Here is a 143,411-nt window from a genome sequence, read left to right on the forward strand (position 1 = left end):
AATCAACCAACCCAGGATAAGTTTTTTTTCCAACCCAATATAATCTTTTCATTATTTGAGAGAGGGGAGAGAGCAAGAGTGAGCACAAGTTGGGGGCCGAGATCATGACGTGAGCCAAAGGCAAATGCTTCACTGACGGGGCCACCCAGGCGCCCCCAACCCAGCAGAACCTTAATTTAGGTGATGTTCACTCAGTCTTTTCAAAGAACATTCTAGAACATTCTTAGAAAAAGCATGCATGGCAGTTACCATTTCCATCTCCCCTCACATTTCATCTACAAGGTTCACTTTGTTTCGAGAGCAGGCGATTTCTGTGCTGGTATCTCACGCCCTGGCTTTTGGGCCGGAGAGCTTGGGTGTGTGAGGACCCACCGGCTGGTCATTTTTTTGGTCATTGCTTGCATGGCTGGGATATAATCTCTTGTGATAAGAACTTGAGGGTTTTGCCCGCTTCCTTCAAGCTCACGTTTGGTGAAGGCACACGAAGAATCCTTTACACAGACACTCCCACAGAACAGAGGACACACAGCCACGCCACATTTTTAGCCTTTTATTTAAGTAAAGAAATTCCATTGAATCAAAGATAACAAAATTACAGTTTTTGTTTGTAATGATCTTCGTTTACCACCACACAGAATCAAAATAGAGCCAAAAGTCATATGAGAACAGAAAATGATCAAGGACACCGTTGTTTAGTATAATTTCTTAATAAAGGTAAATATCCTCATATTTAGAAAAAATTGCATTGCTAGTTGCAAATCTTAAATGCCCCATGTGCTGGAGGATCCTGTATTCCCCACCCCAAAATCCGGCGGCACAGAGGCTTTCAGAACACAAACTCAAAAAGACATGGTTTTTAGGGCAGCGTCGGACGTTTCAGAAAACTAAACCAAACAAAATCAAACAAAACAAAAAAACGAAAATGAGGAATGTGAGAGTGATGGTTCTCAAAAATCAATCTGGAAGCAGATCTGCCAACAGAAGAACGTGGCTGAGCGAGTCCGACCGGGGAAGGGAGAGATGGAACCAGCCCCCCACGCCGCCCCCCCCGGCCCTGGTGTGGCTAAGGCAGCTGTAGTGACAGAAGTCAGGAGCTCAGGTGTAGTGAAGGTCTCCCTGAGGCAGTGGGAGAGCCCCAGGTCGTCCGGGACTGGTGTGGAGAGCTGATAGGACTCTGCGCAGACTTGTGCTTTAGGAAAAAGGAAGAGGCCAAAACAAAAGGCAGACAAAAGCCAATTCCTGCCCCTGGGATGGACCAAGTCCCCGGGAACGGTCTGGGAGAGAAGCAGGTGGCGCGGGGACCAAGGGGGTCTGCTATTATACTGGGGACTCTCCTCAACGTGGGTGGTCGGGAAAAAGCAGGCCTTGGGAGATGAAGGGTCTCTCTGTAGACGCTAGAAGTGGACTGTCCCCAGTTTATGGCAACAGATTTCTTGGCTAGTGGGGACCCGAATGGGGAGAAGGTAGGTTCTCGATTTCATTACTAATCGAGCAGTCAAGGTAGAAGATTTGCCCACTGGTTAGAAATGGATTCCAGCGTGTTCGTTAGATACTCAGATGCTTTCTCCACACACATGCCAGGAAACAGAGCTCAGGGGGGCGGGGGCAGGCTGATGCTTCCAGAAGGGGCAGCTGTCTACTGTCTGGGAGGCTGAGCATGGCTGGCAAGCCAGACTCTGCGGCCTGCTTCCCAGGGCCACTTGGGGCGGGGGCGGGGGTGCCCGGGCTGCGGCATCCGTCCGGGGGCAGCAGCGGCAGCGAGAGCGGCCAGAGGGAGCCTCGTTTGTTCTGGATGGCCTTCAGGGGCCCGCTCCCCTCCCCTCAGCTCCGAGTACAGTTTGGCAAAAGCAATCCTAGTTTCTGAAGAAGGGGGTCCTTCCTTCTGTTTAGATAACAGAGGGAGGATAAAACCCTTTTCCTCCACTGCTCAGCCTCTAAATGCCACAGACTGGCCACATTTCACGGCTTTTTGAGGCCTCCATGGAATCCAAAGTGGCTCTGGAAACAGAGGAGGCCCAGAAGGAAGAGAGGCGTCGGGGGACGAGACATTTGGCCGGTTCTGAATCGCGCGTACTGTCGGGGGGTGGGGGTGCCTGACATAGCAAGAAGCACACAGGCCACACGAAGAGAGTCTCTGGCTTTGCTGTGGCTTCCCTCCCAGCTGCCAGGGCACGAGAAATTGGATTCTGGTGCCGCAGTATCGCTGGAACCCCAGGGGATGCTCTAGGGGCAAGGGGAGACTTTCTGGGCACCGAGAATGCCAGATGATGCTGTTAGGGCTGCTGTGGCGAGAAGCGCCTGGAGGGAGGGCAAAACCCTGAGTTCCTTGGACGTGACGTTGTAGGGAACCTTTACTTGGGCTCTAACGACGGATGGCACAGGAAAAGAAGAGCCCCTCACATCTCAGACATCTGCTTGCCTGGCAAACACAAACAAGAACACACGCATTGTTTCTCTGGGGCCGGCAGAGGGGATTCTCAAGTCACACGGTTACAAAGGGAGCTCTCATTCAGATGCCAGCCATCCAGGCTCAGCTATCCAGAAGGCTCGGCTTTAATGAAGACTGTGGCTTCAGAATGAAAGCCTGAGCGGGAAGGCTTTCTGCCCTGGGAAACAGGACTGTGGATCTCAGTGCTCTGCCCCAGTCCCACGGAAGGTGGGGGACATTCACCTTGTTCCGATGGTCAGCACCTGTCCCAGTCACAAGACCACCCTCGGGACCGCAAGGATATTGAGAGGACAACGGAGATTCTAAAGAGAAGCCAGTCAAAGACATAGGGTTTTGGCTCATATCAAGGGTGTTCACCGGTAAAGGCTTGATGCAGGGGCTCCCTCTCTCTAAGGCCCCCCAAGATGAGGCTGGGGCCTTGATGTAGCCGCAGTCACTTGCTAGGGCTGCGGAAGGCAGGTGGGAATGCTTAGGCAAACGATGTGTAAGTAGATGGCCTTCCGGATGGTCTAAGGTGAGGGCATTGGGGCTCAGAGAGGTGAAGTGATTGCCCTCAGTCCAACGTGAGTTAGAGCCAGCTGGGATGAGAAATCAGGTCTCTTGGACCCCTGGACTCCCTAACTCCGGGTCAAAGACAGGAAATGCTCCTCTTTCGGGCATATTTCCCCTCCCACAGCATGTCACAAGGTCCCCTACAAGCGTATAATGCTGCGGAGAGGTTAAAAGAATCTAGTGGCGGCGAACAGCCTCCTGCTTTCTTTTGCTCTGGAACCGCCGCATGGAAGAGAGTTTTTCCCGCAGTCTGGTAAACTTCCTCCTAACAAAACCTATCAAGGAGATGTGACAGCATTTTCTAGATCATCTTAATTTGGCCGGGATCTGTCACTCATTCATTGTCTTCAAATTGTCTGAGAGGCAGGGAGCACAGCCGGAAGAAATGTGGGTGCTTTTCCTCCTTGGTGTTTAATGGGTTACCCCTGCGATAGGATTCGATAGGGTTGTCTAGGTCTATGGCCACTTCTATCTTTATTCTGATTTTTAAAATATTCAAATGCTCTTTGAAAATTCGGCCTTGTGTTAGGCCAAAGAGGACCTTCAGAGCAAGAAGAGCGCTCCCATTATCAGAAATGAATGACTTCAGGAAGAAAAGCAAAGAAAGCTGGAGGAAGGAAAAAGCTGACCTACATATAAAATGCCGTTCCCTTGTGTATGAGGCAGGTCTGCAACTCTTGTCAATTCAATGCCTCTGTGCTCTCATTCAGGGACAAACAAGAATTTTCCTGTAAGACCGCCACGGTCACATTCTCATTTCCATGCCTGAGAGCCTGAAGCCGGAACAAAGGACGTCAGTTGATTTCATGTGAGCCAAAATGGAATGTGAGTGCCATTCAGAGTCACACACTAGAAAGATTTCAGCTGGGACGCGGCCCCCACAGTCTTGTGGGGTAAATTCCGGTCGTGGGGCGACAAAGGCCAGGCTCCAGGCCCGGCCTCTCCTCCACCACCACCACCACCACGACCGGGATCCAGGGACTTCTGGTCCCCCACCAGCTCCCCGGGGTGTGACAACGGGACTGTCTTTTCTCTTCCTGAATGGAGCTGGTACCTGGCCACAGCTCTGTTAGAACAGGTCGAGAGATGTGACCTAAGGCAACGGCAAAGGGCCCTCTTGCTTCCTGGGACGGTGCTTCGGCCCCATTCATTTATTGCTTCGTTTCCCTACTTTCACAAAGGGTCTGTGGCAACAGGACCGTGACTCTTCTAGATTACAGCAGTGCTGCTGGGTGGAGGGAAAAGCAAGGGAGGGGAGGGGACCAGCTTCCAAATTGAGGGGGTAGATGATAAAGTGCCCATTTGTGCTAAAAGAACATGGAAAGAAAATGCACTAGGAAAATAACAGTTGGGGGCAGGGGAAAGCCACAATGACGAAATTGGTGTGTGTGAGAAATTACAACAAAGCAATGATGGGGGCCACCAAGTCTCAACCTTTTGAGATGGTGGCTGTTCTCGATGGTATTGATTAGGATGATCTGGCGATTGTCAGAAAACAACTTCAGGATACCGACCGTCATAGTCACGTGGACCGGCACCCAACCACATCCACCTGCGGCTGTGATGGGCGGGGGCCCCCCCCCCCAGCCCTCAGGTGGTTCCCTTTTACCCCTGAAATATCCACACAGACCCACTAGTTATAATCCTATCTGTCCTGGAGCAAAGGAGATGAAGCAAGGATATTAAAAAAAAAAAAAAAGTGTATCCAGGCAATTTCACTCGTAGTTCTGTTTAGTTCCAGATAGCAACTGCTGATTTTTCAAAGTGCAGGGTTTTTAGATATTCAAGTCCTGCAGGACTGGAGGAAAGGAGTACTTGAAACCTCAAATAACATTTTCGTTTGAAAAGACACACTTTGGAAAGATCTATCCAACAGACTATAAATATGGCTATTAAATTAAAAATCTGGTTTCAAAATAACACCCTTTATGGCTGGAAAGATCTTTCTCCAAACTCAGACCCAGCTTTCGAATTATTTGGTTATCAAAAGCCAGAGCTAGAAAGACTTGGGTTAAAAAAGTAAAATTACCATTGAATGTTTAAAAAAACAACAACAAAAGAAAACCCCAAACACCTCTTTCTATGAAAATGAGAGACACGGAAAAAAAAAAAGGCAAATGATGACATCCACAGGTGTAGACAGGAGAGTTACTCCCAGGCTTCCCTGGAGGGAAGGTCTCTCGAACCTCAGTAAGCTGAGTTTGTCATGGATCTTTCGAACTGGCTGTGGTCTCGGCCATCCACCTGGTCCAAGTCCCCCGTTTGGTGAAGAAGCGAAAGTTCAGAGGGACCTGTCCAGGGTCATACAGCCAGGGAAAAGCAGAGTCCGGCATTACCCAAACTCTTCCCTCCCCACCGGGCCCTCTACAGAGACATCACACTGCGGCCACTCGAGGGCAGCTAGACGTGACAGGGGCTGCTGTCTGGGAGGCCCCTAAGAGACCTGTCTACCTGTATGTTTCCATAAAATGAGCTACCCAGATGTTTCTCATGGAAAGGCCCTGCAGCAAAACAGTGTTTCCCAAATTTGCCCGGTGATGAGGATCACCGGGGGCACTTGTAAAAAATTAAAATCTCCAGACCCCTTCCCAGACCCACTGAATCGGCCTCTCCCAGGGGAGGGACCTGGGAGGCTGAATTTTTAACAAGTGCCCCAGGTAACTCTCATCGTTGGCAAAAGTGCGAGGAGACTGTCTTAGAAGATTGTAAGGGAGGAACCTGGCTTGTGACTCTAGGGAACTTTCTCGGCCATGGGAGGAGGAGCCACATGGCCGTGGCGGGAGGCCCAGGTGCCGACGCGCCCAAGCGGACCGGCCTCTTCGGCATCGGCCTCGTTGGGCGAGGGCTCACCAGGGTCTACGTAAGGACACACACGACCACCACAAAATAGCATACATCCTTCACTGCTCTTGGGGACAAGCCTTTTTGATTGGCAAAGCAAAACTGCTGTTCAGACACATTTTTAATAGGGAAACTAGATGTAATTGGCTTAAAAGCAATCAAGTGCTGAAAGTGGACAGGATGGTGAGAACCCTGTCGCTTGTCACCACGGATAACAACGCAATGGAGAAAACCAGTAACTAAGCATAAAAATAGACTGGAGCTCCCAGGGACGGCAGCCTACTCGGGCACAGGTGTGCCTGGGGGGGGGGGGGTCGTCCCCGCTGATGGCGTGAGGTCAGATCCAGGTCACCGCGGGGAGATGGGGGACCGGAATCTGCCGGTGAGGGCCGCGGGTTCCAGGGGAGGCGGCTGGACCGCGCCGGAGTCCGGGAGGCCTCACTCCAGCTCGGCCTCCATCTGCTCCGTGTCCGAGCACTGGGACTTGTTACGCTCCCACTGGCAAATGGCGTTGGCGTACTCTACCACCAGCTTATCCATCCACGTCAGGGGCTCGGGGAACAGCACGGAACCCTCAAAGAAGCCCAGGTGGCCCCCGTGCAGAGGCAGCACAAACATGACGTTCTCCCGTTTCTCTGCGGGCAGGGAGGGAGGAAGGCAGCGGAGTGAGTCGGTGACTGGTTACCTCCAAGGCTGGAGGGGCCAGAGCGAGCTGGCCGGGGTGGCCCAGGCTTATCCCCACAGGTGGAGGTCAGCAGGAGGGCGTCTGACTCCCACTCACTCGGCCTCGTTCACCAGATCGCGCAAGGGGCGGGAGGGATTAGGTGGGCTGGGCAAGGCAGTGGGATCTAGCAGGTGTTGGAGCGGCGGCTTGGCTTGGGCGAGGAATGGGCACCAGATTAAGAAATATTTCAAAATCTAGGTGGTTCTCAAACTTGGACGTAGATTACAGAGAGAGTGAGCGAGCGCGAGCGAGTCCAGGCACTGGCGTCGCTAAAGCTGACCGGCTGATTTCAATGATATAGTGAGACGTTTCTCAGATTTTACTGGGGCCGGAGGAGGAGCTGAGATTTTGCATGTCTAAGAAGCTCCCAGGTGATGCCCATGCTAGGAGCTACGGGTGAGGGCCAGGCTTTGAGCAGGGATTCCTCGAATTTATGCCATTATTTACTAGAGAGCAAGGTCAAGTTGGTGGAGTCCACGCTTTTTCCTTACAGACACTTATATTTTAAGACTAAACCAGCACTTAAAGCTGCAGGTTGTGTTAAAGATGCTTGAGACATACGGAATGACCGTGCTGAGCGCCGCTACCCTGGGCCTGACCTCAGGAGTCCGTGTGTGGCTCAGTCCCCCACGTGCTGGGAAAGACCGCTGGGGGGGGGGGGCGTGAGGCCAAGTGGGCAGCTGCATGTGGCTGGGGAGCACAGGACACATCTGTCCTCCCAGGGGATGGACTGACAGGGGCCCGAACCTCCTGGCCTGCATGGTTCCGGCTCTGCGGGGCCCTTTTCTTGTCTGATCCCCCTTATTCTTCCTTTTCAGTTATTTCATAAATTCTGTGTGACAGCATGAGAGCTACGGTGTCGCCTTGGACATCAGAAGGAAACCGCGTGGCTGAGTGGCTGGCTTTGGCGCAGGGAGCCTATGGCTTGCTGGCCGGTTAATGGGAGGGCCGGCTTTTATCACCCAGCACACCTGCATCTCACGCAACAACCACTCCGAGCAGGGCCCTGAGCCCCGTCTGCAGTATTATGTACTCCTCTAGCTTGGGGTTGGGGAGAATGAGTGCCCCACGCTCTGGTGAATACGGGATATTTACAAGAGAAACAGGACCACGGAGGGCTACAGACGGTGGGGATCTGCATCTCAGTGCAAGGTGCCCTTAGAATTCCCAAGTGTTTCCCTCTGCTGCACCCCGCTCCCCCCGCCCCCCTGCCCCGGGCTTTAAGCACAACAACATTTCCGAGAGCAACGTTCTTTGCTTTCTCAGTTGCTTGTATTTTTATCCTCAAACCAGATGGAGAGGCTGTCTGTCTCAAGAGGTAACAGAACTGGCTTTTCTATTTTGCTTTTCGTGTCGGATTTTAAGTCAAAATATCTCTTGAAGTCCAACTTTCAGACTTAATGGAAGCCTAACCCTGACACGATAATTTCAGAGAACACTAGGGAGCCCCCCCAAAAGCCCTCTTGGCTGCGGATATAAATGGTGGTCGTCTCTGCAACCAGGACAGGACACGAGAAGGCTCTGCCCAGGCCCCCTCACAGCCCCAGGATGAATGAGAACTCTGCTACGGGATATCCTTCCCCGTAGAGGCTGGTCTTCAGGGGGTGACAGCAGGGTAAAGGTGACAGAATTTACCAGGGCAATGTGCTGAGTGGCCGAGGGAGCACTTACCTGAGAGCGATTTGGGGATGGTTAGGAGGCTTTCGTGCACCAAGGGGTCATCAGCTGCATTAACCAGCATGAGAGGCACATAGATCTGCAACAAGAAAATAAGGCAGAAATAAACGATCGATCCCCTGTTTCAGATGCCATTGAGTCCAGGCTCAAATGCACTACCGCCCGTGTCTTTGAAGCAAAGGGAAGAGGGCCACTGCTCAGAGTTTGCTCCCGGGTGGACTGAGGGTGCCCCGTCTTCCCGGGCAGCAGCATGAATCCTAACCATGTGATCTCCTGGCAGCCTGGCAGGTGGGAGAAGGAGAAAAGCCCCTGGTGTTCTAGGTCACCCATGTGCTCTGAGGGAGTGAGGGCAGGGTTCAGTGGGGTTCCCTGGCAAAATATTTCTGATGATCCTCATGGTATCTCGTTAGCCTACCTTTCAGCAAAATGACCTTAGGAAGAGTTATGTACCCATTCATTCCGTTTATAGTGTGGGGGAGGAAAGATGGGAGTGTGCTCCTCTCCAGACAAGGGAGACTTTCTAGAGGAATCTGAAGGGGAGAACCAGGAGGAGGCTGGTGGATACTGGGAAGCATTCAACATCCATTTTAGTAAGACAGGCTTTTTCCTTTGAGTGCAGATGGGCTGATGGGGGGCGCTTGGACACTACTGAACAGCCAGGCTCTGGGGGCATAGCAGCTGGTTGTGCTCAGCAGGAGGTCTCTAACAGCGGCTCTGGGCAGCTCAACGGCTCCACAGTGGCTTAAAGGAAGGCACCCAAAGCCTGGGGGATGATGCTCACTGATGGGGGGGCATGTGGTGGCCAATATGACAGATGGCAGAGCTGTAATTCACAGTCACCTGCTTCCGCTGGGTGAGCGGTAGGCCAAACCAGCAGGTGGACACCGATGGGGCCAAATGGGAATCCTGTGTTTGAGTAAAAGGAGCAGTTGTCCAGAGACAGAGTGATGAGAGACTGGTCTGGTGGTGGTGTAGGTGGAAAACATGGCGAGTTCGCGGCTGGCCACGGATGTCACTGAATCCACCCCACGTTTATTGCAGCTGCTGAAAACTGCATTCGTCTAAGCCAGGCGATCTTGTCAACACACCTGCTCCTCCTCACTGGGATACAGAAAAACATGTTTTCCCCTGCGCTCACCAGATCATGGCAGGAACCTTGAGTTTAGTTCTAGCCGTCACACTAAAGAAAGGCACAGGGGCCAAAGCAAGGGTCCGAGCTAACAGGACATCTACACAGGTCTACGAGGAGCCACGGCAGGAAGCCGGCAAGATCTCACTGTTAAAGGAAGACTGAGGGACCGATGGGTGTTGTGGTAACGTCAAGGGGTTTTCTGCAGAGGCAGGGGCAGACTGGTTCCACGCTGCACCGTGGGGTAGCTCTGGGATTAATACACGGGGGTCCCCGAGGGGCAGAGTTTGGTTCAGAAGCCAAACCCAAGCCAACAGCTGCAAGGGTCCAAGCCCGATTCTGGCTGAGCTCCCACCAAGGATGCTGGGGAGGGTGCTCACTGCGCGTGCGCGAAGCTGGAGCGGGGCCACCGATTCGGGGAGGTTGCTGGCTCCGGTCCCGCCCCGACTCACCCGGTGCAGGTACCGCATGCAGCTCTCCTCCTCGTAATATTCCTTCAGGGAGTTATAGCCGTGGAACTTCCTGCGACACACACGCAAAGGAAGACAAAGCAATCCTTGTCACAAGACCGGACGCTGAGCTGACTCTGCCCCCTACAGGCTTCTGTGACCTCAGGCAAACTCTAACCTTCTCCCTCTGTACAATGGAGCTAGAGACGGTGCCTTCCTTAATGGCCTTGAGACTGGTGGCATTAAAGTGCTGCCAGCGCAGTGCCTGGCCCAGTCATCGCTCCGGAGGGGCTGGCCACAGTATTTATCAGCAGGTGTTATACCCTTCGAGTCGGGATAAAACCAGATGTCACTGCAGACACTAGGAAACTGACATGCAAAGGCATTTACGCGAACTTTCTCTTCAACAGAATTTTTCCCGGCAGAGGAACCCTGACCACCGGGAGCTGGAAAGGAACATGTCTCAGGTAATGGGTGCGAGACAGAGATCCAAAGTTAGCAATTCTGCCCACCCATGGAGCTGCAGGCAGAGACATTTAACAGAACTTTCCCTGTTCTGCACGGAAGTCCAGCCGCTCGGCTCTGCCCTGTGCTCCGACACCATCAGGCCGACTCAATCCCAGGCTGGGGGATCTCTGGAAACCTCTTGCCGACACATATTAGGGCCTCTCGTTTCTGACTGGCGGTTGTGTTCTATTCTGACTGGGGTCCTCACGAGACCGATAGCCTCCCCTGAAGGTGCGGCCATCTTCCACTGCCGGGCTGGGCAGGCATCTCCGCCTGGGAAGGCCCCGGGGGGCACAGGCCGCACTGTGAGGGCCCACTTGAGGGCGAGAGGCCGAGAGCAGTGGTCATCTCTGGGGGCACCTGTCCTCGTGCAAGCAGTCCCTTTGTGGTCTCAGCGGGCCGGGGAAGCACTCCAGTCCTCCAGTCCTCCTGGTGATGGGATAATGAGGAGGCTGCCCAGCTGGTCATGTTCGTGGAAACTGCCACAATCCAGCACAATTCAAAAGGGAGAGCTTGAGGGAGAGTTGAAGAACCTTCTCTTTGGGGCTTACACCAATTCCGAAGATGAATGGGGAATTTCAGTGTTTGGTTTCTTTCTCATTAGATGCCACAATAAAATGACACACGATCCAGGGAGGGTGGGCAGAATCCATTCTCACCTTCTCAACATACCAGTGATTTTCTGGTTTCTGTCTCCTTTGTGTAAATGTTAACAGGCATATTTCAAGGTTATCTGGTATAAGAAAGCTACTAAAATGCCATAAGGAAGATAAGTCCCCTCAGGTCAGTATCCGCTTATCTACTAGATGAACCCTAGCCTGCTTTAGACCATGCCTGAAGGTATCAAATGGTCATTGGATGAGTTTTTTTTTTCTTTAACATTTTATTTATTTGAAAGAGAAAAGAGAGCACACAAGTAGGCAGAGCGGCAGGCGGCGGGGGCGGGGGGCGAGGAGTAGGCTTCCTGCCGAGCAGGTGAACCCCATGCGGGGCTCGATCCCAGGACCCTGGGATCATGACCTGAGACAAAGGTAGATACTTAACTGAATGAGTCACCCAGGCACCCCAGGGATGAAGTTTTTAAAGACAACAGTGAGGTCAGAGATCAACAATTGCTTTTTCCAGCTAAGGCTAAGATCAGTAAGCTCAATCAGAAAGTATGTGTGCCAGGAAAGAGGACATTGTTGGGTTCTCAGCCTCGGGTGCCTGCAGGGGGCAGGTAGGTGAAGGGTGAGGGAACAAAGTGGGTGGGGTTCGCATAGGAGCCCGGGAGGAGAAGCTTCTTGCTCACAAAGAAAGAGGCTCTGTTTTCCTGCAAAGACAGCTGTCTTGGTCTATTTTTTGTTTTTTTACTTTTGATAGAGACATGGATGGTTACAAGAAATATTTCCTTTTCCTGTCAATGCAAATTATGTGGCAACTGATCCCTGCCCCAGGGTCAGGGCACGGCAGGTAGGGTAAGGACCACGAACAGCAGGGTGTACACACCCCAGCTCCCCAGTTCCAGCTCAGTTATGCCACACAGGAGTGCAGAATGAGCAGGGACATCTCCTTGTTTTCTAAGAGCAACTAGAAATCTGGATTTTTCTGTGTGATCTTCAGTTTTTAAACACGAGACATTCTTTTATTCAAAGAATAAAAAAAGCCCTGGGGCACCTGGGTGGCACACTCGGTTAAGCGACTGACTCTTGGTTTTGGCTCAGGTCAGGATCTCATGGTTCATGGGATCAAGCCCCACGTTGGGCTCCACGCTCAGCAAGGAATCTGCTTGAGTTTCTCTCCCCGTCTCCTTTTGCTTCTCCCCCTTGTGCTCTCTGTCTCTCTCTCTCTCAATAAATAAATCTTTAAGAACAAACAAACAGGGGCACCTGGGTGGCTCAGTGGGTTAAGCCTCTGCCTTCGGCTCAGGTCATGATCTCAGGGTCCTGGGATCGAGCCCCGCATTGGTCTCTCAGCTCAGCAGGGAGCCTGCTTCCCCCCTCTCTCTGCCTGCCTCTCTGCCTACTTGTGATCTCTGTCAAATAAATAAATAAAATCTTTAAAAAACAAACAAACAAACAAACAAACAAACAAAAAACCCTTTACACTAAAGTGGGCAAAGAAAGCCCTTGTGCTGGGCCGGCTGGCCTGCAGCCTCCCGCCAGGCACCCTGTCCCCGAGCACATGCACACCTCATCACGTTGTCATCAATCTGCATCAGGGACGTGGCTGTGTAGAGGCGGCTCAAGTCTGTGTCCTCCAGGCTCTGGGGTTTCTTAACATGGTCTCCAAAAAGAGCTTGCCTAGAATGAGACACAGTAGCAGACAGAATAAAGAGCAGACGGTGAGCCAAATTATCATGGTGGACACTTGGAACATCAGACAACTTTGTCAGTTACACCTCAGTAAAGCTGAAAAAATATTTTAAAGAATGGGTGAGGGGTACCGATGGCAGAGCCTGCTTCCTGGCCCCGAGGCAAGCCAGGAGAGTCTTTGAGAAGGCATATGGGGCAAGTTAGAACTAGATCACTTCAGCCTTCCGCACGTCCCAGAGGATGAGACTGCAATGTTGACTTTGGCATAACTGCCGAAAGATGATGGCCAAGATCTTATTTTCCTTCTCAGGGGCAGCTAGACAGAGACCAGGTTAGAGCCTAGGTGAATACAGTTGACCCTTGTACAATGTGGGGGTGGGGCGCCAACTGATGGCAGTCAAAAACCCATATAGAGCTTCTGACTCCCCCAAAACCTAACTACTAATATCCTACTGTTGACCCGAAGCCTTGCCCATATCATAGTCAGTTAACACATATTTTTTATGTGATCTGTATTACATGCTGTATTCCTACAATAAAGTAAGCTAGAGAAAAGAAAACGTTACTGAGGGGAAAAAAAATACATTTATGGCACTGGCCTGAGAAGAATCCACATATACGTAGAAACACACATTTCAAACCCGAATTGTTCAAGGGTTGACTGTATTACAAATCCTTTGCAGCAGGGAAGGTTTTAGGATGGGCTCTGCGGTGAGTAGGAGGTGGTCAGCCAAACCGTTGGGGGGCCTTCTTCTACGATTGTGGGTGCTGACACTCACAGAGAAACAGTTCTCTTTAGGAACTGTTTCTGTCACTCAACGAGGAAGACAGCGGGAGACCCATCCAGCGTTGGTGCAAGTCAACGGCTCTCCAACACGTCCGCTAAAAAGCTTACGTATCCTCAGAACCGTCATCATTTCTCTTAAGAAAAAGATCCATCTCGAGAGGATGATAATAAAGGCACCCTGTGCACAAGCAGACTTTTAGTCCTGCAAGATCTCAGGCACACAGCTGATGGACGGCTGAGTTTGCGGTCTGGCCCTACCAGGTGAGAAGGGTCAGCACGGAAACTAAACGTTCTGCTATCTACTCACAACCTTGCTCACAGAGGAACACGTTCCCTTAGCATTTTTCCCCCTAAAGATTATTAGGAAGATCATATACCCACAGTTTAGAATTCACAGTTTAAAGTGGCCCTAAAATTTCTAGATGTTGGGCTTTCTGTAGTAAATTTTTAAAAAATGTAAACACACCTAGAGCACATTCAGAGGACTGTCTCATTTTGTTAATAATTACATGATGAACCTTCTGGACTAATTAATTACAGGGCAAGACTGGGCCCTGTAGCAAAACAAACATTCCCTGGGAGGAGCTGCTTCCCATTCCAGAGGTGTGGACAGGCTGAAAAAGCGCCCACACTAGGTGTCAGAGCTTGGCTTTGTCCCTTCCGGAACCTCGGCAAACCCACAGCCCCTCCTGAACCTCCGCTGAGCCACGCCTGCCTCAGGGCCCGAACACCACGGGCTGAGTGAGGACAGCTTACATCCAGTCAGCCCAGGGGACAGAAGTCTCGTTCTGTCCTCCACCCACCCACCCAGTCACAAGGGCCCAGCAGCTTGGCAGCCGGAGGGGCCTGCGAGCGCCAGCCAGCCTTGCCCAGACTCCCCGTGAGCCCCGCCCACAGGAAGCCCAGTCTGGGGTGCTTGGCTGGGAGAGGCAGTACCCTATTTTCTTTTAACCATTGAAATAAAGAGAATAAGCAGCTGATCATTCCGTGGGATTGCCTTTCCCAGGATGGCGTCAACCCCCCACCTGAAATTGTATGGACCCCGTGATGTGCCAGGCTCTGGGGGAAATCAGAACCAGGCCAAGCCCTCCAGTGCTCTACACGGCAGTTCAAGACGCAGGATTCACACCGGGGGAGCGACAGAACAACCACTCGGGGGTAGAGGAGTTGGCTTACGGAAGGAGGAGACCTGAGACGGACCCAGAGTCTTGGCGGACATGACGGGAAGGGCGTTCTGCGCAAGGCCCCAGTGGTGTGGGAGAGGCCAGAGGGCACAGGGGCTTCTATGTGGCCCAGTCCAGCAGCGGGAATGCAGGTGTGGGGGAAGAGGGAGGGATTCTAACCATAATAACAGTCATAACAATAAAACCGTCGCTAATATTTACTGACTGCTACTGCACGCCAGGCATGCTCTAAGCAGCGGCCGGGGGCTACCCCACCAAAGGATTCTGGGCAGGACTGAGGCAAGATGAGCACAGGGAACACGGTGAACGGGGCGTTGTGGACACCAGGCGGTGCCTGGCGGCTGGACCGCTGTCACGCGGCTGCTGGTCAGAACCCCTCGAGCCCACAGAGGGTGAGGACGCTCGATCCTTCAGCACACGAGCTGCCCAAGCAGAAGGGTTCCTCGGCCAGGCCAAGCCACCCTCAGGATTGCTCCAGTTTGGGCAAGAGTGATGTAGAAGGGCTTCTCGTCTTGGCTATGTGGGGAATCTCGAAGGCAGGACATGGTTTGGTGGATCTGGCAGCTCGGGACAAGTTTGTTCCTAAGCAAGTTATGAAGCAACCAGCAGAGAAGCTGCAGATCCCCCGCCTTCGTTACGTTTTTCTGGAGGAACCGGAGTTCGGGCCTTCAGCGACTGGAAAAGAAGCTCAGAGAGGCACCGTCTCCCGGGGGAGCGCGGAAGGCACCGTACCTGTGCGAGAGGATGATCTTCTTCATGTTGTCGGCCATGAGGAAGTTGTAGAAGCGTCGGCACTGGTCCCACTGCATGAAGGTCTCCTGGGCCCTGAAAGATCGGCAGCCAGAGTGAGGGACGGCGCCGGAGGGACGCGCCGGTGCCCCCGCCCCAGAGAAGGTTCTCGCAGCACTTATACCCCGGAGAAGGTGGCGGCGCTGACTCCTGACCCCGGTACACGGGTCTCTGCCCGGGGACTCGAACTCTCCGTAGAGACCGATGGACACACTGAAACAGCCTGGCAGAACGTGAGCCCCTCATGAGAAAGCTGTCTGGGGGCACTGGCTTTGAGGGGGAGGCGGTCCCGGCACCCACGTCCAGCCTGGTGGCCTTCTCTTTGTCATGGAACCTGCCAGGACTGACATCTGAACACCTCTATTCGGCAGGAAGGTTTTCCCTGGCTTAGTAACTGGTGTGTGTAAGGGGAGGGTGGCCGTGGAGAGGCACCGTGCAGGGAAAAACCTAAAAACTTCTTCCGCTGTGGTTTGAGAAGCAAAGGGAAATCATACCATTTGAGGTCTTTTTTTTTTTTTTTAAAGATTTTTATGTATTTATTTGAAAGGGAGTGAACGAGAGAGATTGCATGAGCAGGGGGAGGGAGAGAAGCAGACTCCGCTGCAGAGCAGGGAGCCCGATTCGGGACTCGATCCCAGGACCCTGGGATCATGACCTGAGCCGAAGGCAGACGCTGAACTGACTGGGCCACCCAGGTGCCCCACTTGAGCTCTTCTGATTAGCCTTAGAACATTCAAGGGGCAAGTAAGTGGAAGGAGAAGTAGATGGTGATGCCCTCCTTCTGGGCATGGCTGCTGGGGCCGGTTCTGACGTCTTTTTGTCGCTAGAGCTAGCGTGTGCAGTCAGCATGACTCGGCCTGCCTGACCCCCCAGCAGCGGCACTGGGCAGGTATTATCATCCCCACTCTAGATTAGGCGACCACCACGGACTCAGAGAGATCAAGGGACTGGCTCCGGGTCACACTCAGGCAGTCAGGGGCAGCCTTCTCTATGCGGCGGCACAGCACAATTCCTTGGCACATGGCAGGTGAGCAAACGGGCGATGCGCTAACTCTCGCCGCCTGGCTCGGCCCTTCCCGCTCAGCACTCTCTTCTCTGCCTGTGAGCCCAAACACAGCTGCCGTGGAGCCCATGCTAACCCCCGCCTTGCAGACGTCTGAGTCTCGAGGCCTGCTCCCACCCTGGGAATGAATCTGGGTGTCACCATTCCCGCACAGCACCCGTCAGTTTCATATCCCAGATGGCCAAGGAGAGGACTAGGTGGTTCATAGTATTTTTGAAAAATCCAGGGAGTTTCTAAAGTCATTTCCCCAAGGCTTCCACATTTTAGTTTTGGAATGGCAAACATTTCCTGTAATATTGTGGTTAAAAAAAAACAAGAGATAGTGGGAGGTTAAAAGTGAAGCGGTCTGTGGCTTCCATGGTCTGTGACACGCTCCTAAACTGTGGGCTAAGGCTAAGACTGCCTTCAAGGTCAAAAGGCCATTCTATAAATGCACAAGGGTCTCCCCAAACACTGCAGAAACAGAAAGGATGGGCCAGATCACCGGGGGCAGGACCCCGACTAAAACAGGGAACTGGACACTTGCCTGGTGGTCTGACCGAGGAGGGAGGTGGGAAGTCACCCGATCCATGAACCAAAACCCGTTTCCTCCGCCAGCACCCCCTCCTCTGACCTTGGACCCAGGCTGCCCCTTCCTCAGAGAGCCAACGGTCTCATCGTCCCAGCTTTCTTTGGCCCGTGGCCGTTTCTGCCTTGGCTGACTTCCTAGCTTTGGTTAGTATGTCCTGCGTATGGAGGGGATGCAGAGGGAAGGAAGCTGGGGTGGGGGCTGGTCATACACTCCCTGAAAGGCTCTGCAGACCCCCAGGGGCCCAGGGCTCAAGGACGACCAGGACGAGGACAGTGCAACCATTGTCTCCCCCTACCAGTGCTGGCCGGCACGGCTTCCTAGCTTCTCTGTTTTACCACTCAGCGTATGGAGGGCCTGTCACCACCTTTGGGTATAGAAGTACAGAACTGGAACTTCATTTTGCATTGGCTTAATAAAACCTAATCAAGAGTAATGCCTTATAAATACATTCATTCCATATTTTTTTTTAAAAGGTTCTGACTTCTTTAATACCAACAACAACATACGGAAGGAAATGAGGGAGGGGAATCTCGAGACTCAAAGAAACTTCTGAGACAGCTCAACAAAGGCAAGGCACAGGCATTACATGGGTCCCGACTTAAGCCAACCATTAAGAAACTTCTGTGAAACGGTCAAGGAAATCTGAACCCTGAGTAGAAATGGGATACGAGGGAATCATTCATTTCTCAGTATGATAATGGTATCACGCTTATCTTTAAGAAAAAGTCCTTAGTGTCTTTTAGTGCAAACAAATGACATATTTCTGGATGAAATGATACGATGACTGGGATTTGCTTTGAAATAATTCAGGTTCTAGGAGATCGGTGTGTGCGTGAGGTGTAAAGGGAACAGAGAGGGAATCCCAAGCAGACACCCCGCTGAGGGCAGAGCCCCACAAGGGGCTCAGTCTCATGACCCTGAGATCATGACCTGAGCCAAAACCAAGAGTCGGGCCCTCAACCAATGGAGCCACCCAGGCGCCCCAGGAGATGGGGTTTTTAAATCACTTACAAGAGGGTCCAAATGAGACAGGCATCTACAGTCACGTGCAGGGCAATCCACTAGGGCAAGGAAGAGCTGAGCATCTGCTTCTACCGCTGGGGGGCTGCTCAGAGAAAGCTCGACTTCCCAACTCATACTTTGCACCATGATGGGACCAAGCATTGATGAAAAGGAACTGAAGTCAGAGGAGAATGAGCCGGGGAAAGAATGCACCTAACACCCAAAAGCATTCATATCTCCTGACTCAAGTGAGTAAGATCTCAGAGTGTTGAAAGGCCGTGAGAGTGGCCAAAACCGCGTTTCTGGGACCTTCGAGAAGACATGAAGGGTGACAGAGGGAGAGAGGTTCTGTGAGACTGGGTGCCCGTGACTCCAACAGTCCAGAAAGGGACAAGAGGGCAGGCGTGCTGCAAATTACGTCAGGTGATGAAGTTCCAGGGTGTGGATGTAGGCAATACTAAAACACACCTTGAAAGTGATATGCTAACGGAACCGCAAAATCATGGTAGAATAAGTATTTCCCCAGAGTGTTACCACACCAACGTAAGAAAATGGTTTTATATGGGGAGGGGAGTTTCTCTTCCAGGCTTTGCCCACCTACAGTCTTTTTTTTTTTTTTTTTAAATTTTTAATCATGGTGGTAAAAAACATATTCTTAGCCATTTTTAAGTATACAGTTCTATAGCAGTAAGTATAGTCACATTGTTGTGTAATAGACCTCTGGAACTTTCCCATCTTACAAATGGAAAAGTCTATGTCCATTAAAGCAGGACTTCCCATTTCCTCCACCCTACTGTAACTACAACTACAGTCTCACATAGTTGCCTTCCTCACATTTTCCCCCGTATTATTATTTTATCATCATTTTTAAGCAGGCCCAGTGTAGATCCCAATGCAGGACTTGAACACACGACCCTGAGATCAAGACCTGAGCTGAGATCAAGAGTCGGACGCTCAACCGACAGAGCCACCCAGGCGCCCCCCTCACTATTTTTAATACATACATTCAGTCATGTTACATATTTTCTTGACTTTTTCAAAAAAATAAAATCTTCCTTGTTTGCTACTGTACTTTGTGGATCATAATTTATGGCTGTCTCTCATACTGGACACTAGCTGGGTATCTCTAGCTTGGCCCTACAAGAGAGTCATACCGTAGTGGGGGCAAAACCAAGAGCAGCCTGGAACGGTGTGGGTTCTGGGAGGAAGGACAGTGGAGCCTCTGCACCTGAGAGACCCAGGCACGAGGGCTTCGGGGCAGTGCCTTGAGAGAGCAGCCAAAGAAAACCATCTCTGTACTGGGAAGCGGGCCCAGAATCCTTCACTGCCTCCTAGTTAGCCTGTGAGGCAGGATGCGGCATGGAGCCCAGACAAAGGTAGGGAAGGCCACCCACTAACCTGCTCTCTGCAGGACCAGAATATTTTCCCTTAGGATGTACTTTTGTAGGAATGCGATTACTAAGTGAAAGGGTCAGCTACACACCCTTGTTTCTCTGATAGAAAAAAAAAAAATTAGCAATAAAAAACAAGCAACAATCCCTAAGACGCCACGGGCAAGCCGTTTGGTCCGCTTCACAGTCCGCTGGTGGAAAAGCCGAGCTGTTTCCCAGGCTGGAGATCTGCCCACAGAGTTTTGTCTAAACTCAGCAGATTCGCCCCCTTTGCTTGGCTCTGATACAAAATTACTGATTGTTAACACGGTCCTACAGCTCTTCCACGGTAAACACAGATCTGATGAAGGGACAAGTCTATAGAAGGACTTTATGAATGACAGCCCTTGCTCTGGTCATAAACGCATCCACATTCTGGAGTTTGCCCATTCAAAGCAAGAGAGAATTTACACACACCATTTGGCCAGGGATGTTGGGCCTGGCTTTCTCTGCAGCAGGAAAGCCTGCTTAAAAACACTATGCGAAGACTCAGCGCTGCTCCCACACCCACTCAGCCAGGAGCAGGACTACACGTGGGAGATCTGGTAACTTCTCTACTGTCCTCGGAGGGGACCCTGCCACCTCCCCCAGCCTGGGCCCCAGGCTCCTGACCTCTCCTTCCTCACCGGATGAGGACTTCTTCAGTACCATATGCCTAGTGTGTATTATTGTATTTTATTTTATTTAAAGCCTTAATTTATTTCAAGAGAGAGATGGGGGAGGGGCAGAGAGAGGGGGAGAGAGAAAATCCCAAGCAGTCTCCCCGCTGAGTGTGGAGCCCAATATGGGGCTTGACCCCATGACCCTGAGATCATGACCTGAGCCGAAATCAAGAGTCAGACGCTCAACCGACTGAGCCCCCCAGGTGACCCGCCTAGTGTGTAATCTATTTTTGACACGTACTTGCTGGTTCGCTGCTTTGCAAACATCATTCTATTTTTGGGAAGTGCTGTGAGATCTAAAACACAGACTCTTATACCCAATCTGAAATAAAACGCTGGTATTTGGATCGTGCTATTATTGGCAGATTCTGAAATGCCAGATTGTTGAGCGCTTCCTTAGGAATGAAGAATTGATTTTACCAGAAACCGGTTCATGAAAGTTTCCCTTCCCTTTTCTTTAAGCCCCACGAGGGCAGGAAAGTTTTCTGTCTTGCTCGTGGCTGGGTCCCCATTACCCAGAAGGGTGTCTGGCGGGACGAACCAAACGAGTCACGGGAGGGCTTCTCTGTGGGTCATCTTCTGGGACCACTTCTCTTCCCTATCACACTCCTGCCTGGTCACTACTCACTGGACAGATTCACAACCCAGAGTCTTCATAACAAAGTTTCAAATGAGGAATTCAACCAGAGTTATGCTGAAGTCTGACCACACGCACTTTCAGGACGAGCGGGCAGCAGCTGGTGCTGAGGGCACGAGGCTAAGTCCACTAGAAGCATGTCATTTCGGGGGACCTGTCCCCCGCTTTCAGCGGTTCAGCACATCATGAACGTGGACTTCTCTAGCGGGGGCGAGGCTCTGCTGACTACGGCAAGCGGGCGCTGGCTGCTGGGCCTCGGGCGGCTCTGGCTAGAGGGCCGGCGCGCTACAGGGGTGAGAAGCCAGCGGGAGGGGATGCGTCTCTGGCAAGCGGTTCTCAGGACTCAACTAGGAGAGATTTACCAGCAGCATGGACTCCCGTGCAGCGCCTGCAGAGACAGGCGAGCCCTCCCGGCTCCGCCTTGGCGTCAAGGAAGCCGGCTGCCTTCATCCCAGTGCTGAAAAGGCTCATCGCCCTCAAGCCTTGGCAGGAGAAAAAGGTGACACTGGTTTAAAGGAAGGCACTGTCCTTCGGTGAGTAGGTCTCGTGACAACGTGGGGGGGGGCACCTGAGCCTGGGCAGCGCCCACACACACAGGGCGATGGGTACCCCCTGACCCACCACCCCCCTCCAGTGTGTCTGGCTGCAGGATGTTAGTTCTCTGGGCTCCAGGGGACAAAGCTGCCTCTTTCTCTCCTCGGTGGATGAGGTGTATGTGACAGCAGGACATCAGGAGTCTGAAGATCTCTGAGGTCTCAAAGAGGGGTGGCGTGGACAGCGCCTCCCAGATCCCAGAGCCCAGGTTTCCTAATCCGAGTTCACCAAACACGCATTTCACGTGCTCTTGCCAACGGCAGGTGGCGCTCGTGCAGCGAACGGACAGCCAGGGCTGTCACTTAAGATTCTGTGCTTGGGGATTAAAAAAAATGAAAACAAACTTGACCCGCATCCTCCTACTTAGCAAATGCTGGGCTCTCTGAACACAAAGTCCGTGCTCACAGTGGTTCCACACCGCCGAGTTTAGGAAGGGACTCGAGCGATCCCAGTTCTCAGGTGACAGCAGGCTGGCTGAAAACGGGACCGTGTGTCAGGTGAGAGCAGGCGGGGTCCTCATGCCAGGCCCCGCTCCCCTGACTCCTGCAGTAGGGCCCTCACTATCCCCGCGGCCGGGCAGGGTGGGACTTCGGTGAACTCCGGTTACATAGTGGCTAAGAATTGGGAACTGGATATTTCTAGTCCAGCCAAGATAAAGGGACGTGTCCTTTCAGCTGGCTCTCCAGAGCACAGAGGGGACTGAAGGGGAGAATTCCCAGCAGGAGGATGAGGGGACCCATGTCATCCGGTGACAGCAGAGCTGGAGCGGGTCGCTGATGTCCCCAGTGGCGGCTAAATGTGGCTACATATCGCAAGTGACTTGTGAAATGTGTCCACATGCAGATTCCTGGCCCCACGCGCCGGATTCTTGAAGTCTGCATCTCCAGGGCTGGGGCCCAAGAACCTGAATTTTATTTCCAAGACGATCGCCCAGGTGATTGTTAATGAAGTGAAACAGTCACCAGCCCGTCAGACTGGTCTTTGCGACCGACTGGCCTAACCCCTACTTCTAGTCTCCCAGTGACTGCGGAAAATTACCAGTTACCGACTTTCTACACAGCCATCCCGCATAAACATGTGCTCCCTCCTTTGATGCTCACCATGGCGCTACGAGGTCGGGACTACTCAGCGTTGTTGTCATCCCCATCACAGGTGAGGAGAACCAGAACCCAGGCCTCGGCTCTAGAACTCAGGGTAGCTTCCATCGGGTATGTGTTTCAGGGGCACAGGGGCACATTTAAACCCTCCTTTTTGGCCAGCTTGACGCCTCGCGGGCAGAGCCTGAATTCTGGGCCTGCATTTGCCCTTTGGATGTGCTGGTTTCAAATTCCAGTAATATATATTTTTAGAAATAACAGGCTCTCAGATTCCGGCTCGGGCAGTCTTCCATAAACCCACGGCCCTCCAAAAACTCCTGGAGCATGAACAGATCTCGGTCCCTCACGAGACTCCACAGGGAAACCGCAGTTGTTAGGGGGGACTTCGGCTTATTCCGTTACGGATCTCATCCCCCAACAGAGCTACAGATCGGGCTCAAGGAGTCTGGTAAGACAGCCCCAGGGTATGACGTGAAAGCGAGACAGGGTGACTCCAGGACCCACGCACTTCTGCTCAGCCCGCCACCGCGTTTCCTCGGGTCTTTGCAGACGTGAGCTTGCGTCCCGGGCCATCTCCACACACCCCCGAGGGAGGTGAGGGACGGAGGCGCGGACGTCACTCACCTCAGAGCGCTGTACCCCTGGCACACGCTGACGCAGCACAGGACCTTCTCTTGGTTTGCCTGAGTCTCCCCCAAGTATTTACACACGATGTTACCGCCCAAGCTGAAGCCCACGACCACCAGCTGGGTCTGGGGATATGTCTTCTTGATGTAGTTCACCATGGCTCCAAACTCCCAGGTGCAGCCTGTGGGCGAGAGGCAAGGCCATACAGTCATTTCAGGTTCAACAAAATGAGCTGGAGGGTTCCTGAGTGAGTGCCAAGGTGCTAACAGAGGGGTGTGTGTGTGTGTGTGTGTGTGTGTGTGTGTGTGTAGAGAGAGAGAGAGAGGGATGGAGGCATCTACACACATACTTCTCTTCAGCTACCTGGAGAGAAATGTCTAGATGCTCCTCGGTCTAAGAGGAGACCCAGCCTTCGTGGTGCCCATGAGGGGAGATACCACGCATCACACAAATGTGTAATGCTCTCCAAAGGTGGGTTGTGCAAAACCTGCCTGGAGGCACAGGGAAGTCAAAACAGATATTCAGGGTGCATGTGAGCACATTCGTTCGCACACAGAAGCAACAGCAAAGCCCTTTGGGATTTGCTTCTTCGGCTATAAGACAGGATGCTATTCCCATGTGTATCATGACTCATGGTGTTAAGAAAAGAACCAAGTGGATGTTATTTACAGGACCTTCTGTCGGCGCGGGGGAAGGAAGGAAAGACAAACTTCCGTCTGGAGGGACGGCCAATGCTCTATAGGGTTGGGATAAAATGTCCTTGGTGACGTAAGGACAGCATGCCAAGGGAGGCAGGCTCATTGAGAAACACACAGAGGAGAGAGATCTCTGCTCAGAGAGAGGCTTGTTTATCCAGGAGGCATGATCTCAGTTGGTCCCACTGGGATCAACTGAGAAGCTGTGTTCTCTCCACAGGTTTGCTAAGAGGAGGGCTTTGCAGAGAGGAGGAGGTTAGTGCTGTCCATGGGTGAAGGGATTTGTCACATCCTTCTAAGACCCAACCCCAGGCTACTTGGGGAGCCAGTGTAAAATAAAACCTAGCAGGGAAAGTCGGGGATGTTGGTAAGACACGTGCACATGACAGACTGGCAACGAGGAGACTATGGGTTCACGGTGGAAACAGGCTGTTGACCTCGGCACCCGCTCAGAGGTCTGGCCATCCCTCATGAGAGTTGAACAGCTTCTTTCCCTAACCAGCAAGTCACGGGGGATGCTGCCCTTTGAGCCCGGGGCAAGTGCCTCTTACAGCTTCCTCTCTTAGGGGGACACAGCCTCGGCCGGGCCAGCACAACCCCAGGCGGGGGGTTCTCAAACTTCAGTGGGTAGAGGATCACCTGGAGAGGACGCTGGGCACGGGCAGCCCTGGGCTTCACCCCCAGACGAGCTGATTCAGTAAGATGGGGGCCAGGCCCAGGAACCTACATTAACAGTCTTTTTGACTAGGTAAAACATGCATATGGCACAAAATTCAAGTAACATTAGAGATGTGGTATCGGGTAACTTCTTGTATTCCTTGAAAAAATGTCAGTGGTAGCACACAGATTATTTAGTGCCTTGTTTACTTTGTTTTTCTTTCTTTCTTTTCTTCTTTTTTTTTTTTTAACAATGTCTTGGAAACCACTATATAACAATACACAGAAATCTGCCCCTTTTTTAAAAGTCATTTCTACCCTCAACATAGGGCTCGAACTCATGACCCCGAGATCAAGCATGGCACGCTCCACTGACTGAGCGGGCCAGGCGCCCCCACCCTATTCTTTTTTATTTAACGAGGCATAACATAATACTCAGGAAAGTGCTCACTGAATTTGTACCCGCTTACACCCATGTAAACACCGCCCAAAGCATGTAAGCCATGGCTTAAATTACTTTAAACAAGTCATTGTGGATTAAGACTTGAAAAGGCCAATCTAGATTTCTAGATTTTTCTCCAAAGCAGTGTTCTTCGATCCGATTGCATCGATCGGACGCCCATTAAATTCACCCGGGGGATCTTGTAAAACAACGACACTAATGCCTGGGCCCCTCCCAGATTCAGTAACTCCGAATCGTTTGGGGGTGGGGCCTGGTCTTTCCCCAGACCTCCAGGAGCCTCCGAAGTGCAGCCAGGGCTGAGAAGCACCACTGTAAGGCACAGGGACTGCTCGGGCTCTGGCAAATCTGGGAAAGCGGTTTCTAGAGCATACTCTCGCTCTGCTTCTTGGCCATCCCTTTACAGACCTCCCTTCCTGTCCACTTGCAGTAAGCAACCTTCCCACGGGGAAGCACTGTTCCGCCTTCTGGAAGCTTCCGCAGCAGGGCGGTTGGCCTGGTAGCAGCTTTCCGAGTAGCTCCTCAAAGCTACTGGTTGTTTCTACACAACCAGACACCTCCTCCATCCACCAAACGCCCAACCTTTAAAGCCCTGAATACGTACAGGTCCTTTCTGGTAACTTCTCTTGTGAAGAGTTAAATCACAGTAAGACTGAAGTGCGAGCAGCCGCCTAGTGGTTCTCAAAGAATGGTCCCTGGGCCAGCAGCATCAGCTGTTCAAAATGCACGTTCTTGGGTCGCACCCCACTCGCTGACTCAGAAACTCAAAGGGTGGGAACCACACAGAGGGTCCAGACACATGACTGCTGGGCCCTACCTCCAGAATTTCTGACTCAGGAGGTCTGGCCTGGGTGGGATGATGATGTGCATTTCTAACCAGTTGCCAGGTGATGCTGTGGCTGCTAGTCCAGGGACCACACTTCGAGAACCACTGTCCTGGCTGATAAAAAAGGCAGAGGAAATCTTCAATTTTCTGTTTCTTTTGTCCTTTAAAAGCACAGTTCAAAAAGAGGCTTCACGTCGCGCAGACTTAGACAAATGCAAATTCTAAAGAAGATTAGGAATCATTTTCCATTGCCCTTGCTAGAAAAAGTCAACAATGCCTCGGATTGGGTCTGAGGAGTGTGGGTAACAGGCACCTCCCAGCCCGCCCACTGAGGTGGGGGTGGACGCAGGCCCCGCCTTCAGAAGGCAACACGGTGACGGCGACGTCCGTTAGAGCTGGTCCCAGTACCAACCTCAGAGGCAGCAATTCCACCTCCGGGGGCTTTATACGGTAGGCGTGCAAAGAGGTGTGCATGCGCGTGCCAAGACAGGCGAGCAAGAATGTTCACCGCATCACTCTGGTAGCAGACGGGGAGGGGGAATTCCAACAGCCGAGGCCCAGGGAAGTCGCTATGACAAAGAATGAGGTCGAGTCCAACCCGCTGACATGGAGTGACTCTGACCACGCCAGGGACCAGCGCGGGAGTCGGCCCCGTGTCCAGTGGGTGCTCGGGCTTTAAAGGGATTATACACACACACCTCTCTGATCGAACACTCACTGAAAAACCGCAGCGGAAACTGACTTCCTACAGAGAAGACTGGAGGGTTGAGGGTGGGAGGGAGACACAGTTTGACTCATGGCAGACAGACTTTTGTCCCTCTGGAATGGTTTTATTACATACACACACCAGTTTTTCAATAAAATTCCAGCTAGTTAAACAAACAAACAAACAAACAAACAAACAGTGAAGGGGCACCTGGGTGGCTCAGTCGGTTAAGCGTCTGTCTTCGGCTCAGGTCATGATCCCAGAGTCCTGGGATCGAGCCCCACATCGGGCTCCCCCCTCAGGAGGGAGCCTGCTTCTCCCTCTCCCACTCCCCCTGCTTGTGTTCCCTCTCTTGCTGTGTCTCTCTCCCTGTCGAATAATAAGTAAAATCTTAAAAAAAAAAAAAAACAGTGAAAATAAAGAATAAAAAAATATGTTTAAATCCCTTTGAACCAGGTTCTGCGAGGCTCCAGACACCCAGCACGTCCCTCATGCTGGAGTGGAGGTTCGTGCTGTTTGAGATGGGAGCATTATTTGCCCCCATGAGAAATGGTATTAAGGGACTTATTTTAAATTGTTATTAAAATCTTTACTTTTCTGCCATTTCCTTGGGGTTCTGCCTAATTTCATTCATCCCTTGACTATTTATAACTCTTTGTTTTGTTCGAACATGGAGGGAAATACTAGGTGATGCGCTCCATACAGTAGAAATATTCTCGGTCTCGCTCCCCACTGTATCCGTGTGCCCAGGCGCTGGGTGGCCACTCGGTCCTTAGTACCTAAATGAATGGACGAGAGCCTGGGCGCCCTGTGTCCCAGGCCCTGTCTTGGGAATATACACACAGCGGGGGAAGATTGGAAGGGATGACATGACTCGCCCGACCTCACAGAGTGAGCCAGGGGGAGCACTGGACTTTGGACCCACATCTAACCCCAAACCCCAGTCCTTCGCCTCACGGCACAAACCCACACAAGTAATGGTACTGTAGGGATTTATTTTTTTCATTATTAAAAGTCTTTGCTGTCTCATCATCAGATTCCTTGTAGGCCCTTTTTTAAAAATTGTATTTTTAAAATACTTTTTTAAAGCTTTATTTATTTATGCAATCTCTATACCTGACGTGGGGCTGAAACTCACAGTCCCGCGATGGAGAGTCACGTGTTCCACCAAACGAGCCAGCCGGGCACTCCTGGACCTGTCTATCTTGACTCGGGTTTGAGACTAATTCTTTGAGACCCAGAGCAGATGTTCGTTCAGATGTCACTGGGGCAGTTACAAAACTCAGATTTGCTACCCCACCGAGGAGCAATTACAGCTAATCGTGTAGGCACCTGGGGAGCCTCAATTTAATTAAATCCAAACACACCTGATCCGGATAAAGGGCCAGTCCTGCCTAACGCGGGACAAGCTGTTGGGTGTCATGTGAAGAGCTGCCCCGTCTTTCCCAGACAAGGGCACAGCATTCGCCCAGCTCCGGCATCGGCCTTCGGCTAGGCCCTGGGTCCTCCTGGGACCGCCACCTGGTGACAGCTTACCAAACACCCTCAGTGACTGCCAGCCGCTCCCTGGACTGTTCTGTAAAGCTCCCCGATCTGTTCTTTCATACGAGAAGGATTTTAATGAGGCTCTGTGTATTTAATCCTTACGGGATTAGCACTGGTAACAAGATTTGGGGATCTAATCTTGCTGCAGCTTCTAAAGGCAAGACGAAACCTGAGACACCAACCTGGCTTTGGAGAGATGAGTACCGCAGGGCCAGCATCTTGGAAAGGCAACCTGCTGCGAACAGGAAAGAGCTTTTTCTCAGCCTCACACCCCTCAAGAAAAACAAGGCTAAGGCTACCCGAAAGCTACTTTCACAGAAGCCATTTCCCAGCGGCGCTAACGTGACGAAGTAGGCTTGAACACGGGGATGCTGGGACTAGATGCCCCTTGTGGATGGAGACTCTGAGTCATCTCTAGGTTCCCCCTGCCAGGCCCGGGCCGGGAACGTGGTGGGGGTGCCACACGTGTTAGCAGTGTGAGGAGGAAGCCTGAATCACGTGGCACCAAAGCACACGACACTGGCCGCCGTGACGGTGGTGACTGCGCTGTCACAGAGTAGCTTGGCATCCTTCCCACTAAGTGCGATCCAAGAGAGCGATGTGGGCAGGCTAAGAGCGTGGCTCCCGGCGGGTGTCCGGGGGCCAGCAGCCCCTGTCCTTTCTCAGAGCTGTGAAAGCCACCGCACGGCTGAGTCACTCGGGAGGAAAACAGCTGCAGGAATGAAGCAAGAGCCCTCTTTGTGCCCCAGACGAGCTGGGCGCGTCCTTATCTCTGAAATGGATTTTCACAAGTGAGCGCTTTCAGCTTCCTTTGCGCAAGTGCGGAATACCTAGCCCTGCCCTCCTCGGGCTGAAAGTGAAGGATCCAGCTCTGATCCTGGAAGCCAGAGCCTGGCTCCTCCACGATTTTCTGGGTATTTACTGCCCCCGTCGCAATCCCTAACGCTGGCCCCCTGGCACCAGCTCCACACGCAGGGGCTCCCAGCACGTGATCTTGCCAGATGGTTTACCAAGATGCTTGAGCTTCCGCAAATCCACCACCTTCACTGTCTCGTCCTCCCTCTCTTCACCCATCTCCTCTTCCCTCCTCTCCCACCATGTCCTTCTGCCACGGTAACACTCAACTGTTGCAGAGGCCACGCGACTCGTGGTTGTCAATCTGGAGTCATGGATACGACCCGAAACTGAGGCCACGTCCATTACAATGGTAGATATGAGAAGCTTATCAACACATCTGAGTTCGTGATCTAATCAAAGATCTTCAGATAGATCGAGCAGCATAAAAACAAAATAGAAGTTCCTTAAAAATCACTGTTGGCACCTCCTTACAGCAATATGTCTTGGATCCTGGGTGATCTCTACAGCGTGCTAACTAAGCAGGCTGGCCGTACATCCTAGTTTGCCCGGGAGAGTCCAGGACTATGTCTGTCATTCTGACGCAGTCATGAGTAAGGTCCTCCTTCACTCTCAAAAGTAATGCAGCTGGGATGCTCAATTATGGGGTCACCCCATGTACAGGACCTCCCTCCCTTCTAAGACTGAAATGCTGCCTTCTAGGCAAGGCAAAGTTTTCTGGCCTTCCCTTGCGGTTCCAAATGATAGTTTACAAAACAAAAATTTCCAGTATTAAACTCAGGTGGACATTGCAGAACTCTTGCAAGCAACAGAAGACAGTGCTGGGATTTCAGACCCCTCTTCTCAACTTGACGTCTGCTGCCAGAAACTCAAGCATTTAGAAATAAGGGAAGGGCCCCCTTCTGTGTATAAACACCCAGAGAAGGCAATTTAAATCTTCTGAGATCACGTTCCACGTCACAATGCCCCAGCTCGGTGTTTGGTCAGAGATGGGTACTAAGTTCTCAGGAGGCTTGTGAGCCTAAGGACTTGGGTCACCTTGTGGGGGGAGGGGCCAATGCCAGACTGTTCTTGTTCCTTTCACCTGATACAGAAGTGACTTTAAAAATCCTAAATTTTCTCTCTCATCCTCAAGATCAGACTCACGGTCTCTTTGTCACTTGGCTCAACGTCGAGAGCAGTCTTAGAAACGGAAGTCAGAGTAAGTACAGCTGGATAATGCTGGTTGTCTGGTCCTCCCCTGGCTGGTGGACTGGGCGCAGCTGTACTCTGCTCTGAACGTGAACCCCGGAAGGCCGGGATAAGGCAGTTAGCCAAAGACAGAAAGATGAACAAAATGCTTCCTTAAATTCACTGGTCTCCTGCATCACCCCTGACAAAAGTACTTATATTCCAAACAACGTCTGGGTTAGAAAATCAATTCGGTCAATAAAGAGTCAGCCAACACGTCCATTGCTATAGTGTTTCAATGAAAGATTAGGCCCTTTAGAAGAAATACACTTCAAAAAAATCTTCAAGACGTCTACATCGCCTATCATTTTTAAGTGTTATTTATTGATCGCATCCACGTGAAAGGGTTGTGTACTTGGTCCGCTCCAGCACAGTACCCAGGCTCAGGAGGAAATTTAAAAGCCTGATAAATTTCATTCTTGCAGGTTTCACTCTTGTCATCCTAATGGCTTCACATTTTATTTATGGTCAGATCAGCTAATGTCATTTCATTTAATCCAATTTCACTCGTCATACAAGAAATATTTTAATATATCCTAGATCAAAAAAAATCTATGAATTAAAGGGGTGCCTGGGTGGCTCAGCCGGTGAAGCGTCTGACTCTTGATTTCAGCTCAGGGCGTGATCTTAGGGTTGTGAGTTCGAGCCCTGCATCGGGCTCCATGCTGGGTGTGGGGCCTGCTTGAGATTCCCTCTCTCTCCCTCTCCTGTGCCTTTCCCCTGAGCACATGCTCTCTCTCTCAAAAACGTGTATATATATATATATGAACTCTACAGAAGCAAGTGGTGAGGAATTTTTTTAAAGGATGAAACGAATGTTTAGAAGGCAAAACATGGTGAAAAGAGCATGTGCGACGATAAAAACAACTTGCCCGTAGTGACAGTGAGAGCCGGCTGTGCACCCAGCAGCCAGCAGCATTGAGACGGGCGACCGTAGCCCCGGCGCCCAGCACCCTGAGCCAGGCCACACCGCGCCAGTTCTGAAGGCTGTGCAGTCAGAAAGCACGGACTGCATCCTTCGAGGTCCCCCCCGGGGCCTGGCTGTCTCTGTACAGAGTCATAACTTAGGAGTGCGCTCAAGACAGAAAGAATTCTTGGCTCAGCAAACCCAGTTCTCAACGGTCCTTGCAAAGGTTCACACGAGATCAGCTGCACGGGGCGGAGGCAGAGGCGAGATCATTTGACCGTTCAAGTCAACATCCACCTTCTCTCCTCCAAGCTGGCTCCCGGAAAACACAGAGCAGAAAACAGAAAAAGTCACTGCTATTTCCTACTACTTGCTGGACTCCGCGCTCCACACTTTTATATTAATGCTCACTTTCTCGACAACCTGTGTGAACTAGGTGTTCAAACCCCCATCGGCTGGACGCTAAAACACAGGCTCTTTCCTTATGCGGGCATTTCCTGAGCCTCTCCCTCTAAGTGATGTACTACCTGTAGGAGACGAATGTAAAAAATCACATAAAAATTGAAAACCAGGGGGCGCCTGGGTGGCTCAGTGGGTTGAGCCTCTGCCTTCAGCTCAGGTCATGATCTCAGGATCGAGCCCCACATTGGGGCTCTCTGCTCAGCGGGGAGCCTGCTTCCCTCTCTCTCTGCCTGCCTCTCTGCCTACTTGTGATCTCTATCTGTCAAATAAATAAATACAATCTTAAAAAAAAAAAGTGAAAACCAGAATCTGGTTCCTGTTCCTGAAAAGGACAATGGCTGGACAACGTTCTTTATAGACAGACCCAGCCAAGAAGCTCAGACTGATTCTGACTGTGCTCCCCACCTCCCCCTCCCACGGGCTGGCCCTACAGATGTCTCTTGGATGCTGGATGAACGAAAGAGCAGAGCCCGGACCCACCAGGCCCACTGCCAGGGGCCTGAGAAGCTCTGAGAAGCTCGGGGATGCGCTTTTGCCTTAAACCTACGTGTCCAAGTGGGAACTCTCCCCTTGCTCCTGAGAAGTCTCAGCAGAACACGGTCCCTCACACAGAGAGGCGATATGGCCTGCGGTTCAAAAGCGCAAGCTTCGGGATTAGACCATCTGGATGGGAAACCTGGGCCACCTGGTCCTCAGCTCTGCGATCTGGAGCAAGTTACACAACCTCGCTGGGCCTCAGGTTCCTCGTCTGTAAAAGGGGGACGGCCCGTTTAATACATCCTATCAGTACTCAGAACAGTGCCCGCTACACAACAAACACTATTCATATAAACAGTAATAACCACTGCCACCGAGTGGGGGAAAAGTCTTCTGAAACCCTCGGCTGCCTCCCTGCTCCTGTCCAGTCCTCATGGATAATACCCTGCATGGGAGACGTGCACCACCCCGGACTGGTGCTGACCGGGGAGCACCACACAGTCTGAAGGCTGGTTCTGCCACTTACGAGGGGTGGGACCCCGCGCAAGCCTGTGGAGCGGGGACACTAGCATCGACCTCCGGACGTCAGCCGGGATCAGAAGGCTCAGCGCCCCCTGGCACTCGTCGGTCAGTGGGAGCTACAGGGGAAGTGCTGTCATGCAGGATTTTCCTTAATGATTTCATCCTTCAAAGGCAGCATGAAGGACTCTAAGTCACGAGAATGCGTAAGTACCCGTTTAGGAAATTCTTCCGTTTGCGAGAGATCTGTTTTTCACACTTTCCAATCACATCAGCAAAGATGTCCAGTGGCAAGGGACTGGTGCTTATGTGGTCTGGAACAGTCAGTCTGGTAAGTGGGGAAAGGTCTTCCACGATGTTCTTAGAGAGACCTTGGGAGGGGGCGGTATTTAACAGGAAAAGAAGAATGGAAAGCTTTCTGTTAATACCCTCTTATTAGTTTTCCTCCGGTCAAGATCAGTCTCCAGCGGCCACAGAAGGGTGTTTGCGGGGACTCGTCGGCCCATCCTCTGCTCGAGAGCAGTGCGGCTTGCACAAGGGAAAGCTCCTGTCACCATCAGGGGCATGGGTTTGAGACGCGGTTTGCCAAGATCACTTTACAGATAGTCACCTCTCGGCCCTCGCTTCGGTCCGCAGTCAGCACTGATGCCGTGAGCACGTTCTGGGGGCCCAGCAGGATTCTGGGCACGGGGAGCCACCCCAGGGAGCACAGAGACAGCTGGCTCCCATCAAACGGCCTTGGGGAGGCTGGGGATTAGAGAACGACTGGGGGGTGAGGGCAGGGGACAAGGACTCTCTGAGAAGGTGACATCTTAGTTGAGACCCGAATGACAAGAAGTAGCTAAGTGAAGACCGGAGAAGGGCTGTCCAGACAGAGCTGGGGCACACCTGTGACAGGCAGCTCTCAGGCCAGAGACCCCTTAAAATCACATCCAGTCCTCCCGCACGGACCAGGCCGAAGCAGTTGGGGGTCTATGAACGGTGAAGGGAAGGAGATTGAAAAGAGGCTTAAGATGGCTCTGCTTTCTTTTTACCTTTGCCACTGAAAAGCAGAGGAAGGGAAAAAAGAGGGAGGGAACAGTAATACTAAATAATAAAATAAATAAAAGAGGCTTAAGAAACCGATAATCCAACTGCAATGTAAGGAACTGATTTGGAGCCTGAGTCACGGACAAAGAAAGAAGTCGGCTGGGGAAACGAAGGGCTGTTAGGGACCGCTGTTGTGATGGTGGCATTGTGCTAATTATTTTAGGAGCCAGACCGTGTCCTCCCCAGTTCGTATGTTGGAGTCCTAGCTGCCACGGCCTGTGAATATGACTGTATTTGAAGAAAGGGCCTTTAGAGAAATAAGTTAAAACAGTGTCATTGGAGTTGAGTTCTAATCCAACCTGACTGGTGTCTTCGTAAGGAGAGGAAAGGAGGACACAGACAGAGGGAGACAGACACACACACTCGGACACACAAGACAAGGAGAAGACCGTCACCTACAAGCCTGGGAGAGAAGCTCTCCCGGAGAGGTGGCCCACACCCTTGAACTTGAACTCCAGGCCTCCGGAACAGTGAGAGGATAAATGTCTGTCCTTTAGGCCACCCAGATGGCGGTATTTCGTGAGGGCAGTCCTAGCAAACTAAAACAGTTTACAAAGAGTCTGCGTAGTTTAGCATCATACACCAAAATAGTCACAGATGGAAGGAAGGGCTCTTCGGGACAAACTCCAAAATAATCTTCGAAAGGGAAGGAAAGGGCAGGAAGGGGGTTGTGGGTAAGACGAGACTGGCCGTAAGTTGAGTAACTGTTGAGGCTGGATGGTGCATACACGGAGGCTCATTTGATGATTCTCTCTACTTTTGTGTATTTTGAACATTTCTCTAACAGAAAGGTTTTTTTTAAAAACCGAAGAGGAAACATATCTTCCAGGTCATCCACCCTCCTGGAAAACTACCAGAGTACGACCAACTATAGGAATTTACCTCTAAAATGCTGATGAAACAAACTAACAACAACAAATGAAAGGAGACGGTTAACTGACTTTGAAAACCTTGGGGGGCTGAGTTCTCCCTGGATGGGCTGACGTCGCCCCGTGGATTCTCCTTGCTGGGATCCAGCTCACCAGCCCCCACATACCACGCCGCCCGCCCCCCGAGCCCACTCCCTTCTGTCTAGGAGCTCCAACTCCTGGGACCTCAAGGACCCAGTTCTGATGCTGTTCCGGGAAGAATCCTTCCTTCCGCAACACCACCGCTTGCCTAAGAAGACAGGCGGGTTTCTCTCTGCTGCTGCCTCCCCCATCACCCTGTGGCGTGGTGATTTACTGATGGAACGTGTCTTATTTATCTGGGCGGCAGAGAGCGTGGCTAATCCCTAGCTTGCATGAACAGATCTTCAAGTATTTGAATAAGGATGAACTGAACATTTAATGAATGGATACTATATGTTAGGCGCTCAGCTACCTGCTAAGTCCTTAGTAACCCAAGTTTAACTGGACAATTGTGACCCCCATTTGGGGCTGTTGAAGAATCTGGAACTGATTGTTAAGTCAGCGGCAGGGCGGGGGGCGAGGGGAGCTTCTCTGTGACCGTCCCTGTGCCACACCATGCCCACTCTTCTCTGCTCCTTCAGCAAATCCCCCAGCTTGTATGCAAATGTCTCCCAACCTAGTGTCCCCTCCCCACGGCCCCTGGCACGGCACTCCTGGGGGCAGGGGACCTGGACCACACACATCCAGCGCTTCTGCTAGCTCTGACATGATCCCGGACCCCGGAGCAGCCAGACCTAGGCTCTTCTCTTAGCTCTCCTGCTTACCAGCTCTATGCCTCGCCCCAGTTACACGACCTCTCTGTGCCTCTGGGTGGCTTCTCATCACAATTGCACTAAGTGTCCCGCTGGCTGCTGTGGAGATTAAAGGGATGAAGTCTGTGTGAGACATCAGCACAGGGTCAGGCACGCGTTAAGTGCCCTCGCTGGCATCTCGTCTTGTTTTTGGCAGTTCGTGCGGTTAGACGGCACTCCCAAGTCTGTCTCCGTCTGCGGTCCTGAGTGAGGCCAAGCGATGCCTCCTCATTCTCAACTTGAGCAGACGGATTTTTATATCCATGTACAGGTTCTTATGATAATCCTTCCCCATTGTTTTCACTTTTGTGAGAGTCTGCCTGTTTCTGCCTTTTGGATCCAATCCCGTCTCCTACTTGCTCACTCTCCTGTTCCTGAGTTACCTGTAAATCTGGATCTTCACCTATATCTTCAGGCCACCGACCAACTGTTGAGCAGAAGAGTCTGTAACACGGTGTCTTTAGTCGTGGGAGTGAGCACGAGAAGCAGCAGGGCGAGGGGCAGCCTGGTGGGCCCAGAACAGGTGTCCCGCTCACGCCTCCCTACCCGCGCCCTACACGTCACCAGCAGCCGCATAAACCAGCACAGCCTTGCTGGAGGACAGTCTGACAGTACGGACAAACAGGCATACAGAATGTCGACTCTGAAATTCTAGCCCCGGAAATTCAGCCCAGAGTCGTCATTAAAGAGTAAAAACAAATTCTATGCATAAGATATTTATAGTATCATTATTTAAAATGCCGAAAAACCCTAAACTAAATGGACTACAAAGAGAAATGGTTAGATAAACAATAACGGAATAATAATAGCAACGGAGCTCTTAAAAAGATTAAATGTAGTAACTAGGCACCTTTATGCTAGCAAATGTAAGATTATTTAAACTAAGTCACCACAGATATACACACTAGGACTGCATCTAAATAAAAACTACGTACACACAGATGAAAGAATGGGAAGATAAACAAATCGAAAATTAGAGTTATGGCGAGATGGTAGATGCGATTTTCGGTTGTTTCCCATTAAAACGTGGAGTAATTTCTTTGGTTATAAGCAACCCCAGTGTTTGTGTGTAGTCAAACACATATTTTATGTGTTTATTATTTATGTGTGCATCTATAATATGAAGGGAGATTTAAAAAAGAATCAAGAACGGGCAGCCTGGAAGACAGAGCCTCCGTTAACACGGGACTTCAATTAGAGGTAAGAAGCACTTGTCTCAATATGAGATCTGGTTCCTCTGTGCAAGGAACCTGGAACCCAGTGAGTCACTGATGTGCCAGATTTCCTTCCCACAGACATGCGTGTGCCTCATCGCAACCCTTGCCCACCAGTCACAAGAAGAATGGGCGTCCCGATGGCTCAGTGGTGCCAGGCATGGGCTACAGGGGGGCCCCTGGGCCTGCTCTGATGCCTACCCACCAGCAGGGGGCCTCGGGGACGCCCTGCCCCCATGACTTTCACTCTGTCTCCAGGAGGCAGGATGCACTGGGGGTGGCTTGGGGGGACCCATCCGAAAGGCTGACGTGGAGCATGGCATCACAAATGCCCCATACACACCGGCTGCTGGCATAACCCCGAGCCCCGCTGCCTCTCCAGATGGGCATAAATTCTGAACTCAGAAAGGTACAGCAGGGCGGAAGTGACAGCGCGCTCGCTCCTAGTGAGAACGATAAGGGGGATTCCACGTGGCCGTGGCACTTACCGTAGGTGAACATGCGCGGTGAGGTCAGCTCAATGTTGGGCAAGGCGCCCAGGTGGTTGAGCACGGCGCACCGGTAGCCGTTTTTCTGGGCATAGTCCACGAAGGTGCGGATGTACTGCTTCTCGCTGTGATTGGCGATTCCCGGGCAGATGACCATGGTAACGTCATCTACGGGGTGAAGAGAAAAGTCCCCGTGAACCCCATGAGGCGTGATGATAAGTGGCCATGATGATACATCACTGGCTGAGAAAACAGCGGGAGGGAACCTGACATCCATCTTTCCACTAAGTTCTTTGGGAAGAGGCGTCTTCCCCTTCTGGGTGGAGTTAGCCCGATCGGGGCTTCTCAAACTATTTACCGTGAAGGGTCAGTTGTTAAAATTCCCAATCATGGACAGATAATTTTGAAAAATACGATAAAAATTAATGACTACAAAGGTGAAATGAAAACAATTAAATCTCAATTTTTTATTATTAGATTCAGCAGATACAAAATTACTCAGCCACACTGCTTTCCAGGTTTCCAAACCTTCCTCTTAATTTCTGTATGAATGACGGGATGCAGGAATAGAAAAATAAGAAGCAGTCTGCACAGACTTCTTTGATTAAGCAATTTGACTTCCAGATATCTGTCCACGGATACAATTGTACATTGTGCAGAACAAGAGATGTACAGGACAGGTGATAATGGCAAAGGAGTGAACACAAGCTAAATGCCCCCAAACAGAGGTCTGGTTAAATAAATTATTGCACACCCAAGTGATGAAATGTTATGTAGCCCTTAAAAATAACGAGAGACATCTTTACAGGTGCTGACTGGGTGAGCTCTCCAACATGTATTAAGTGGGAAAAAAAGCAAAGTGCGGAAAAGGGTTATGACACGCTGCCATTTGCATGGAGGGGAAAAAGACATCTATGTTTAGAAATGCATCTACTAGCCCTGGAATCATAGTGAGAACCTAACAGTGGGTACCACCGGGGAGGAGCGTGGGTGGGCAGTAGAAAACAGACATATACTTTGTCTGTATATCTTAAAGGTACCTTTTAGATTTTCTTTCAGGACCATGAATTACATCCTGTGCGAGTGGTACTCTGAAGGATGAAAGCAGGAAGGTGTGATGGATTGACTGGGAAGGGAACACTAGCGAGGGGAGGCAGGGGCTGTCCCCCTGAGGAGGTGACATCTGAGTTGAGACCTGAGTGATAAGGAGGAGGCAGCCATGGAGGGGCCTGGGGCCGAGTGTTCCAGGCAAAGGGAACACCCACTAAACCTTTGGCACCAGCTCGTCAACAGCGCTGGTTACCGTAAAGAACCGAAAGGTACGGGGCACCTGGGTGGCTCAGTGGGTTAAGCCGCTGCCTTCGGCTCGGGTCATGATCCCAGAGTCCTGGGATCGAGCCCCGCATCGGGCTTTCTGCTCAGCGGGGAGCCTGCTTTCCTTCCTCTCTCTGCCTGCCTCTCTGCCTACTTGTGATCTCTGTCTGTCAGATAAATAAATAAAATCTTAAAAAAAAAAAAAATACCTGGTTTGAAAAAAAAAAAAAAAAAAAAGAACCGAAAGGTACAAGAGGTTTACTGGAACTTCCTCCCAAGGAGTTACCGAGATCCTATAAAAACCAAGGTGCCTTGGGGCGCCTGGGTGGTTCAGTCGGTTGGGGATCTGACTCTTGATTTCGGCTCAGGTCATGACCTCAGGGTTGTGAGATCGAGCCCCTTGTCGGACTCCACACCCAATGGGGAGTCTGCATGGGATTCTCTCTCTTCCTCTGCCCCTCCCCCTGCCACTTGTGCACACAAGCTCTCTCTCTGAATAAATAAATAGATAAAATCTTTACAAAATAAAAAGGCACAAAAAACCCCCCAGACCTAGTTGCCTTGCATACTACGGAACTGAGAAGACACGTCCTCCTCTAGGAGCGGCAGTCGGAGGTAGCTGGCATCCTAACTCCACTCACTCGTGAGTCCTCCCTCAAAGCTCTTTGTAACGGCTGCTTACTAGGCAGGCCGCACAGAGCAACGCCAGCTTCCAGCAGCGGCAGTGATCGAGAGGTTTCTGACAGACAGGTATCCCAGAGCCCTGCGTAAATGGACCCGAATGTGTCTTTTTGTCCGTGGCAACCTACGCAGAGGGTGCCTGTGAGCCTCCGCCATCTGCTATTATCCAAGAAACCAGACCAGCTTATCCCGCGTCTCTGAGCTTCAGTTTCTCTCATCAGTAGAGTCGGGACAATAAGGGACCCACCTCTGGGGGTTGCTGTAAGGCTTAACTGAAAGAACTGGATGTACAAAGCTCTTAGAAGAGTCTGGCTTCTATGGCTGTCATCAAACCAGAAGCCTGGTCCTGAGGGGCCTGGGCTCCACGTTCTCCCTCAGCCCTTACACCGAGCTTCTGTATCTCACGGGAGGACTAACGACCACGTCCAGCATTGCTGTCTGAGGGGCCCAACGTGGTGTCCAGCAAGCACGCGAGAGCACGAATCCTTGCGGGCTGCCCCTGGGTGATGACCCGCAGTGGGCTTCCTCCCAGCCCCCGGTGAGATGCTGAGTTGGCGGGACAAGCGCGTACACCGTGCTCCCTCACCGCCCAGTGTTCCCATTGCCGGCACTGGCCCCATCGCAGACCTGTGCTAGCTCACCTCCAACACAGTGCTCTGCCAAGGGCTCGAAGAGGTCGAAGGTCGAAGTGGCTCCGTCGGACATGGTGATGAACTTGCGGTGCCCGTAGGGGTGTGGCGACCTCACCCTTCCCATCTTCCCGTACAAGGCTGTCTGGATGTGTCCACTCTTCCCCCAGATCAACGGTGGAATGTATCTGAGAAAGCAGAGGAGGAGAGCTCACTTTCTGCCACGCTCCTTGAACAGTGCGTGGAAAAAACTTCGAGCAAACGTCTTTCAACCCATTTAAGTTCTTTTCCTGACAAGTTCTGTATACGAAGCGTGAATATGGTATTTTCTGTACCTTACATCCATGCCAGGATTGGCACCCTTTCCCCATTTACTAATACATCCTGTATCAGATCAGCTTTAGAAATCACTGGGACCTGCTTACACAGACAGGATTTCAAATTTACAGTGTTAATTCGATATGAGTTATTTCTGTAGCGCAGATGAAAAAGAAAAGCAACTAATACATTTTGAACACATGCTACATCGCAGAGCTAGCCTCGTTATCAGATGAGCTAACGTATATAAAATATCTAGCACACGGCCCACACTCAGTAAATGCTCACTTCTTTGCCTTCCCCCAACAAGACTGGCCCCAGCTATTGTGGGTACCCTGTTAACCAAACCCGCTGCTCTCCCAAGAGTCTATGAGTGCCTCGTGCAGCTGTCAGGGGGTACACTGTATGCTCCAGAGAATGTGTTAGAAGGGCAGAGCAGTGTAAATATTTGTCGGGTTAAGTGAAAGATAAAGGTTTGTTAGCTTAAGCAAGTCATGACACCACCCTAACCATCGTCCTTCGTGAAAACGCAGAGTGACCCTGGTCCCTGGGAGTAAACGCAAAAATCCCCAACTAGTTAATTACTGGGAAAACAGGGTACTCTGTTACAACTAAGAAATGATTATAGTTTGCAGCCCCGGCGTGGGACGGTCCCATTTCCTGAAACTGCCACTGATTTCTCTTGCCTAGCCTTGAGCCCAGGCCTGGTGGTTGGCCGAGATCTGGGTTCTATGTAAACTAGAGTCACAGAACATGAAACATGGTAATGACATCCATCCTTCATCTCTGTATTATACACAGTGGTGAGCACTTTATTTTTTAAAGATTTATTTTTAGAGAGAAAGTATGCGAGCAGGGGGAGGGACAGAAGGAGAGGGAGAAAGCAGATTCCCTGCTGAGTGGGGAGCCCGACGTGGGGCTCGATCCCAGGCCCCTGAGATCATGACCTGAGCCGAAACCAAGAGTCGGAAGCTTAAGTGACTGAGTCACCCTGGTGCTCTGTGGTGAGCAATTTCTTAAGGGCTCACCTTAACCCATTTCCCAATTCATGCTTATCATTTCCATCATACCTGTTGATCCTAAAAACCCTCCTTAAATTAAACCAGACTTGGGCGCCTAGGTGGCTCAGTGGGTTAGGCCTCTGCCTTCGGCTCAGGTCATGATCTCGGGGTTTTGGGATCGAGTCCCGCATCAGGCTATCTGCTTGGCGGTGAGCCTGCTTCCCCTCTCTCTCTGCCTGTCTCTCTGCCTACTTGTGATCTCTCTCTCTCTCTGTCGATAAATAGATGAAATCTTTAAAAAAAAAAAAAATTAAACCAGACTTACTTTTTTTTTAAAACTAATTCATTAAGTCTCCACAAATTTAAGAGAAGTGAAGGTATCACCTTAAGCAAGCCAGTTCCAGAACAAACTTCCTCTGTGCGGGTGGGGAGGAGAGGAAAGATTATTTTAAGACCTTAGGACACGAAGCCATTTGCCAGCGTGACACCACAGGTGCAAATCTCAGTGCCGAGGCCATGGCATTCGGGAAGCAGATAGAAGCGTTTATAAGAGATGAGTGGATTATGACAGCAACAAAAAGCAAGCCTATAAAGATCACATCAGCTGGACAACTCAGTATTGCACAAGATTTAGCTACAGCATTTATAAAGGGTTTCAGGAGATAAATTACGAATATGGGGAGGGAAGTGATCCAAGAAACCAAATTTCTGGTTGTACCCGGAGGAAAATTCAAAGATAATTTTGTTTATAGAATAAATGAAAAATAGAAATGTGCTGAGGTTAAACAGGACAATAGAAATATGAATTAAATTTCATATGCGTATCTCCTGATCTTGTTCAGAATACAATATAATTTCAGAAAATGACAAAAGAATAAAATAAAATCTTTTCTTGGTAGTCCCAGGATTCCCATATAATGATGGCACGTGTGGTCATCCTGATGCTGCCCCCCTGATTCGGGGTCATGTCACCTCTCTGAGGTGGCCTCTAGTCCCTATTCTCGTCCCCACTTACTCGGGCCTCCACCTGCCAATGGAGGGAAAACCAACCACATGAGCCCAGCTGTCCCCCTCCACTGCATGGGTCCCAAGTTGCCCTAGGAGGACCGCCATGCCCTGCCCGCTTACATCTTTCTGTGTAAGTTCGGATAAGCCGGAGCCACTGGACTGTCTCCACTCTGAAGAGGCGTGTTGCCCGCTGTGCTATTTTTATCCCAAGAGCCTTTGCTCAAGCTGTTGCTTCTGCCTGGAATATTCCCCTTTTCTCCCTGCACACCCAATTTTTCTGTTCCGCAGCTACATCTGTCTTTCTTTTTTTTTTTTTAAAGATTGTATTTATTTGAGAGAGAGAGATCACAAGTAGGCAGAGAGGCAGGCAGAGAGAGAGGGGGAAGCAGGCTCCCTGCTGAGCAGAGAGCCCGATGCGGGGCTCGATCCCAGGACCCTGAGATCATGACCTGAGCCGAAGGCAGAGGCTTTAACCCACTGAGCCACCCAGGCGCCCACTACATCTGTCTTTCAAGACTCACTTCCCATCAGGCTGCTGGGGAAGCTGCCCCTTCTCAGTGCCCCCCGGCAAAGCACCCTGTGCACAGCTCCGTCCTGGCACCCAGGTGGCCTGATCGACGTGAGGGCTCTTTTCAAGTACATTCTTCCCCACCAGCTGCAGGAGCCAGGCTCGTCCAGCTTTGTGTGTATCCCCAGGGTGCTCCACACGCCGAGCACGAAGGGAAGACTGCTGGATGAACTGGGAGCGGACCCACAGAGTAGAGCTGAGAAGGCACGGAAAAAACATGCACCCTAATAATGTGAGTTGGGCTGTAGCATGATTGGTGTTTGGTTCCTGTCCTCTTTCCAGGCCCCCCAGCACCATTCTCAGAGAAAATCCTGAGTATGCACGTGTGTACGTGTGCGGGTGTCCGTGTGTGCACATGTGCACGTGGGAAAAAGCAACTGCCTCAAGATCACTGGGGGACTTCCTCACTTCAGTGTGAAACAGTGTGCACAGTCAGTTGTGCACAGTGGGTGTTTCACAATCTTTAATTTAATGACAATACTACCTTCTGATAAAATGCTGTTTTCAATGAACATCACACCGCCACCACACCAGCGTTTACCAAATCGAATTTTTAGATAGCATACACCGTGGCGAAGTATTGTTGTGTGTTTTCATTTGTTTGTATAATTTACCCACAGGCCACACGAAAAAATTAAAAAAGGAAAAACCAGAATGGGTGTAACTAGTTACGTAGTTTGGGTCAAGGAGGAAACACAGATCAAAACAGTGGAATTGGGGCGCCTGGGTGGCTCAGTGGGTTAAAGCCTCTGCCTTCGGCTCAGGTCATGATCTCAGGGTCCTGGGATCGAGCCCCGCATCGGGCTCTCTGCTCAGCAGGGAGCCTGCTTCCCCCCCCCCTCACCCCCGCCCTCTCTCTGCTTACTTGTGATCTCTCTCTCTGTCAAATGAATAAATAAAATCTTAAAAAAAAAAAAACACACAGTGGAATCTTTTGAAATTATATAAACATATAAGCACTTAAGAGATGCTAGAAAGTGTCCACGGAGGAATCTGCTTTACTCTGACCCTTCAGAGAGAAGCCTGGCAGCTTCTGCCTTTACCTCCTTGGAAGCCTGGCGCCCTGCTCTGACGGAGCCGGGGCCTGACTACCCCTTGAGGAGAGGCAGCCCCGAGGGGGCTAGAGACACACAATGGAGCGCTGTGTGTGTTTTAAATTCCGGGCACCACCAAACTGTCTTCCAAAACAGATGGACCAATTTACATTTGCAAATTTTGCACGGAAGTACCTGTCTTCCCTACCCTCATCAATAATTAGCACTGTCAATCTTTCACATTTTGGCCATCTTGATGGGCAAAAAATGGGTATTTAACTTCAATATGTGTTTCTTAAGATGGACTCAATCCGTGGAAAACATGTTTTGTTTTTTTTTTAATTAATTATTTTTTAAATTTATTTTCAGTGTACCAGAATTTATTGTTTATGGAAAACACGTTTCTTATTTGAATTGGCATCTTTCTGATTCATATGTTTCCCAGTCATACCTGTTTCTCTTATGTAAACGGTGTGTACCCTTTGTCCATTTTCCTGTTATATTTTTTATCTTTTTCCAATTGATTCATAGGTGCTGTTCTTATCACCCCTATACTGTGTCATTTTCTATTATATGTTGTAAAGTCTTTCTCCCAGTTTGTCGCATATTTTAATTTTTCTTATATAACTTTCATATTTTGTAGTTAAATTTGTTACTTTCCTTTACTTTAAAAAAAAAAAAAAGTTTTTTTTAAAGTAATCTCTCCACCCAGCATGGGGCTCGAACTCATGACCCTGAGATCAAGAGTTGCACACTCCTCCGACAGAACCAACCTGGGCCCCAAATTTGTTAGGTTTTTCTATCAAAATCTTTGTGGTTTACATCTTGTTTTTAATTAAAAAGAGCTATTCGAGCACACGACTTTAAATCCATTCCTCAGTATTTCCTTCTATTATGCCTATAGTTTTTAAAAAATGTATTACCCTGAAATCTACTTATTTTTGTAAATGACGCGAAGTAAAGGTCTAATTCATTTTTTCCTGACAGTTAGCTAATTAACTTTATACTATAAATGGTTCATCCTTTCCCTACTGATTTTAACTGTCATCTTTCATATATACCAAGTTCCCAATGAAACATTTAGATATTTTTCTATATTTTCTTTTCTGACTCATTGATCTATGTGTCTATTTTTGTGCCATTATGACTCTGCCTTAATGAATATAGCTTTAGGGACTATTTTGAGTGTTGCTAGTGCGGGCTTTCACTTTTCCTTTCCAAAATTTTCTTGGCAGATTTTCGGCGTTTTGTTTTCCAGGTGAATTACAGGATTAGCTTGTTCCATGAAAATTTTGGGACTTCTTACTGTTAACACACCTTGGGGAAAACGGACATCTTTACAATTTTTACTTGTCCCATTAAAAAAACATGCTGTATCTCTCTATGACTCACGCATTTATGTCCTACAGTAAAACTTTATAGCTTGCTTCACGTTGCAATACTCGGTTTTTACTACACTAATTTGCATGCATTTCTACATTTTTAAAAAAGCTATTCTTAGAGTGAGCATCTGGCGTGTTTTACTCCTAGCTCCCTGAAAGCAGAGGCAATGTCTTCTATGCTAACACATATGCTAGTCTGTCCAATGTTGTGCTGTGGCCAGTGACTAATAAATGCTTGTTGTAAATAAACGAATGTTACTAAGAAAGAAGCTAAACCACAACAAAATAGAGAGGCCGGCGTGTCCTGATCTTCTGAACCTATCTGTACACAACACCAGGCTATACCAACAGAATCATCCAATAGGAAAGCCCACAAGGGAAAATCAGGAACCCCCCCCATCTATGGCCCTCCATATACACACACACACTGCGTTCGGGCAGATGGAGTTCACATCAGCAAGGACAGATGGCTGCTGGGCTGTTTACAAAAGAGCTGGGGAAAAAAAAAAAGTTGACTAATGCTTATCTTTGCCCTCAATCTGTGAGTGACCAATCAATTCTTTCTTATGGGACCTGGGTTCTTTGGTTGACGTCAAACTACTTTATAGCAATCGGATGCAGCCCTGGCTGTCATTCCCTCGGATTCTCTCCAGCTGCCCTCTAGCAAACTGGCACAGGGCTGGCACACATATGTCATCTGAGACTGCACCCCCCACCCCCATTCCCCGCACGCAGGTCCCTTTCAGTGAGCCAGAAGCCCAGCAGCAGCTCCTCCGCGGCTACAATTTTATGTTTGTTTCAGACAAGATGCTAGGATTAATGTAACACAATCCAACCCAAATGAATTTAAGAAGGTACAGTGCTGGGGTGCTCCCCAAGTAGACAAGAGGCTAGAGGACCAGGCTTGAAGGAGGTAGGCTCTAGGAAAGAAAGTGGGGCTGCTGTATGAATGTGCTGTCTACACAGTCTGCAGCACCCCCAGGAGGCAATGCCCCAGGAGTGGAGTGTCTCAGTGGAGGGAGTTTGGGGGGGGGCGGAGCATCCTGATTTATTTCCTGTGTGCAATGGGAGAAGACTTCCCCGAGAGGAAATTTATGTCCTCTTGGAGAAAAAGAAAGGATGCTGGGCATCCAGAAAGCAACATATGCTCCCCACAGGGTCTGGGGCTGGACGCATCTTTGCATTAAGAGGCTGCTTCAGTGCCCCTGATATCCCACAGCCTTCTTCAAACCAGCATGTTCCCATCTAATCCCTCCGAAGTCTCTTCTTTCTGTCCTTGTTCCCAATGTTGGTCCCAACTCAGCATTTCCCATAATTCCCAAATGTATTTACTTTGAAGAACTTGCTGTAACGCGCTGTAGATTAGAAACAGGCAGCTCGCTGGCTCAAGTGGTCTTTTTTCTCGCCCACTCATCTTTCTGAAAGCAGACTTTATCACATCCAAGAGTTTGTGCTGTTTTCTTTAAAGGAGAAATCTAGAAAAGTAGAGTTTTTATGACTCCTGGTCAATGATCTTTACTGGTCTTAAAGTAGCACATTTCGTGCGACCCACCACTTTGCCCCACTATTTTTTTGAGGTAAAATTCACATACCATGAAATTAACCTTTCGAAAGCGCCCGGTTCCTTGGCATTTGGTACATTCGCAATACCGCACAATCATCGCCTCTGTCTGGTTCCAGAACATTTCTTCGCTCCCACAGGAGACCTCGTTTGTGTTAAGGAGTCACTCCTCGTTCTCCCCTCCCTCCTGACCCTGGCAACCACTCATCTGTTTTCTGCTTCTGTGGAATTACATATAATGGATATTTTACATAAATGGAATTGTTGAGTATGTGACTTTTTATCTTGTGATTTTTCACTTAGCACAAAGTTTTTGAGGTTCATCCATGTGGTAACCTGGATAAGTACCTCATTCCTTTCTATGGCCGAATAATATTTCATCGTAGGCATATACCGACCACATTTTCTGTAGCCGTCCCTTACCTGACGGACACCGGGCTGTTACCACCTGTTGACTATTGTTGGCTCTACAAGTTTTCTTTGAACTCCTGTTTTCAGTTCGCTAGGGTATATTTAGGAGCAGAAAAATTTCTGGATCATATGGTCACTCTATGCTTAACTTTTTATGCAACCTTCAAACTTTTTTCCGTAGTGGCTGTACAAGTTTACATTGCCACCAGCAAGACACGAGGGTTCTACGCTTTCCACACCCTCACCAACCTTTGTTACTTTTCTTTTTTTTTAAATTGTTACAGCCTTCCTAGCGATATTGAACATCCCTACTATTTTTTAAAAAGATTTTATTTATTTATTAGAGAGAGAGAGAGAGAGAGAGCATGAGCGGGAGGGTGAGAGGAGAAGCAGGCTCCCCACTGAGCAGAGAGCCTGATGCGGGGCTTGATCCCAGGACTCTGGGATCATGACCTGAGCCGAAGGCAGAGGCTTCAACGACTAAGCCGTCCCGAACACCCCTACTATTTTGACTGGAGGCCATTTCCTTCTACTCTGTCTCTACTTCCATCTCTACTTTTAATATTTATCACAATTTTAAAAACGAATTTGTTGATTAATAAATACATATAACCAGTCTTATTCACTTCACTTCACAATGGCTATTATTGGTAGAAAGGATCGAATCAGAATAAAATCGGCAACAGTCAACTGCATGTGGTATAATTTAGTACTATCTAAAATTTGACAGAAGAATCCAGTCTTCAAAAAAATCTTAGAGTCCAGTTTTCATAAAAGCATTCAGACTTGCAAAATTTAACCCAGAGAATGGGACTTGGAAATAACAGCATGAGAGAACTTGCTACAGCAGAAGCTATAGTCTATAACCTATAATACGGACAAAATCCTGATTCCAAGCTTTGTAGAAAAATTTAAATGGAAAACAAACCTGATGAAGATAAAATTTAACCATATCATATTAAAAAAATCATCACAGAATCAAAGTACCTCAGTAGGATTTGCTCCTACTTGGGGGGGGGGAGGTCTATAATGCAGGGCCACTCAGGGTCTGTGGAGGGGTGGCTGGGCGGGCCACTTGCTGTGGATCTCCAGGGAGGTCACCTGGGGAGTCTTGCTTTTACTCTATTAAGAAGGAAACAAGGGGGCTCCTGGTTTCCCGGAGACAAAGGGAATGCAGGGGATGAGTAACCATGCTCTAATTATCTGCACGACTGAGATACACGCGAAGGCCAAGGCCCCTGGAATCTTACTACAGCTCAGAAACCTCGCCTGTAGGGAAATGCGGGCCTCTCTCTTAGTGACGGGGGGGGGGGCGGGGGGGCACATGAAGGACGTTCCCTCAGGCCCTTGAACAGAGCAAGTCAGGGACGTTTGAGGTAGTAATTGAGGTCCTAGCACCACCAATATACTGAGCTCCTTCTTTGAACACGGAGTGTGATAAATCAAACTGCCCTTTTCTTTATCTGTAACACTTCACAATTTTTCAAAGTTCTTTTTTTTTTTTTTTTTAAAGTTTTATTTATTTATTTGAGAGAGAGAGAGAATGAGAGAGAGAGAGAGCATAAGAGGAGAGCGGTCAGTGGGAGAAGCAGACTCTGTGCCGAGCAGGGAGCCTGATGTGGGACTCGATCCTGGGACTCCAGGATCATGACCTGAGCCGAAGGCAGTCGCTTAACCAACTGAGCCATCCAGGTGCCCCAAAGTTCTTTTTGTCTATGATCTCATTTGCCTTTGATTAAAGTTTGTGAAATGGCAGATGTTATCAGCCTCATTTTACCATGGGGACCCAGAGACCAGAGGGTTAATAGCATGGCCCCGATTACTATGCTTACCAAGGGCAGAATTAAGACTTCACCCGGGTCCTTGCCCACTGGGTCCGCCGTGCTTGCTTGGATGGTACGATAGACACGAGGAGGACGGGTAGATGTTGTCATTATAGAGGCTCTTATGACTCCATTAGTCATCCTTTAAAAATCCTGGAGTTTTCTAGAACCAATGCAAATGGGACCGCTTGTATTTTCAGTAGTCAACAGCCAGCCTCTGGCTTTAAAAATATATCCAATTAATATACGCACATTTTGGTGGTGTCCATTTTTAAGGCCACTGCCAGCCAGGGGCTTTTCAACAACATGGCAAGGCCTGTTTTGTTTTTTTGTTGTTCTAGATTTTATTTATTTGAGAGAGAGAGAAAGCAAGGGGAGGAGGAGAGAAAGGAGAGAATGAAGGAGAGAGACCAGCAGGCTCTGTGCTGAGCGTGGAGCCCGACAAGGGCCTCGATCCCAGGACCCCAAGATCATGACCTGAGCCGATACCAAAAGTTGGACGCTCAACTGACTGAGCCACCCAGGCGCCCTGAGCTCTGGTATTGATTCCCAATACAGATCTGCTTATTGAGAAACAATGAACAAGGGTTTCTAAGCCAGAAGCTGACAATAAACAGGAGGAAGGACAAACACTCAGACCAAGTTCTGGGGCTCCTGCAAGTACAGGACAACAATGGTCACGGTGAAGGGGGCCATTCGGGAGTGTCCCCGTCCTCCACGGCAGTGCGGTGTGGTGTGGTCACATCTTACCCACAGCGTGGTCCTCCAGTTAAAAGGCGAAACTATCAACTAGAGTCAAATCGCCCTCAGGAAGGAACGCACTCTCTCTGGAAGTGGGCTCAGGTGGCTCCCCCCCAGGGCTGGGCAGGTGGCTGGGCTGCACTAGGCACAGATGGCATGGGGGGCTTGAGGTGAGGGCCGTGCCGCGAAACAAAGAACCACGTCTTTAAATGCAAGGAGGCAGCAAGATGTTCCCTCTCACACAGAGGCACACAGGCTGACGGGGCCTCGGGCTTAGCTGAGTGGCGAGGCATGCTGAGGGCCCGGCACAAATGCAGTAGTGCAGGAGAGTGTGCACGTGTGCGTGTGTGCACATGTGTATGTGTGCACACCCACGTTTCCCCCCTCCTTGGTGTACAGAGTTGATGTGCCTATGTGAAAAGTACATGGGATGCAACTCCACTATGTACTAGAAAGAAAATCAGGGTAATACTGTAACATTAAAAAAAAAAATGTACTAAGGCGCTACTCATTAATTTATACCCTGCCTAAATTCAAGGGTATTGGGCAGAAGAAGGAACTCAACACGGAGCAATCTATCCACGCGATTCCACGGGGCATCCACAGCCACCTTGGCTATCCATCTAGAACTTACTGCCGAGGTTTAAAAGGTCACCTGACAAAATGAGTGGCCCTCTTCTCAAGCGTTTGTGACTTTAAATTGTTAGCAGTCGTTCCAGCACTTGGCTGGAAGCCTCACCCGTCCATAGGTCTCGACTTTGTTCCTTGTGCAGGCCGCTCACTCTGCAGGCACGGGGCCGCCATTTTGTACTCTGTCCCTCATGCTTCCCTCTCCTTTTGCAAACCCAGACCAAAGGGACACTTCAGTGACAGGGCAAAAAGCAGAGGAGTTACACTGTGCTGGGAACCTCGCTTTGGGGTGGCTGATAGTGTCCTTGGCTGGCTTTGTGCCCAGCACCAGCCAGGGAGCAAGGCAGGTGGGGACTGTTCAGAAAACGTGCGCTCGGGACCCTTCCTTAGTTGCCACAGCGAATGCCCATCTCAAGAGCCCCTCCACTCCGCTCAGAGCACACGTGCAGATAAGCAAATTTTCCATTTCAAGAAAGGGATCTGTCCACTGAGCAGAAGGATGATCTTTACTCTGACCAAGAAATTTGTTTTGAGAGGGACAACATGGCCCAGAAAGGCCTCGAGGCTGGCATCTGGGACCAAACCAAAGACCTGTTATCGGGACGGCCTGCCTTGGCCCATATGTTCTTTTGGCTCTTCAAGACTGCGTCAATTGAATTCAGAGATTAATAAGACGTAGTACCTGTTCTTTAGGGTTCACAATCTGGGGGTAGAATCACGTGAGAAATACACAGACAGTCACTGTCACAGAGAGGAGTGGGCACTGGGGTCCGAAAGGCAGAATGGAGTGATCGGATGGGGAGGCGTAGTCACATGGCTGAGAAGTACCCATTTAACTCAGTGCATGATGGTGAGTGTTGAGGACTGGATGTCTGTGCCCCTCAACCTTCACGTGTTGATGCCCTGCCCTGCGATGTGACGGTATGTGGAGGCAACACCTCTGGGAGGTAAGTAGGCGTAGACAAGGTCATGAGAGTAGAGCCCCAAGATGAGACTCGTGTCCCTATAAGAAGACAGGGAGAGACCAGAGCTCTCCTCTCTGCCATGTGAGGCCACAGGGAGAAGGCGGCCATCTGCAAATCAGGAAGATGACTCTCACCAGACACCGAATCTGCTGGCACCTGCTCTTGGACCCGCCAGCTTTTGACAGCAGTGAAAAATAACTATGTGTTGATTAAGTTACCAATTTATGGCATTCTGTTATAGCCATCTGATTTAAGACAGGGAATCTTAGATCCTCAGAGAGCGGGGACATTTCTGAGCATCCAATCTCTGTGTCAAAGAGTGAAATAGTCCTGTCTCCCACCGAGTCCACACAATAGCTCCAAGTGAGGACATCGCCCCCATTGTACAGATGAGGGAAACAGAGCCTTGAGTTGCCTTGTGTCTCAAGGTCAGGATTGGGGACAGGTGATTAGCTTCAGGTCAGAGCCTTTCTCACCGGGCCCCAGTCAAGACACATCAACTCCCTCAACCAGAGGCTAAAGTAACAGACATCTTTGCATCTGGTTTTTCCTATCTGATCATTTGTTTGACTGTTGCATTAACTCATGTTCTTCTGAACGGAGAATTGAATTTGTTGGAACTTCTCTTCAGTTTTCTTCGCATACATTAAACAAAAAACCATTTCTTTGATTTTACATATTTTTCACAATTGTAAACAGCTCCCTAATATTAGTAAAGATTTTTTGTGCAGGAGATCCATTTGGAGGGTAACTACTTTGAATATTCATGTTTGATTATTTCTAAGACAAAGCCAGAATGTTAATAAAATCGTACTGAACCTCCCCCCAAAGGTAATGAGACCCAGGAGAGAGGATGCGGGGTGCTGTGGAAAGGTGAGGGGTCTCTGATTTGGGGAAGCATTTTTATCCTACATTAATGAGGGAGAATAAATTAATCAGGACAAGGATCAGTGCTGGGGGTGGTGGTGGAGGGTGTGCACACAGGAAGCAAAGCTTTGAGCAGCCCCAGAAGTCCGAAAACTGAGCTCCAGGACTTCCTGTGTGTGTGTGTGTACATGTTTGTGTGTGTGTGTGTGTGTGTGTGTGTGTACATGTTTGTGGGCCCACAGGGGAGGTAAGAAAGCAGGGAAGGTGTAGAACCCTTGAGAGGTCAGAGGGAGATACTTATCCTGGATCCTTCCCCTCCATAGACCTTGAGCCCAGGACCTCCTGCTTCTACCCCCACGGACCCCTATGGTGCCCTCTGTGGCCTCTCTCCCCTCATCCAGCCTGGCTGCCCGGAAGCCAGCAGATCTGTGTGAGCCCACGCCACTGGGTCTCGGCCTTCCTCAGACGTGGAACAGACCACGCACCCCCACCCCCACACAGCCCTGCTGGGGAGGCAGGGAAAGGACTTTGTCATTTGCTTCGAGCCATTCATCTCAAAGTGGCAAGTGGCATACTCAGCTTCCCAAACACCCATTAATAGGCTCATCAGAAATCTGCTTTGCACACAGCCTTTTCCCCTACTGGAGGCAAACACTTCTTCACAGCTGTCACACATTACATTTTCGCTGTCGTTACTCGATGTTCTATTCCTGAACTGCAGGATGAAGCCCAGGAAAATTCCAGTGCAGAGATGGTTTGTTTCTGCCTGAAATGACCAAAAGTGGCCTGAGCAAACTAGAGAGAAACCATCTTCTGTTCCTGGAACTGGTTTCTAAATAGTGGGACAGAGGCGACCAGGCCGAGGTGACCCACCCTGTATCCTGTGCGAGCTATATAAACGGGACTGTTAGACGGAGAGGCACAGGAGTGACAATAAAGCCACTTAAAAAAAAAACCACATACTTTTGCTTCAAGGAAAAATAAACACAGTTTTCAAGTTCAAAGCAAAGCAGTTACAAACCCTCAGAACTGTATTCACGCGCCAAAGGCATCTGATCTCAGTATCTTTCTGCTCCAACAACAGCTTTTAGGACTGGCCACACCTGTCGAGATGAAAGCTCGATCCCCTTTCCTGTCTGTCTCAACTTGGTCTTGACACTGCTACCATAGGCTGGTAGCTTGTTAGGAGGCTCCGTCCAGGAAAGAGCTAGTCCCGTCAAGGGCCAGTAGGAGACTGGAGGGTAAAAACTCGCTCAGCTCGCCCACACTTTGCCCAGAACCCACTCCTTCTCGGCCTCACCCTTCCTGTTGCTAAATTATGGATTTGGAAAACCAGCTCGTGCTGACCGAACAGGACGTGTGCTGATGCACAGCCCACAGAACACTTCTGTTTTGTCCCCGTCTCTCCCAGAGGGACCCCTCCCCTGTCACCCGCTGCTCCTTGCCCAATCCACAATTGCCTTTTGTCCGCTTCTCAGCCCAAGGCCACCTCAAAATCTGTGACTGGTGTGGGCAGGACCGAAGACGGAAGCCAAAAAAGTCCCACTGCGTTTGCTACTATTTCCGGTGCAGGGCACCCGGACTCTGCAAATGTGAAGTTACTGGAAGATCCACCTGGGATGCCCTTTAGAAACCCGGGAACTGAGAAATGACATCTAAGAGTTAAAATGTTGGCATGCCACATCAAACACATGTCTTGCTTCTCTTTCATGTGCAGATAATAATTCACAAAAGGGCAATCCGTGATGTTGGAAAAAAGAGGGATTCTTAAAAGATTTAATTTAAAAATGTGCTTCTTTTGTCAGTAATTACTGATATCATTACTAAAAACCTACGTTAAAAACCTGACTCCGGGGCGCCTGGGTGGCTCAGTGGGTTAAAGCCTCTGCCTTCGGCTCAGGTCATGATCCCAGGGTCCTGGGATCGAGCCCCACATCGGGCTCTCTGCTCAGCGGGGAGCCTGCATCCTCCCTTCTCTCTCTCTCTGCCTGCCTCTCTGCCTACTTGTGATCTGTCTGTCAAATAAATAAATAAGGGGTGCCTGGGTGGCTCAGTCATTAAGCGTCTGCCTTCAGCTCAGGTCATGATCCCAGGGTCCTGGGATCGAGCCCTGCATGGGGCTCCCTGCTCAGCGGGAAGCCTGCTTCTCCCTCTCCCACTCCCCCTGCTTGTGTTCCCTTTTCTCTCGCTGTGTCTCTCGCTGTCAAATAAATAAATAAAATCTTAAAAAAAAAAAATTAAAAAAAAAATAAATAAATAAAATCTTAAAAAAACAAAACAAAACCTGACTCCATTCCTGTTCCCAGGGAGGTCACGGTCAAGAGAAGGTGAGAAGGAAACTGTATAATGCTCCTTCGGGCTCTGGAGAGATTGGAATAGATCAACTAGCATTGGAAAACTCAGCACTGCAAACATCTTAATTCTCTCTGAATTATCTATAAGTCTAACAGATACATAGTAAAAAAAAAAACATATTTGGAATCAAACAAGCCTTCTAGAGCTCATATGAAAAACTGAATGGGCTATAACTGCCAAGGAAATCCTGAAAAAGCAGAGTGGCGAGGGGGGATTAGCCGCACTCTCACTGCCTGTAGCAAAACATATTTAAAAACTACAAATCTGCGAATGGTATATATTCAGGATTATCAACAGAATGGAACAGACTGGAAATGTGCCTAAATACATCCAAGAAATTTAGTAGGCGAAAAAGGTGACATTTCAGTAAATGGGGTAAAGACGGATTGTTCGACAGGGGGTGTTGGGTAAAGGGTAACCATCGATGAAAAACAAGTTGGAGTCACACCTCGCACCAGGATACATTCCAGAAAGGCCGAGCATTTCAAAACAGAGAATAGTATCATCTACGTGCTGGAAAAGGGTGGAATTAAAAAAAACAATCGTATGAGGAAGGCCTTGCTGAGAAAAACAGAAATCCCCGAAGCCAAAAGAAACAATCAAAAGATTTGACTATGCAAACTTTTTTTTTTTTTTTTTAAATCCGCATGGTAACCACGATGGGCAAAATCAAAAGACAGAGGACAAACTGAGAACAAATATTTGCAAGTCATACCACAAAAGGCTCATTTCCCCAGCACATAAAGAACTCTCCCAGGTGACTGGGAAAAAGCCCAGTGACCATCAGGAAAATGGGAGGTGGCTCCCAATAGGCAGGTAAGAGAAATGGAAACAAAAAAAGTTCTTAAACGTTGAAAAGATGCACAGCCTCTTTCATAAGAGGAAATACAAGTAAGAATCACATCAGTAAAATATTTTTCACCTACCAGATTGGCAAACATAAAAACATAGGAGACCCCCTTCTGTTGGCAAAGCATGGGGGGGCAAGAGATGCTTCTAGTTTATTCTACACAGGCACGTGTGCATAATACAAATGCACAATTACATTACAGCGGTGTAAAAGTCAACAGATAGAGACAAGAGAAACCTCCATGAGCAGATGGATGAAACAAAGGGCTCCCCACTGGGGAATCCCAAGCAGCCGAGACGTCCATGGCGTTAGTGTGGAAGGGTCCCACAGTGGTATTTCATGAACAGTAACAGTGAGGTGCACAACAGTATGAGTACAGTCTGCTACTCCGTGCAATAAAAGGAAAGGCAGCCTGTGAGTGTGTATGTGTGTGTAAGTGCTGTTTTTGCATGGGAAAACTGCGAAACTGGGAACACCGGTTGAAGGCATAACTTTACACCGAAACGCGTGGGAGCCCACCGACGGCGAGGACAACACGGCCGAAGAGAACAAGGTCACACACTCTGCTGCTCGGGGAACCTCCCGGAAACAGCTGCTGCCTCTTGAGCAAGCTGAGCCCCGAGCTGCGAGTAAAAAGAAGGAAATGATGCAGCTGTTCTGGAGCTTTCCGTGAGAGGAACATGGTTCCAAAGAGCTGAAAGAAGCCACTGTTGGCGGCCGTGGTTCAGCTCTGTTGAAACGGCTGCCCTCGCCTATGGCATGAGAAGGCAGAAAAATATTTTCTCAAATAGTCACCCACTCCACCCTTGTGAAGACTTGCCGCAGCTCAGGCACCAAACCTCCATTCCTGTCCTCACGACAAGACAGTTGAGCATGTTCTAGAAAGTTCTGCAAAAGCAAAGTCTCTCTCTCTCTGCACGCAAAGGACAGACTCAAAAGGCAGCGAGCGGCTGGTGTCACTGCTTGTACTTGTAACTGGCAACGAACCACACACAGTTTTCAAAACTATGAAGGACAAAAAGTATATTCGGAGGCCTCTTGATCTGATTTTGTATCAATTTGAAACAGCTAGAAGAAATCAAATAAAATTCATCCAAATCCTCACAGCCCTCAAGAAACTATTTTCATTTTTGTTTCCTTTTTACTGGTATCTATTTGAATATGGAGTATTTAACATAGTTATGCTAATAATATACATAATTTTGTCTTCTGCTTCCTCCCCCCCACTTACTCCCTGTTTTCTCATTTGCACGGCCATTGTCCTAAGTTCTAGATGGCCGCGCACAGTTCTGTCCTGCTTACCAGCTACAGTTTAGGGAACAAACATCTATGCAACACCTTCTATGGGCACATTACATAACCTGACTTGCCCCTTACAGCAGCTCTTACTGTTGGGAACCACCCCCTCCTCCATTTACGAACTAGGAAACCAAGTGTCCAAAAATCTAGTAAGTAGTGGGCCCTGCCTTTGAAGTCCACGGTGTGTCTGACCTGACCTCTGACATCCTCTCCCAAGCATCACATGGCCACTGCCTCCGGTGTGGGACACGTCTGTGGCCAATTGTCTACTACCAGAAACAATGCTGGGGGAATTTCTCCCCATATCTCGCTTTTTCCTTTCTAGATTTTCTTTCACTTCTGCTCACATGTGTGTCCAGAATTCAACGAAACGCCTCCTCGCCTTTCTCCGTTCCCAATTCCTGCTTCTGCGAGACAACTATTTTCAAGTCGTTACGGTTCCTGTCACCCCATACTTGTCTCCATGCTTCTGGAGGCCATGCTTGGCCTGCTGGCTCTCCCACACCACTTTCTGTGTCACCTACTGCATCTGCCACCGTGGAGGCGGTGTGCTGGCTCTCTCCCACACCCAGAATTCACTCTCTCTGGGTGCTCCTCCGCCACTCTTTTCAACCTTGTTATAACACTACCTCTGGTTACATTAATTTTCAGTGTTCATACGACTATGTAAACACAAGTCACAATGAAGTCATGTACTGTAGCCTTTTTTTTTTTTTAAGCTCTTTATTTCCCTCAGGTTATCACTTTTGGCATTCCTTCATGAGCCGAGCGTAACAACTGCCGGCTTAAAATTTCCAAACTCTGAGCAACACTGCGTTTCTGCACAAAGGCATCAGGCCATCACTGGTTTCGCTTTCTCCCGGAGACACCCCATTTGGGGAGCCCTCCCTCCATCCTGTGAGGCCCCTCGTCCCCTTCCTATGTCTTGGGCCCTGTGGCCGCTCTTCCTTGGCTGCCTTCCTTTCTTTGGTGGAGGCCGGCTGGCTTTTGCTAGCTTCCTGAGAAAAAAATGAATTGGGGAAAAAAACAAAAACAAAAACCAACTCTCCATGTCTGAAAATGCCTTTATGTTACCCTCACACTACGGTGAGTTTGGCCGGTACAGAATTCTGAGTTAGAATCCACTTTTACCTCAGGATTTTGAAGGCCTTGCTCCCCTGTCATCCAACTTCCGGTCTGCGGTTGGCATCTGGGGTCATTCTGACACCTGACCCTCCTGTGCCAGCCATCTCCTTGCGCCCTGCGGGCTTTGTGATCTTGCTTTCTTGCCAGGGTTCCAAGAGGTCATCAAGCTCCTCCACCGGGTCTTTCTCATTCCCTGTGCTAGGATTTGGAAGTTCTTTCAATCGGGAGTTTCAGGCCCTACCCTCATGGGCCAACGAGGGGACGCCTGTCTGATAATTTCTTCCCTTCCGCTTTCTCTAGCCTCTTTCCGGAACTACCGTTATTTGGATATTAGATTTCTTAGGACCGACCCTCTGATTTCTCTTCCACTTTCCATCCTTTGTCTATTTATTCTACTTTCTGGAAGAGATCCTCAATTTTATCTTTGGACCCCTCTATCGACCTTCTTCATCCGTGCTCCAAAAATCTCTTCCTGTTCTCGGAATGCTCTGATTTTAGTCTCTTCTTGCCACACGGATGTGCGCCTTCTCTTGTCCCCAAGTACGCTCATTACGGGTCTTCTTTACTTTGGCTCATTTCACTGTGTTTCCTCCACTTCCTTTCTTCTGCTTGCCTTTGATCTGTCTTTCATGTTCAAGGCTTTCCTCCTATGGCCAGTGACTCCTGGTTGTCTGCTCCTACCGCAGGGCGGGGCGCTGAGAAGCAAACGCACAGCCAACTGACGCCCCAGGCAGATCTTGTCCATCTGTGGGTTCCAGCCTCTCTGTTAGAGGGCCCTCAAATGATAGTGTCTCTGGGACTTTCCTCCTAGGCTGGCCAGTTTCTCCAGTTTCCCTCCCGTCTCCTTGGGGCACCTGGTCATGGCTGGGGCCTTCCATGCGCAGACTCTATGGCCCTGGTGCCTCACTCTCACTCTTCACCTGTCAGGGCGGAGGCAGAGCCGTCACCTGGCTGCGAGAGAGGGGAGGAGCCCAGGGGACTTTCCGCCAATCCGCACGTTTGCAGATGTTTCACACCCCATCCTCAGACGCACCGGGAGCCTCTAGTTCCAGACCTTTCAGCTCAGCCCCGTTCTTACAGGTTCTCACTCTGCAGGTGTGGGTTCCCGCTCTTTCTGGTCTTCTAAGTTAGTTTCTGCTCGTTCGTCTGCTCTCCACCCACCTGTTCCTATCTCCTGTCCCGTTCTCTACATTCTTGAGAATTTGCACCCTTTTACCATTTAGTGTCACTTTAGTGGGGGTTTGGGAAGTGTCAGTGCCAACACATGTTCAATCCACCATTTCTAATAAGACTTTTAGCTTTCTCTGGGTTTCAGTGATTTCTCCGGGTTAAATTCGTAATAATGGGGTCAACATTTTTACTCCTTTATTTATTTATGATCGTGTGTTCATGTATTCACTTGGTAAACATTTATGGAACACCTGCTGCATGTCAGATAGTACACGGGGCAGTGAGGACCCAAGATACAGGGAAAAGAACAGAGCCTTCGGGGTCCAGGAGACCAGGGACCAGTCTCAGTTCCGACACTCTGTGACTCTGGGCAAGTCGGCTCACCTTGCTGAGTCACACTGACTTATTAGTTAAAAACTGGAGCGTGGAGGTGGGGTGAGGAATAACGACACCCATTCACCCATTGTTTCATCTGAAGATGAAAGGAAACGTACCGAAATCACAGAACCTCACGACTACAGGATAGTACCCACCCAGGTAATGATAGTATTTGTCACTTTCGTGGTTGTGAACAGTAACTTATTTAACCATTTATCATGGGATACAGACTAATAGAAAATCTTAATGCAAACAAATGTGCTTCTGCGATGGAAGTCCCGGATGCTGCGAGACAACAGAGAGGAGAAGCACTCTCTCTGGGTGTGCAGGGGGATGCCCAGGGAGCCTTCCTCCAAGAGGTGCTGTGTGCTCTCAGAAAAGGAGGCTGTGCAAACATGTGGAAGGATCTCCGGAAGGATTGGCAAATGTGAGACCCAGGAGAGAAATGTAGGGGGACCTGATGTGTTTAGAACACAAGGTGCGAGGAGAAGGCAGGCTGGTGCCAGACCTACCTACAGGCAGCTTAAAGCCAGGCTATGGCACCATCAGATTTGTGCATCAGAGGGCAGCTTAGTGGCCTGCGAGGTGAACTAGAAGGGGCAGCAAACAGAGACGCGGACACGCGTCAGTCCAAACGAGGGATGGAGGCAGAAGCAATGGAATGGGGAGGAGAGGTGGACTGAGGACATTCAGCTTAGGAGGTGGTGACTTTTGTCGCCATTTCGCCCCACCCCCCTCATATTTCCTCTTGCGAAAATTACCTCGGCATATCCTGTACCCACTTATCCATGACGGTCTCACCAGCATTCGAGCTGATACTATGAGTATAAAAATAGCTCCAGAAGGGCTGGGTGGCTCAGTCGGTTAAGAGTCCGACGCTTGATCTCAGCTCCAGTCAGGATCTCGGGGTACTGGGATCGAGCCCCACGTTGGGCTCTGTGCTCAGGGGGATGTCTGCTTGAGGATTCTCTCTCCCCCTCTGCTCCCCACTCCATTCATGATCATGTACTCTCTCTCTCTCTCTCAAATAAATAAGTCTTTAAAAAATAAGTAAAAATAGCTCCGATAATAACAGCTATGCTTACTGAAGTCTCACACGTGCTAAGCATGCTATAAATCATGTCTCTCCTTATCCTCACCCCAAACCTATGAAGTGCTATGACCCCCATTTTACAAGCGAAGACGTAGAGACCCTGCCAGTGGGGGGCAGAGCCAGGACTCTGGGTAGCTAACTTCCCCCTCCCCCTGGCACCTCTGCCCTCCCCCTTTCGCGACTGTGCTGCAAACTTCACCCCATCTGGTTTTCTTCTCAGCCAGTTTCCTGTCTTTCTCCTTCCTCCCTCAGCTTTTACACCCATTTCTTTGGTGGCTCTGAGCTGACTTCTCTCCTCACCCTACTTCAGAACAGTCAGCCTCAAAATCCCCTCATCTTTCCGGGCCAGCTCGAAGGCCTCTGGTCTGCCCTCGCCCTTCCTGACTTTTTGTGCTCGATGCCTTCCCTCTCTGGTTTCTGTGATGCTCAAGGTTCCTAGTTGCCCTCTGAACCCTCACCGGCTCTTCCTCCCACCCTACCCTGCCGGAGCCATCAGTCCTCAGTCTCCCTCCACTCTCCGGGGCTGGCGGCTGATCTGGAACCTGCGTGTCTGGCCTTCAGCTCACACCTGAGCTCTGCCGCCACATTCACGCCTGCCCGCCTGCACATGCCACAGAGTGCCCGAAACCAAACCACTTTCCCTCAGAAGGCAGCTTCCCTGTGACTTCTCTAGTCCTGCTCATCAACCTATTCTTCTCTCAGCTGCTTTGAAGCCATCACACTGTCTGTGAGTCAGCCCTCTTTGCCAACACCCATGGACATTCCATGATCCGCCACACCTACTGACTCCCATTCTTTCCTAATGTCCCAAGTGCTCATGGGATCATATCCAAACTCGTCCTTCCTGGAAATGTGAGCCCCCATGTGATCTGACCTCTTTCTCCCCCAAAGACCCAGGGCTCTCGGCTATAATCAGACAGCTCTTGTCACACCACATCATGACATAGGGCCTTGGCAAGGAGCTGGCAGGAAGCTGCTATGGAGACCAAGCTGGTGATGGGGCCAGAGCACATAAGCAAACAAGATCAAGGGCACAGAGAGCAAAGGCCAGACAGAGTGGCAGGTCCAAAGGCCACACAAAGAGCACCGAGAAGATCTTTAGGAATCACAAGAGGGATGGTCGGAGTCCAGCCAAAGGAAGATCCATGCATCTGGAGGCCGTGGGGGAGGAACAGAGTGGCTGTGGGGTCAGGGCCAACCAGTGACAAATCATTGTCCTTTTCTAGAGGGCGAGTGGGTGTGCCAAATCATTACCCAAGCAGGCTGCCTGGAAGGCTGACAGGGAAGAAAGAAAAGTGGGTAGATGAGGAGTGCTGGTCTGGAGAGCCAAGTTGGTTTTCCACCAGAAGTGCTTGTTTAAATGATCGATGCTGTCGGCTTCCGCTCACGCTGACCTCTCTACCTTCTCTCATGTTGCCCCACTCATCCAAACCAACTCATCTCCCAGGGTCACTCAAAACCTCCACATCCAAGCCTCCTCAGTACCATCTCCCTCTTTTCTCTGAACTCCTTTAGCATTTAACTGAATTGCTCGTTCTGACACTCCAGCACACGGGTTCCTACCAAAACTACCTCCACACAATAGTGTGCACTCAATGTGTGCGACGTAGTGGCCATAAAGAATGGAGAAAATTTTAAGATAGTCGTTTTCCTTAAGCCTCTCAGAACAGAGTTGGCCTGATGGGAGATACACACATGGGAAGACATCACGTACCTTCCTGTCCTCAGGTGGGAGCCACAGGGATGGCGCAGGGTAAGGGCTAGAGAGTTCTGGAAGAGGCAGCACGTGGGAGATGGACGGGATTTTGATGGACATGGAAAGCGGAAATATGAGAAAAAGGATTACGTGTGCATGGGAGGGATGAGTGTGATCTCCACACGGTGAACAGACTGGAAGAGCAGGTAACTATAGATTAAAAATATATGTGGGGCGCCTGGGTGGCTCAGTGGGTTAAAGCCTCTGCCTTCAGCTCAGGTCATGATCTCAGGGTCCTGGGATCGAGCCCCACATCAGGCTCTCTGCTCTGCAGGGAGCCTGCTTCCCCCTCTCTCTCTGTCTGCCTCTCTGCCCACTTGTGGTCTCTATCAAAAAAATAAATCTTTAAAAAATAAATATATATGTCTACTATTCACCGAGAGGAATCTTCCTTTACTGAAATGCCAAGGAAGGAGAAGTCCCAACTGCTGTGGTTTGGCAGATTTCAAATTAAAAAGAAACATATACAGTTTCTCAGTTCATATTAGTAAGGGATTGGTGTTCAAGCTTCTGTGATCTGGCCCAAAACACCAGTTTGGGGTCTTGCCAGCAGGAGAATCTGGTGCTACAAGTCACAGACATGTCAGGTTGGTTGTGGCAATGGCATTAGTGGCCAGCGGAAAGGGGTAGAAATATGTGAGCTGCTGCTTCTCATGGATCTCTTCCTTCCCAGGAGGCCACAGATGGTTCTGGATCGACCACTGACCTCCAGGCAAGGTTTCCCAAATGCTCTGGGTGAAGGCCTCTTTTGATGGCTACCTCCAAAGGGAAGCTGTCTGGCGTGATGCCGTGCACCCAGGCTGACCGAGAGCCCTCACTCCATGATTAGAAACTGACACGGGCCAGTTTTAGGATGGTTCCAAAGCTGCCACAAGGGCTGACTCATTTCCGTGACTCATGGCGACCCGCAACGCAGGCGGCCACCTTGGGCAGAGGAACAGCTCTGAGAAGCACACGGCTCTGGCAGACGGTCATCTGGGGTGACCACAGCAGGGCGGGGGTGGGGGGGGGAATCGCATCCAATCACACCAAATATCCATCCATCAAGGATTAGAGCTTGCCGTAGCAGTAAAAGCTTCGTTTCCTAGGATCTCATGGAGGGGAAGATCCACGAGGTTTCTTTAGAAATTTAGAAATTTCTTTAGAGGGCGCCTGGGTGGCTCAGTGGGTTAGAGCCTCTGCCTTCGGCTCGGGTCATGATCTCAGGGTCCTGGGATCGAGCCCCGCATCGGGCTCTCTGCTGGGCAGGGAGACTGCTTCCTCCTCTCTCTCTCTCTGCCTGCTTCTCTGCCTACTTGTGATCTCTGTCTGTCAAATAAATAAAATCTTTAAAAAAAAAAAAAAGAAATTTCTTTAGAAATCCATGAGATTTCCTTTAGAAACCCCAGAAAATTCCTTTTTGAGTAAATACTCTGCCACCTAGTAGACTGTGATCTGAAGGCCTGTGCCCCCCACAAACCCCACCTGAAGGGAAGTGATCCTCCAGGCTGTGGAGGAGGACGGGACTTCCTGTGTGTGCGCTTCTGACGAGGACGACGTGCAGACTGCGGTCAGCTCTTGAGCCCGTGGCTGCCTGGAGGCAGTGCTCCCACCCACTCGCCCTCTAGAAAACTCTGTCCAAGCTCCTGTCTTAACTATACTCCACCCATAAAGTCGTTACTGTTCTGGGGCGTCTGGGTGGCTCTGTCAGTTGAGCATTAACTCCTGCTTTGGGCTCCGGTCTTGATCTCTGGGTCACTCCAGGCTCCCTCCTTAAAATTTTTTTTTTAAAAAGTAGATACACTGTCCTACAGTATGAAGTGCACTATCTGTCATAACGAAGGGAGACGTGCCGGGCAGTGGGCAGAGAAAAAGAATGGTGTGGGATCGAGATTGGTAACCACTGAATTTACAGGGTCAACAGAACACGAGAAGCCGATAAAAGGTGGCCACGCTTAGAAACGTGAGACTTTCTAGAAAATAAGGTCCATTTCCTGCTCCTGGGTATTGGACCAATTTTCAGCCCAGTTGAGAAGGACCATGTACTGAGAAGGACCACAAAATAGGTCTGATCCCCGGCAAGTCCTATAGAGTAAATTTGGTTTAATAAACTAGTTTAAGTGAAGCTGAGGATGGTTGGTGGACAGAGATGGACCCTGGATCCTAGTCTGGGAACGACTGGACGGTGGGGTGACAGCGATGGGACAGGTTTGCTCAGAGCAGAGGCCCATCTCCCCAACTGCAGGTGCTGGGTCTAACTCCGGGTGACAGCGTCAGTGGTAGCACATGCCTTTTTGCTTTTGAAAGGACATGGTAGAGCCCTGACAATATGGCAAGGGGTTGGTCATAAATTCTTGGAAACTGGAAGTAATTGCTTTAAGAAGGGCAAGGCACATAGACGATGATGAGCCTCTTTCCAACTAAATTAAATTACGGTCCTTTCATTAGAAACACAAGCAATTTTAAGATGAAGTCACCCGAAAATGTGACCTCACTGATGTGACCATCACTAATCTTTCATCTTTCAGGTGCTCTTTGACAACGTAGATTGTAAATGTGCTCGGAAGGGCTGGAGCCTGGAGAAGGAGCGCATCAGGGGCGCCACGGGTCCCCTTAGCAGTTGTTAATGGTTCACCGCAAGCAACTAAGGAAATATTTGCCGAGTTCTTAGAATGGGTAACGTCAGGTCAATGGAATTAAGTCACTTGGCAATTAGGAGTTTATCCTATAAAAAGCACAAAGCTTTCGTGTTCAGCCAAGGAGGAAAGGATCTAAATCCGATCCGGAATGTCTGTGAACAAGAGGGAATTAAGAGGAATTTAAGCCCAAAATAATGAAATTCTTTTCAACTTGAACTCACTATAAATAAGCGGCACTGGCTCCAGAATTTCCACCCAGGAGGGGCCAGCGGCGGCAATCTGACCGGAAGGGAGTGTGCGAAGCTGCGTTTACACGATGTTTAATTGAAGATGACAAACGTCAGGTGTCCATCCCCAAGCCCCTCGCCCTAACGTCTCCGCTGGCACCACCGCTGCTGCAAACAGACAGCCTTATAAGAGGAGGCAAGGAAGGAAAGTGCAAGGAGTGGAGGGTCTCTAATAACTCCGTACATTGCACTATCAGAGCTATCTGAATTAGTGCTTTTCTCTGTACTCTACTTCTATTTATTTATGTATTTATTTGAAAGAGAGAGAGAGAGGAGAGAGAGAATGTGCATGAGTGGGGGAGGGACAGAGTGAGAGAGAGAATCTCAACCAGACTCCCAGCTGGGCGTAGAGCCCCATGCAAGGCTCGATCTCATGACCCTGAGATCTGACCTGAACTGAAATCAAGAGTTGGACTCTTAACCGACTGAGCCACCCAGGCACCCCTCTGATTATATAATATGTCATTGGTACATAAAAATCAGGTATCTTGTACATCTGTGACAAATACAGTGTCTTTAGGGGCGCCTGGGTAGCTCAGTGGGTTAAGCCTCTGCCTTCGGCTCAGGTCATGATCTCAGGGTCCTGGGATCGAGCCCCGCATTAGGCTCTCTGCTCAGCAGGAATTCTGCTTCCTCTTCTCTCTCTGCCTGCTGCTCTGCCTACTTGTGATCTCTGTCAAATAAATAAATAAAATCTTTTTAAAAAATACAGTGTCTTTATATATAGAATCAGGCTTTTGTTGGGGGTAGATACAAGAAAAATGAATACTGTTAGGAAGTAGAAGATGTGTGAAGCAATGGGGATGGAACTAATATTGTTTCAGAGAAAAATCAAAAGCAGATCTTCTCTATCATCTCAGGAATAATTAGGAAGCAGAGTTGTGCAGAAACCAAGTATAAAATAGAGTGCCTCTGGAAAGTTTATACAATGTTTTTAAAAATGACCCTTCTTAAAAAAAAAAAAAATGACCCTTCTTGGGGCGCCTGGGTGGCTCAGTGGGTTAAAGCCTCTGCCTTCGGCTCAGGTCATGATCTCAGGGTCCTGGGATCGAGTCCTGAATCGGGCTCTCTGCTCGGTGGGGAGCCTGCTTCCCCCTCTCTCTCTGCCTGCCTCTCTGCCTACTTTCTTGGGGCACCTGGGTAGCTAAGTTAGTTAAGCCTCTGACTCTTGATTTCGGCCCAGGTCATGATCTCAGGGTTGTGAAATTGAGCCTTGCGTTGGGCTCCACACTGGGCGTGGAGCCCGCTTAAGATTCTCTCTCTCTCTCTACCTCTCTCCACCCTCTCTAAAAAAAAAGAAAGAAAGAAAGAAAATTCAACAACACATCCTCCTTTTATACTTGGAGGAGTAAATCCCCAAGTGTTGTTTAACCAAGACTCATGGCAGGAAACCAAACATGGGAACTAACTACCCAGTTCAATAGGATTCTTGTTTGGAATTTGCGCCCCAGTGAGTGGGAAGGAGATACTGGGGAAAGTACAGAACACATACACATGAACTGTCTATGGAAAGGGCATGACGTTTCTGCCATTCTCTTCCGAGTCTCTGAAGCAGCCTCAAAGAGGAATGGCGCATGGAGGGCACCATGCATGTACAGTCAGCTACGATTTTCGACTTCCAGCTCCGTTTGGAATGGATGGGGCCCTTGTCCCCATGTCTCAGGTACCTCTCACCCCCACGGAGAACAATAAATAACACCCAGCTCTTCTGAACACAGGTGGCAGAAGAAAGCTAGTATGTTTTAGTCTCCAGGAAAGGAAGGGCCCATGAACATGTACCTGTGGTTTTGACCACACTGCTTCCCTTGTCCCTGCAGGGGCTCCTGGATGTCTCTTGTGCCCAGGAAAAGCACCTCAAGTCTCTGTTTCTCGGCTGGTCTATTAGCTAAGCACTCCACCACGGTCCAACGAAATGCCTTCATCTTCAGCTAGACCATGACCTACGCCGACAGGCTTGCTCCGGAGGGAAAAATACAGAAGCCTGACTTCCCATAGGGAATCTGTAAATTTCACCAGCCGGCTTCCAGAGATGGGGCACCTGCTTCCTATCTTCACTTCCTAACCCCGGCCTGCTGCTGGAAACTTCGAGAGGCCCAAGGGAAGGGTGGAGGCTGCAAAGTGCCTCTATGCATATCTGGGGTTGCCCTGCTTTAATTTAAGACCCAAACAACAATCCATCTGCTCTCAGAAACAGAAAAGGGACTTCCCCAAAATAAGATCCCATCAGAGCTCAAGGCACACCCGATTCCCTGGAGGGCCTGCACCCCTGGGCAGTGTTGGCTGCGTGGGTGGGGGCAGCAGTGTGGTTTCCCCCGCCCAGCCACATAAGGCACTCACCCAAGTGGGAACAGCCCACACCTACGCCAATGGATGGAAAACAAAAGACCCAAAGGCTAATATTATACTTAAGATCTGGGAGCGCTAGGGATCCTGGGATGCAAGAGTGTGGCTCTGCATTTGGGATATACCTTCTTTACTGAAGAAGAAAAAGTGATAGACACACATTCCCACAAAACAAGGCAGGATGTGTAAATGGACACAGAGGCTTTAGGCTGGGAAAACACATGGATAAGAAGGAGGAAGGGGTTGGGGAGAAATCAGGGCAAGTTCCCCCAAGTAGACGCTAAGGTTTTCTTACAGGAGAAGAGGCACTTCGGTAGAGAGACAGGGGAGGGGATTTGGGAATAGCCCGGAGCAGGAGCTCAGGAGGCGGGCACTCAGTGGGCAATGGGACAATGCCACAGGTGACCAGACAGACAGGTAGGCTGAGGTCACCCTGCGGCGTATGTTGGGTGCTGGCCTGGTCGAGGAAGCCCATTCAAGTGGTATGGTGACACACGGGTGGGGCAGAGGCAAGGAGGTGACTCAGGACACTCCTGTAAAAGCCCAAGGGAGTGGTAGTTACACAGGTGACTAGTCATGCAAAAGGTCCCCAACTGTATACTTTGGGTTTGTACATTGTACTCTGTGTAAATGATAGCTCAAAATACCCTTTGTAGTCAGAGCACATAAAGAGAGGGAATGACCCATCCCCCTCCTTTAGATTACATAACCCCTTGGGTTTTTCTGGGCCTTACACAGAGCCGGCTGGAAAATCTGGGAGGGGAGATGTTATTTCCAACCAACAAGGCATGCGGAGCTTGAAGGATAAAGTAGATAAATCAGGGATGTAATGGCATAAGCTGACTTGTTGAGTGGGCTACAATATCACCTTTTTAGACTCTCTCATCTGTACTGAATATAAAGTGACTGGCCCCATGTCTAGCACAGAAGAAGTCAGTGGCGTGGGGGCAACTCCAGCAGAGGCTGAAGGAAGGCACAGGAAGGCAGAGAATGGCGGGTTACTGGAAAAAACTCCACCAGGACCTTGGAACTCCAAGCTTCTAATTCTTCATATAAACCATTTTCACATACTACTGCAATCTGTTTTCCCAACAGGCTAGGAAGTGGGAAAGAATTGTATTACTATCATTATTCCTGTTTTGCAGATGAGAAAACAGAGGCTACGATATGAAGAAAAGAGAAACCAGCTCTGCTGCTGAGCTTATAACCTGTGAATATTTCTCGGGAAAACAGTCTGGCAATATATGCAAAATTCCTTCGACTAAGCACGTCTTTTTATACAGCAAATATATTAAAAAGAATTTACTCTAGGAAGCAATCAGACCTATACATGCACTCACCACAGCAATGGTTATAATTCCAAAGATGTAAAAATGGAAAAACAAATGCTCAGTAAGAGAGGAAACTGGTTAAATATGACGCTTGATATGATGAAATGGCATTAAATTTAAGTTATCAATGGAATTTTTTACACAATATGTTTCTAATTGAAATGTTCAAGCTGCCAAACAGTTTCTAGAGTATCAACTCATTTTGTTAAATAATAAACATGTATGCACAAAAAAGACGGGGGGAAAAAAGGTCCTTAAAAAAAAAAAAAAAAGTCCAAGGGGGCTAGTGCCAGCCCGTCCTAGATGGAATGGGATGGAAATAGGAGAGGGCAGATACACAAGAAAATCTTCTCTTTGGGTTCTTGTCCTTACGCTATAGCCACGACCCCCAACCCCAGGGTCCTTCATCTAAGCCGACTTATCTGATGCTTGGTGACTACAGTGGTACTAGACTCAGGTTACTCGTGCTAAGGGACATCACGGGTGTGCTGCCTGTTTCGATTTACGCAGGAGGAAACCAAGGGCCAGGAGGGCTGTCACTTGGTCCAGGTTTCTGTGGCTAGTTTAGAAGGAGAAGACCTAGGTTTCCATTCTAGTCCAAATTTCAGTTCAGGGTTTTTTGTCTACACCACTGCTGCCAACAAGCATTAGGAAATTTGAATGATTGACAGAATTCTGCAGCTATTAAAAATCAAATGTTAGAACATACATAGCATTGTGGGCAATTGTCCATGGCATAAAGCAGGCCACCCAATACATACAGACCCCTGCTCTGGGCAGGGGAGAGGGTGCATCTGTAGAACAAAGAGACCCAAAGGGATGATCACCTAAGTAATAATGGGATATATCTCTGAGTAGGAGAATTAACAGATGATTTTCATGTGCTTTATTTTTCAGTTTTAGAAAATGAATATGCATTAGATTTTTAATTCAGAAAAAAGTAGACATTTGCAGCATCATCTCGATTTTCTCATAATTTCTGAGCCAAGCTTCAGTCTGCTTGTTCCACTTAAAGCAAACATTTCTTGAGAACAAAAAAAGTGAATCACGAGGTAAATATTGATCTGTTGCTAAGTGAACAAGAGACACATCATCCCATGTAAGAACAGTTTTCCTCCAGACATTAAAAGATGCATTTCTAATGTATCTTTGGATAGACGATCTTGAAACAGACTCAAAAACTAACTTTAATGCTGAAAGGGAGGGGGAAAAGTCCTTATTCTCATAACATGTTTTCAATCTTCACCTTTCATCAGTTTTTTTTTTTTCCCCTATACCAGAGCAGCAGGGAGATATGCTCTGATACCACACGTAGGTCATAATAAGCAGCTGCCTTCAGTCAGCGTTATTGGGTAACACCATTAGCTTTCAGTAAATCAGTTAACTGAACTTTCTAGCCCAGACGATTGTTTGCGAAGGCTGCAGACAGGCTTCCTCTAGGAAAAAAAAAATCTTCAAAGTCTCAGGAGAAGCACTTTTACTAACCATAACAGACATGTTTCCTGTCCTCAGCTTCAAATATATGAGAGGCCATTACAGAAATGTGACACAGAGAGAGAACTTCAAAGATAGTGGCTTCTGACAGAGTGATTAAAATAGAAAGAGGGTCACATGGGAATTGGAAGGCCACTCTGGGGCTCGTCCTGCTAAAGACTCTCATCTCAGGCCAGTCCCTTACTGCTCTCAGCCCCCTTCTCTCCCTCTATATCCTGACAAGAATCTGTCCATCACCCCATGGATGAGAGGGGGACCAATGCTGGATTCAGTTACCTTCTCTGCTCCTGGGACGTTTCCTCAAAATGAGAGGAAAAATGAGTCCAACCTCAAAGTTGCTAAGAAGCTTAAATGCATAATGTCTACGAGAGACTCGCAACAAATTCAAAAATGCAGGAATGAGGACAAAAGAGGGTAACATGAAAACATTCTGCTGATAAGCTACATGAGGGCAGGATATAGTTATTCCTAAAATTAGAATCTAAAAAAAAAAAAAAAAAGAGGTTAGTTGGGGCATCTGGGTGGCTCAGTCAGTTGAGCATCTGACTCTCGATCTCAGCTCAGGTCCTGAGCTCAGGGTCGTGAGTTTGAGCCCCACATTGGGCTCCAGTATGGAGGCTACTTAAAAAAAAATAAATAAATAAAATAAGAGGCTAGTTAAAAGATGGAGGAGAAATAGTGAATCCTTTTGTCCTTTGATCATTTGTCATGTTCAAGTCCAAGAGCTTGGCTGTTTAGAATTTAGCTGTTTAAGTAATGTTCCAACATGCTGAAAGGAGGCTGGTCCTATTCTCAAAGGGACAGGTCTTGGAAGGAAACGGTTTCTAGGCAACTTGTCCCTTTGCACCTACCTTCAAACCATAGCTAAGTAACTGACACTGATCTCCATCCTTCCCTAGTTTGGGTTTTACCAGGAGGGAGCGGGTGACTGGTTAACAACAGGGGAGGACACTGCCATGAGGTTCAAGGACATCTGTGGCCAGGGACACACTTCCAGACTAGGGGGAGTGGGTGGGGCCATCTCAGCATGTGGCACCATACCAGCACCTCAGGCTCAGGGAGACAGTGTGCTAGGGCAGAAAAAGAACACAGAGAACTGTTGGATTTAATGTCTCTGGGTTGTTTTTTAAAGGAAAACATGAAAAGAGGTAAAAACCTGCCATAATCAACTTTTTTTTTTTTTAAAACTTTGAACAATTAGTACGGGATCAAACCATCCATGATGATTTTCTGGAGACCAGACAACCCACACTTTTCCGTGGCTTCCCCTGGTGACTCAGGAACCCATGCTGGGTAGAACTTTGCACTCATCTACACTCTTCATGTACATGTTGACACAATACTTTTGCTTTTATCTCTAAAAATGGGATAGCCAAGGAACTCGGGTCTAACTGGGTCCCACTCAATGTGAGAGCAGGTGCAAGTGTCACTTGCCAGGCTGGACTAGTGAATTCTCTAAATCAAGCAGTAAAGAAAAATGCTGGCCAACATGGAAAACGTACAGATTCTGTGCACCCCCGTGCGGTGAGGAGCTCTGTCAGTGCGTACACCACTTAGTAAGAACGCCTGGTCTCATGCCCGGCTGTGGGGCTACTCAACCTGCGTGGTGATGGGCAGCCCCCCTAGCAGGGGCAGTTCCAAAGTCAACATGATGACATTTATACCGTACGTGGCGCTCCCCACAAGTACTAGGCAACGTGACAGAGTTACGTGTCACTCTCAACTTGATAATAACTTTCGAGTCCTGGCATTGCTGTTAAAAGTAAAAAAACTCCACACAAACACCCCAAACACCCAAAGCCTACGACGGCAGCTCTTTACCCTTGACTAAGAGCATGTGAAAATCAACTAGACGATTGCACAAGACAAAGCAAGAACCCAAAGTCCCAGATGTGTCTGCTGGGCACTTGTCCGCTCTTAGAAGACAATCATTGACCCGATGTCATCAACCCCCTAGAGGGGGTGAAAGGTTGTATAGGGAGAAGGGGAAAGCTCCTATTACTATCCATTGAGTCTTAGAAACTCCACCGAGTTTCATCCTCATGCTGAGGGGACACCGTTTAGCAAGACAGTTCTAGAAGAAGCTCCCAGCTTAAGGCACACCTGGCAGAATATCATCTGTTTGAAGAAGCACCAACAGTGAAGAAGCAATAATGAGCACGGAGGAAGGAATTCAGACCCAGGAGAGCAGGGAATGCTTTAGGCTTCAAGCCCCAGGCTGGCCCTGAGCCCCGAGGGAAGACAGAGTTATTCAGAGAACATCAACAGGTAAAAATTCAACCACGCACCTCTAGAAAACAGGGGTGACAGAGAATGCAGATTCCCGTTAGTTCACCACGACATTTCCTCTCTCAGAAGCAGTGCTCACGCTCGCCCCCTCCAAAATACGGTCCTGGGGCTTCACAGAGAAACCTGGGTCCCTCACAATTCAAGTATTCTCTTAGCCGACGTCTAGTACATTTTTCAGTACTGCAGATGGAGAGTACCCAACCTGTAAATCTGTGTTTTTTTCTTCTTGCTTATTATTTTAGGTAAGGAAGGTTCCTCTGCCCTAGGACTGGCAACAGCGCACTTGAGAAAGGGCTAGAACACTGTCCAAGTTTTCTGTATCTACCTAAAAATGACTACTGCTTTCTGCAAGGCCCTTGTCATGGATGTGGCCACCACCATGTGGAGAAAGGGATGTTTCCAGGCAACAAAGGGCTCCCTCTGTCCCCTCCCCTCCAGGATTCGAATACCAGGCTTGTATGGAGACCGTGGCTATTTTAACACCAAAGACACTACTTTACATGGATGTCTTAAGGACACAACGTGAGAGGAGTCTTCTCTGAACGCTGTACCAGCCAAACAGACCAGCGGCGGCGGTGGGGGGGTGGTGCGGTGCGCACGGTGGGCGTGGGGTCTACTCACTCTTTGGTCAGAAGAGGACAGGACTTGAGCAGAAAGCGCGAGAGCCCCGAGTCCTGGAAGTAGAGGTCAGGCGGGGCAGTGGGGCTCTTCAGATTCAAACAGCGGACGATCACGTACAACACAGCAGCCACGGCCGCCAGTTTCACCCCATCAAACACGGCCGGGAGCTCGGGGGTCTCTAGCATGGCGTTCATCTTGAGCTGGGGAGCAGAAGCACACATCTAGGGTTAGAAGAACAGGGAGGAAGGGCAGAGCCCACAGTGACATGTCACAATCTGGGTATGTCCATAGGGCCACCCAGGGTGACTTGCCATCAGGGCCTTCAAGCCACCAGACGACTGGCAACAACCCACATCACAGTCCTGTGCACTGACAAACTGGGTAAGGTTTGGTTTGGTTCTAATCTGGTGAGCACTTGGAAGATGAGTAAACTAGAAAATGCTGAAAATAGTGTCCTTTGGGGAGCAGGAGAAACAAGTCCAGCCCAAGAGGCTCAAGTTGGACAGGAGGTGGTCCCCTGCTGTCCATGGGCTGGCGGCCTTGAGTGGCTCTGTACCAGGTGTGTGTGTTACAGCCTGGGAGACAAAGCTAGCGGGGCCTGACTCTGCCATCTGCTCCCAGTGGGGGCGGGGGGAAGGGGCAGCCCCAGTGCTAGAGACAAGTTCAGACTCCACCCGGGGGAGGGGGGCAGCCATCCTTGAGCCTGGGTTTCAGGCAGTGTGAAATGGAACTCAGCCAACTTCTTTCCCCATCCTCATGGACGAGAGCCATTAGTCCAAAATCCAGACCAAAATTAAAAATTGGGGGTGTAGAGAATGTGTATGCAGGTCTGGCTTTTCCCCAAGCTCTCCTGATATCTTTTGAGGTAGCTTTGCCTTATACACAACACACACACACACACACACACACACACACCCCTTCCAAACACATACAACCAAACATCAACAACAACAGAAGCAACAGCAACAAAAACCCAGTCTTTTCCTCGCTGCTTAGCAGAAAAGCAGAACATTAGCTGTTACCTTAAAAATCAGGGAAACCACGAGCTGAACGAAAAGGAGAAAATGGTAACTCGCAGCCGAGGTAGCTATGGCAACAGCTTCCCCGGAATGGTGTCAGGTAGCCTCTGCTAAAAACAGTCAGCACGGAACGCTGGTGGCCCACAGTGTAGCCAGGCCGGGCAAGACAAAACAATCTCCCGAAAACATGCACGGGGCATGACCGAATGAACTCTCTGCAGACCGCCAGCGAGGCCAGTGGGGTCCGAGACTTTCCTAAGGTCAAGGTGACGTTGGCAAATAGAGGACTGACCACACTGCCGATGGCCTCTGGCAGGGGTTCCAACTCCGTGAGGAAAGGCAATCAAAGATCAGGCCTCAACTAGCCTTCTACCATGGGGGCAAGAAAATAATTTTTAAAAAATGTATCCCACATGATTTTGAATCAAAAAACGTTTTCAGCTGTATCAACCTTTGAACCTTTACGATCTGACAGTTGCCTTAAAACCTAACTTCTGGGGGTGCCTGGGTGGCTCAGTGGGTTAAGCCTCTGCCTTGGGCTCAGGTCATGATCTCAGGGTCCTGGGATCGAGCCCCACATCGGGCTCTCTGCTCAGCGGGGAGCCTGCTTCCCCCCCCCCCCGCCTGCCTCTCTGCCTGCTTGTGATCTCTGTCTGTCAAATAAATAAATAAAATCTTTGAAAAAACAAACAAAACCCCCCCTAACTTCTGGCTCGGTCCATTTTCAATGTCAATGTTTAATTTAAGGATTAAAACTTAACCTCTGGAGATGTGTCATCTCACTCCTGGGGCCGTGTCCCCTAAAGGCTGGCTATTTAATAACCTCCTAAAACAGGATTCTTATTTTGAGGTCTATGGGTTCCCTATAGGATTCTAGGGTCCAGGAACCCCTTAAAATTATATGTGAAGGCTTGTGTGTATGTGGTTTTCTTTGGCAAGGATCTGCAGATTTAAAGATTTATTTATTTGATTGAGAGAGAATGAGAGAGGGCTCATGTGCTCTGGGGAGGGGCAGAGGAAGAGAGACAATCTCAAGGAGACTCTCACTGAGCATACAGCCCGACATGGGGCTCGATCTCACGACCCTGAGATCGACAGTCTGCAGATTTAATCAGGTTCTCCACGGGGTGTGTGGCCTAAAAATGTGCACAGCACCCAAAGTGCTCCCTGGGTTTCCCCTGCAGCTCTGGTCCCACACCTCACGGGAGAACCCCCCACCTAAGTCGATCAAACCGGCAGAAGATGAAAATTCAAGAAACTGCTGTTCATTAATACGGATTTGTAAGTCTGGTGACTGAAGGGCCCCAAACAAGATCCAGCAGGAGTTCTAAAGTCTCTCTGACGTGATTCTGGTAACAGGGTCTTTCCTGTCCCCTTTGTTGGAAAGGGAACCAAGAAATGCAGCATGTGGCTTACCGGTTTCCTTGTTGGTCAAGAATTGAAATTTTATGGAATTAAAAAGAAGTCCCTCCCTCCCCACTTCCTCTCACTACTTTTTTTTGTTTTTTTAAGATTTTATTTATTTATTTGACAGACAGAGATCACAAGTAGGCAGAGAGGCAGGCGGGGGGCGGGGGAAGCAGGCCCCCCGCTGAGCAGAGAGCCCAATGTGTGGCTCGATCCCAGGACCCTGGGATCATGACCTGACCCAAAAGCAGAGGCTTTAACCCACTGAGCCACCCAGGCACCCCTCACTAATTCTTAACATAAGGGGAAGTGAGGAGGAGAAACAAACCTGTAAGTCTGGGCCATACATACCTATGTCCCTTCTTCCTCTTAACCACAAAGACTGACTGTCCTTGAAGAGTTGTACAGCCGGGCCGCTCAGGTCAGATCTCTTATTCAAATTAACCTAAAAGCTGAAAAGATTAGACGGTCACATTTTAAAAGATGAGAAAGAAGCAATTTAATTAAAATAAAAGCACAGTCTAAGTCGCTCTTCCTTTCAGGTCTTTGGGGAGAAAGATCATTGCTTTCCTTAATGCATATGCCACACTCTCGGCCCTTGGCCACCGGAACAAACCTGCCAGGGGACGTCTTTGTAGAGCCACAAACGGACCGGCTCTCTGGTTTCGGGGACGAGTTATCTGTTGCGTTCAGAACTCTGGCTAAAGCACGCGCACACGGCTTTCGTGATTTATCTTATAACGTCATCTTCAGAAAGGCCTGAGAGCTATCATGCGGGTGACCGAGGAAATCACTTATTACCAAGGCTTGAGGTCGCGACGGCCGTGGGTTGGTGCATCCCTTAGTCTCCCAAACACACAGCAGCGACAGATGAAACGTGAGCTGAGAGAGAGAAGGGCCTGGAAGCCCGGCGCGGGGAGCAGAGCGCTGGAGGCACGGAGTGGGAAGTCACACCGCCTGCCAGGTCTGCATCGGGGCTGGGGGCCGGCTGTGGCGGGGCGCCAGGAGCTAAAAGTGTGCTGTGTGAGTGGGGACCCAGGGCAGGGCCTGCTCTGCTGCCAATACGGGGCTTCCAAAGCTGAAAACAGAGAGGGCTGGGGTGGAGGGGCAAGCCGGCGTTTTTACGGCGCTGCCTATATGCACCAAGCCCTGTCCGTGCTACTTACCTAAGCCATCCTTCCTGCACCGTACGGAGCAGGCACTAGTATCATTCCCGTTTCGCAGATGGGCAAACCGAGGCATAGGAAATTTGAGTGACTTGCCCAACCAAGGCCACCCAGCTAGTAGGTAGAGAAACCAGGATTCATATCTGGCTCCAGACGCCCTCCTCTTCTCCCCGACTCTGTGCTATTTGTAAGGAGGAAAAGTAAAGAGAGAGACAGAGGGAGAAGCAGGCAAGAAAGAAAACCGAAGGGACAGAAGACACAGAGGAGACACCAGTGGCTTGCGCACAGTCACACAGCGGTGACAGCAGAGCTGGGATCTGAGCCCACGGTTCTCGGATTCCACCACATCAAAATGACTTCAAAAGTAAATGAAAGCCGCTTGAAGGGGAGACTCAATTAACCTTCGGAGCAGTCTTGCTCAACCTCAAATTTGATTATTTCTTCATATTCTGAGACAAATTAGCCACAGAAGACCAGGCTTTGTTGAGGTGGGGACCGAAGAGCAAAGTCTCCAGCCACATCACAAGGCACCTGACCTTTCTGGGGCTCAGCTGCCAGCCGAAAAACAAGGATCCAACGGACCAAAGATCCGAAGTCAGCAGCCCAGGGGACAGCACTGTGTTTGACCAGCATTTTACAAAATTAAGTTCATTAGCCACCAAGTTATAAACACCAGGGGGCTTCGGATAAAAACCTGAATTTCTGGTTCCTCTTGGGGAAAAAAAAAAAAGAGAGAGAGAGAGATTTGGCAACACTGAGCTTGTGTTCTCACTTGGCAACAAAGGGTGGAGCTGGGAGGCAGCTGCCCCTTCCAGACAGGGCCTGCGACCTCGGTGCTGCCACAGTCCCCACCACTCCCTATCATGCCCCCAACACTGACCCTCCCCCCACCCCCTGCCTGCTTAATCATTCATGGTGCCGGAGTGGTTCCTGTGGCCATCTGACCATTAGAGAAACCTCTGTTAAGATCCCTCTGGCCCTGGATCGGTCTGCACTGACTGAATATTCAAAACCTACACTAATCAGTATATATATAAATAATAAATTCATAGAAAAAATTCTGGAAAGACAGAGTGGTACATCAGATGTGATGTGTTTTGTCCAGCTCCCAGCTCCGTGGGGAGTCTGCTTCTCCCTCTGACCTTCTCCCCTCTCATGCTCTCTCTCTCAAATAAATAAAATCTTAAAAAAAAAAAAAGATGTGATGCGTTTTGTTGTTATTCACGTGGATGTTTATCTATCTATGCCTTTTCCCATAAACTATTTGAGGAGGTTTCAACAGAACGCTGAATGGGAATGTGTGTAGAAAAACCCAGAATTGTGGCAGATGACTGACTGCTTCCCCAAAGTCTCTCCTTCCCCCTAGTAAGAGACCTGTAAAATGGGCCTGCCCCGCTGGAAAAACTATAGATCCCAGCTGCCTTTGCAGGTAGGTTAATCCACATTTAAATTCTAACCAGTTCTGAAGGTGCTGGTCTGAGTTCTCTGAAGCCTCCTTAAAAGGCAGGAGGTTAACTCTCCTTCCAACCTTTTCCCTTCATGTATCCCTGGAATGCAGACGATGTGGCTGCAACCCCAGCAGCCACCTTGGGCCATGAAGGGACCTTGAGGTTGCTCTAGGAGCCACGTTAAGAGGACAGCAGAGTAGAAAGACAGAAGCCTGGGGTCCCTGGTGATTTCATGGGGCCACCATGACAGACCTGGACTGCCTACCTCTGGATTTCTTTTACGGGAGAGAATAATCCCTTCCGTGTTTAAGCCATTGTTACTTCTAGATTCTTCCTGTCTGCAATTTTAAAAAATATTTATTTATTTGAGAGGAAGAGAGAGAGAGCATGCGTGTGGGAAGAGGAGCAGAGGAAGAGGGACAAGCAGACTCTGCTGAGCGCAGAGCCCCGTGTGGGGCTTGACCCTGAGATCACAACCCGAGCTGAAACCAAGAGACAGATGCTTAACTGACTGAGCCACCCAGGTGCCCCTAGTCTGCAATTTCTAATGATAGAGGAGGAAATACTGTATACCCAAATCTTCTGGATACCACAGTCACTGGGCCACTACAGTATAGGTAATTTTTCTTTTCATATTCAAATTCATAGTAATAATAATAATATCGTTATTAGAAAAAAGCCTTAAAATAACAACTAACAAAATCTAAGAAGGAGACACCTGGGAGGCTCAGTTGGTTAAGCGGCTGCCTTCGGCTCGGGTCACGATCCCAAGGTCCTGGGATCGAGCCCCTCATCAGGCTCCCTGCTCAGCGGGGAGTCTGCTTCTCCCTCCGCCTGCTGCTCCCCCTGCTTGTGCGCTCACTCGGTCAAATAAATAAATAAAACCTTTAAGAAAAAAATCTAAGAAGGAATTATGAACATCTAGAACAAGAAAAATACTTCCGTGAACACACACAACAATCATGGATGTGAGTACGCCTAGAATGGACCCGAGCTTTCTGACTACAAGAGCAAAGAGGGGAAACCCAGTTAAACTCCTGGTTCTCCAAAGCAGAAAGAAAGGAAATGTGTATTGTACTCTTATCCCAGAAAGCAAGACAGATAACAAGGGGAAGCAGGGCTTTTCTGGCGGAGAATCACTAAAAAAAAAAAAAAAGAAAGAAAGAAAGAAAGAAAAAAAACCCTCTGTGGGACTTTATATAAGAGGACCTTGAGGGATGTGATAGGCAATGTCCTCCTACAACGTTTTTTAATAGCAAATGTAGTAGAGAATTAATTTCCTCAACCCTCAAAAAACATCAAGGATTTTAAACTGAATTCAGTTCAGTGAAGGCAATCCTCTGAGAGATTTGTAATTATTATGGTCCAGACATCCACCCTCGACCCAAGGCTTGAACCAGAAGTCCCAAGAAGCCAGGCAGTTCTACCACATGTCCCCAGGGCCACCTCCCTTGAACTTGAGTGGCTCAAGGACCCGGCAACCTACTGTGTGCCTAGCACGATGCTCAGCATTGCACTGGACCACAATGAAGTAGAACTCTCACTTTACCTGGGGAGGAAAGAAGTTAATCTTTCTTAAAATGTTTATTTTAATCTCAGTATAATTCACATGTGGTGTAGCATTAGTTGCAAGTGTACAATATAGTGATTCACTTCCGGACAACACCTAGCACTCATCACAAGTGCACTCCTCCATCCCTATCCCCTATTTCACCCATCGAGCCGCCCACCTCCCAGCCAGTCACCATCAGTGGGTTCTCTACAGTAAAGAGTCTGGTTCTTGGTTTGTTTCTCTTTTTTTCACCTCTGTTCATTTGTTTTGTTTCTTAAATTCCACATGGGTGAAGCCATATGGTATTTGTGCTTCTCTGACTGACCTTTGGCTCAGCATCATACTCTCTAGCTGCATTCATACCATTGCAAGTGGCCACAGTCCTCTCTTTTCGATGGCTGAGTAATATTTCATTGTATATATTGGTCCACCAATGTGCTTTATCCATTCAGCTACTGATGGATGTTTGGGCTGCTTCCATATCTTGGCCATTGTAAATAACGCTGCAATAAATAAAGGGGGGGCATGTGTCCTTTTGAATTCGTGTTTTTGTATTTTGGGGGTAAATAGTAGTGCGATTACTGGGTCATAGGGTAGTTCTATTTTTAACTTTTTGTGGGACCTCCATACTGTTTCCCATAGTGGCCCCGCCGGTTTGCATTCTTGCCAACAGTGCACGAGGGTTCGAAAAGAAGTTTATCTTGGGGTTCTCTATACTTTAGAAATTTGCGGACAAGAATAAATGCATCTAGGAAAAAAATGGAGGAGGGAAGGACTTATGGAGCAGCTAGATCTACAGCTGGGCCTTGAGTACAGGGTCCAGAAGGAACATTTGTAAGTGTGAGAGAGAGTGTGTGCGTGTGTATGTACAGTTTATATGAATTATATATAAATACGTATTTAATATACATATTAAATCCATATATATATACACACGTGTGTGTATGTCTGTGTGTATAAAACCAGGCATTAATTAACTGGCAATTTCAGAACAAAACCCTTGACATGCATTTTAATTTACCTTGCTGCATTTGATTTTTATGGTGTTCTCTCTTTCCAAGTTCGACCTGCCACGAAATATTAATATTCTGAACTTGTTCCAGACATAACAAAGTAAGCTGCCATTATACTATTTCGTGTGCCCCCTCTCCCTTTCCTGGGCAGGCAACATGCGGTTAATATGAGTATCAGCAGCCCAGGTGGGGAAAAGGAGTCCCACAGAACAGCAGGGGGGCTGGGCGTGTGCAAAATGGAAAGGAAGCATCGACACCACCCCCCCCCCTCGCACCCCTCCCCATCTCTGTGAAAGGAAGCGCTCGGCTCACTGCACACCAGAGCCCAGCACACCTGCCCTTCTCCCACTGGTCATTTTAGGACTTACTCATAAAATGCTGTCATTGATAGTTAAAATTCTGTGCGTAGTCTCTACGTTAACAAGGAAACCCAAGGTGTAATGTACCACAAAACGCCCACCTGGACAGGACCTTTCAGTGCCTCAGTTTCTACGACACGTTTGACTAGTCTTCCCACCTGTGCAAGGGCCCGGGCTTCTCACTGCTCTCCCACGGCTAAGGGGGTTATTTTGAGATGGAGACACAGATGTAGGGAGAGATGGGCCCCTCCTGGGCTGGGAGAAGCTCCAGCCTTGGGATTCTGAGACCTGGGTCCTAGTGCCTGCCCTGCTCCTTCCTAGCCTGTGACCTTGAGTAAGTCACTTAACCTTTCTGGGGGCCCTAAAGACCTCATCTGGAAAGTGTGAGGATTAGGTTAGAAGTAGATGATGCCAAAGGTCTCCGACAGCTCAAAATTTCTGAGATTCTAGGGATAGAATTGCAGTCCTTGGCTAAGGACAAGAAAAACTCTCTGGGTTCTGTAATAAGAGACAGACCCCGCCTGCCAGCGAACACTGCGAACCATTAACAACAAAACTCCAAAAATCACAGCCTTCATGGCCTTTGTTCTTCCTTCAAGGTAAGTTAAACAGTCATACATTTGCAGCTGTGCCATTTAGGCCCATGATTCTGTCATATTCCTTCCACCTGCCCGGCTGAGCAATGATTTCAGCCTCAGAATATTAATGTTCAATGATGATACAAACCGTACAGTGAGGAAAGAAAAAACTGAGCAGAGACCTCAAACCCAGAAAATTCACTACGTGGTGTAGTGGGAAGCATAGTGTCCCCCCCAAATTCACATCCACCTCGGATCTGTGAATGTGACCTCCTTTGGAAATCGGTCCTTGGCAGATGTAATTAAGTTAAGATGGGGTCACACTGATGAGGGTCGGCCCCAACCCCAGGACTAGTGCCCTCGTAAGGACTAGACACAGACACGGAGGGAAGAACTTTTAACGGTGGAAGTAGAGACTGGGGCAGAGCATTGCTGGCACACGGAATGCCGAGCATTGCCAGCAACCAAGAGAAATTAGGAGCAACGCAGGGAACAGACTGTCTCTCCGAGCCCTCGGGAAGGAACCCACCTTGATGACACTTTGATTTCAGGCTTGCCCAGAACTGTGAGAAAATAAACCCAAATTACTCTCATGACTCAGTAGTTCCCCACCACTGCCCTTCCAGGCTGAAGACACCCTCTGCCATGTCCTCTTGAAAAGTTCCTTGTTACCCAGACAAGCTCCGGCCAGTTCAGACCCAAAGCAGCTCACTCACATGAACACTCACGGGCTACTTATTAACACAATCCAAACGGGATTCTGTGCACAAATATTGGCTTGGCTTCTTTGCCTTGTGATTCAACTGTCAGACCACCCTTTCCTCTCCCAGTACCAGGACCTATGGAAACCATGGGACAGACGCATCTGGGGAGGGGGTGTCCCCCTCCCAAGCGGACCTGATGAATAAGCTTTGGTACTTCTGTGGGTCCCACGGTAAACACCTCTTAAGGAAAACCAAACCGAACCAAACTCTTAAAGAACCTCTTCCTATTCCCTCTGGTGTGGAGGGGGATTTCATTTAGGTCCCGGCCCTGCCGTGAGCTGGTCCAGGATCCGTTTCTGGCCCCATCAGTTACAGGGCTTGTCCTGGGGCCTCTCTGAACAGGCTGATCCAGAGATGGTATTTTATTTTTAAAGATTTTATTTATTTATTTGACAGACAGAGATCATAAGTAGGCAGAGAGGCAGGCGAGAGAGAGAGAGGAGGAAGCAGGCTCCTTGTGGAGCAGAGAGCCCAATGTGGGGCTCGATCCCAGGACCCTGGGATCATGACCTGAGCCGAAGGCAGAGTCTTTAACCCACTGAGCCACCCAGGCTCCCCCAGAGATGGTATTTTATAACACTCCTCAGATACGGCAAGTGCCCCCAAATATTAGCTGGCCCATCACCATTGCTGAGCTCTCCTCTAGCTCTCCTTAGTAAATGCCCCCATCTGGCAGAAGTTACCCCAAAAGATACTCTTTCCTACCCAACACAGAGGTGCTATGAGGGGCTGCTTCGCCAACAACAGAGAAACCGGCTGGGTGATGGGGTGGGCCTCCCCCAAGGCTGCAGTTACCCCCAGGACACAATCTTATTGATTCTTCTAACGGGGAACCGTGTTGAACTTAGTGAACCGCTGGGTGGTAAGTGCCCTTCACCAGGTTCTGTTAACAGTTCCAAGACGTGTTCTTGTTTCTGTGGTAAAAGGGGTTCCAGCAGTGCACAGCCCAGAGCCCTCTCTCTCCTGCCAGGGCAGTGGCTGGGGGGGGGTCCCTCCTTTCCCATGGAAGGCGCTGTCCCCTCGCCGCCACACTCTTCCTGCAGGTAAACCCACTCTTGCCCAGCCTGGCTCTGCTGACGCACCTCTTTGATGCCCTCCGACGGGCTCTGCTCCTCAAAACGGCCCCGCGAGTAGTGTCAGGAGAAGGACAGCGCAAGGCCACAGCACGTTGCTGAAGAAAAGCTCATGTCACCCCAGTCCGTTTAGCCTTGTTGGTGGCAGCTTAGGAAAAACACAGTCGACCCTAGACACAGGCCACATGGCACCTCGGAGGAGAAAGCAGGGAGGAAGAGGGCCGGTTTCTTCCTCATTTTATCTGCCATTTAGCTAAGGAATTCACGGCAGTTAGAGAAAAAAAAATAATAATAAAATAAAATAAAAATGAAAAGCAATTCCACAGCAGGAGAGAAACAAGCCCAGAGCAGAGGCTAGGAGAAAGCCCAGCCGTCCACTCACTGCCACGGGGCTGGGACGAGGCAGACGCATGGCTGGAAGGCGCCAAGGGACATCCCGGTCTACCCAGAACCGTGCCCTCTGACTGCTGGGCTGACTCAGGCCTTGTTCTCGCTCACGGTGAGGTGCCAAGGCCCCGGGTGTGCCCCTCCGGAGCAGCTCACAGAACCACCTCTCGGCACATGCAGGCTCTGCTCCCAAGGAGAGTTCTGCTGGTTGGAGGAGTCCTCAAGGTGACCCTGAAGGGATGGGGAGCCCTGGCAATGACGGGGCCACTCCTGTTTCCAACAGACGCCCCAACAAGTTTATTTATTTCTGAACACTGAGCACTGCGGACCTCGACTAGATCTCCTTCAGCGCATCAGACCGGGTGGCCGTCAGCGCGCTGTACGATGGCGCCGGGAAGTGGCTGAGGGGAGGGAGACAAGGCCGCAGGGAAGGAGAGAACCCCTTGGTGATCCAAGGCAACAGCTCTGACTAGTCAGGGGCTACAAAATGAAGAGACCGTCGGAAGTTATACACAAGTTGGTAAAGAGAAGGGGGGAGGAATTTACAGATAATTAAATACATTTATGTTAACATTGTCTTGAGTTGTGGCCGCAACTCAGGCCTTGAGATTGCCTCTTTGTGCAAACCCACTCATGTGTTCAGTGTTTCATGGGACCATATTCTTCCACAAAGTCATACGGTCACATACTCAACCTGCTGGAATTTCGGGGAATGTCCTACAAGTTCCTAGTAAGCGGAAAGTTACTCTATACGAGCAAATGTGAACCTCACATTTAAATGTCAGGAATGGCTACTAACCCACGAGTCTTCCCAAAAGAAAATCACTAACCTAAAAATAGCTGGAGACTGAGTCACAGTTAAGCACGCACATTTAACTGAGCCCTTTCACAGGCCCTGACTCAAATACAGACAGGAGGCCGGCCTCTCCCCTTAGCGGGCAGCCCCGCCGGAACAGCGGTGAGCTTCCTACTGGGGACCAAGGGGTAAGACACTCAGGAAAATCGTTCTCTCCACCGCCGAGAAACCATTTCATCCTTACCTGAGTACAAACAAAAAACCGTAAGCCAGGTGTTTCCTCTATGGAGTGCCCAGAATTTTCTACAAGGACAGGCACTTTCACGAAGATATTTGATCACTGTACACATTGCGTTAAAACACCTATATCGTGGGGCGCCTGGGTGGCTTGGTTGGTTAAGCATCTGCCTTTTGATCTTGGCTCAGGTCTTGATCTCAAGGTCATGAGTTAAAAAACAAAACAAAAAAACTTATGCTGTAAGTAAATTCTATAACATCGGAAGCAAATCTCAGTTTGCCAGAACCCAAGAACCCAAGCACCCCGTTTCCTGGAATTTTTAAGAGAAGGGTACAAATGAAGAGAAGAGCCTCTCCTAATTCAGTGCACAAAAGAAATTTCCTGGGCATGACCTGGAACACAGTACAGCTCCCGCCCAGCCTTCTGTGTCTGCAAACAAACTACCAGAAGGAGGAGGCTGGAGGAAATGGCAGCAGGGTAAGATCTAGTTCGCGCCTGGCCCAGCCCTTGACTGAAGAGGGAAGTTTCACCCAGGGCTCAAACAGGAGACTTACAAGCTACCCTCAGAGAGAAAATAAAAGTAACTGGGAATCCCCGTTTCTGAGCATTCTCGTTTCCCAAGGTCCCCAGGGCCAGGGCAGAGCACAGCTACCTAGCTAAGACATCCAGAGTGCACGCCCCACAATGAAAGCATCACACATGTGGCCCACGGTTCCTCTAGCATTTGTCCTTCACCACGCAAGCATCAAGAAGTAGACGTGTGAGAAGACCTGACTAGCAGGTCAAGCCCCTAGACCCTCCCCAGGGGAGAGAGACTTTGCCCGCCAGGCTAGCTCTCCAGCCCTCCGGCTCCTCCTGGCTCTGTGGCTCTCTGAGCAATCAAGAGCTCCTCTTGGGACTCAGCCACCAGACCCTTGTTAACACAAGCCTGGAGAGCAGGAAAGGTTCTGGGCTCTTTGTCCTTCCAAGACCAAGAAGGTTCTTGAGGCAAGGGTAGACAATGTGCATGGCATTTGAAGGCACGCTTTACTGATTTCTGTTTTATAAATACCTCGGTCGCTGGGAGTAGAAACAGGATCTCATGCCAGCCCAGAGCAGCAGGCTTAAAGGCCACTTGGATTCCGTTGTGACAAATGGCCAAGTCTTAGAAGACAAACTCCACTGGTTAAATGCTGATAAGAGGGACTGACTCAGGCTCAGGCCGTTGGGCTAAAAATGAACAAGCCAGCCTCAACACTGGGCCTCCGAGGAGGCCAGACCCGGCGTCTGCCATCAGCCCTGCTCCTTCACGGCACTTAATGGAGCCTCGTCCCCAACTTCTAGGTCACAACCCAAGCAGAAGGACCAGAGGTGCTGGATTCTCACTATGAGAAGAAGGGAGGGATCCCCATGCTGTCTGCACACCAGAGGCTTCCGGAGGCATCTGGAATTATTCTCTCCTCTAAACATGCTGTGCTGTGCAACTCTGGGCAGATCACTCACCCTCTCTGGGGATTTTGAAGCTTACCCTAGGAGCCCATGTGCTATAATCAAACAACAGATTTTAGAATCAGAGGACCTGGGTTTGAGTTCAGATTCTGCCAAATGACCTTGGGTGACCCTGGGTGAATATTCTAAATTTTATGAAAGTTTGCTTTTTCTTCTATAAAATGGGAGGGAGGAGGTTGCAAACATTACAGGTTATTAAGGGGAAGTAATAAATGAAACTATGTAGGATAAGAGAAAAGCTTTATGATTATGAAATAGCCACAGATATAATCAAGATAAGGCTTGTAGAACGCCTTGAGCTTTTTAGAGGAAAGCTGCCTTATTAAATATTTCAAGATTATAAAAATGTTAGTTTTAAAGCCAGAGCGAGGGACTTTAACTACATCAAGAGCATGGGATTGGTCTCCCAGGCTGTCCTTCACCGAGAACACTGAAATAGCTAAAAAAGAAAACTCAAAAGCTCTCAGACAGAAAGGGTTGATATTATATTTTGAGGTCTCTGCTAAATGATTGCTTTTCGAAGTAAACAGACAGAAGTAGGTTCACACCCTCAAATGTTCTGTCTCGTCATCCATCCAACACAAACACCTCGCTGTTGCTCCAGGCCTGCCCTAGTCCTGCCGCCTCCTTGGGAAGCAAGCTTTCTCAGCCTTCTTTAAGGCCCAAGGACAAGTCCCAACCGCTACCCCTCGCCAGCCGGTGGCCTCCTCCTCTGGTTTTCATCCGAAGCTTACCCATATCAGCATCTGCTCAGAGTCCACCTCGGGCGACCAGCACCCAACGCCAAAGGAGACATCTATGCAATACTGCGTACTGTAAGGCAGGTGCATCTCGGCCCCTAGCTCCCTTTACAGGGGTTCCTCCTGTCCTGGGCTCCCCCCCCATGCACCCGTGTCTCCTGAGAGACGAGGAACCAGCCATCAAGGCAGATTCTTTCATTAGAAATGATGGAACTGCTTCTCCATAATTGGAAAAGAGAGTGACCCCGTTTCTCAAAGACCGATCTGCCTGTATAAACTAGAAGCATCCTCATGGATAAAGCAGTGGTTTGTAAGTGAAGAGGACAAAACTGTCCCCCCGCCCCCCCCCAAAAAGTGTGTCAATACTACAGGGGTGGGGAGGATGTTACGGAAATCCACACCCCTCTTCTGACATTCCGCTCTGCTCCCCACGGGTACCAAAGGCATGAGCTTCATGCTGAGCTCGACGAGGACTATGAGGAAAGTACAACACACGGCATCCATGAAATAATTGGGAAACAGTGCATATTTAAGTACGGAATTCTAAAGTGCCAACTACAAATACTAGAGGAATTCAAACAAAGGAAGCCGAAGGAAGGAGCTGGGCTCAGAGAGGTAGAGACCCACGGGAAGAGATGGGACACAAGAGAAGGTGAGAAGCAGGGCTGGGGTTGCAGACACCTGGCTGGGCTCCCAGGCTGAGCCAAGGGCCCAGGAATGCTGGACAGTCAGTAGACAGGCAGACAGGGCAAGAGGGATGGGTTTGGGAGCAGAGGGAGTGAGTCACTGCGGGATGAAGCTTCAGGGCTTGACTTACAAGGAGAAGATGGTGCCACATGGAGCTGCGCAGGCACACAGAGGGTCTGGGGGCACGTGGCAGGAGGTGTGAGAAGCACTTATGTGGCTCTGTGGGACCGGATCCATGGGACGTTGGATGAGCGTTATCATTTGCTATTTGAGTATCACTGCCAAGCCCTCAATGGCACCCAAATCGTTTCTCTTTGTTTTTTCGAGATAGTTAACACACAGTGTTAGCACGCAAATAATTTTGTACGACGTGCTGACCTATGCAGGAATCTTCATTTTGGAGGTCCATCCCCTTAAGGCCTTAAAAATCATATCGTTTCCCACCTTTGCATTTTGCAAACACACTTTCATAACTAGAAAATTTCATAACTAGCCTCATCTCCCCATAAAAGTAATGATTCATATTCCTTTTGTCTCTGTTGGGGACTCTGGTCCATGCCCTTCTAATTCAATCCTCATGTAAATTCTACACAAGTTTAAATGTAATGGTGTTGAGCACGCAGTGGGGTACTCTGTACGTATTTATTGGCCGAGTCTATGGGAAGCCCTAACGCATCACCATTCGGGTCCCTTGAGCAGAATTTTCTCACAAGGAGATTATTACATTAGGCTGAAAGGTTCAGGTCTCTGTGTGTAACCACCACACTACTGTGAAGCCAAAAAAAAAAAAAAAAGCTCAATATGACCTGGGCTGTCAGCAGCTTTCGGATATTTTAAAGAACATCTCAGAGTTCAGGCAAATAATGACCCATCTAAATGGAAGTTTTCCCCTTTCCATCACTCAGAGAAGCTACAGTGTGATACCATATTTCTTTTACCGTTTCCCCCTGTTTGTAGAAAGCATATCTTAGTAGGTTCAAAGAGCCAGAAACCAATCGACTTCAAAAACTGCTCACACATAAAGAGAATTCAAAGCCCAGAGAGGCTGTTTTAGGTAGCAGAAGGAAGGAGGCACCCAAAGAAAAGGTAGACAGAAAGCTACCCATTGATTGTTGGCAATCAGCTAAATCCTGAAATACCACTAGAAGACTCACAATTTCGGGTAACTTCCCCCAAAACATTCGATGCAACAAAACTGCCTGTGGTATTTTCCAACACACATGAGCATAGGACATAATCCAGAAAATATAAATTTGAATACAATTAATCCTAGGTTAACCTAGATGAAAATGTTGGTGGAATAGTTGTATTTTTTTTTAAGATTTTATTTATTTATTTATTTGACAGAGAGGGAGAGAGAGCACAAGCAGGGGGAGCAGCAGAGGGAAAGAGAAGCAGGGTCCCCACTGAGCAGGGAGCTCGATGCAGGGCTCGATCCCAGGACCCTGGAATCATGACCTGAGCCAAAGACAGACGCCTAACCTCGACTGAACCCCCCAGGTGCCCCTTAATAGTTGAATCGTAACATAGGGATCCTTTCTGGCATTTAAGAAAGATAGAAAAATCCCTCCTCAAATATCTATGGTATCTGAATCAAGTCTGTGTAAATAGGTCAGAACAACTGTTGTTCCAGAGATTTCTACTACCAAGATGCTTTCTGCGGGTGTGCACCGACGTCGGGGTAGTGAGGCCACGGACAACAGGGTGGAGAATTCACAGGCTCTGGGGACAGACAGACCTGGCCTGAAGGGCAACTGTCACCATTTACTGATGGTGTGACTCTGGGCAAGCCTCTTAATCTCTCCGCACCTCGGTCTCCTTATCCATTAAATGGGGTTAATAAGAGTGTCCTGCTATTACAATAAAAATTAAAAATGCTAACTGGGCAGCAGTGTCCTCACCAGAGAAGGGAGAGGAAGGGCTAGCTTTATCCAGCAAGGCTGGAGAATTGCAATCCAGAGCCACAATGCCTTTTTGCACAACTCTACAGTTTGTTGAGTGCTTGTGATTTATTTATTTATTTATTTATTTTTAAAGATTTTATTTATTTATTTGGCAGATCGTAAGTAGGCAGAGAGTCAGGCAGAGAGAGAGGAGGAAGCAGGCTCCCCATTGAGCAGAGAGCCCGATGCGGGACCCTGAGATCATGACCTGAGCCGAAGGCAGAGGCTTAATCCACTGAGCCACCCAGGCACCCCATAGTGCTTGTGATTTATTTATTTATTTTTAAGTGCTTGTGATTTAAATATATAACCTCAGTTATTCCTCAAACATGTCACAAAATGCCATAAAGTTGACAGCAGAGACCAATTACATAAGGTACTGTTCACAAAGTATGTCCTCAGACATGACATCATTTAGGATTCACAATAGTTCTGTGAATTATTATTAAGGCACGCAAGGAAACTGAGGCCCCCTGGGCGAGGCCGTGGGTAAGGCTCTAGGGATACAAAGAGACCAGGCAGCTGTCCATCCATCTCAGAAGCCCTTTGCGGAGCTGGAGGGATCCCGACTTCTAGAGCTCCCTCAGTGGATGCTCTCTGAGGCCTCTCCCAACCGGAGGGCCTTAAAAAAAAATCTGCATTCCCCTTAGAAGCTCTTTGGTGGCAAAGATAAGACTTCTCTGGCAACATCCGACTTTCTATGTCAAGTCGATAAATAGACTGATGCATGATATTAATGACAGACCCGAGTAAGGGGCTGCGTTTTCCAAATTGGGAAAAACATCCTCACCTATAAGCTACTTGGCATTTCCCCATCGTCTTATCATTTAGATGGACACACTTTTCAATATCATCGAAAGGAGAGCGTGGCCGCTTTATTTACATGATCTGAATAGAGACGAGCAGCGCAGCCAAGGTTTCTGGAAGCCTAGAAGCTCAAGTCCATGGTGGGAACACAGTCGGCGCCACACGGGGAGCTAGCTGGGAGCAGCGGGAAGATCCGCAGGCATTAATGGACAGTGGCCTTGGGGCCAAGCACGGGCTGATGGCGGGAGAGAGGGCGTGCAGGCCCCACGAAGGGCCGGACAGCAGAGGCCCAGCAAAGAGAGGGCTCCATAAACGCTTGCTGAACCAACGAAAGCCTCCAGTTAGGTCACATGCTCCTAGGAATACTGTGTTTCCCTCAATTTGGAGAGAGAATAATGTTACAATCAGATACCTGAGGAGGTTCACAGGAGGAAGAACGACGTGTGCGGAAATTTGCTAAAACACATCGTTCCACAGCTAGTGTACAAAAGCAAGCGTGGAGACAGCATGCACAAAATGTTGCCCATTATATAAAAGAGAAAGACCCGCATGCCAAAGTCGGTTGAGCACCTGACTCTTGATTTGAGCTCAAGTCATGATCTCAGGGTCATGAGACTGAGACCCGCATCGGGCTCCCCGCTCGGTGTGGAGACTGCTTGGGATTCTCTCTTTCCCTCTCCGTCTGCCCCACCTCCCTGCTCATAGTCTCTCTCTCAATAATAAAGATACTAATAATATAACCTTTAAAAAAAGAAAAAAGCATTTCTGACATCTTTAAAACAATCAGAAATTGGGGGTCACTTAGGTGGCTCAGTCAGTTAAGCGTCTGCCTTCAGCTCAGGTCATGATCTCAGGGTCCTGGGATCAAGCCCCGCATTGGGCTCCTTGCTCAGCAGGGAGCCTGCTTCTCCCTCTCCCGCTTCCCCCTGCTTGTGCTCTCTCCCTCTCTCTCTCAAATAAATAACATCATTTTTAAAAAATTAAAAATTAAAAAAAAACACAACAATCGAAATTTGGACTATCTGTTCAAATAGATGTATCAAATAGTTGATAGTAAAGAATTGCTGTTACTTTTTAAAGTGTGATAATATTATTATAATCACGTTTAATAAAGGGATCCTTTTTAATTAACCCCCCCCCAAAGGTGGTTCACTATATGATTCTATTTCTGTGTCTCTTTCAGATTCCCATAACAAAAGCTAATGAATGAATGCATGCATGGTTACTTAGCTACAGTACAAATAGTCTCCCATAGTCACTGAGGTTCAGGTGCACGCCCAGTGATGGTCAAGACTCCATTGTCCTTGGGACGACGAGGGTGAATAACAGTCACACATAGCAGTCACAGCCTGCTCCCATGACAGAGTGCAGGTCACGCAAATCTCAATAGAAAGTGAACTCCAAATTTAACTCCAAAATTAAACAAGCAAAAAGAACCAAAGAAATTACTTTTGGAGGACTCCCCTTCTATTGGTGTAGACACAGTGTCAGCTGCATGTACAAAGAGGCCCTTACTAAGGCAGGACACCAATGATGCAAACTAACTCCTCATTTCAAGTCCATCTCCAAAGTGCTCAGCACACAGCAAGGAGCTGCACGTGATAGAGATCCGTCTGGAAACCTCAGTCTGCTCCACAGAGCTTAGGGCTCCTATGCTGTTTTTTTGTTTGTTTGTTTAAAGATTTTATTTATTTATTTGACAGACAGAGATCACAAGTAGGCAGAGAGAGAGGGGGAAGCAGGCTCCCCGCTGAGCAGAGAGCCCGATGATGTGGGGCTCGATCCCAGGACCCTGGGATCATCACCTGAGCCGAAGGCAGAGGCTTTAACCCACTGAGCCACCCAGGTGTCCCTGCGTTGGGGTTTTTTAAAGCTCAGGTGCTAGATGGCCCCCTCTGAGGTGGAAAAAAAAAACCAGTCCCGCCAGATCCCCTGAGGGCTTTTTATGCAATTCTTAAATTTAAACTGAGTTACTTCTATTCAATTATTATTGATCACATTATTTCTTAAAATGTATAAACATAAAACTTGGCATAAGCTTCTTTCCGCGCTTTCACAATGGTGGGGACCAAGACAAAGGTACAAACAATATTATTCAAACAGTAAAGGTGAGATTAACTACATTAATATGAGGCTGATGCCATGTTTTTTTTGTTTTTTAAGATTTTATTTATTTATTTCACAGACAGAGATCACAAGTCAGACAGAGATTACAAGTAGGCAGAGAGGCAGGCAGAGAGAGAGGGGGAAGCAGGCTCCCTGCCGAGCAGAGAGCCCGATGCGGGGCTCGATCCCAGGACCCCGGGATCGTGACCTGAGCCGAAGGCAGAGGCTTTAACCCACTGAGCCACCCAGGCGCCCCTGATGCCATGTTTTTAAAAAGCTTTTTAAGTTTTATTATTTTTAAGTGATCCCTACACCCCACGTGGGGCACCAATTCACGACTCTTTAGAGCGAGAAGCGCAAGCTCTTCTAACTGAGCCAGCCAGGGGACCCTGGTGCCACTTTTCAGACCTGAAATCCACGACCAGAGCGCTGTGCTCCTGTCCTGTCCTGGGCGGGTCCTGCCACTGGGCACCAGGCACAGTGTAACAGCTGTGATCCCAGGTCCCCTCCTGTCTGCTGGGAGTGTTGCTGCGGCCTCTGCTGGCACAGGACTCTGTGCTATCCCCTGGCTGCCCCGGATTCAGCTACTCCCCTTCCCCACACTAAGTCCTTCTGTCCTCTTCTCTGTAGCAGTTGACCTGGCTCCAACTCACGAGAAATTCCCACACAAATGGGGGGCACGGAGGCCATGTGGTTGGACCCAGCATAATGAGGTTATCCCAATGATCTGGGACAGACTTTTGAAATATTCCCAATTAGTGTTGACATGAAACTGAAAAGTCCGAATGTTCTTAATTTAAGGAGATCTCTGGGAAATATCCTTGACTTGGGATGGAATGGTGCGGTAGAGCAGAGCAGAGAGTGCCATGGGGACACGGAAGAGAAGTCACAATCTATCTCAGAAACAACACGAGCCACCACCTGACGTAGTAAATTGAGAATTTAATAAGTTTAAGAATATGCTTCAAAAGACCGGTGTATAAATACACTGGAGGGTCTCAATTCCAATGAGTGATGGGGGTCCCATCCCAGCCTCCCCCTCTCCTTGTTCTTAGGAACCCTAACATGGCACCTTAGACACGAACAAATCCAGACCCCACAGTGCATTGGCTCAAGTTGCCCTAAGGTGCTCCAACTGCAGATCAAGATCAACACGGGGTAGTCCACACTGCCTGAAACACCGGGCACAAACCCACACCAAACCATGCCGCAAATAGGCCAGCTGGACTGCCTGAATGGCCTGGTGTGTCCCAGCAAGGGGGCAGCCAGCACTGCTTAAGGAAACCGAAAAAGTAGAAACGTCCTTGAACAGAACCCTCTTCTTCAGCACCGCCCCCCCCCCCCAATGCCATGATTCCATCTCCACCAGCTCAACCTTTTGATCGGTCTAAATCTGTTTTGTTTAAAAGGTGGCTCTTTATTCTGGGACACGGACCTTCCCCTTTTTTTGGTGTTAAAATTTCTTTTAACAACAGGGGCAGCTGGCTGGTTCAGTCCGTGGAGCATGTGACTCTTCAACTCGAGGTCGTGAGTTCGAGCTCCACGTTGGGCGCAGGGCTTACTTAAAAATAAACAAACAAGGGGCCCCTGGGTGGCTCAGTCGGTTAAACACCTGACTTGATTTCAGCTCAGGTCATGATCTCAGGGTCACGAGATCCAGCCACGTGCTGGGCTCCGCACTGAGCGCGGAGTCTGCTTGTCCCTCTCTCTCTGCTCCTCCTCATATTCTCTCTCTCTCTAAAATAAATAAAATCTTATAACAATAAACAAACAAATAAATAAAAAGATGGCAACATGGAGATGACAAGGCTTTTTTATTTCTATCTCTGAAAAGATGAAAATTTGGCAATCCTACGTTGGACTTCCTGCTTTGTTTTTTATGCTCTGACATGACTAAGGGAACAGTATACGAATACATGTTTGGACTGATAGTGCACAAATGGGGCGATTTTCAAAACTTCTCTCTCTTTTACCCCCCGGGAGCCTGGAGAAGGCATAACTGATAAGGCCACCTCCCTCTCCTATCACAAAGCACAGTATCTATGGTACAACTGGTTGATCTCGTGGACGCCCAGCACTGAGCAAAGACCGGAAAGCAATGACTCCAGATTAGACTGGCTGACGAAGACCTTGGCTGCTCAGTTCAACTTCAAGGTGATTTCAAATTAGACTCGGAGGTAAATGAAAGCACGATGAAGATTAAGGCACATTTGAAGAAAAGAGGGAAACAGAACAACAGGCAAGATCGGGAAGTCACAGAAGACCACAAGACCATGCTTAATTCCGTGCAGTTATGGAACACACGAGTGCAGCTATAGAAAATTCACATATGAAGAACCCGGAACTCTCTTCTTCAAGTCACCATCGGAGAAAGCTTGGCCAGGTCCTATCAGGTTCAGACCTTGGAAATGGTAAAGTGGTTTAGAGAATCTGGGAAACATTCCTATGAACAACCAAAATGACATTCCCGAATGTTGGTTCGGGAAGGATGCTCCCCGAAGGCACAGGTGGGAGAGCTCGTTTTTCCTAGAGAAAAAGGGTGGGGCACTGATCAAAGCTACCCCAAAGGGAAGGCCAGGCCAGCGGTGAGGGGCAGGGTTCCTTCCTGATGCTCTGGGGCCAGGAACAAGGGAGCCAGAGCCACGGTGAGGAGCCAGGGCTGGATGTGACAGACGTGCTGAAATGTGTATCAGGAAGGCCAGGAGCCTTCTCCGGAGACCAGAGAAAACACAGCAAGCTTTCCCTGGAAATTCCAGCACATTCTGAGCAGAGGGGAAGGGGAAGGGCCCAAGGCCCACTGCTCCTCACCCTCCAATGCTTCCACTCTCCCTCCCCAGGATGACCTTTAAGGGAAGCACTCTACCTCACCTGGCCTCCTCTTAGGCTTAGAGCGATGGGATGTAGAGAAGAAACATAGTTTGCCCCTAAATATCCACAAGATGCTTTAGGATCTCCACGCGAGGCTGCTGCCTGAGTTAAGACTGGCTCTTAGCATCCTTAGAAACAGGAAGGAGACATCTAAAATAGTCCACCTTCATAAAAAACGACAACGGAGAGCTCTCTTTCCGTACTGCCAAGAAATACTAAGTGAAAAGAAAAAGCAAGGTTCCAAATAGCATGTACAGTATGCTACCACAAAGGGGATAATGGTGATGAACTTGCTAATGGACGCGTGGAACACCCCTGGAGGATGAAGAAATCAGAATTACTGGTTGCGTGGGGCGTCTTGGGTGGCTCCGTGGGTTAAAGCCTCTGCCTTCAGCTCAGGTCATGATCCCAGGGTCCTGGGATCGAGCCCCGCATCGAGCTCTCTGCTCAGCGGGGAGCCTGCTTCCCTTCCTCTCTCTCTCTGCCTGATTCTCTGCCTGCTTGTGATCTCTGTCTGTCAAATAAATAAATAAAATCTTTAAAAAAAAAAAAAAGAATTACTGGTTGCCTCTTACGGAACAGAAGTAGGCAGCAGGATTCAGGGCTGGACGGAGATGTGTTTGCTGGCTCGCCTTTGGTGCCTTTTGACTATTTTCACTCATCGTATAAACGCATTACTCATTTTTAAAAATTCGAATGAAAAACATTAAAAAATGTGTTCAATGTAAAGGAAAAACAAAACAGTCCTTATGCAGAAACGGAACACACAGCTGGTTTCCGGGCACACACCAGATGCTCCATTTGTTGAACTTAATGAACCTCTGCTTAAAAGCAACAAAAGAAAAATCAGAAACACAGCAAATCCAAGGGTATCGATGTTCCAGTTCTCTAGTAAGCTCTTCACCTGTTTGCTACTTCACAATCACACAAGATTGGGCAAGGGGGCCTTGCAACGGGGTCTAGTGCCCAAGCTTCACGGATAACAACAGGACTGACCATCGGGCCACGCCAGCCATTTTATAAAATGAAAACGTTTAATCCAAAAAACATGATGCCCTGGAACCAAGACAACAAAAATAAATATGCAGATGTGAAAAACGATCCTGCGGGGAGATGATGTCAGCATGCACACAGTGTCAACACAAAAACAGCAGCACAGGGGTTAAAAGTGTCCATGCATGGCCAAAGAGGTTAGAACGTAGAAAGCTGCTATATAAAATTCTCAAGCCAGACCACATCCAGAGGCAGACCGAACCCCTAGGGCTCTGTTCCTGGGGACAGTTTAGTCCAAAAGGGAGCAGGAAGGCTTCCACACCTCATGGTCGAGTCAGCCACATGCTCAAATTGGTCAAGGAGTACCCAAAACCCACATTGCAATAAATACCAGGCTACTGTTAGTAGAAGATCTAGCTGAAATTCTGCCACAAAAATTCTATTACTTTGGAAGTCTTCCGGCTAGAGTTTCTCAAAGAACCAGGATTTAAGAAAAGAAAAGAAAAAAAAAAAAAAGGCAGACTCTACCTCTGTCTTTCACAGGACCAAAGAAATTATCTTGTGTTCTGGGCACAGGGGAACCACTAGACTCTATGCGGGCTTTGCTGGAGATGACCAGGAGAAAGATTTACATGGAAGAATGAAGGAATAATGGCAAACGAGAAGCCTTTCCCTAGGATGTTATGGAAAAGAAAGTGAGGTGGAGAGAAAGGGGCCCATATTAACACACAAAGAACCTAAAACAATTATTCTAAGATGGCTGAGCTCTATAGAATGCCGGAAACAAAACCCCAAAACTCAGAATCAATTCTCAAGAAGGTGCCAATCCATGACTCTGATCATCTTTGGTTCATCCTAAAAAACTCATAAAAACCGAGAAGCAAAAACCAAAGGTGACGGAATGCCTGCCGGCAAACACAGGTGACAGGTATCTTCCAATTAAAAGGGAACTGGCTGGCAAACCGAGAGAAGGTGTTTATCCAAACTGTGAAGACAATAAAGGAAACGAAGCCGAAAGGAAGAAAGAAGAGAAAGGGAACTTTTCCTACTACAGAGAAAGGAAAAGCTGTTCCATTGTACTTGCCATCTCGTTCATTTCAAGTTCAAGAAGAGAACAGGAAAACCGGTGAAGAAGCTACATTACCAGCAGAAATCATCACACACTTGTGTGCCTGCCAGGAACACCGCGCTGCCGGTCCTCCCCCTGCTCGAATGACTAAGTAACTTGCTTAAATGCATTTGACACAGGATCCTTGAACTTCCTAAAAGCACTTAATACAGTGGCTCATGAAATCTTAATCTAAAAATGTCCATCCATTTATAATCAAGCTGCATCACACGGACAAGTGGACAAGAGAGCCAAACAGAGGGAACTGAGAATTTGGAAGGATGCTGGGAAGACTGGTATTATCACGGACTTTATCACTTTGAAGGATTTCTTTCCCTCTTTTTAAAGAGAATAAAAGAGATTTGTCGTCTCAAAGCAGTGTGATTACAAGGAGAGGACAACAGAGAAAAGGAATGGCATGATTCAATAAAAGAAACCTTTTTAAAAAATGCAGTGTGACTTAGAAAACCCCACAACGTTAATACGACAGTGAAATCTGGAATATGTTTAATGAACTGGGGGCAGGAGACAGGAAAAAAAAAATTAGTTCCTGATAGAAAATACTGCGTGGAAGATATGGGGTGGGGAGCATAAAAAGGCAACAGAACATCGTATTTGGCAAATCGATAGTGGTTACTATGCGCAGGGCACTGTTCTAAATGCTTCAGATACAGTAACTCATGCAATCCTCAAAACAACCTTCCAACCTCAGTACCATCATCATTCCTGTTTGACAGGTGAGCAAACAGAGGCAATGGAGAGGTTAGCTAACTTGCCCAAGGTTACAGCTTATAAGAAGTAAGGCTAGGATTCCAATCTGGGCACTCGCCCCAAAATCTGTGCTCCTAAACTCTCTGGACTCCCCTAGAATCTAACTACCAACAGAGCGAGTAAGATACAAGTCATGCACTGGCTAAACCCAGGGTCAACAGATCATCCCTTAGTCATGGCTCTGCGATGACCAGTCAGCCCTGGGACCCCTGCGGGCCTTAGTTTCCTCACCTGTGCCTTGAAAAGACAGATTAGGTAAGCTCTTAACTAAGAGTTCATCAGCTCTAAAACACCCCCAAGTCCATGCTGACCATCCACAGTCTATGACCTGGTCTGCTTCTGTCTAATTCATCCTGACACAAGCAGCAAGTTATGTTTACATTCTTTCTTTGCCTCCTGACCTTCAGAAGATTACTATGTCCTCTCCATTCAGGCAAATGCCAGGGAGTAATGAAAGGGGGACTGTATGGTTTCTTCTTTGGACTCGACTTAATGCAGTTGTAACGAAATGGCCCTGGAAAAGCTCTGGGAGCAGACAACATGAACTGGGCCAAACCTACAGTCTCCCAGGCCCCTCTCTTGAGCCTGTTCTTGGAACCTGCCCTTGGATCTGGTTACTGGAATGCAGGTGAAACTGACCCACTGGGGGGGTGGTGGTGGCAACCAAAAGAGAGGAATTGGGGGAGATTAAGATTGGGGGAGATTGATGCAGTCCAAGGTAGTTCTAATTACAGAGTTTCATGATGGCTAAATAAACCTTATCTTCTTGGTATACTCCATTCTCTTTGCTGACACCCACTCTTCAGAGTTAAGACCACAATGCATTATGGTGAATTCAACACCTAGTACCCAACTAACAGACCCCCAGAAATAGCCCTCTCAAGCTAGGCATTAAAGGTCACCCAGAGTGCATTTGCGAATGGAGAAGGGCCTTACAGGTGGGTCACGGAGCCCACCTTTGAGAGTCTTTTGGAAGCATCCCTGACAGGTGGCTGTCATCTGGCCTCTGCCTGGACACTTCCAAGGTCGAGGCACCGGCTGCCTCCCCGGACAGGCAGCCGCTTGCACTGCTGGACAGCTCTCTGTGGGTAAAGCCCACGAAGCGCCTAGAACAGTGCTTGGCGTGGGGCCAAGCTCAGTAAGCGCTCCTCCGACTGGGTCGAAAGCTGCCTCCTTACAACTTGAACCCATCGGTCCTTGGTGCGCCCCTGGAACCCTGAAACGCAGAGGCCCCCGGGATGCCCGGAGCTGTAATCAGGCCCCTGGGCCCTCTCCTTCCAGCTGCGGATCCCAGACCTCCATCACCAGGCCTGGGTCGGCAGACCTCCTCCCCAGACCCCAGAGGTCCCAAGAGTGAGCACCGATGGAGGGATGGCCGGCAGGGAGGCCGCAGTCAGGGAGGTCCCCATCCTCGGAAGCCGGGGTAGGAGGGGACAAAGGGCTTTCAGAAAGGCGTATCCCACCCGCTGCGGTCCGGGCTGCCTCCCTCCCAGCCACTGGGCGTGCCGGCCCTCGGGACCCCTGCGGCGCCAGGTGACAGGCCACGGAGAATCAGAGGCGCAGGCAGCGGCGCGATGGGCCGAGCCACGACGGGGACCTCGGGGCTCAGGGGTTTGGCGCGACGGATACCGTCCGCGATCCCGGCTTAGCGGAGTTCGCTCGACCGTGGCTTTACCTGCGCGTGGTTGACCGCGGGCCAGCTTGCCCCCAGCCCGGTTCCTGCAGCTCCGCGGCTGCCGGCGGCGCTCATGGAAATGCAGCCGGAACCCCTGGCCAGTGCAGCTCCCGCCGCTACCGGCCCCGCCCAAGCAACTGCCGCCACGCCCCTGACGACGGCTTCTGCCACGCCCCCGACACGGAACCCACCCGCTCATTGGACGGCCCAGCCGCGGCTCTACCAGCCCCGCGAGTTCATTGCATCCAGCGGGCAGCCCATTGGTCAGCGGAGCTGCTCCTCAGAATGGAGGCGGAACCCTCGGGGAAGAAGTCCTCCACAGTTGGTTACCTTTGACGTCTTTAGCCCGTGGGCTGAATGGCTATTGGATAAGGCTGGCCCGGAGGGGGCGGGGAAAAAGGAGGAGGACTAAAGGATGGGTCGTGTTTGGTGTCGATCCGGGCGGGGTGCGGAGAGGGAGGCAATTGTGACTGCGAGCTTGTTTTGGGGGCTGGGTAAGGTCAGGTGTCTTGTGAATTGAGACGGGGGGGGGTGGGGGGAGGTCCACTAGGTAGTTCAGCTGCGGAGTCTGCCGGCTCCAGGCCGACGCACTAACTCACCTGTAGCCCCGGATAGAGCGCACCACACCGGTCGTAACCGAGACAGAGGAGGGAGGCTCGTGAGTCACCGAGCCGCGTGGAGAGGAAAGAATGTGGAGACAGGAGCCTCTGGCTCCTTCCAGCTGGGTTAGGGTGATGGGGACATGCCGGCGCAGTGTGGACCTGTCGCTGTCCCACTGCCCTTCCAGCACTCAGGATGACCCTAGCGCAGTGGGAGGCAGCCAGGGGGAAAGTAGCCTTTAGAGTCAGACCTGCTGTCGACTCCTGCTGGTTGCGTGGTCTCGAGGAAGTCACTTAACCTTTCCGCATGCACCCTGATTTCTTTGGCTACCGGGAATAACAATAGTAGTTGACAAGGAGATTAAATAAACCTGGTAATGACTACCAGTGCCTGGCACTCGGCGGGGGTTTAATCAAGACTGGTTCCCCACCCACTCACCTCCATGGGTCCATGGAACTCGGCCCAGTTCTAAAATTCTCTGAGCCTGAAACTGCTTTTGGCATGTGCTTTGTCAAGAATAGAACAGTAGACTGACTTGAAATGCAACCCGCTTTAAAGGTGGACAGGGCCACCCTATCACCGCACCGGAGGGCTGGGGCATAGAGAGCAGGAGATGAGACCGGAGGAGCGTTTAGCGAGAGAAGGGAAGTGGTATTTGCAGCAGTGTTAAATTTTTTCCAGCCCATTTCAGGATTATGACAGGGAAAAATGGAACTTTCCTCCTCCTGTTCAGCCTCCCAAGTGTCCAATGGCTGAAGTTTCACGGAGGGTGCCCAAGTAAGTAATCCTTTGAAGGCTGATCAGCACTGAGCCAGAAACCACCGCATAAAATCTTTCAGGGACTCCTGAAGCCCAGTCCCCCTTCTGAAGGTGTGGGAGTCCTAGAGTGTGAACAGAAATAGCCTCTTTGGCCAGAATTTAGCCCCAGACCCTTTGGGTCTGCCTTTGAGAGAACCCACAGCCAAGGTGTTCAGGAGGAGAAGAAAGAATCCTTCGCCAATGCTGTATTTTTCAGTAGGTTGCCACCTTACCAAAAGAAAAAAAAGTCGCACCTCAGTAGGACCCCCAGGGTTCTGACTCTTGCATTAATACAGCTTGGGCTACCAGAAAAGAACTTTAGATCTGTGGCCAGCTGTGTGTGTACGCACGCGTGCGCGGGCACACACACATGCGCATGAAGGCACATTTGTTTCTGCTCCATTTTCCCAGTTCTCCTGTCTTTAAATAGTACTGCTTGGTGGTCATACCATGTCTGCACATGTGCTGGGGAAACTGGCCTAACACAGGTCTGCTCCTGCTAGTGTTTGCTAATGTAGACGGAGACGTCTCGTTGGGTCCGCCAAGGCGTTAAAGTGGCTGCTGAGATCTGGGAAGATTTCTCGGGCTTGATTTAGAGCCACAGAAAGCAGCTGTTAAGAGTAGATTGCTCTACCGGATGAATTTTTTTTTTTTTTTTCCCATGTCAGGGGCACAGCTTCAGCCAAGAGTTCCAGAAAGGAATTCTAAAACACAGTTGCATCACAAAGGCTCAAAAAGGTGCACAGCAGGGTCGCCTGGGTGGCTCAATCAGTAAAGCTTCAGATTCCTGATTTCAGCTCAGGTCATGATCTCAGGTCATGAGGTCCAGCTCTGGGCTGGGCATGGAGCCTGCTTAAAATCCTCTCCCCTGTTCTCCCTATGCGCACCCTCCCCCCCAAAAAAAGATGCACAGAATGAGCTCACTCAAGAACCTTTCTCTAAGGTGATCATTTTTAAAGTCCCTCAGAATTGGGGATCACTCAGAAGTGGGGATCACAGAATTCAGGATTTGTTTTCATATACTTTCTTCCTCCCTCCCTCCCTTTCTTTCTTTCTTTCTTTCAAGATTTTACTTATTTATTTGACAGAGATAGCGAGAGAGGGAACACAAGCAGGGGAGCGGGAGAGGGAGAAGCAGGCCTCCTGCTAAGCAGGGAGCCCAATGCAGGGGCTCGATCCCAGGACCCTGGGATCATGTCCTGAGCCGAAGGCAGACGCTTAACAACTAAGCCACCCAGGCGCTCCTACACTTTATTTTTTTAAAATAGTTTTAGATTCAGGGCGCCCAGTTGGCTCAGTTGGAAGAGCATGCAACTTGATCTCGGGGTCGTGAGTTCGAGTCCTACATTGGGTGTAGAGAGTATTTAAGTAGCTAAAAGAAAATAGATAAATAGTTTTAGATTCACAGCAAAATTGGGTAGAAAGTACAGAAAGTTCCCATTTATCCATCCCCCCAACACAGGCAGGATTTTTTTTTTAAGATTTTATTTATTTTACAGAGAGAGAGAGCCCATGAGTTGGAAGAAGGACAAAAGGAAAACAAGAGAATCCCAAGCAGACTCCGAGGTGAGCACAGAGCCCCAAGCGGGGCTTCATCTCACAACCCTGAGATCATGACCTGAACGGAAATCAAAGAGTCAGAAGCCCAACCAACTGAACCACCCAGGTGCCCAGGATTATTATTATTTTTTTAATGTTATTTATTTGAGAAAGAGTGCGTGTGAGTGTGCACGTGTCAGTGGGGGGAGAGGGAGAGAGAGACTCTCAAGCAGACTCCCCACTGAGCGTGGAGCAGAGGAGGGGCTCCATCCCACGACCCCGAGATCATGACCTGAGCCAAAACCAAGAGTCAGACACTCAACCGACTGAGCCACCCGGTGTCTGACCGGCAGGATTATTTTTTACTAGCAATATCTACCAGCGGGTGAAACTTTTCCTTTAGAATATCCTTGCCAAAAGAGGGTTCCCAGGACGGAGTTAAGTTTTCTGAGACTAGACCTCATCACTATAATCAGTGAGAGGGAAGTGGGGAAGGATGTGGCTGACAAAACAGTGCTAAAAACCACAGCCTGGATACTCATGAAATTTCTCAGACGGCCTGAGAGCACCAGAAATCAAAGATTGTTACTTTCTTTTTCCACCCAGTGCTGCCTGTGTAAAGTCTAGGAAGGGAAGTCAGAGTTGTCCATGGCCAGACTTCCTGGCTAGCTTCTCATTGATAACAGAGATGAAATTTGTTTAGAAGTTCTAAGTCCCAGTATGCAATAGTTTCGTGAGGGCAAACTATGATGAAATTCAAGGGTTTGGCTTGGTTTGTTATTGGGAAAAGCTTCCCACTGGCTGTTTAAAACAGGATGGATAGCTAGTTTATGTTTTAGGCTGCTTCCTTAAACCTATATGGGAAGCTCTCTGTTAAAAAAAAAAAATGCATAGGGTTGTTTTACGCCGGGGAGAGTCTTGGTTTATGCTGACTGCCCTGGAAAATTTTTAATAGTGCTTCCCTTTCGTTTCAAATGTTCTCAGTTTAGATGATAAATGATATGGCAGTACTTACATACACAGGGCCCAGCACTGAAAATGCTCATAAAATGCACTCACACACACACAGGTGAAAAGCTGTTCCAGCCTTATAATCAGATACAGGGTATCAGACAGGTGTTTGGCTCAAGATGACTTCTTAATCACCATGCATTCCTCTTCTTGACGTCATCCTTAATTACAGTCATAAAAATTGAGTTCCTCATGCTATCAACTCAAAAGGAGTCAATAAAACTTGTGCATTAAATAAGTATATCGCACACCCTTTCCTGCCTCGTTCATGTCATTGAGCTATTTTAAAGCTGTTTACATCCTACCAGAGATCCCTATTTTGTTTTTCCATATCGAGAATTAATTAACAAGAGAGCAAATATCTTTACTGCACAGGACCCACAGTACTAATGAGATAGACAGAACAATAAACCAAAGTCCCATCTCAATATAGGACAAATACGTCGTGAAGAGATACGAAAAAGACCAAGCAGTAAGCAACAGAACCTAATCAACACTGTGAACCATTAAGCAGAGGAGGGAACAATTTCTCCTGATTCAGATTCTTGGAGATTTGAACTGGGCCTTGAAGTTGGGGTGGGGAGAGGTGAGGACAACAGGAACAGAAGCCTCTAAGTGGAAAAACGCAAGATGTTTTGTCTGGAGCAGAGTCCAAGTGGGGAATCAGCAGGAGAGAAGATGAAAAGGTGAATAGGGCTGGTGGCGGATGGCAGTCAATGTCTTCGTCTGAGTTCGTGGCTTCATCTCAGCTGCCTGAGTAGTTGGACATCCTGGCACAGTGTATGGCCTGCTTCAGGCATCTGTATATAGTCTTCCTAATTTTGAACCTCTCTCTTTATTACCTGGTTATTATTAATAGTTTCATTAAACTCACCCACTTTTTATTTATTTTTTTTAAGATTTTATTTATTTATTTGACAGACACAGAGAGAGAGCATAAGCAGGAAGAGTGGCAGGCAGAGGGAGGGGTAGAAGCAGGCTCCCTGCCAAGCAAGGAGCCCAATGCAGGACTCAATCCCAGGACCCTGAGATCATGACCTGAGCCAAAGGCAGATGCTTAACGACTGAGCCACCCAGGTGTCCCTCGCCCACTTTTTAAAAGCCTTCTTGTGTCTGATATTAAATCACTGGTTCTCAACTGGGGGCAAGTTCACCCCCAACCCCAGGACATTGGCAATATCTGGAGATGCTTTTTGGTTGTCACAACTGAAGACAGTGAAGGCTGTTGCTGAACAGGACAGCCCCACAACGCAGAATTATCTGGCCCCAAATGTCAGTCGTGCTGAGCTTGAGAAACCCTGCACACCTAACCAATAATGTCTGTGATTTCACAGGCTTGATGTGCTGGTTAGATTTTATTTACTTTACATGAAAGTAACTTCACAACTATTAAATTTTAAAAAATGTTCTTCCCCATGCTACTTGATTCAAACAGATATTTGGATACCCACACTCATGGCAGCATTATCCACAACAGCCAAAAGGAGGAAACAACCCAACTGTCCATTGATGGATGAATGGATAAACAAAGCGTAGCACAGGCATACAATAGGGAATTGTCCAGCCATAAAAAGGAAGAAAATTCTGACCCATGGTCCACCAGGAGTGAACCTTGAAGACATTATGCTAAGTGAAATGAGCCAGTTATAAAAGGACAAATGTTGCATGATTCCACTTATAGGAGGAACCTAGGAGAGTCACATTCATGGGGACAGAAAATAGAATAGGGGCGCCTGGGTGGCTCAGTGGATTAAAGCCTCTGCCTTCAGCTCAGGTCATGATCCCAGGGTCCCGGGATCGAGCCCCACATTGGGCTCTCTGCTCAGCGGCGAGCCTGCTTCCCACCTCTCACTCTGCCTGCCTCTCTGCCTACTTGTGATCTCTCTCTGTCAGGTAAATAAATAAAATCTTTAAAAAAAAATAGAATAGTGGCTACCAGGGATGGGGACAGGAGGTAATGGATTGTTATTTAAAGGGTACAGAGCTTCTGTTTTGCAGGATGAAGAAGTTCTGGCATTGGAGGGTGGTGATGCTTGTACAGCAACGTGAATGTGCTTAATATCACTGCCTGTACATTTAAAAGTGGGTGAGAGGGTAAACTTTATATAAGATATATTCTACCACAGTAAGAAATGTTAAGCTTTTTCTTGGGATCACCTGTGATACATCTCAACCTGCTTTCAAAAACATGAGTCCCAGCTCATAGTAGATGGTCAGTAACATTTGTTGAATGAAATGGAAGGGAGTTAGATTTATCTTCTTCTAAACCGTAAGAAGCAATTGAAGGGGGGTGCCTGGGTGGCTCAGTTGGTTAAGCAACTGCCTTCAGCTCAGGTCATGATCCTGGAGTCCTGGGATCAAGTCCCACATCAGGCTACCTGCTCAGCAGGGAGTTTGCTTCTCCCGCTGACCTCTCTCCTCTCATGGTCTCTCTCCCTTATTTTCCCTCTCTCTCTCTCTCTCTCTCTCAAATAAATAAATAAATAAGATCTTAAAAAAAAAAAAAGAAGCAATTGAAGGACATGTGCTTTAGAAGCAGAAAGATCTGAATTTCAGTCCAGCCTGAGATATTCATTGGCTGTGTTCTCTCAGGGGAAGTGAACTGAGACTTTATGAGTCTCAATTTCTTCCTTTGTAGTGTAAAGAAAATAATGCCCATCTCATAATGTTGGAAAATGACATAATATGTGTGAAATGCTTAATTACATTACACGGTATATCGTTTGTGCTCTATGAGGGATAACTACTGATATTATCCTTATTGTTTTTTAACAGATTTACTGGGATATAATTCACATGTAATACGATTTTCCTATTTGATGTGTGTAATTCAACAGGTTTTCATATATTTAGAGTGTGCAACTATACCACAATCAATTTTAGAACATTTTTATCCCCCCAAAAGGAATCCCCTTGTCCACTAGAAGTCACTCCCCATTTCCCCCAAAAGCAACCCCCACCCACTCTAGACAACCCACTATCTACTTTCTGTCTTGATAGGCTGTCCTATTCTGGACATGTCATGTAGATGGCTTCATACTCAATGTGGTCTTTTATGACTGATTTCTTTCCCTTAAAATGTTTTCAAGGTTCATTCACATTGTAGCACGTATTCATATTTTATTCCTTTTTAATTGAGCTGTAAGTATTCTTTATATATTGTAGATACAAGTCCTTTATCAGATATATGATCAGATACATGCTTCCATTCTGTGAGGTGTCTTTTCACATTAATGGTATCCTTGGAAACACAGAAGTTTTTCATTTTGACGAAGTCCAGCTTACCTATCTCTGTTTGTGCTTCTGTTATCAAATTGAAGAAGGCTTTTCCTAATCCAAGATCCATGGGGATTTACTCCTGTATTTTCTTCTAAGAGTTTTCTAGTGTTCGCTCTTATGTTTAGGTCTATGACCTATTTTGAGTTAATTTTTGTGTCCTGTAAGCAAGATGCCCAGATTCATTCTTGTGCATGTGATGTCCAGTTGCCCATTTACTGAAAAATACTTTTTTTCCCATTGAATGTCACACTTGTCAAAAATCAGTTGGCCAGAGATGTACAGGTTTCCTTCTGGGCTCTCAATTCTAGTTCTCTGATCTATATGTCTCTCATTACACCGTCATGATTACTGTAGTCTTTACAGTAAGTTTTTAAAAATTGATAATTGTGAGTCCTCCAACTTTTTTCTCCCTTTTCGAGGTTGTGTTGCCTATTCTGGCTCCTCTAATGAATTTTTCATTTCAGTTCTTGAACTTTCTGACTCCAGAATTTCCATTGGTTCTTTTATAATTTCACTTTACTGAGATTTTCTCTCTCTCTCTCTCTCTCTCTTTTTTTTTTTTTTGGTAAGATTTTATTTATTTATTTGACAGGCAGAGGTCACAAGTAGGCAGAGGGGCAGGCTGGGGTGGGGGGAAGCAGGCTCTCTGCTCCGCGGGGAGCCCGGCGCGGGGCTCAATTCCCGGACCCCAAGATCATGACCTGAGCTGAAGGCAGAGGCTTTAGCCCACTGAGCTACCCAGATGCCCCCCCTTTTTAAACATATAATGCATTATTTGCTTCGGGGTACACGTCTGTGATTCATCAGTCTTACACAATTCACAGCACTCACCATAGCACACACCCTCCCCAATGAGATTCTCTCCTTAATGAGACACTGTCATCAGACCGTCCTTTACTTCTTTAAACATGGTTTCCTCTATTTCTTTGACCATATTTATGACAATTGCTTTGAAGTCTTTGTCTGCTATGTCTGACATCTGAACCCTCTTGAAGGCAGTTTCTGATACCTGATGTTTTTCTTATATATAGGTCATACATTCTATGTCCTGGCATGTATCACAGTTTTCTTTGAAAACTGGATATTTTAGGTAACTTTGGATATAGGCTCCTCCCCACTCTGGGGCTTGTTGTTGTTTGCTTGTTTACTTGTTCAGTGACTTGGCTGGACTGTTCTCGTGAAATCAACTCCCTCATAGTGCACACTCTGACATCACTCTTCAGGGCGTACAGCCTTGGATATGTACCCCCTGGATATGGTCAGTCTCTCTGGGGTGACAGTGGTCTTAACAAGACTTTGTCTATTGGGGCACCTGGATGGCTCAGTTGCTTAAGTGTCCGACTTTGGCTCAGGTCATGATCTCAGGGTCCTGGGACTCAGAGCCCCGTGTCAGGGTCCCAGCTCAGTGGGGAGCCTCCTTCTCCGTCTCCTTCTCCCACTTTCCCCCTGCTTGTCCTCTCTCTCTCAAATAAATAAATAAAATCTAAAAAAAAAAAAAAAGATCCCAAAAAGACTTTGTCTCTTTACCGCATTTCTGTGTTCAGCCTTCTGCCTCTTGTGGTATCACATCTGACTGTCAGCCTCCACCAGCGGCTGGCTGGTCACTCTACTGGGTTTAACATTGTCCTGGGGCATACACCAATCTACAGTTTTGTCCAACTAAATCTGGGCCCCTTTCCAGGGGTAGTCTTTGAGGCTTATTGCAATCAAGAGGGTTCTCCATAGCTGTCTCTTTCCCTGGTTCTCTCTGTGTACATCTAGGTAGTCGGCAATTGAACCGCTTGCCCAAGCAGAGCTCCCAGACTCCTCTTGGCTCCTTACCAACAACATTTCCACTGTTTTTGAAAGTACCCTACGCTTGAAGTTCCCTAAACTGTATTCCACATAAAGTCAGTTTCCTTGGGGAGAGCTTTGGAGCTGTCTGCTCCTATGGCCTGCTTCTCCTGCTAGGCAAAACCACTGCTCCAGAACATGGGGAGTGTGGGCAGGGACAATGGCCTTCTCTCAGAGTGACAACTTTGCTTTATGAACAGATTGCTGGACGAGGGCAGCAGACTCTACTCTTGTTTGCTTGCCTCCCCTCCCCACTAGAATCTCTATCCTGTGAGCCAGCTGGGCCAAAGGGGATGGAGGCCCCAGTATTTTTAGCCTGTGCTGCCCAAGAGAGAGCTTATGCCCTAGGAGTGAGAGCCAGGTAGAGGCAATGAGCACCCGTCCTCTTAGCCAATCTTGCTTGGAATAGAGCTCTGAGAAATGCTGGCAGCCTGTCCCTCTGGGAGACATGCTTGTGCGCCGAGGGAGGAGGGAGCCCTGCGTTCTTGGCTTCACCTGCCCAGAGTGGAGCTCCCATCAGGCAGATCTAGAACTGGGCAGGAGAGAGGGAAGGAGAGAGGTTTGAGGCTCAAATGTCACTCTCATTGTTCTCACCAAGATTTAGTGAATTTTCCTGACTAAAAGTTCTTAATTTGCTGTGTGCTCTTTAGACAGTTTTCAGAGACTGTGAATTGTTATGGTTTTATTTTGTTTTCTTAAATTTTCCCCGGTTACGGGGCGCCTGGGGGGCTCAGTGGGTTAAAGCCTCTGCCTTCCGCTTAGGTCGTGATCCCAGGGTCCTGGGATCGAGCCCCGCATCGGGCTCTCTGCTCAGCGGGGAGCCTGCTCCCCCCGCCCACCTACCTCTCTGCCTACTTGTGATCTCTCTCTGTCAAATAAATAAATCAAATGTTTAAAGAATTTTTTCCCGTTACCATTGTTTCCCCGTGGAGAGGGTTCACGGAGCAACTCACGTCACCATTCCAGAAGTCGGGCGTTCTGTGTTGCTTATTTATCATGAGGCGGTACCTCAGTCAGGCTGGAGGCAGGGTGCAGGGGAATGTGGAAGGAGGGGCGACTGACGCCAGGTGGGAGAGGTGGGGGCTGCTGCACTGGCTCAGGTGTAAAGTGACAGAGGTCTGAACGTGCCGGAGGGAGGACAAAGGAGAGGAGTGCTGGGGGCACCGCCAGACTCATCAGAAGCTCCCCGCAGGTTAAATCTGGGGTGCCTGGGTGGGGGCGGGAAGGGTCAGAGAGAACGCCAAGGTGATTCTACTATGGAAGAGGCTGGTCTGGTCTGAGGTAGAGCCCTGGAGACCCCGGTAGCAGATCTACTGCAGGGAAAGGACAAATAATAGTGCACTGTGCCCAGGAAGATGGGACTCGAGAGCAGGCAAAAGGTCACGCTTTGGAGACAAAGAATTTGGCTGTCACACGTTTTGTGTAACGCTTTGCAACAGTGCCCACACACAAGATAGCAGAAGTCATGAGAGTAGATAAGTGCCAGAGAGAGCGAGAGAAGCAGACCAGGTCACCTTCCATGTGGGAGAACAGAACTCGTGGCAGGCCGGAATGAGGGAGATTGAGAAGTTATCTCCAGAAAGGTAGAAATCATGAGAGCTAACACTTATTATAACCCTTACCAAGAGCCAGGCACTGTTTTAAAAACTTTCCGTGTTTTCTTGTATTTAATCTCACAGTTAATGTCACAGCGTTGGTATCATTACCCCCGTTTTATAGATCAGAACACTGAGACCAGAGAGCTGAACTAATGGGCTCTCGCACGTGGTATGCGATGGGGCCCAAGTTAAAAACCTAAGCCGTCACGGACGTACGTAACCTTCATTCCCAAGTGTGTACTCAAAGAAACGTGCATATGCCAGTGTTCATGGTGGCACCATTTGGGACAGCCTAAGGCTGTAAATAGCCCTCATGTCCATCAACACTAGAATGGATACACAAATTGTGGCATCTTCATATTCAGTGGAATATTATACAGCAGTGAAAATGAAAAAATCCCATTGCTAGAAGCAACAACACGGACATAATGTTGGGCAAAAGAAGCCACTCACAACAGAGACCGTGTTGTATGATGCTGCTTACATTGAGGCAAAATGAATCTACAGTGTAAGTAAGTCAGGTCACCTCTGTGCGGTCGCAGAGACCGGGAGAGGGCATGAGGAGGGGGTCCAGTAACGTTCTGTTTCCTGATCTGGGTGGGGGTTACACAGGTGTGTTCACTTATGAAATGTCACCAAGCCGCACACTTCTAGTTCATGTACTTTTTTGTGGACAGGTAACACTTCACTACAAAGTCAACTAAGAAGAAAGCAAAAGGGAACAAGGGCATATGATTTGAGGGCACACCCTGTGAACCAGGGAGCTATCAAGATAGCAGCCGTCCTGTTTCCTCCTCAGTGAGTAAAATGTAAAGGAAAATACAGCGGGGAGTGCCTACAATTATACACTTAAAAGAAATTTAAGCGGCAGATGGATCAAATGCAACATATGGGCCTTGTTAGCATCCTTATTAAGACAGACTGGGAAAAATAAAAATAATGAAACAATCAGAGACTTTGAACACATTGCATCTCGGATGACATTAAGGTATTGTTGATTTTAGGTATATTAATTGTACCGTGATGATTTTTAAAAGGCTTTATATTTCAGAGGTACATATTGACATGTTTATGAGTGAAATGATGTGACATTTGGGATTTGCTTCAAAATAATGTGTGTGTGAGTAGAGAGATGAAACCATATTGACCAGGAGTTAGTTGATCACCGTTGAGGGTGGGAAGTGGTTACCTGGGTGTCACTGTACTATTCTCTGTACTTGGTATAACTTTGAACATATTTGTAAATAAGAGGTTTTTTTTTTTAAATAAAGATTTTATTCACTTATTTGACAGAGAGAGAGAGCAGCAGGCAGAGGGTGAGGGAGAAGCAGGCTCCCTGCTGAGCAGAGAGCCCAATTGGGGGGGCTTCAATCCCAGGACCCCAAGATCATGACCTGAGCTGAAGGCATATGCTTAACCGACTGAGCCGCCCAGGCGCCCTATAAATAAGAAGTTTTTTTTAAAAAGAAGAAAACTTACATTCAGTGTGCCTGCAACGTAATTGATGTCTATGGCTCCATGTTTTTAAGTTCGCATCTCTACTGAGATGGACGAAGGTGAGCACAAGTGCATGGCCACGAATACCAAGGGAGGAGGGAATGTTTTCGCAGTGCCCATGGCTGTGGTTCTGCTTCTCCCCACCCAGTGCTCCACTGAAACGGTTCTGGCATAGGTCACCATGACCCCTGCTCACTGCCACGCCTAGCATTTGGTTTCCATCCCCGCTACTTGACTTCTGGGTAGCCTGGGACTCGTGGCAGGCACCCCTGCTTTCCTCAGCCTCCCCGTCAGTCTGCACTACAGACCCTTCTTCCCGAGGCTGATTCAGCCATGCATTCTGTCCTCAGGCCTCTACCCCCCCGCATACACTCCTCCCGAGCGGTTTTATCCCCTCCTAGTAGCTCCAGGTGCTGCCAGACTGTCTTTCTGAAATGCAACTTTGATTGCCCAATTCCTTCGCTAAAACCCAGGAGCAGCTTCCCATTCCCCAGGGACCATGTTCTAACTCTTCGTAAAGGCCCAAGAGGGCTTTCGACATCTCTTCGCACATCCACCTCCTTTCTAACTACCTCCCAGCTCTCCTCCTCCCATTCCCCTTTACACCTTGCGTGTCCACCGGTTACATCATCGACAGTTCTGGAATGTGCCATGCTATTTCTTGCTCCCATACCTTTGATTCCATCTGGAACACTGACCTATAGACTACCTCACTTGGAAAACTCCACTCATCCTTTGGGACTCTGCTACAGGGTCATCGCATGGGTAAAGCCTTTCCTCATCTTCCTGTGGTGGTCCCCCATTCAATTATTCATTCATTCATTCATTCAAAAAATATTTATGCTCAGGGCCCTGTGCTAAGGTTGGGTGCTGAAGTCAAGAACCCACATAGTTCACACTTTACATCATGGCTCTTATCTCACCAATAGTATGAACTTACTTATATAATAGCCACTAGCCACGCCTACCCCTACACCCCACCTCTTGAGGTCAAAGATAGTGACTTCTCATCTTTATACCCCAGTGATAATGGGCATTAAAGATGGTTGCTCAGTGGAAATAAAGAACAGTCACTGAGAAAAGGCCTTTGGGTCTGACTGTCCACTCTTGATAAACTTCAGGTGTCTGCGTGGGGAAGTTCCAGATCAAGGGTAGACAGAATGAGCCCTTTCCCCCTCGGAAACAAGATGGCAGCAAGATTGAGTGATGGGGGTGTTCAGAGTATTTTAAAAGACACTGGGAAGAGACAGTAAGAAACAGGCTTCAGACACTAGTGAGGGGTGCCTGGCTGGCTCAGTGGGTAGAGCCTGTGACTCTTGACCTTGGGGTCATGAGTTCGAACCCCGCATTGGGTATAGAGATGACTTAAAAAGAAAATCTTTTTTAAAAAGAAAAAAAAGATGCTAGTGAGAGGAGACAAAAGCAGCCAGAAGTAAAATGACAAAGGAGATGAGATTTGCTGTTTTTGGTGGTGGTGGGTGGGATGGGAGAGCAGGCCTTGGACAGACCCATAGACAGCAGTGATAAAACCGGTAGGAGTCATCGCAGCCCCTCTGTGGAGTGCATCTTTTTTTTTTTTAAGTTTATTTTTATTTATTTTTAAGTCATCTCCACACCCCAAAGCAGGGCTCAAATTCATAACCTTGAGATCAAGAATCATGTGCCTTTCCGCCTGACCACGCAGGCGCCCCTAACCTCTTTATCTTACTTAATTGTCACAGTGTTTGTGTTGGGATGACGAGATGGGTTCAAAGTGTGTCAGTGACTCTCCTCCGGGCGCCACATCAGAATCACCTGGGGAACTTGTGAAGACGTGGTTCTGGGTCCCCCAGCTTTTCTGGTCTAATCTGATCAGGGGCAGAACGCTGACCTCTGAATTGATCAAGTCCTTCAGGTGATTCTATCCTATAGTCAGAGGGAGAGCAAAGGTAAGGAATCTGCCGGTGCGCTCCCTGGGATGGACTTTAGCTCCTGTGGGCCTGATTCCAAGGCCTCCGCATCTCCCCCTAGAGCTCTGGAACGTGTCTGGCAAGCGGAGACCCACCTACCTGGGGACCTACTACATCAGCCGCTCTGGGCGGAGCCCAGCAATCTGGTGGACAAGCGCAGCAGCACGGAGCTGCACGGAGCTCTGACGCTCACTCAGGTTTGAGAACCCCGGCCCGGTAGCCTCGCTCTGCGAACGTGCAGCATCAGCACCAGCCAGGAGCCTGTGCGGAATGCAGAGCTCAGGCCTCACCCCACACCTCCTGAGTCAGAATCTGTGTTTGGCCCGACCCCTGGGCTCTTCATCCACGCAGGAGAGTTCGAGAAGCCCTGCCTTAAACCAATAGTTCTCAAATGTGCCAGACAAACGGCATTAACTTGGGAGCTTTTGGTTTTGAAGTACACATGCCCAGGGTACCTGGCTGGCTCAGTGGGAAGAACGTGCAACTCTTGGTCTTGGGGTCTTGAGTTCAAGCCCCACATTGGGCGTAGAGCTCACTTAAAAAAAAAAAAAAAAGGTACAGATTCTGGCTTTGCCTCCGAGAAAACACCAAATGGCCAATGGCGTTGGTGTTGTGGTTGGGCCCTGGCAGGGGGCCCTGGCAGGAGGTGGGAGGCCCTGGTGGCTCCCACAGAAGCTTTGGCAGCAGCATCCAGGGCAGGGTCTCGGCTCAGAGCTGGGAAGGGCAAGGCTGAGGACCAGGAGAGGATCCCCATCCCCAAGCTTCGTCAACGACAAGAAGGACAAGAAGATCAGGTCCCCGGAGACGGAGATCTCGCTCTTCCTGCCCATCAAGCAATCTGAGATCACTGACTCCTTCCTGGGAGCGTCCCTCAAGGACGAGGTCTCGAAGACTCTTCCTGTGCAAAAGCAGACCCGTGCGGACCAGGTTCAAGGTGTTGGTTGCCATCAGAGATTATGTCGGCCTGGGTGTTCAGTGCTCCAAGGAGGTAGCCGCTGCCATCTGTGGGACCGTCATCATGGCCAAGCTTTCCATCAGCCCTGTGCGGCGAGGCTCCTGGGGGAACAAGACAGGCCAGCCCCACAGTGTCTCATGCAAGGTGACTGGCTGCTGTGACTCCGGGCTGGTGCGCCTTATCCCCAACACCAGGGGCACTGGCATTGTCTCAGCCCCTATGCCCAAGAAGCTACTAATGATGGCCCGCATTGACAACAACGACCCCTCAGCCGGGGGCTGCACCCCCACCCTGGGCAACTTTGCCAAAACCCCTTCTGATGCCATTCCCAAGACCTACGGCTCTCTCACCCCTGACCTCTGGAACGAGACTATGTTCACCAAGTCTCCCTATCAGGAATTCACCGACGTCTGTAAAAACCCACACTGGAGTCTCTGTGCAGAGGACCCAGGATCGAGCTGTGGCCACCGCATAGTTTTATCCAAGAAAATGTCAAGGGAATTAAAGCCTCTTAAGAAAAGGGGGGTGGGCACCTGGCTGGCTCAGTAGGTAGGTAGGTAGGTAGGTAGAATCACCTCAGTAGGTAGACAGACCATGCAACCCTTGATCTCAGGGTCATGAGTTCAAGCCTTGCATTGGGTGTAGAAATTACTTAAAAAAAATAAAATCTTTAAAAATAAATTAATTAATTAAAAACACACACACACAAAGTACAAATTCTCTAGGTATCCCATCCAGGTTTCAAATTCACTAGGTTTGAGGTCATGCTTAGGTCCCTTCTTTAAAAACCTCCCAGTAGGGGTGCCTGGGCAGCTCAGTCGGTTGGGCACCTGCCTTCAGCTCTGGTCATGGTCTTGGGGTCCTGGGATCTAGCCCTGTATCGGGCTCCCTGCTGAGCAGGGACCCTATCTCTCCCTCTCCCCCTGCTTGTGCTCTCTGTCACTCTCTCTTTCTCTCTCGCTCTCATTCTCAAATGGATAAATAAAATCTTTAAAAATCTTTTCTAAAAATTAAAAAAAAATAAAGTGAAACCCCCTGGTAAATCTGATGATCATTTAATTTTAGGGACAATTCCATTCCATGCTGCTGCCTCTCTGTAGAAGGAATTTTCTGAGTATTCTTTTCCAAGGCATCTCAGAAGGTTGCCTAAGGTTGCCAGATTGAACAAGTGAAAATACGGAACATGCAGTACATTTCGGATCTCAGATAAACAGGAAATAAATTTTTGTGTAAGAATGTCCCAAATATTGCTTGGAACATACTAGTTATAATTATTTTAAACAGTAAAAATTTTAAATTTAGTGTATTTACTGGTAAAAAAAGATTTAAATTCAGTCATTTTGGTCAATTTAAATTGGGTGAAAATTGCTAAAAAAATCATTGTTTAGTATTTAAATTCAATTTAAATTCAAACTGGACTGGGTGTTCTGAATTTTTTCTGGCAACCCTACTCACAACGGTCCCGGAATTTCAAGGAGAAATTTGGCATAACCTTAGGGAGGAGAGGAGGAGGAAGAGCTTGCCAGGATGTCAACAAGAAATGGATGAATGAAAGGCGGAATGTAAAAAACACTGTGTTACACTATCTCAATCAGCTTAAGCTAATTTACGCCTAAGGCTGCAGAAAAGTGACCCTTACATCTCAGTAACTCACAGCCCTGAAGGTTTATTTCTTGTTCATGTTACATGTCCATAAAGATCAGCTGCCTCTCCTCTTCATTCTGTGACTACGGCTCATGAGAGGCTTCTAAGCTAGAACCCTCCCGGCCTCAGGGAAAAGGGATAAAAGGGAATGGTTGGCCACAGAATGATTCTTAAAGCTAGGGGGACCAAATGTCCCATTTTGTCCAGGACTAAGTGGTTCCTGGGACCTAAGGCATCAGCACTAAAAGTAGAGTAGCCCTGGGCAAATCAAGATGGTTAGCCACCCAGTTAATAAAGCTTCTACTTGGAAATGACACTGGTCACTTGTGCTCATGTTCCATTGGCCAAGAGAGTCACGTTACCAGGTTTATCATCAATGGGTCGAGCACTTATAAGCCTCCAGTAGTGAGGGACCCACAGAGAAGGGCAATGGATATTTTTAATACTAATACAATCTTCCACAAAAAAGCAGGTGGGAAAATCTCATAGTCTTCTCTTTAAAATATAGAATAGGGGGCACCTGGGTGGCTCAGTGGGTTAAGCCTCTGCCTTCGGCTCAGGTCATGATCCCAGGGTCCTGGGATCGAGCCCCGCATCGGGCTCTCTGCTCAGCGGGGAGCCTGCTTTCTCCTCTCTCTCTGCCTGCTTTTCTGCCTACTTGTGGTCTCTGTCTGTCAAATAAATAAATAAATAAATAAATCTTTAAAATATAGAATAGGAAGGACCTTCAAGATGGCAGAGGCAAGGGCCATGAAGGACAGCAGCCTGGGGATCTCCCCTCTCCCCAGGAGCAGGACTAGGACCTAATCAAGAAACACTCCCCACACGCAGGATCCGTGACAGCCCAGGGGAACTTCAAGATTTCCATAGACCAGGGACTACTATGTTCCCCATTCTTTCCTTTCTAAATGGATTGGGATCACTCCGTCCCTGTTGTTCCTTCGTCCATCGAAAGGAATGGATAATGTCTTTTTAGTTCTAGATCTCCAGATCTAGAGGAACCACATCCAGACCTGATGTATCATGAAATGCTGGGCTTAAAGTCTGGTGCCATGGTTAGATGAGAATTTAAGTTGTCTCCTGAGAGGAGTGATTTATTTTGCAGAAAAGAGGGAAAAAAGTATTTGGGACCAATGGGGTATATTGGGGTAGATTGTGTTATGATCCAAAATACTTGCTGCTTCTCTGGGACTATATCTTTTGAGACCCCTACCTATATGAGGATTATATTTGCAACCCCACTGACCTTGGGCTCAGCCATGTGACTTGCTTCGGCCAACAGAATGTAAGGAGAACGGACACAGGTCACTTCTGAGCCAGAGACTGAAGAGCCAGCCCCCCCGTCCACCACCGTCTCTTTTCCTTCCGCCCTGGGATTGGCATGTTCCAGACAAAGGCTACTGGATCCCAGAGCAAAACTGCAGCCACTCCACCGCAAACATGTAACATGAGTGAGAAGTTAAGTGCAGATGGTGGCACTGAGATGTTGATGATATTTGTAACCAAGCATAACTAAGCCGATCCTGCCAGGTACAAAAGTAAACGATCAAAATCACGCGAGAACACCTCTGTATGATTCTGTGTTTGCAAAGTTTGCAAACAGGCAAAGCTAAATAGTATACCATTTAGGAAGAAAGCTGGAGTGGGGCGCCTGGGTGGCTCAATGGGTTAAGCCTCTGCCTTCAGCTCAGGTCCTGAGATTGAGCCCTGCATCGGGCTCTCTGCTCAAGGGGGGCCTTCTTATCCCTCCCTCTCTCTCTACCTGCTTGTGATCTCTCTCTCTCTCTCTGCCAAATAAATAAATAAATAAAATCTTTAAAAAAAAGGAATAAAGCTGGAGTGGCAAAACTATAAAGAAAACAAGAGCATGATTAACGCAAACTTCAGGGGAGGGCTTGCCTTGGGCTGGGGGTCAGAGAGACATTGAAGAGTTATAAACTGATCACGTTATATTTTCTCTGTTGTGTGTTAAATATACAACTTAAAGATCCTGAAAATGCCATGCATTTGTCCTTTGCTTTCCTGGACACCTTCTCTTGGATCCCAATGACCAGCTAGTGCGAGGAAGCCCGAACTAGCCCATATGGAGAGATCACACGTTAGGTGTTGTCTGGCTGATGGCCCAGCTGGGGTTCCCGCCAACAGCCAGCCTCAAATGCCCCAAGGGAAGACACCTCCAGGGGACTCCAGCCCCCCACCACTGAGACACCCTCCAGCCCTCCATTCTTGCCAGCAGAACCCCCAGACATCAGGGAGCCAAGTCACCCCAGCTAGACCCCGTCTTCACTACCGACATGCGGAAGCCAGAAGCACAATAAAATTGTGCAAAATGTAAAATGAGACAGTTTGCCACGGAGCCGTTGGTAATTGACACAGTTAAAACACGGACACACTTTTTGAAAACCGGTTCAGTTTCATACTATAAATATCTCTCCCCGGGCCCTCCTTAAGTGAGTTTGTGTATGCACGAGGCTGGGCTGCCCACCGAATGCCCGGCAGGGGGAGAAGACAGGACAGACCGCGAAGTCTAGGGCCTGGCTCTTGGGGAAGGAGATCCTCCCTTATACGTGGTGAAGGAAGCGGAAGGTTATTTAGCGGGTGTGACCAGAGACTTGCCCGGAGCTGGGATTCTTGCACTCTCTCGCTTACTCATTCACAAATTAATTCACTCACCAAACAGGTCACCTAGGGGGCAGAGCCCAGAGAACCGGGGTGGTGTGACCTACCTTGGTGGTCTGGGCCCTCGGAGCCAAGGGGGTCGGGGGTGGCCCAGCGGAGGCGTTAGGTGTACAGGGTGCTGTGGGATTCCAGCCGGGTTTTTGGAAAGAGCCAAGGCCCCTCCGTCCCTTCAAACCTCCCTTCTTTGCCAAGAACCGACGAGACCGCGGGGCTGGAGCAGGAGCCACAGCGGACCTTCCGCGAGTTCACCCCCTGGACGCGTCCCACCGGCCGCTGCCGCTCACAGCGCCTCCCGGCGGCGGCGGGGCGGCACTGCCGAGGCCCCCCACGCCCACCCCCACGAGCTCCGGGAGGTAGAGGCGCACCTGCGGACGCCCCTGTGAGCGGCTGGGTCGCCTGGTAGGTGTCTATACCCGCGAGACCTTCAACCAGGTGGAAATCCAGCCTGGGATGATTAGCCTCTACCTGGGTGAGCTTTCCATCACCTACAGTCCCGTGAAGCACGGGGTGGGGTGGGCTGGGGTGGCATGGGAGCCCCCTCTCTCCTCCCGCCTCACCCCCTTCAGTCCCCTGCTGGGCTAACAGAGGCACAGACTTCTCTAATAAAACAAAGCAAAACAAACCTGCCTCCTTGGCCCTATCTGGAGTGGAAATCGTTGTGAATCTCAAGACCTTTGCCTCCTCATTATTCAAAGCCCACGCTCCCTGAGCCCGGGGACCTCGCAAGGGCCTCGCCCCATTTTCCAGAGGGCAAGGCATCCTGGAGGAGGGACGACTCCCGCAGCTGGGCATGTCACCGTCACTGCGTCCTCAGGAGCTCGGCTGCGGACACCAGAGGGAAACACTTCTCCCGGGGCTTTGTTCAGTCTCTCTGCGGGCCTGCTGACTCTCCTGGCCTGCAACCAAGAGGTCCCGCTCAGTGGCTCAGCACACACGTGTATCCGGCTCTCCTGGCGTGGATTTGGCTCAGGAAAGGCCTCTGACACCTGTTTTCTTGTTTGAACAAAGACTAGTGGCCCTGCCATGCCCCAGAAAGGATATAGGGCAGGAGGATGACTTGCTCACAAGAATGCCCAGGGGTAGGGTGCCTGGGTGGCTCAGTCAGTTAAGAGCCTGCCTTGGGCTCAGGTCATGATCTCAGGGTCCTGGGATCAGCCCAGCATGGAGCTCCCTGCTCAGCAGGGAGCCTGCTTGTCCCTCTGCCCCTCCCCCTGCTCGTGCACGTGCTCTCTCTCTCTCAAATAAATAAAATCTTAAAAAAAAAATTTGTGTCCTCCAGCAAATATGATCAGGTTCTTGTCCCTGATATCTATAACTTTGGAAGTAGGGTCTTTGTAGATACAATCAAGATGAGATCACACTGGCTTGGGGTCGGCCCTACAATGACAGGTGTGTCGGGTGTAGAGATGACTAAAACAAAACAAAGCAAGCAAAAAAACTTTAAAAAAAAGAAGGGAAAGGAAATTTTGGGTAGAGAGACACAAAGAGACATAAGGAAATAGGCCCTGGGACGACAGAGGCGGGAGTCGGAGCGAGGCACCGCCAGCCACACTAAGGACAGCCAGTAACCGCCAGAAGCTAGGAGGTGGGGAGACGTTCTCCCTCACAGCCCTGGGAAGGGACCAGTCTTGCCCACACCTAGATTTTAGCCCTCAGGACTGTGGGAGAATCAAGTTCTGTTGTTGTAAGCCACCAGGTTTCTGGTATTTTGTTACAGGAGCTGTTGCTAACTAATAAACCCCGGGGGCGGAGGATGCTGAATGTTGCATGACTTTAACCTTTCCCAAAGACAGAATATAGAGCATGGTGGTTACCCATAGACACTGTAGTGGTGCACAGAGCAGACCCGAATTCCAAATTGATCATCCACCAGCCAGTGTCTTTGGATGCATGACTGAATGTGAGTTTCCTTATATGCAAAACTAGTGAAATTTCTTTTTCAGATATGTATGCAAAGTGCCGGGAGCATAGGCAGCAGGAAGTAAATGGTAGCTAACACTAGCATATGAGCCCAGACTCCCTTCTCTGCGGTCACCAAGGAAGCTTTCCTTCTGTGTAGGGTCTTGCAAGAGGACCGAAGCAAGAAGGAACGGCTTTGCAGATGTCTGAGGATAACCTAATCTATAGTCTAGATAGATGGGGGAGATGAAGGGGGAACTAAAACTTCTCTGAATAATCATGAAAAAGCCTGTGTTCATTTGGGATAGCAGAAATCATAAGCTGTTTTTTTAAAAGATTTTTATTTACTTGAAAGAGACCAAGAGAGGGAGAGAGAACACAGAGGGAGAGGGAGAAGCAGGCTCCCCGCTGAGCAGGGAGCCCAGTGCAGGACTCGATCCCAGGACCCTGGGATCATGACCTGAGCCGAAGGCAGATGCTTAACGACTGAGCCACCCAGGCACCCCATAGTTTTTCTATATATTATGGTTTTTGTCTATGAGTAAGTTTTACTTGCGCAATCAGAAAAAAATAAACCTGATTTTAAAAGAAAGGAGGGGGAATGCCTGGGTGGTGCAGTCAATTAAGCATCTGCCTCTTGATTTTGGTTCAGGTCATGATCTCAGGGTGGTGAGATGGAGCCTTGAGTCAGGCTCTGAGCTCAGTGGGGAGTCTGCCCGAAGCTTCTCTCCCCCTGCCTCTCCTCCCACTCACTCTCAATAACCAACCAACCAAACAAATAAATCCTTAAAAAGAAAGGGATTCCATGTTCTATCAAGGGGCATTGTGACTGACATAACCAAATAAACAAGATTAAAAAAATTAAAAGGAAATTATTCTCCAATCAAAGTGACCCATCCAGAAAGCAGTGGAAATCAATAAGAGGCGCCAGTCTTAGATCTCTTCTTTGACATACTCATGTCCATCTTACAATCCAGCATCTTCAGAAAGGACCCCATTCTCTTCTTGCCAACCTGTGAACCAACCACCAGCCTGAGTCCATTCCCAAATGGCTTTTTAAAAAAAATCAACTCCTTCACCTCCTCCAGACTTATCCCTGGTACCCATCATGCCCGATCTGAATGAACCCCAACACCGGAGCCCCTATACACCCTTCTTTACAACGGTGCTTTTTCTTGGACCTCAGTATGGCCTCAGCACCCCACTTTCCTTTCAGCCCTGAGGTCCAAAAGACTTCTCTCTTCCTCTTTGTGTGCTTTGCCCTCCAGAATTCATGTCTTAAAAGTGCAGGCTTCAGCGGTCTCTGTGAGCCTTGACCTTGAGACTTGTGCCTGTTCTTGTTCCTTAAGCCGAGTCGTGCTGCAGTCACTCCTTGTTGGTGTGGCTTTGGTCTTAATACCCGGTGGGGCTTAGAATTAGGTCTTTTAGAGACAGCCCTTTACTCAGCTGGTGGGTCAAACCTTCCAGAACACCACTGGATAATATGCAAGAAGGTTCTGGAAATGTTCATGGCCTTTGAGACTCTGACCTTGTAATTTCATTTCCAGGAATATTTCTTCTGGAAATGAAACTGATGGACAAGGATTTATGCAGAAATATGAATCAGATCATTTAAATCAGCAAAACAATAGAGGCAACCTAGGTGTCTAAGAGCAGGGACTTGATCAGGCAAATTATGGCACAGGCGAATTATGGACATTTGTGCAGCCATGAATATGGTTGCAATATTATTAATGTCATGGAAAAATACCTTGATCAAAATTATGTATTTTGTATGATTTCAAGTGAAATTTTAAAAGTCACAGAGCAAAAATAAGAAAGAAATATGTCAAAATATTGATAATTTGCCTCTGGGTAGTGAGGTTGTAGAATCTTTTCCCCACCATTTGTCTTTATACTTAGAGTTTTCAAGTGTTCTACGTGGGTACAAATCACTTTTATAATCTGAAGGAGAAAACCCCAAAAGACTTCTCACACATAGAAGAAAAAAGAATTAATTACACTCGAATGTGGTATCCTAGTGTGCTATTGTGATTTATAATATGAAGCATATATTTCATCTTCCTCCATGGTTCCTAAAATCATTGGAACTTCCTAAGTAATGAAAGAGGTCCCAGTACCTTTTGTGTGTGTTAATCCGGTGACTTTGGGAAGCGCCTAAGGGTGGAGGCTGGTTTCCAGGGGAGCCAACCATGTCATTAGAGAGTTGGAACCATTCTCTAATCTCTGCAGAGGGGAGATAGAGTTCAGTCTCCAATGGCCAATGATTTACTCCTTCATGGGAGTTCATGAAGCCTCCATAGAAACCCAAATTGAGGGGATTCAGAGAGCTTTCGGGTTGAGGAATCAGAAGGGTTCCATGGGCAACACGCCAGACCCCAAACTCCACAGGGACAGAAGTTCCCTTGTTGGGGACCTCCCTTGTTGGGGACCTCCCTTGTTGAAGACTTCATCAGGTGGTTGACTCATATCATTTAATATCCTTTGTAATGAATCAATAACCCAGCAGTAACCAGGTTTAGTCCTGAGTGCTGTGAGCTTCTCTAGCAAGTTAGTGGAACCCAAGGGGAAGGTCATGGGGACCTCCATAATAGCCAGTCGGTCAGAAGTACAGGTAACAATCTGGCCTTGTGATAGGTGTCTGCAGTGGAGGGCGGTCTTAAAGGACTGAGCTCTTTACCTACAGAATCTGAGTAGATAGGGTCAGAACTGAGTTGAACTGTAGGGCTCCCAGCTGGTATGGTAGTATGGAGACCCCTACCCCCTCGTGACATAGACACATTGGACTTTGAGGTCCATAACCTCTTACCTGAACCGCAAAACTCCCAGGTATATCACTGAGAACTTAGGTTTATCTTTTTGTTTATGTAGTGTGAGGGGTCCCTATTCCTTTTGGGATAGGGCTGTGAGCAAATAAGCCTGTAGGTTTTTGAGATCTGTGTTCTCCCCTACAGATCTCTAATATGGAGGAAATGGCTGGACAAATCCTTTGTTTGGAGGAGGTGGAGTTGAAAAGCAGACCCTGGGGTGGTTCTCAGTGTCCAGACGGTGGGGCAGGGTTGCTTTGTAATGAGAGGCAGCTGCTCAAGCCACATCCCTCTGGGAATGGGAAGGGCTGCATGAATGCCTAAAAAACTAGGAACCAAGAGCCAAGGCATTGGGAGCCTGGGATGCATCCCCAACCTCATGAAGGAGGCTGTGTTCCTTTGAGGGTCCTTGCTGGCCTGGTAGGGGACAGCGGAGTGAGATTTTGCTACAGCGACCCCTGTGGCTGGGAGGAGACATGACAGCTTTGCAGGAGACTCAAGCTCCCCATTTCTCCCTGAGAGTGGAGTCTGGTGGACTTCCTTTGAGGCAGATTCCTCTCTGGTAGCAGTCTGCCCTCTGGCCCCATTTCTGCCCCAGTGCTCACCATCTCTAGGATGGTGTCTGTGACTCTTCTGCCATCTTGCTTACGCTAGGCTAACCAGTCATACTTCTCAAACCCATCCCTACACGAGAGTCAATTTCTCCAGTTCTTTTGAGTTAATGACCTTCACAAGCTGAGTTACGACCATCTGACCAACAATATGAGTTTTGATCAGATTTGTGAGTTAGGGAATTGGAACAGGTAGTCATTTGTAGGGTCCCCCCAGGAGACAAATAAAAGCCAGTTTGGAGCTCCTCCAGGTCTGGGGATGGCAGGGGGTCAGGCAGTGCCAGCTTGGTCTAGGACACATATTTTGTTGAGGTTGTTGGCAGGGGCCTGGTCTGGGTAAGGAGAAGTACCCTCTTCCTGGACACCCTAGCATATGGGCATTGGTGGTGCGGGTCTAGGGGTTCAAATGAGACTGAAGGGGTGTGACAAGGTATTGCAGAGAAGGGACCCCCCCCCCCAAACAAGGGGAGCATGACCGGAGGTGCTGGAGAGAAGAGAAAATTTCCATTTGGCTTTTCGAGCTCCTTGCCATGTCCCCAGAGGACAGCAACTTGGCAGCTATCTGCGTGCCCGATCCCTAGTCTTTGTTCATGAATTTTTTATTTCAGGCAAAGAGCCTTATCTCTCACTGGAGCTGCCTCAGGAGCCTGCCTTCCCATCAGCTGGAGCCTGGGCAGATGGAGAGTTGCATTAAGGCATGAATTATCTGTCCCCTGAGAAAGGAAGGGCACTCTGTGCTTTTGAAAGGACAGCTCCCACCTCCCCCCACCCCCGCCCCGGTTCCTGTAGGCCTGTAGTGTCCACAGAAGTGTTAGGTTGCTGTTTTTACCGCGATATGGTTGAGGGCTCGGAGAGGAAGGTTTTGGGGGCAGCTACTGTGGTCTCACATGTGGGGCGAGGTCTTCCCTAATGTGCCACTCACAGAACGGAGGAACCACGGGGGTACTTGGCCTCGCACAAATCAGATTCTCGGGAGTCCAGGTGGCTAGGGGCAGGCCCAAAGGGTGGTAGGGTTGGAGATGTCATTTCCTCCTGCCCCAGAGAAAGAGGGGCCCCTGCTTTGTACTACTTCCGTCTAATCCCCTCCCCGCCCGCCATTAGGGATTAATAGTATCCCGCAAAAGGTATGTTGAAATCTTAACCCCCAGTACCTCAGAAGGTGACCTTATTTGGAAATAAGGTTGTTGCAGATGTAATCAGTTCGCATGAGACGCGGACACGTGATGGGAGAGCGCCACGTGAACACAGAGACAGAGACTGGGGTGCTGCAGCCACAAGCCACGGAACACCACGGATTGCCGACAAGCCACCAGAGACTGGAAAGAGGCAAGGAAGGATTCTCCCCGTGGGTTTCACTGGGAGCACGGCCTTGCTGGCAGCTGGATTTTGGACTTCCCACTTCCAGATCTGAGAGAGAGAGAGAGAGAAAAAAAAATTTCTGTTGTCTTAAGTTACCCAGTTCGTGGTACTTGATCACAGCAGCACTAGGAAACTCATTCACACTCCCAGACTGGACTCTGGGTACCAGAACCCTGAATTCTGGCCCAACTGACACCATGCCCTCCTCCAAAGCCCGCAGGGGCATCTTCTCCGGGTCCCTCTGCCCCGGGTTGTCCTCACTACCAGTGTGCGTGTCCTAGGTCCTCAGAATAGCCAAGGGGTAGTTATGAATGCGGGTCATGATTATAGTTGGTTACTATATGTGTGTGTGTGCAGACATATACTGTTATTGGTTATTAGCATAGGTGTGGTTGAAGATTATATGTCTGGGCTGGAGTGTCCACAGCCATGCATTCGAGGGTGCTCGTCCTGTGGGAGGATCAGGGGTGACCTGGGAAGAGAAGGGGTAGGTCAAGCCTGCAGGTGGGGAGCCAGGAGCCAGTCCTCGCAAGCCACCATATTCTGACATTGATCTCTAAAGAGTCTGGAAAAAAATCCTGCACTGGAACCTAGTCTTCTAGGTTGTTATGAAAGGGTATAAATGTCAAGGTGGAAGGATGGGACCTAATTTATTTAATAGTGTATTAGCTTGATTGACTAACGTAAAAGACTTTTGGACACACAGTCCATGAGCCTCCACTTGTCCTCTTGCCCAGGACTCTGGAGATGGAGTTGGCCTAAAATGTGGAGGTGGGAACCAGGGAGTCCTAGTCCCTCGGGGCTGTGAGCTGCAGGGCACAAGCGAGACCTGGAGAGCTGGAGCTGCAGCCCATGATGCCCTCTGAGGCTCTTTTCTTTTTGTTACTCCTCAGCTTTGAGGCTGGTCCTGCTGGAAAGTTCCAGCTGGTGGTAGAATTCAGCGGCACGGCAGAAGAAAAGGCCACTGTTGCAAAGGGAGCAGTGCCACCCTGAGGCCAGGTTAGGAATGGCAGCAGGGAGGGACCTCAAAGAGCCTGATGCACCAGACAGGTGTCCTCCCTGGTCCCACAGCCACAGCTACGTTAGAGATTCTACTTTTTGTTTTCTGACCCCAAATACCATTTTCCTCATAGAAGCTCCCCGGGGGACCCTTAGCTGTTTGCTAATGGTGAAAATCGATCCTGGGGGTTTCCAAGGAGTGCAGCCCCCAACTTCCCGCCGGCCCCTGTGTCCCCCCTCTTCTCCCCATCGCCACAGACCTGCCCACCACGCTAAACACCAACACAATTTAGAGATGAAAGAAGGGAATTAGCTATGAGGAGCTTAGGAGAGCTAATCTGGGGGCAGATTCTGAAGCAGAGTTCACAAGCTCGCGCGCGGGTTGGTGGGGTTAAATAGCTCTTTCCCCCTTCACTGAACATTATTTTAAATTGTACCAATTATAGATGAAACTGGATTGAGAGTGTGCAAAAATGTTAATGCCTGCTTGTCGTCTTCCCTGGCATTGCCCTCACATCAACCCCAACAGGTAGAGGTTGTTACCCCCCCCCACCATTTTACAGACAAGGAAACTGAGGCATGGGGGAGATTAATGACCAGCTCAGGATCAGGGAGTAGTAAGGGGGCATTGCAAGATCTGCCTGATTGTGGTTTAAAAAAATTTTTTTTCATTGCACTGTTCTGTAAGCATCTCTGAAGGGATTGAACGTTCAAAATCCTGCTGCAATCCCTGCGCGGGGTGTGGCGATCTTTCTTCTGTTACTTCTTAAAATATCTTTTACTACATTATTTAAGTTGCAAAATCAATACGTAGTTTGTGTACCTAGGCAAATATCTCCAACACCACCTCCTGGGGTGAATAATATTAACAGTGTTGCAAGTTATTTTCCCCATGGAGATCCACATAGATGCAAGTTTAGAAAAAATGCATATAGAGGTTCCCCACCTCCATTTACAAAATTGAAATCAAAAGCAAAAATCATATTAGTTAACTAGTTTCTGACCTAGTTTTTCAATGAACAATCGATCGTGATCATTTTTACAAATAATATTCACCCATCTCACCTCTAATAGCAGTCCAAAATTTCATTGTACAAATGTGCCCTAAGTTATTAAACCACTCCCCCATTGGTGGGCACCCAGATTGTCCCAGTGATTTTTGCTATTAGCAATAATATCGTGGGGCACCTGGGTGGCTCAGTCAGTTAAGTGTCTGACCCTTGGTTTCAGCTCAGGTCCTGATCTCAGGGTCATGGGATGAAGCCTTCTGCTCCTCCCCCCACCGACACTATCTCTCACTCTCTCATAAATAAATAAATAAATAAAATCTTTTTCAAATAATGTTGTAATAAATATCTCTGTAAATATGCTCTCAGAAACCAGGGCTTCACTCTGGTGGGATATATTTCCAATGGTAAAATTGTTAGCTCAAAGGGCACGAACATGAAAACTGGGAACAAGCTAAATTTCTAACAACAGAGAAATTGGTTAATGCCCATCCCACACGATGGAACATTGCCTACAAATAATGGCCAAGTTTTGTTGGTTTTGAAAAATGCCTAGGGATGCCTGGGTGGCTCAGTCATTAAGCATCTGCCTTCGGCTCAGATCATGATCCCAGGGTCTTGGGACCAAGCCCCACACTGGGCTCCCTGCTCAGTGGGGAGCCGACTTCTCCCTCTAGCCCCTGGTTGTGCTCTCTCTCGCTCTCTCTCTCTCTTTCTCTCAAATAAATAAATAAAGTCTTATAAAACAATTTGGAAATACTTATTAGAAACTAGTTAGGCAAGAGCCATGTTCTAAACTGGCATATATAGTACTACCTTATTTTGTAAAAATATGTGCATAGAATAAAAGACTGAGAAAGGAGAACACTACAATACTAACAGTGGTTATTTCTCAGTGGTGGGGTCACAGATGACTTTTATTTTCTTGTTGTGCCTTGTCTGTTTCTCCTGCACGTTTTACAGGGATCACGTGCTGCGTGTCATCATGTGTTAGGCTCTCTGGGGTTGCAGGGGGGCAGAGTCCAGCTCAGGTGTGTCACCTGGCAGGAGTGAGATTATCGTAAGGCTCCCCAGGGTAGTGGGTGAGGATGCCGGGCATCTGGGAGACTGGTCCCCTATTGAGGATAAATGGGGCTCTGCCAGCCCCCTAGGAGCAGGGGGTGAGCATCTCCTCATTCTGCACGGGCTCTGGGAGATCATGCACGATTCCTCCGCGGCTTCTGCTTATGGAACTCTTGGTTTCAGCTCCTCCCTGCCACCTGTGTTCCCCTTCTCTGAGGGTCTTGCACTTCCTTTTTTTTTTTTCTTTTTTTTTTAAGATTTATTTTAGAGACGGAGAGAGCAAGAGGAGGAGCAAATGGGGCAGAGGGAGAGAGAGAATCCCAAGCAGACTCCAAGCTGAGTGTGGAGCCCAAGGTGGGGCTGGATCCCAGGACCATGAGATCACGACCTGAACCAAAACCAAGAGTCACACATCTGACCAGCTGCACCCCCCAGGTGCCTCCCCTCCTCTTCCTCCTTCTTCTTCTTCTTTTAAGATTTTGTTTTTGAGTAATCTCTATACCCAATGTGGGGCTTGAACTCACAACCCTGAGATCAAGAGTCAACTGAGCCAGCCAGGCGCCCCTCTTGCACTTCCTTCAAACCCTCCAAGAAAGTCAATCTGCTTGGGTGGCTGGTGTTGGGAGCACGTGCTGGGCATAGCTCCAGGAGCAGGTCAAATCATGGGCACTGGTCCTGCAGATGGCTGCCTTTGTTGGAGACCCCTGGCCCAGCTGTCACAAAGATGGTGGGCTTAACATTGTATATTACCTTGTCTATTACCACTGTAATGGCCCTGTTGGTCTCTAGAACTGCAGTGAGAAAGTATGGCAACCTTAACAGAAATGGAATACCATTACAGTTGCGGGGACCAGAAGTCTGAGGAGAAGGTCTCAGCAGGACTGGTCTTTTTTTCTGAAGCCCGTGGGGGAAAGTCTGGTCCGTGCCACTTTGAGTGGTTTGCTGGCAATCCTGAGAATTCCTTGGCTCAGAAAAGCGTAACTGTAACAGACACCGTCCTCTCGTCTGGCATTCCCCCTGTGTGGGCGTTTGTGTCCACATTCCTTCTTTTTATAAGGACACCAGTCATCCTGGATTAGGAATTAGGAAGCACTGACATCAAACAGGACTGTCTGGGCCACTGTAAAATGCTAAGACTAGCCTGGCTGCTGATTTGGTAGCAGTTTAGAACTTATCTCTTCTTACTCCCTGCAAACTGACTATTCCTTTAATATGTCATTATAAATGTATGACAGCGGGTAGCTTTGGTATTAAATACAATTAAAACCAACCTTATGCTTTTTAAAGTTTAAGCCCTGCCTAAACCAAACCAAAGCACAGACAAGAAGACCACCTTGGCCTAAGGCAGGACCAGCCCCCCAGAGAGGATTTGTGGCACAAGGCTCCCATCTCTCTGAGTCCTGATCTGGGAAATCGTTCTGAGTCATCTCGCTGAATAACATTGTGGGGTAAAATCTTCCGGCCTGAGAACCCAGCCTCCATTTACGGTATTGTTCCCATGGGAAAACACATTCCAAATTCCAAATAACTGATTTGTACATGAACTTTCCCTCTGGAGGTTAGGAACTGCCAAAATGCATTCTCCTGTGGCTAGGTCTCCTGACGGCTTCCCAGGAGTCCTGTCCCCTGGCCCCCTCCTCATGTCCCAACTGCACACTCTCCTTACGCACACTCAACCCTCCTATGGTGCCTCTCCCGTGAAGCCTCAATCAGTTCTCTCTTTCCTCCTTGAACCCCTGGATCCTGGGGCCTGGGCTACGTGGCTTTCTGAGTTTTACCTGGGTTGTGGAGAAACATCCACAAGTGTCCTGACCTCTCACAGATGCTTAAGATCCTTGAGGATGAAATGGTATTTTCTTTACCAGCAGGATTAGCTCCCTGGGGGACTGTCATCTGGTGTCTCAGGGAAAGCCAGCCCCTCCCCTCCACCTCCTGCCCCAGCAGATGGGACCCAGTGAGTTTGCTGGGAACAGGAACAGACTGGATCCCCAGGACTCGCATTGTTAAGAACAGGTGCACTGGGTAGAAATCTCAGTCTGCAAACACAGGTGCCCATGAGGTTAACTTCATCTTTCATCAATTCTGCTAAACTGGGGAGACACTTAATTGCAGTTCTCCTGCGATTAAGATGAGTTCCCACTCCCCCGCCCCCTGCCATTGTCGCACTCCTCCGGCCCCCGAATCTTAGACTGTGCCAAGCCATCTTGTTGGACAAATTCTACACGGTTCCTGCTGAGATGTCCGTCCTCCCTGCCCCCCGGTCCCTGTGCCCCAGACTCGGCAAATTCCATCTAAACTAGGTCCTGGGTGCCTGGGTGGCTCCGTTGGTTAAGTGACTGCCTTCGGCTCAGGTCGTGATCCTGGAGTCCCAGGGTCGAGTCCTGCATCGGGCCTCCCTGCTCAGCAGGGAGTCTGCTTCTCTCTCTGACCCTCCCCCATCTCATGCCCTCTCTCTTCCTCTCATTCTCTCACTCAAATAAATAAATAAAATATTTAAAAAAAAAAAAACCTATAAACTAAGCCCTGCACCCAGGCGCACTCTCTTGCCACCCTTCCCTGGAGTTGCGTAGGAAGCTTCTGAGGTCTGTCAGGGAGCCAGGCCAGCTCTGCATGCCTCCCGGGACCCAGGACTTCTCCCTCCTCCCAGGTCTCGTGTCCATCCGAGAGGAGAGGGTGCCAAGCTGCCTTCACCTTTCTCCCAGATGTTTTGTCTGCTGCAGGAAAGCCTCTCAACCTCGAGGACTTAAACCAGACCTATGGAGACAGTCCAGGCAGAGGGTTGGTATTAAGTGATTTTTGTTTTCTGCCCTGCAACAGAGATAACGAGCCCATTTCGCATACATCTGGAGGGACAGCAAAAATGAGAGGACCAGGGGGAGGGAAAAAACTCATTGATAAATCCATTGAAATATTTATCCCAACCTTGTAGATTGCCCCTGACCTCAACTCTTTTGCCAATAGCAATCACGCCTTGATTTAGGGTGCCAGGAATAGCTCAGGCAGGGAGGACTGCCACCTTCTCAGGGACTCCGTGTCTTACTGCTATTTGTCCCCAGCTCTGTCACTCACTGTTTCTGGGCCACCCTGATGGCATTTCGAAGAGCCCTGGGTTGCATCCTAACGGTCAGCCTAGGCACAGAAGCAGATGGTGGGAATGAGAGTGGGAAAACCAATGAGTCCGGGCAAGTTAAGAGAGAAGGGATACATTTCCAGGAGCGGAGCAAGCAGGAAGTCTTCCTGGAGGAGGTGGCATTCAGTGTAAGGATTTAGATGTATATATCGGAGGAAATAATCAAAAAAGCTACAAGACAACCTATGGAATAGAAGAAGATATTTGCAAATGACGTATCTGATAAAGGGTTCGTATCCAAAAATTAGAGAGAACTTCTAAAACTCAACACTCCAAAAGCAAATAATCCAATTAAAAATGGGCAAAAGACATGAATAGACTTTTTTTTTTTTTGAATAGACTTTTTTTTTTTTAAAGAAGGCGTACAGATGGCCAATAGATGAAATAGGACGCGGGGCAGCAGGGGAGGCTGGCAGGGGAGTGGGGGTGGGGGTGGGGGGGTGGTTTGCATTGTGCTCTGAGTACTTGCTCCAAACCCAGCAGCTTTCCAATTTTTAAGCTAAAGTGTTGACCTTGCGAAGAGTCTGCAAGGAGTCTGCTTGAGATTCTCTCTCCCTCTCTCTCTGCCCCTCCCCCCTCTCGTGCGCTCCCTCTTTCTCTCAAATAAAATAATGTGTGTATGCAAATGAGTTAACACCCGTAAAGTGTGTAGACTGGTACCCGGCACATAGTAACGGCTCTGCAAATGTTAGCAATGTTGGTGACAGTGGTGGTGATGAAGATGACGATGGGCTCCCCTACTAGTCAAACATCCTAGGGGACCTCTGACCCCAACCTCCCCCCACAGCCTCACCCCTCAATGCTGGACCCCAGCTATGTCTCCGATTCTAGGCAGGGGGAGATGCTTGCGCCCTTCCAGGTCTCGGGTCGCTTATTCTGTGACCCCGTCACTGCTGCCAAGCCCTATCCCTGCTTGTCTGTCCCTCAGGAGTAGCATCTGGGAGAGGCGAGCCCTGTTGGTGGAGGCAGAGCGTCGTGTGTGGCCAGCAGAGCAGGCTGAGGACAGAGCTTCTTCCCCAGTAGGACACCAGCTCTTGCCCCCACTCCAGCTTCACTTGCTTCAACTTTCTCCTCAGCGACTTCCTTTTCCCTTAGTGACGTCTCCCCAGAAGCCCTGACAGAGGACAGGCTTGACCCAGATCTCACAGACTTGGCCAAGGCTGAATTCAAACTCAGCGAGTCTGACCTTGAACCACGGCACTAAAAGCCATGCAGGGGTTCCAGGAATCAAGGAAGGTCTTGCCAGGTCAATGCTGATGAGCCTAGACAGAATTACCCTAAGTGTATCATCAATCAATTATAATAAAGCAGAATTCCAGCCCAAACTTCAAATCCATTGCAAACCACTCCAAAACTTGGTTGACTTCAAACCACAGGCCTCAGGCACCAGGCTCGCTCAGTCAGTGGAGCATGTGACTCTTGATCTTGGGGTTCTAAGTTTGAGCCCCACATTGGGTGTAGACATTACTTAGAAGATAAAATCTTTAAAAACAAAACAGAACAAAACAAAACCTACAATACTCGTATTTGCTTATGATTCTACAAGGCGGGCGGAGCTTGGCAGGAGCTACTCGTCCCTGCTTCACGTGGCATCATGACTGAGGCTGGGCGATGTACTTCCAGGAGGTGTACTCACTTGGCTGGGGGCTCAGCTGGGGCTGTCAGCCCAGGGACCCTCCTCCTGGGGCCTCCCCCCATAGTTAAGTCAAACAACTGCAGCATGACAGCTGGGCTCCAAGAGGGAGAACCCCAAGAGGACAAGCCCAGGGTGCAAGCACTTCTCATGCATCTTCTGGTATCTTCTCTCTAATGCCCCATTGGCCAAGGCCCAGAGTCAGTGCAGGGGGACAATATACCAGCATGAACACTGGAAGGTGTGGCTTACTGGGAGCCAGCAAAATGGCAGTCCACATTCACTTACTTTTCCTAAGGTTCACCCCTTGTGGTCTCGACCCCTCCCAAATCCTTGCTTCATCCACTTGCCTCCTTCTCCCCTCAGCCCGTGTTCCCTTTTCAGGCCAATTGCCCCTTTTCAGCCAAAAAACCACTTGAGTCACAGCTGTCCCCAAACAGCTTCTCCCAGCCTTGCTTCCCCCTTTCGAGCTATGGCTCTGCCTCTCTCCATTCCTCCCCTTTCTAAAGTTTTCAAAGAGCTGTTGATGCTAGGGGCACCTGGGTGGCTCAGTGGGTTAAAGCCTCTGCCTTCGGCTCAGTACATGATCCCGGGGTCCTGGGATTGAGCTCCACATCGGGCTCTCTGCTCAGCGGGGAGCCTGCTTCCTCCTCTCTCTCTCTGCCTGCCCTTCTGCCTATTTGTGATCTCTGTCAAATAAATAAATAAAATCTTTTAAAAAAAAAAAAGAGCTGTTGATGCTAGAAGCAGGAAAAAGTCTCCTATAGTCAGTTTGCTAAATTTACTGAATATTCTGATTTACTCACTTAAAAATCTTCTTTAATATCTTCAATGCATAAGAATATATACTTATGAATATATTAACACATGCATTCGATATTCCCTTCATGAATATAAGTGAAAGAAAAATATATTCATAGGAGGCTTAAACTATGCTATAGCCCTTAGCGTCCAGCAAATTGATGTTCCATAAAAAATATACTCATGTTTTGTTGAGAAAACTTTCTTCAAAATTACTTTTTTTAATAAATTTGCCAAAATTGGCACAAATCCCTCAACTGAAAAATCTACCCATCCTTTCATTCATCCTTTCATCCATCCATCCACCCAACAGATTTTCTCTGAATGTCATTAGTACCCAACATTTGGGACAAATGTGATCAAACACAGACTTGGCCCAGGCCCTCATATATTTTACAGTCTAGTAGGAGAGATAAATGTGACTCCAACAATCATTTAAAAGAAACAGCGAGAGGCACTTGGGTTCAGTTGGTTAAGCAACTGCCTTCAGCTCAAGTCATGATCCTAGGGTGCTGGGATCGAGCCCCATGTCAGGCTCCCTGCTCAGTGGGGTGTCTGCTTGTCCCCCTCCCCCTGCTCATTTTCTCTCTCACTTGTTCAGTCTCTCTTTTTCAAATAAATAGATAAAAAATCTTTTTAAAAAATAAAAAATAAACAGTGAGATTTCAAGTATGATCAGTGCTACCAAGTTGAGGTACCCAGTGTCCTGACAGCCTATATTATGGGGTTTGATCTTCCAGGTGAGGGTGGGGGGCTGTCCTCCTTAGGAAGGGCTGCTGGAGTCTAGAGATGATGGATAAGAGGTTAACTAGCTGAGGAGTAGCAAGTGGAGCTTCTAGGCAGAGGAGAAAGTCCTTGAGGTGGGAAGAAGCACGACAAGCACAAGGTCCAAAGTCTTCTTCAGTCTTCAGTAGCATCTCTACCTCTAATATCCCTTAGATGTGTCCCTCAGACACTGTTCACTGGCTGAGCCAACAGATGTTCTCAATTACTTCTTGCATGTTTCCACTACAGAGGTAGTTAGAGGTGACCATGTGACATACTTCTGGCCAATGAGACACACATAGAAATGTCTGCTGAAGGCTCCTGGGAAGGCTTCTGCTTCCCTTTTCTTCATTTTTTAAAATATTTTTTTCAAAGATTTCATTTTTAAGTAATCTCTACACCCAAAGTGTAGCCCCACATTGGGTGTGGAACCTACTAAGAAACAAATAAAATATAAAAAATTTTTAAAAGCAGGGGGGGTGGGGGCGCCTGGGTGGCTGGGTCAGTTAAGCCTTTGCCTTCGGCTCAGGTCATGATCTCAGGATCCGGGGATCGAGCCCTGTGTGGGGCTCCCTGTTCAATGCAGATCTGCTTCTTCCTCTCCCTCTGTCCCTCCCTCCCCAGGACCCCACTGTGTTCTCTCTCAAGTAAATAAATAAATAAATAAATAAATAAATAAAATCTATCTCAAATAAATAAATAAAATCTTTAAAAATAAATAAACAAATACTCTTCACCAGAACTCAGTGCTTACAGATTAAAATCCAAACACTTAGAATAACATTCAAGACCATTTGCAGAATCAGAGGCCCCAACTTGCTTTTCCAACCTCACTCCCTATTATTCTTCCTTCTCCTTCACCAACTCCACACTTGGCAGCTTTCTCAGCTCCTAGCACGCCATTTGGCATTTACCCCTTTGATGTTCCGATCTCACACTCCCTTAGTTTGCAGTGTGTCTCCTGCTTTCTCTGCTTCCTTATGCCACTTACACTTCAAGACCCCAGTGGAACAGCACTCACTGTGAGTTCTACTCTGACTGTCATCCCTAGGAAGGATCAATTCCTCCCTTCCTTATGCTGTAACAGCATTTGGTATAAACCTGGAGTAGAGAACACATCAAACCATCATCTATTATGTGTTCGTGTCTTTTCTATTAGGCTGCAAACTTAACAGGGTCAGGAATTCTGTCTTCAGAGCCTTGCTCATGGCAGATGTGAAATAAACGTTTGTTGTTTTTTTTTTCCAAAGGCCATATTTGACATGGAAAAATTCCCCTCAGTACCCATCAGGGGGCAGACATTCCCGTTTATTTTTAAATTCTCTCAAGGCCTTTTAAAGACTTAAAAATCTGTCTCACAATATAGATGTTAACAAGACATTTATCCTTGTTAAATGGGATGCTGTTGGTGGCAGCTTATTGGCCTAAAACTTTGGTTTCAGACTCTTAGAGGCATCAGAGCCCCCTGGAGGGCTTATTAGAACACAGATTTCTGGGCCCCATCCCTAGTTGATTTATTAAGTCAGGGTGGGAACCAAGAATTTGCACTTCTAACCAGTTTCCAGGTGATGTTGGTAGTGCTAGTCTGAGGACCACACTTCCATCATGGGTCCAGCTAGCCTGTGGAAATCCTTTTGAATCATGATGCCATCCTCAAGATATTAGCTGCCCTCCCAGCCTGTTTTCTGCATCTTCATCTAAGTCACTGGTAAGTGGTTGAATAGGTGAGATGGAGAACACAGCTTTGTAGCAAGAAGCTTCAGGCTGGCCTGGGTCCACTTGTTGGTCCTTGTAGGATATGACAAATTTCTATCATCGAGAAAGCCAACAGTCATAGTCCTCAGCCTATGCCTTTACCCAGCTTTCTAATTTTTGCCCCTGATGGGGGTGCGAGTGATGTATGTTATTGTTTTGACTTTGTATTTCTTCAATTTCTGATATATTTGAACTTTTCTTTTTTTTAAACATTTCTTTAATTTCTTCTTTTAATTAATTTAATTTTAATTTTAATTTATTTTAATTAATTTCTTTGATTTCTGAAAAAGATCTATTTACAACTTTTGTCCATTTTTTCAAGTTCCTATAGGTTTTTGTTTTTGTTTTTGTTTTTGTTTTTGTTTTTGAGAACGAGCCGGCAAGCAGGAGGGGAAGGACAGAGGGAGAAAGAAGGAAAGAATCCCAAGCAGGCTCCATGCTCAGCACAGAGCCCAACTCATGCCTCCATCCCATGACCCTGAGATCACAACCTAAGCAGAAACCAAGAGTCAGATGTTTAACTGACTGAGCCACCTAGGCAACCCAAAGTATGTTTTGGTTTTGTTTTGCAAATAGGTTAGACAAAAAGGGATTTATTGGAAGGATATAGAGGTGTGTCACACCTGGGAAAAGTGTTCATTGGCTGGCCATCTGAATCTGGTTCCACCCTAAACCAATCAACTGTGGGCAGCGGGATGGGGTCTATAAGAATATGGCAGCTTCCATGACCTCATGTGGTCAGAATGTGGCAGAAGAAGAGCAATTCGTTCGTTCGTTCCTTCCTTCCTCCCTCCTCCCTTCCCTCTCCTTCCTTCCTTCCTAACTCCCTTCTCAATTCATTTAAACTAGAAACAAAACCAAAACCAGCTCACCCATTCTGCCACCCCCCCCCAGTTATAATTATTATTGAACAGAAAACATAGTCTGTGTGAAATCAATTCTTTGGTGTTTATTAAAGCTTCATTTAAGGTCTGGTACCCAGGCAACATTTTGTAAACATCCCATATGTGCTTGAAAGTGCGTATGTGCCCATATGTACGTACCCTCTGATTTGGGTTGTAGAATTCTATATAATTCAATAGCCCAAGCCTTCCAATTTTGTGTTTTACATCTTCTAGAATCCTACCCTTCTGTCATAGTTGTTTCTGTGGGTCAGAAATGTAGGAGATTGGTTGGGTCGTTGTGGCTCATAATCTCTCCTAAACTTGCAGTCGTCATGCTTGTAGCCAGGACTGCTGTTGTCCGAAGGCTTGAGTAGGGCTGGAGGATCCGATTGCAAGATCGTTCCTTCCATGGCCATTGGCAGGAGGTCTCAGTTCTTTTCTGGCTGCTATTAGGAGAGCTAAGTTTCTCACTGCATAGACCTTGCCATGGGGCTTCTTGAGTGCCCTCATGCCATGGCCGATGACTTTCCCTAGAACAAGTGATTCGTGAGAGTGAGAGAAAGGAAGAACCCTTGGTGCCTTTATGATTTAGTCCTGGAAGTTATACACTGTCTCTTCCATTATAGTCTATTTATAAGAAGTGAGTCAGGGCACCTGGGTGGCTCAGTTGGTTAAACGACTGCCTTTGGCTCAGTTACCACATTGGGCTCCCTACTCAGTGGGGAGCCTGCTTCTCCCTCTCCTTCTGTCCATCTCCCTGCTTGTGTTTTCTCTTTGTCAAATAAATAAATAAATCTTAAAAAAAAAAAAAGAAGTGAGTCAGTAAGTCCAGCCCACGCTCAAGGAAAGGAGAATTAATCATCTCTTTAAGAGAAGATCAAAGAATTTATGTACATAGTTTATAGCCATGTACTAATATTCTCCTAGAATTCTGAAGACAGATATTTTAAATTATTACTTTTGCTTCATGTAATATATTTTGTTCCATTTTCTCTGTGTGTATGTCCCTTTTTCAATGGAATATATATCCCTCCAGTATCTGGTATTTTGGCCCCTGAACTCTTGTTGCCTTGTCTTTGGGGACATTCATGCCCTCTTGTTGTTGGGGATGCTTATGCCTTTTGGGGATGTTGCATTTCCCTGTGAGTTAAGGAGGGACGCTTGGATAAAGCCAGGTGTAGAGCACCAGGCACCACACAGTCACTACTGATCCCTGTCCTCCCTCCCTGTTTGTCCCTGGGCCACCAAGGAAAGCCTCCAGTCAGAGATTCACCCCTAACTTTTAGAAAGAAGCAGTGCTGTAAGGAGGAAGCCTCCCCCATGGGACGCTACCAGCCCTGGTGATGGGACAAAGAAATGGGGAGAAGTGAATGTCTGAAGGAATCCGGTCAGCCCACACCTGTTTTCACTATTTCACACCTGTTTTCATTATCAGGGTACTGCTGGGGTGCCCTGATATTAACCCTACCAACACCAGTAACCTGAACTATTGCTCCCAGCTTCTGTCACACAGAGGCAGTGGGGAGGCAGTGACTATCCCAGTGGATATGGAGGGGCACGTGGGTGGCTCAGCCAGTTAAGCATCAGACTCTTGGTTTTGGCTCAGGTCATGATCTCAGGACTGGGAGAATGGAGCCCCGCATGGGGCTCCATGATCAGCGCATAATCTGTTAGAGATTCTCTCTCTCCTTCTCCCTCTGCCACTCCCTCCACTCATGTGAGCTCTCTCTCTCTCTCTCTCAAATAAATAAATCTTAAAAAAAAAAAAGAATGAAATCTTGCCATTTGCAATGACATGGATGGAGCTAGAGAGTATTATGCTAAGTGAAGTAAGTCAGAGAAAGACAAATACCATATGATTTCACTTATCTGTGGAATCTAAAAGACAAAACAGGCATGCCTGGGTGGCTCAGTCAGTTAAGTGTCTGCCTTTGGCTCAGGTCATGATGCCAGGGTCCTGGGATCAAGTCTTGCATCGGGCTCCCTGCTCAGCGGGGAGTCTGCTTCTCCCTCTTCCTCTGCCCCTTCCCCTGCTCATGCTCTCTCTCTCTCTCAAATAAATAAATCTTAAAAAAAAAAACAAAAAACAAAAGACAAAACAAAAAGCAGAAACAGACCCAGATACACAGAACAAACTGAGGGTTGCCAGAGGGAAGGGGAATGGATAAAATGGGTGAAGAGGAGTGAGAGGTTCAGGCTTCCAGTAATGGAATATGTAAGTCATGGGGATGAAAGTTATAGCATAGGGAATATAGTCAATGGTATTACGGTAGTGTTACATGGTGACAGATGGTAACTGTACTTGTGGTGAACATAGCATAAAATACAGAGTTGTCAAATCACTATGTTGTCCACCTGAAACCAATGTAACATTGTGTGTCAACTCTACATCAATAAAAAACAAACAAACAAACAAACAGACAAACTCTTCCATTTCATCCTCTTACTGATATACCGGGTTACTCTATCCAGAGGCTGATGTCCAGTCCTCCCAAGCTACCACCACACACATACTAGTTGGTCTTCCTTGGAGTGCTCATGGTTTTCAGGCTTGTGTCTCAAATTCAAGCTTCTCTCTGCTTCTATAGCTTCTCTAGTGTTTACTTAGTGGACGGGAGCCCATGCTAGATTACTATTTCATGGGGAATCAGAAATTCTTCCCCCCCTATTTCTTTCCTCTGAATCTCTATAAAATAATGTGGGTAGATTAGATCAGGGTCATACACTCGAATGCCCTCTGGAATAGAAGATTACAATAATGAATGAAGCTGGCTAAGAGTGAGGCAATAGGGAATGATGGCATCTGGGGTGAATTGGATTGTGCGTGTACATGCTTTATCTGTTGAGGGTTGTGATGCTCATTGCCAGGCAACAATGTAGACCAGTGTCATCATGAAGCCAGAAAGGCAGACTTAATGGGAAATTTCCCCACTTATTTAAAATGTGTGAGGGCTTAGGGGTTCTGGGTGGCTCAGTTGGTTGAGCATCCAACTCTTTCTCTCTCTCTTTTGTAAGATTTTATTTATTTGAAATAGAGAGAATGTGTGGTGGGGAGGGGCAGAGAGAGAGAGCGAGAGAGAGAGAGAGAGAGAAGAAGCAGACTCCATGCTGAGCAGGAAGCCCCACTCGGGGCTTGATCCCAGCACCAGAAGATCATGACCTGAGCCAAAGGCAGACACTTAACTGACTGAGCCACCCAGGCACCCAGAGAATCCAACTCTTGATTTCAGCTCAGGTCATGATCTCAGGATGGTGAGATGGAACCCCACATGGGACACTGAGCTCAGTGGGGAGTCTGCCTAAAGATGCTCTCCCTCTGCCACTCCTCCCATTCATGTTCTCTCTCTATTTCTCAAATAAATTAATAAATCTTAAAAAATAAAATGTGGGTGGGTTGAATTCAAATGGGTGAGGTGGGGGGGGGTCACCAGTCTGCTACCCCTGGCATTTTAAACCCAAAAGGTTCTTTTCAGATTTAACAGTCTTGGAGTCTAGAACATTCTCCTAAGTAACTTGCCAGAGTGAGAACTTCCTCAAAAATGGAAATGAGGCCTGTCTGGCATAACCTGTTCTTAACAAGCCCACACTAGAGCCTTGTCCAGCTCTCCAGCCTGCACTTCTTAGAATATTCTCGTTCCTCTTTTGGAAAGTCAAAACATTTGCCCATCTCCAGTCAGGTGGAGCCTTACCCATTCTTAAAAATTCCTCAAAGATTACAAACACTGCGGAGGCCTTGGAACTTAACCAGAGCGGCCCTTGTTGACTTTAGAAGTTAAAAAAAAAAAAATTCTACTTTTTCAAAATAAGCCCCACCTCATTCTACACTTTAGTTTTCCCCAAACCCTCTTGTTGCAGAACTCCGTCATCACTTAAACAATGTTTGTCTTGACTCTCACGTTCAGACCAGGTTTTGACCACGTCTTCTCACACATACCCCCTTCCTCAACCCACATCAAATCAAGATGGAATCCTGTCACAGTTGTGTGATCTTAGGAAAATCACCCAAACTCTGCACCTCAGTTTCCCATCTACAAAATGGGAGAATTGTACTCGGTGGTCATAAGTCTACTTCTACAGAGAAGTTTTTGGGTTAGGGATCTCTTTGACAATTGGTTAAGAGCGATGGACCCCCGGGGCACCTGGCTGGCTCAGTCACAGAGCACCCGACTCTTGATCTCAGAATTGTGACTTTGAGGCCCATATTGGGTGTAGAGATTACTTTAAAAAAAAGATCTGTGGATCCTCACTTCAGAAGAAAATCATTACATGACTTATGCTGGTTTGCCTTGTTGTGTTTGCCAAGACCAGCACTCTGTTTTCTTTCCGGAGACATTTCTCCCCACTCCGACTATTTGGTTGTAGATGAGCTGCCAGTGAAAATGTCCCCACACTCTACTCAGAAGAGTGAGCACATCAAGTCCTGTTGTGTTTTTATTTGTTTGTTTCTCTTCTTTTAAATGGAAACAGAAGGGAAGAGTTCTTTTCCCCTTTGGTAGAAAGTCAAAGGTAAGAGTCCAGATCCGCCTGGGGGCATTTTCCTCCTTTGCAAAGAAAGCCCTTCTGTGTAGGCCATGGGGGAAAAGAGGCTCAGAGATTAGGGGATTGAGAAGAAGGGGAGAGAGATTTCACCTGGCATTTCAGTCCTGGATCTAGCTGTCCCTGAAGCCCATTCTTACCCTTTCTATTATTTGGTTCAGTGAACCAATACATTCCTTTGTTTAGTTTAGTTTAGTTTATGTGAGTTTGAGTTGACTAAACTGGCATTTGCAGCAAAACTAGTCCTGGTCAGTATAGGTACAACCTTACCCTCTTCTATCCCATTGTTCGTGATTCTTTAATAGTGTTCCATTCCTTGTCTTCCCAACATCTAACTTCTTTTAAAGCACCTTTGAAACGTGTTACACAACTCCTTATACAAGTTCTCAGCTGGTTTTGCTGGAATTAAACAGAATTTTAGTTATTTTCTTATAGGTACTTCATGTTATCACTACTTCCCTCCTCTTAAGACTATATACCTTGGAGAACTAGGACACTGATTTCTACTTTTAAAAAGTTCTGAAAAGTGCTCTGCACATAGTAGGAACTCACAAAATGCTGGCAGTTGTGATGACAGTATGATCACATCATGAGAGGAGCCCACTGACCTCCTGCACTGCAACATTCTCAAACACACCACCAATGCTGACCTCACGGAGATCCTGAGTCACAGGGCCACAGAGACCCTTCTGCCAGGAATCCTAGGGCCCAGCCTGGAAGCTGACAGTACAGGTGACTTCCCACAGCGTTCCTCTTCTCCCTGGGAATTTCAGCCAGCCATGACTAAGGAAGACAGCAGCTTCTAGAACTTTCTAGAAATGGAGTACCAGCAGTAAGAGCCTAAATACTGACAGCAGTGGCCACAATCACTATCTGTTTTTAACCCCAGGGACCCCTGGCTTGGCTAGTGGGTCCCT

General features: G+C 48.6%; 1 protein-coding gene and 1 pseudogene across 5 annotated transcripts; one reads left to right on the plus strand and one right to left on the minus strand.

The window, feature by feature from the left end:
• Nucleotides 1-5,945: 5,945 nt before the first annotated feature.
• On the minus strand, nucleotides 5,946-99,996 carry ABHD2 (abhydrolase domain containing 2, acylglycerol lipase). Of its 4 annotated transcripts, none has more exons than XM_080809518.1 (11): nucleotides 99,865-99,996; nucleotides 75,656-75,756; nucleotides 72,879-73,078; nucleotides 39,573-39,748; nucleotides 36,937-37,104; nucleotides 23,063-23,246; nucleotides 15,326-15,418; nucleotides 12,500-12,610; nucleotides 9,825-9,894; nucleotides 8,238-8,322; nucleotides 5,946-6,477 (listed from the first exon to the last, which is right to left on the minus strand). In XM_080809518.1, the coding sequence occupies exons 3-11, from the start codon at nucleotides 73,070-73,072 to the stop codon at nucleotides 6,281-6,283; spliced, it is 1,278 nt and encodes a 425-aa protein (XP_080665644.1). In that variant the 5' UTR covers nucleotides 73,073-73,078; nucleotides 75,656-75,756; nucleotides 99,865-99,996; the 3' UTR covers nucleotides 5,946-6,280. The 4 variants fall into 4 exon arrangements, with proteins under 4 accessions (XP_080665644.1, XP_080665645.1, XP_080665646.1 ...); XM_080809519.1 differs by lacking the exon at nucleotides 99,865-99,996 and adding an exon at nucleotides 76,471-76,926; XM_080809520.1 differs by lacking the exons at nucleotides 75,656-75,756; nucleotides 99,865-99,996 and adding an exon at nucleotides 73,901-74,047.
• A 14,563-nt stretch (nucleotides 99,997-114,559) lies between these two features.
• LOC308346069 (small ribosomal subunit protein uS5-like) lies at nucleotides 114,560-115,398 on the plus strand (annotated as a pseudogene). Its single transcript has one exon. The product of its transcript is annotated as a small ribosomal subunit protein uS5-like (transcript).
• Nucleotides 115,399-143,411: the final 28,013 nt, after the last annotated feature.

The sequence above is a fragment of the Martes martes genome (genome assembly GCF_963455335.1).
Source record: "Martes martes genome assembly, chromosome: 7".
In the NCBI taxonomy this organism is placed as follows: Eukaryota; Metazoa; Chordata; class Mammalia; order Carnivora; family Mustelidae; genus Martes; species Martes martes.

Bases quoted from the DNA above. Each gene is read 5' to 3' on its own strand.
- ABHD2 (XM_080809521.1), bottom strand. From the start codon at position 73,099: ATGTGTGCTTCTGCTCCCCAGCTCAAGATGAACGCCATGCTAGAGACC. The intron at 37,105-39,572 runs GTGAGCTAGCAC...TTCACCCCGTAG, and splicing joins GGCAGAGCACTGTGTTGGAG to ATGACGTTACCATGGTCATC. The intron at 23,247-36,936 runs GTAAGTGCCACG...TCTCGCCCACAG, and splicing joins ACCGCGCATGTTCACCTACG to GCTGCACCTGGGAGTTTGGA.